The following is a 133422-nucleotide window of genomic DNA, read 5'->3' on the forward strand; positions in this document are numbered from 1 at the left end:
ACCTTTAGGTACATGTTTTTACAACCCTTCAGTACAGCGGACCCCAGGTCTAGGAACATAGCAACACAAGTAACAACCCCCCTGCCCTTCCCCATAGTTCATTTTGATCTAAGCTGCTGTACCCAGTTCTTGCTTGGAGGTTTTAGAGTTAAATCTCTTTTTCAAGTTAAATCTCTTTTTCTTATCATAGTTCTATAGAGAGGAGAGAATAAAAGTTTCCTTTACTAGAATAAATAATGACCTGATTTCTGTGTGTGCTGCTCACAGGGGAAAGCACAAAGCCAGTCCTGCTATATTCCTACATGATCTTGTAGGAAGACTCCTGTCTAATCTTTAGCAAGTCTTACAGAAAACCTGCACTGCAAAGTAAGGAAAACAATGAATAATTCATTTTCTTATCTGTTTCAGGATTGTTTTCTGCAAAACATCTATTTTAATAATTCATGTGATTTTTAGCTGCACCATGCTGCAGGTGCAAGTGTACAGAGGAGAGCCATACTGTTTTTCTCAGTGTAGCCTGGAGTGTACACTACATTAGTGCAAAATTCCAGCTCACATTGGACCAAATTCCAAGTGAGGAGTAAGAGGTGAAAATCAGGGTGGTTAGCAAGATTCAGAGTAGAACAGTTCTTTGAAATTCAGATTATGGGAGTCATTCACAGAGGAGTCTTCCCACGATGCCAAACTGGTCATATGTTGATGATGTCAAGCTTGTCAAGAGCCAACTGGGGGACAGAGGGAAGTTTATACAGAGTTTCCCTATTTCCCAACAGTACTTGACAAACACATGAACATTTATAGAATTGCACACAGTTACTGTTTCAGGCTGTAACTGATTCCTTCCTCAGTCAGATCCATTCAAGCAGCAGAGCTGTGGATTGAGGTTTCCTCTAGAGCTCATGCAGGAATGTCTCCAATCTGCAAGACCCCAGTAGTGGACAACCCTGCAATGCTGGTCACCCCTCTGTAGAAGGGTCAAAAACCTCAGATCACGTTATGACAAAAATGGACAGATCAGCAAATTAGGTGTTAAAAGCTAACCACAGCCCATGAAGGGCAGGATTAAGAAGGAAATGATACCAACTGCGTAAAGGAAACCAATGTGTGCATGATGCTACCAGTGATTTCTTGGGTCAGTAGCTGCAGATCAGGGTTCATTAACCCAAGCATCCACACTCCATTCACATACATCCTGCTCCACCTTAACAGCACTTATTTCAACTGGGAACATGCTGAAAATCCTCTGCTTGCAGCAAAGTGCTTCAGCCAGCACCGCTAAGCCATTGCCACCTGGCTGTGCCCCACAGGGCACACAGCACAGACCACACAGCGGGTACAGATGTTTTTAAAGATTGCTCTTCCATTAATGAGGACAACGGACTAATCCCCTTTACCCTCTACATGACAGGAAATTTTCCAGTCCAGTTTCAGTGCTGCTCCGGGAAACAGTCAGGAGATACAATGCTCCAAAACAAACTGCATAGATAAGATGGACTGACTTTGCTTCTAAAAATAGTACCTAGAAATACCACCAGCACCAGCATCTGAAAAAGTACCTTCCAAAAGAACCAGTAAGAGCCTCAGCAAAAATAATTCTCCTGTCCCCAAAGGAAGGAAAAAAACTACAAGCCAATGAGCGACGGGAAGCCGGAGCAGCACTTGCTCTCCTCCCGGCTGTAATCAACTCCCCAGGCACAGATCCTGCTGGTGCTCACAGCCCCAGCTCCACAGATGCTGGTGGAGCACCGAGATTACTGAAAACAAATCCATGCCCACCTGCGTTGTTGAAGGAGCCCTGACAACAATTTAAATTCACATTAGCTGGAATACGTGCTGTGCTATGGGAAGTGGCTGAATCTGTAACATAAGAGAAATACAGGCCACACCTGTAACATTTTGCATACAGAATTAAAGAACCACAACAGTACATGGCCCTTTTTTCTGGCTTTAACCAGATTAAGGCAAGCATTTCTGCATTTTAAATTACATACTACCTGCCAATACGATGTTTTCATCAATTATATTTGCACCTGCCTGCCCAAAGCAAGACATATTCTGTATAGCATCAGTACACTATCTTGTATTTTATAAAGCAGATTAGCAGCTTAGATTTACAACATGGCTGTACCTTTTTAAAACACCTGGGTTGCACAGCACTGCCAGTGTGAATTATTTGCCTGAGAAAAATACCAGTTAAAAAAGAAAGGTACCAAAGAGCTTTAAAGGCTGGGCAGGCAGCACTTGCTGCCTGAACCATGCAGGGCCAGGGATGATGATTTCCCAGCAGCAGGCATCCAGTCAGCTTCATGGGAGCCTCCAGAGGAGGAGATATCAGGTGGAGTGCAGCAACCATGAGGCTTTGGAAAGTTTTTCAAAATATCCAACATAAATCTTCTCTACTCTTAACTAAACCAAAATTTGCACACTGCAGTGAGTATAAATATTGATTCTACTTTTCTGAAACAACTTTTTATCCTTTTTTCTTTTTTGCTGTTTCTTTCATTTTCTCCTCCCTAGGGAAAGCAGCATCTAGTTCCTCACAGGTCAGTTTGGAGATGTATCAGTGATAGTCTAGATTCTACTGTTTTAAAGAAAAGTTTAGATTTGCACCATGGTAAGAGGCCATTCCTGGGGAGGAGGGAAGGCAGTGCCATACAGCAGCACACAGCCAGTTTGGCAGTCACCAGGGATACACTCTGCCCCCAGTTTGACAAGGATTTTGAGAGCAAGGGTGTCACAGACCGAAGCTGGAGCACGAGTGGGCAGGACAATAAGATCTGCAGGCACCAGCATGCAGGGGCTCCACAGGAGGAGGAATTTCACACGTAGCTTCATTAAATCCATCTCCCTGCAAGATAGGAAAAACAATCACCCAAAGCAGCTAGATTATAGTGACACAATCTGACACAGAGCCAGATGACATCTTCTGATTTTATTTGAAGTTGACACCTTGAGACAAGGCGTAACAACTGAGATGATCACACCAGTAAGAAGGTAGCCTTCGTGCCTCCCTCCTCCCCAACTCCAGTGCAGAGTATTAAAAATAAACCAGCATAGCCTAAAAAATTGCAGAAAGTATTTAAGTCAGAGTGGGGCAGGGAAAGAAAGAGAGAGTCTAAAATTTGAAACAATAAAGACTGTTGCTAGAAACTTATTTTAGAAGCTTCAGGAGTGACGCAAGGAAGTCCTCAATATCTAGTGAGTACAAATAACCACTTTCCAAAATCAATGGTAGCAAGTTAAACATGCACAGTTTTTATTCCTTGTATTTTCATGCAAAATATGCAATAGTTATTTCCAGTTCCATATTTCCAAAGTCATGGGAGAAAACTAATTATCACAACACCCATAGAGTTTTGCTGATTAACTCCACAATGAGTGCAAGTTTCCAGCCCTGCAGAGAAGTCCTGATCCCCGTCTTACGTTTCAGCAAAGAAATGAAAGGGCTTAAATCCAAGAATGAGTTTCGCAAGAACTTTAGCCACTCCCATTGCTTAATTTTTTCCTTATAAAGTGATGGCTCAACCTGTAACTAGAAATGGTATAAAGAATCTGATCTGAGGAAGCTCAGATCACTCTTCAGACTAGAGAAATACTACAAAGCTGTTACATCCCCTTTTATCTGATCCATTAAAGTAAAATAGCTTTCATCTGTATTACTGCATATATCATAAATAAAACCCACAGTGCTTCAGTTTAGAATGACATAATTTATTCATATAATTCACAAGTAGTTGGACACTACTTAATCTCCATATGCAAGTGATTTACACAAACATATAATACTAAAATTGATTGCTTAGAAGGTAAAAAATACCATGGGTATGAAATGCCATGGCAGATGCTGTTCAATATACTACACAATCTTAGTGTCAGACACTTTTATTCATTTATGTTTCTAGAAAAAAGGCAGTTTGCCATTTTAAATTTTTTTTTTTTATAAGTACTCTGGGAAACTTAAGTGGTTTTGCTCTAAACCTTCTAATTAATTATTTCTCCCAGTTCTTAGGAACTGAATTGACAACCAAAGCAACACTTTCAGTAGTTCAAAAAAATATATAGATTTTTGCTCCCCTGAATTCACCAAGCACAACGTGACCAAATCATGTTGCCTTCCAACATGCGACACAAAATACTAACCCCTGTATATTCAAAGGAATGTGCAGGAATTTAGACCATGCTTCAGCATGGTGGTGGTGGTGACAACAGCCCGATGATATAATTTTTGGCCCCTGCCACTATCCAGTAGTTGTGAGCGTTTTTGCATTTCACTGTGAATGTATTAACATCACCAGACCATTTGGTATTCATGCAGCTGTGGAGTCTGATTGTAATTCTGCATAAACTCTTCTCACTGAAACTTGTATCTCATAAGCCTCATTAATTCTGCATTAAGCATATAATGGCTGCATGGAGAAAACTGGACTTTAATGTGTTTGCCTGCATCAGATTAAGTTACACGCATTATCTTCTAGACGAGGTCCAAACATATAATTTGCTTGAAATGCCAATAGTTATCTTAAAACATACGAAGAAGTTAAAAAGCTTTCACAATACAAGATCCAGCTACTTATTCCACATATACAAAAACACAGCTAGAGAAATACAATTCAATTGTTAATGCTGAATTATGAGGAAAGTCTAAAAAAATAGAAAAACTCTGATACCTGGACATCAATTTAGAATGTAACACTGTATAATGCGGCAATATGAGCACCCATTTGAAATGAGAAGTCCCCAACAAGAGAAGCATAAGGGGACCTAGTATGTGTGACAAAAATAGATGAATACTGCACCAAAAACATGCATACAATCTCCATGGTCATTCAGTATGCTAGTGATGGTCTAAACAGTGATCTAATACAAGAGCGAGACAGTGTTTCCAAATAAAATCAAGTGAGTAGCTACATATTGATTAAACTTTCTGATGCAGCAAAATGAGGGCACAGAGCCATCTCTGGGTTCTGGAGCTGTTTCAAGATTCGCTTGTGAAATTTCTCTCTGACACGATTGAACTCCATTATGTCCAGTGGATCCTCTTCAATCCAGAATTTGTGGAATTCATGCATTAAGTAGCCTGCAAAATAATAAAAAAGGAGAAGAGCTAAATACAGTAAAGATCACATACAAAATTAGGAAGAAACCCACAGTTCACAGTTATGATTTACACAGAGAATTCTGGTCACTGAGGTCTGACACCTCACAACACTATGCAGGGACAAGGCTAAACCCATTTTGGACAACCCCAAAATTTGATAAATATTATACACTGGCAGAACTTCTCACAATAAATACAAGAAGTCACTAGCTGCCTGGACATATGGATACATGAACTAAAACATTAAATTAACAAGTGTAAAAGCAGGGGAAGATACTGCTGATGCTGCTCCACCAGCCTTTTGTTCATATTCAACTTCTGACTCACAGGTATTTCCTCATGGGAATGTTGCTTACTCTCCACTAAAAGAGTGTACTCGTAGGTAACGTAACAGTTGCCATCATGTCTTTCTGTATTAACACTTCTTCCTCACGCACAATTTTACCTTGCGTGTACATGACCTTGCTGGAAATGTTGTTTAACACTCATGCCTATGATCCTGAAAAGGTGAATAAGGTGATAGGCAGAACCACTAGCTTTGGTAAGACCTCCCTGTTACAGGAAGAAACCTGATTCCAAAGCGGGTTTAATACACAGGCATATTTAGTATTTAGTTCTGTTCCGTCCTTGGACAGGAAGATCACCGACAGGAAAAGCATTACACCCAGCACTAGGACTTCAATGACCTGGACCCCATCTCTTGATCCCAGCTTCCACAGCAGATGAACCATTGAAGAAATATAATCTTTCATCCCAACACAGCAAAACGTGCAGGTAAGTTTTCTGTATTCCAGAAAGTGAGGGTGTTTGTTGTAAAAAAAAACCTTAATTGCGTTTATGCATTTACTTCTATTGTATGACAATTACAACACACTTCTAACTTAGATTTCATGATACATTTGCATAGTTATATTTTTTCCCCATGAACAATTTGAGAAACTTCATTCAAAAGGTATTTTAAGTACATCTTCAAACCTCTTCCATATATTCCAACAGCCCCAGGCTGTTTCATTCCAACAGATGTTACTTTCAAAGAAAAGCTCAGTAAAACCCCTTTTTTCTAAAAATAAAATCACTATATAAAATGTAAAACACTGTTAGATCTTCACCCCCCAAAATCTAGATTTCCAAGAGGTACCTTCTGTACTTCAGCAGCGACTGTGCTGAGCATGCCATTGAGCAATGCAGTTTCACACATTGCTTGTACAATCAGAGAAGGCAAAAGAGCCCACGAGCAGTGTGGCACATGCAATTCTCAGCCTTATGTGTGTCCCCATGGCCCAAGGGAACAGAAGGGTGCAGATGAGGTGATGTGGTGGTGCAGCATTTAGGAGATCCATGTAGTACAACCATTGTGTTCCTCTACCAGCAAGGCTGCTGGCTGGGCAATGTAATTTTGACTTTCCAGTTCAGTCAGGCAGCCTGTAGGCATTTAATGGAGCCTAATGGTGGTTGGGTTTGAAGGAAATTTGAAGGAAACCTAGAATGACTGCTGTAGGGAGAGGAGAGAAACTGCAGGAGATAAGATCAAGGATTTGTCAGATTCAAACAGATAATCTCTGGATGAATCATCCTTGCTCCAGGAAAGTTTGTCTGTTGATATTTTCTGTACAATAAAGTCCATTTGATAACCTCAAATTTTTCATAGGATAATCTTCAAGTTTTTCCTAGGATGGCAGGCAGAGTGTGTAGGAACATCCACCAACTTTACTGGCCCATTACTACACCAGATACCCGTGTAAGTTTTATCCTGCTTCGTAACTCATACAAGCCTGGGCTGTAAAGGCAAGAGCTGTCAGTCGGCATCATTATGATGGACTGGCCATACTGGACAGCAGACACACTGGTCCCAGGGCACAGTCCCAGGCTTAGCCAGCAGAACAGTCCCTCCTGCAGCCAAAACTTGGGCAGTAGCAACAAGACACTGTAAAGGTACTAAAACATGTCTCTTCCCCCAAAAAAATTCAGTGGTGGGGGATTTTAGACATGGCAGGAAACCAGAACCAAGAACAGGATACAGAATCATAGAATCAGTTAGGTTGGAAAATACCTTTAAGATCAAGTCCAACCATTAATCTGACACTGCCAAGTCCACCACTAAACCATGCTGCTAAGTGCCACATCTCCACGTCTTTCAAATACCTCCAAGAATGGAGACTCAACCACTTCTCCAGGCAGCCTGTTCCAATGTTTTACAACCCCTTCCATGAAAAAAATTTTCCTAATATCCATTCTAAACATCCCCTCTCAGCTTAAGACCATTTCCTCTCTTCCTATCACTTGTTACTTGGGAAAAGAGACTGACGCCCACCTTGCTGCAACCTCCTTTCAGGTAGCTGTAGAGAGTGATAAGGTCTCCCCTCAGCCTCCTTTTCTCCAGGCTAAACAACCCTGGTTCCCTCAGCCGCTCCTCATAAGACTTGTGCTCTAGACCCTTCACCAGCTTCACTGCCCTTCTCTGGACACACTCCAGCCCCTTAATGTCTTTCTTGTAGTGAGGGGCCCAAAATTGAACACAGTAATGGAGGTGCAGCCTCACCAGTGCCGAGTACAGGGGGATGATCCCTTCCCTAGTCCTGCTGGCCACACTATTTCTGACACAAGCCCAGGATGCCATTGGCCTCCTTGGCCACCTGGGCACACTGCCAGCTCATATTCAGCCGGCTGTCGACCAACACCCCCAGGTCCTTTTCCACTGGGCAGCTTTCCAGCCACTCCTCCCCAAGCCTGTAGCATTGCGTGGGGTTGTTGTGACCCAAATGCAGGACCCAGCACTGAGCTTTGTTGAACCTCATACAATTGGCTTCAGCCCATCGATCCAGCCTGTCCAGATTCCTCTGTAAAACCCTCCTACCCTCAAACAGATCAACACTCCCACTCAACTTGGCATTATCTGCAAACTTACATTGTCTGAAAATGTACCGAGAGTGCACTTGATCCCCTTGTCCAGATCCTTGATAAAGATATTAAACAGAACTGGCCCCAATACTGAGCCCTGGGGAACACCACTTGTGACCAGCTGCCAACTGGATTTAACTCCATTCACCACCACTCTTTAGGCCCAGCCATCCAGCCAGTTTTTTTACCCAGCGAAGAGTACACATGTCCAAGCCATGAGCAGACAGTTTCTCCAGGAGAATGCTGTGGGAAACAGTGTCAAAGGCTTTTCTAAAGTCCAGGTAAACAACAGCCATAGCCTTACTCTCATCCACTAAGTGGGTCACCTTGTCATAGAAGATGATCAGGTTAGTGAAGCAGGACCTGCCTTTCATAAACCCATGCTGACTGGGCCTGATCATCTGGTTGTCCTGCATGTGCCATGTAATGGTGCTCAAGACGATCTGCTCCATTACCTTCCCCGGCACCAAGGTCAGATTGACAGGTCTGTAGTTCCCTGGATCCTCCTTCCAGCTTTTCTTGTTGATGGGTGTCACATTTGCTAACTTGCAGTCAACTGGGATCTCCACGTTAGCCAGGACTGCTGATAAATGATGGGATGTGGCTTAGTAAGCACTTCTGCCAGCTCCCTCAGTACCCTTGGGTGGGTCCCATCTGGCTCCATGGATTTGTGTGTGTCTAAGTGGTGTAGCAGGTTGCTAACAATTTCCCTTTGGATTATGGGGGGCTTCATTCTGTTCCCCATCCCTGTCTTCCAGCTCAACTGGTCTTACTGTTAAAGACTGAGGCAAAGAAGGCATTGAGTACCTCAGCCTTTTCCTCATCCTTTGTCACTATGTTTCCTCCCACATCCAATAGAGGATGGAGATTCTCCTTAGCTGTCCTTTTGTTGTTAATTTATTTATAGAGACATTTTTAATTGTCTTTTACAGCAGTAGCCAGATTATTCCTAGTTGGGCTTTGGCCCTTCTAATTTTCTCCCTGTGTAACATCAAGACATCCTTGTAGTCCTCCTGAGTTGCCTGCCCCTTCTTACAAAGGTCATAAGCTTTCCTTTTTTCCCCTGAGATCCAGTCAAAGCTCTGTTCAGCCAGGCCAGCCTTCTTACTTGCCAGCCTGTCTTTCAGCACATGGGGACAGCCTGCTCCAGCACATTTAGATTTCCTTCTTGAAGAATGTCCAGCCTTCCTGGACTCCTTTGCCCTTCAGGATGATGGCCTCCCAAGGGACTCTGTCAACCAGGCTCCTAAACAGGCCAAAGTCTGCCCTCCAGAAGTCCAAGGTGGAAGTTCTGCTGACTTCCCTCCTTACTTCTCCAAGAATCAAAAACTATCATTTCATGATCGCTATGCCCAAGACAGCCTCCAACCATCACATCACCCACAAGTCCTTCTTTGTTTGCAAACAACAGGTTCCCTAGCTGGCTCACTCACCAGCTGTGTCAGGAAATTATCTTCCACACATTCCAGGAACCTTCTAGACTGTTTCCCCTCTGCTCTATTGTATTTCCAGCAGACATCTGGTAAGTTGAAGTCCCCCACAAGAACAAGGGCTAGTGATCATGAGATATGGGAGCCAGACCAATCGTACTAGACATATCCATTCACAAGGCCACAAGCACATCAGGAATGTGGTGAAAAGAAAGCGTAACTCTTCCAATGAAAAGATGACCTGAAGATGCATAAGTGGATATTTAGGTAGATACTTATCTGTCTTTTTTTTATTTATCAAGCTAACTGCCAAAGACAAAAGCCTAGCAGCTAAACTGCCCAGAGTTCCTACCAGCCAGTCTATCTAGGGCAGCAACCCAGAAACCAATGCAAAAAGCAAGAGCCCTGTTACAGTATATCTGCTCACACGAGTCTTATTATATAGCATCCTTGTTCTGAAAAGCCTATACTATTTAATGAAAGAGATGCACAGAACACTAATATTTGCCATTTATCCAGTTAAGCAATAGGAAAATATTATAGTTGCAAAACAACAAAAAAAAATCTGTTACCTAAATAGCCAAACTTAAAAAAACCCCAAAACCCAGAAGAAAACCTTTGTCATTGTCATAAATGTGGAAAACAGTGCATTTTGACTTCTAATGTTTTTTAATGTATAGGGAAGAAACTGATAACTAGAAGTGTTGCTCCCACTGTGCAAGGATGCACAGCAGGTCTGTGCTGCAGGAGGGATGCTCAAATACAGGGGGAAGGGCTGGGAAAGCATTATTTTGAGGGAGGACAACTCTACTGAAGGGTGGAGCATAACACTTGAATGTAGATGCAAATATTTTAAGACAGTTGGATTTATGGAGAAGCAATCTCCAGAAGCTCTTTAAAGTACCTTTAGTTTATTATTATTATTATTTAAAACCAGTCTAAGAAGATAGGAATGTCACTTGTTCAGGCACTTGGTGGTTTTTTGTTTGGTTTTTTTTTGGTTTGGTTTTGTTTTTTGTTTTGTTTGTTTTACCTCCTGGTTTGGTAGTGGCATCCATGACAACAGAACTGAATGCAAGCATCCTAAAGACAGGAGAGCAATTAGCATATAGTTTCTGTGCTGTGTCAGCAGATTATTTTATTTTTTTTTAAAGTATGGGTAGTGAAAAAGGGTTTAGCAGGAGTACAAATTGCATATTTCCCACCCCCCTGCCACTTACAGAACGTCTGCTGAAAGTGAGTTAGTGTTGGTGCTTCTGGAGCAACATTGTAGAAATGGGTCTTCAGAGCTCCACTCACAAGCAGGTTGTATGCGAGGTCTGTTATGTTAATGCCCACGATAGCAAAAGAATAGCTGTAAGAAAGAGAAGTAGCAACATTTGTGCAGTTTGTCTTCTTTCAGCACACTATAAGAAACACTGATGACACTGATACTGCAGATTTTGTGTGCTGCTGAGGTGTATTTATTCTCTCCTTCATAAGCTTCCAAGGTAGGGGGGTGCAAAACAAGAAAAAACATTTATCCTGCCTGCTTTGTACACTCTAATGACAGCGTTTCCCTTGTGAAACATATGGTCACAGTGAAAGCAGGAGTTTCATCACTGTGCCAGCATTTTCAGTGAGGCAGCACAGATTCATTCCTGCAGAATAAGAACAAGCCCAGGCATCCCTGTGCTCCTGCGCTCACCTCTGACAAAGGGCAAGCACTCCACACAGTGACTGTATCTGCAGGGTGATCCATCGTTTGCTATTTTAACCCATCTGCCCCACTGGAATTCATTACCCACAGTTAGGAACATCAGGTTTCAACAATCAGTCCTATAAAGACATTCATATGGCTAAAAAGCCTGTGAAGAAGATCCAGCTGAGTCATCTCCAATTTCTTCCTAACAGAAAACTAGACACACAGGCCAGAAAACAGGCAAAAACCTAAATCAGAGCATGCTAGAAACAGAAAATCAGACCAATGAAGCAAATTCCTGTCCTGCTAAGAGATATCAACAAGGAAAGTATATTCAGGCACAACAGAACTCAGAAATTGGAAGTTATTTCTTAATTTGTGAGCCTGTTGCATAAAGAACTTGACATTTCTGGCAGTGACTATTTCCCAAGAAAACATACAGTGTCCCACACTGACATTTAGTGATAAAAGCAAACTTGTTCCATGATTTTTTCCCCCCCCCTCCTCTAAACACAGCTGTCTTCTGTAGGTTGTCCTGAGTATTTTTTCAATTATTGCTATCAAGCAAACCAAAATACTTTTCTTTAAACTTTTTTTTTCCCCTCCTGAAATATAAATCCAGAAGTTTACTGCAATGTGAGGTCTAATGGCAAGTTTCACAGAAAAATGAAATATGGGCATTAAAATGTTGTATTACAGATTTTCAGGTACACTCAGAAGGAACATCCAGTTCCACACTCATGAATAATGCAGCTATACCAAACCCACTGCTTAAGAAGAAAACACCTCACTACTATTTCTTCCCTATTATACTTTCCTGAAAGCAGATCAGAACCTGGCTCTGACAGTAAGAAGTGAGACTTAATCACGTTATGTGTCAAGAAGAATTAAACAGATATTCATCACTGCACTATTCATAGCATACAGAGAAAGCTTCTCCTTGCTACAACATCTGTGGGTTATTTTTCATAATTCTTACTTCAAAAACTGTTTTTCCTGTAATCTTTGATCAAAATCAAGGCATGGTTAAGACAATACATATTAGTATGTACACTGAAGTTTCCTTTAAAAAGTAACCAGGAAACACCTTTTTCCCCTCAAATATACAGCATCATTGTTAACTGCTGTGTTTGTGGAAACTTTAAAAAGAATTTTAAACTTACCCGATTGCTTTATCAAACTTTTTTTTCTCCCATTCGGCTTTGCTGAATTGGCTGAGGGGGGAAAAAAAAAAAAATCATCCAGATATTGCCATGCATTACTAATCAATAAATATCTTCTTTGCATTTCTTTGACATTATAACATTGACGGAACACAATATTTTACCTCTATTGATATGGCTAATCACATTTAACTCTGCTTCTGACCAAACGGATTGGTATAAAAAGACTTGAAAGGGGTAACTGGCTTTATAGCTTTGCTGATAAACTTGTCTCATCATTACAAAGTATGTGCCTATGTCAATGCTCTCAGTAAAAGCCAGTTATTTTCTACATTGACCACCAAGATGATCTACTTCAATTAAGCCTGAGCTATACAGAAAGTTGAAAATATTACATTTCTTTTAACTAATAAAAGGTAGTTTCAACCTTTTGTGTTTTCAAAGATATACATGACACTCATCACTGGAGGCATGATTCACCTGAGGCAGCAAACATGAAAAATACTCCTCTGATAGAAAATTTTTACGTCCAGCCAAATTAGAAACCACTCAACAGCCAAAACCAAGGAACAGTATTTCCTATTATTTGACACAATAATTCAGAGCTTTCCAAGGACACACAAGGTCTCTCCTTTAAAAGAAAATTAGTTAGGAAACAGATTGATTTTAGACTGAATTTCTGCTGTTCAGCAACAGTTTTATTTAAAAGAGCTGTTTGATGCAACCAGTCAGCCGACATCCCACTAACCAGGTTTTAATCTACTCAAATGGAGCACGTTTAGCAGAAATCATTGCCTGCATTTGTCACCAGCTAAAAGCAGGCATGGAACCAACCCTAACCAGTGGGCTACAACTTAGATATGCCTGTGGGTGTTTTGCCTTGGTAAGGCAGATGAGAGTTTGCAAGCTTTAGATCCCAAATTCTAGACAGCTATGTGTGAAAGAGTTGTTCTTGGACTATACTTGAACTACAATAAATATATATTACACTAAATACAATCCCATAAGCTTCATGTAAATATAGTATTTAAAAATTGTTGCCATTAAGTATTTAAGATGCTAATAGGTTCATATCCATCCTGACCTGAGCGCTACCAGGTGGCATGTGTGAGGACAAAACTTCACCTCCTAAATGGCTTAGTGTATAGGAATATATCAGTCTTCACTCATTCTCTAAAATCTTAACCATCTTTGTAGGCTGTGGCATAACATCAGTTAAAAAACCCTAAGCAAACACTGGATAATAAAGGTTGTACATGTAGGATGTGGACAAGCAATATAGTTCAACAGATATAGAAATTACATTCATCATGATCACACTGGAAACCAGCACAGCTGTTGAGCAACCACACCAAGAACATCACCACAGGCACCATCAGCAGCATCTATCTTCTGCTGAATGCTCTTTCAAGGAACAGAAATTGCTCATGCTCACACAGCACTCCAAGACAGCCCTTGGTAATCAAACATGTAAATGAAGAACATTAATGTGTTCGAAGTGCTTTTTGTCACAGAATTATCATTGGGAACTCAACCACGAAACACTGAGGAGATGAAAAACTTCACAGGATTCAGATGTGGACCTGCTATATGGATATCTACCATTACTGGCAGAAGAAAAAAGTATTTTAAGGCAACTGATTACTATATAACTGTCTAAGAAGCATTCCTCCCCCCCCCCCCCCCCCCCCCAGTTATTATGGAATAAATCTCCTTTTCATAAATCATTCATGACACAAATTTTTTGCCGCTTGAAGGTACCTGATCTCTCAACAGTCAGGACAATGGACTAGCCAGATTAGACCCATCATTAGTCAAGGTAGACAGAGTATGTGACTCTAAATAAAGGGACTCTTCAACTGTGCTAACAAGTCCTTGGCCTAGACTACCTCTGATTATCAAGTCAGTCACAGCTGTTGTGACCATAGTGGCACTGCTTAGACTTTTTTCCCCACAAGTAAAAATCACACAAAATTTGTTTGTTAAGCCTGGTACTAAATAACTAAAATACAGTGCTTTAGCTACATCAAGCAAGGTTGATTTCATTCTTTACATATAAGCATGCTCAGATGTACCCAGTGTTGCACCATCAGCTACATTTGTATTAATTCTGGAGAAAGGAATATGGATCTCTTGGTGTTGCAACAAAGACTTTCAGTTTATAACATCCCAAATTGCACTATGGTTTGATCTTTATTTACATGTAGTGTCTCATAAAACTAAGAGAAAAGAAAAAAAAAATACCTTAGTTCCTTCTTAGTGACTTCCCTTCATTATGAAAAGACAAAAGAATTAAAAGAAAGGTAAATAAAAATACAAAATCACTTGAAATTAGAAGTATAAGTGAAAACATTTAACACTAAGTTTAACTGTTTCTAAGATTCAGTATACAAGTTTGCCTCTTGATCAGTTTTCAGAATCAGTACTTAAAAAAAAGATTGCATGTGGCAATACCCAAGCATATGCCCAACAAAAAGAAAAGAATACAGCCCCCTCCCCCAGACACCAGTCAGCACAGTGCGCTCTCAGGTTGTTTTTTCTGGTCTCAAGCATTACCTGTATTTAGGCTGAAGAGAATCAGAAAGAACTTGCTGAGCTATCTCAGTGTCCCATTCAGCAAAATACCTGCAGATATATGTTTAGGGTGAATTGTTAAAGAAACACAACAAAAAAAATCATCTTAAGCCATATTAAGCTGTCCATACACACCCTTTTAAAAGTTCACTACATGTGTTATGCAGTAGGAGTATCATTTAACATGTTAAATTCATTAATCTACCACTCAGACCCCCAAAATGAAAGATTAAAGCAGCCTCAAATTACAAGTGCAATCCTATAAGCGTTTAGCGAACGTGTGTTACCAGAGTCCCCTTTCTACCCACCCTACAGAAAATCAGTTGCTTATTACTAGAGAATGTTGGCTGCTGAGCTCAAGAGAAAGCAGTTCAGGCTTCTTGATCTTGCAGATTAATTAAGCAGGATAAGAGTCATCACAGGAGACTAAGAAATGAAATATATGGTAGGGATTCAGCTCCAATGGATGTTCAAAGCCAGAATCAAGAGTCCAGATCCTCAGCTAAGCTTTGTTAGAGAACGATATATGGACAGTGGATGATTTATGTCCTTCAATCTGTAAAAGCAGGAAATATTTCTTTTTCCCCTCATAGGGAGAGGTTATTTTACCAAATGTTTCTATAACAGGAAACGGGCATTGATTGACCCTCAAATTAACAACCACAGATATGGTACCAACACTGGAGTGCATGATACAGAGGAAAAGTGATGTAAACTCACTGCTTAATTTTGAGTATCAACAGAAATTGAAGTAGTCCAACTACAGAAGTCTGCCATCAGTGGCTGCATTTGAAGTGTTTTGCCTAAGAATTTAGCATGAAATTCCCAAACAAGAAAGCTGAGCAGTAGCATAACCCTCCCACCTACTCACTTCCAGGGCATTTTGTTTAAGGAGATCTACACATTGATGAAAATATACCTTAAGGTTTCTTTGTTACGGGAAGAGAGTCCTAACTTACTATGTCACAGAGAAACTAAAAAAAGGGTTTAGCCAGCAGTATTACTGAGTTGAATTAGGAATACCTAAAGAAAGGAGACCCCTTTGCAAAGAGAACACCCCCCCCCCCCCCAAATTGGGCTAGCAAATACATTTTCAGTTTTTTTATATGAAGTCCCTAACACTTTTATAAATTATTCCCACAGACTTGCTAAGAATCTTCAAGTAATGCTGTTTTTCATTACTTCAGACACACATAAACCCATTTACAGAGGAACATACTTACACCAAGTTATATAAGCCCAGGAGACCCATCCCTCTAAAGTCTGTTTTAGGATCGTCACCTTGGAAACCAATTTCGCACCACTGCTTCGAAATCCGAGCTTTCAGTGGTGAATTGGGCTTCAAGCATTTCCACAACTAGAAGGATTACAGGTAAACCATAATTAAACTTTCACACATTAGTATGGCTTTTTCTTCTTTTTAAACCAAGCTAAGTTCTGACGTAGCATCACTGCATTGCTATCCCAGCAACCCAAACCTAAAATCAAATTAAATTCCTGGAGGTGAGGGGAAATCCCAAACCAATCAAGAATTGCAGATGTTTCAGCCCTGCAAGGCCCTTCTGACCTTATCAGCAGCTGCTGTAATGTCTCACACAAGGACTTGTTTTGTTCACACTTTGTGCATCAAACTAGTGTCTGCCTCCATAAGCACAAAGATAGGAACGGGCTGGAATTTGGTTGTAAATCACTGACAGAGTGGCAGGCAATCAGCCCTCAGGTCCCTGTGGCTCTGCAGCAATCTTTTCTCCAGCATCTTTTGCAAGTCTCTGGAAGGGTTATAAATCAAGGGTGCTGACTTGGCTACCACAGTGCTGAAAAGCAAATCAGAGAACATTAAAAAAAAAAATCCATACAAGAATAGCATGTGCCACCTTCATATTTAACCAAGGGGTGAATCATTCATTGATCTCACATAAAAAAAGGACAAAGTGATTTAACAAGCCAGATGCTCAGCTGGAATAAATCCACTTAGCTGCACTGGTCCAATGACTTTAGGGCCTAAATATCATGTTGCTAGGCACCTAAAAGCAGCCTAAATTGACATGTCTGACAAATACATACCTTTCAGCACACCTCATGTGCCATATCACAAACTCACCCTTTTCAAAGTGTATTAAGAAATCATGTGTTCTCCATAAACCACGAGTTGGTGAGCAGGGTCTCAAGAAATGTACTTAGACAAAGCCTACCGCAAGGGAAAGAGCTGTATGCACATTTCCCAAATAAAAACCCCAGTAATCGTATTAATTTTAGCAACTCTAACTGCATTTAAAATGAAGTGCCTTAGGAAGGTTAAAATTTTAATTATTTCATTTTGCAATGACTGCATAAAGCATCATTGTTTAAGTCATATTTGCTACCTTTCTTGTTCATCCATCAACAGTAAATACAGTATTATTCATTAGTTCAATCACATTAAGTTAATCTTTCTCTCATTCATAAAGTGCCTTCCTGGTAAACATGAATAAATGACAGACATTAGGAACCTGAATTACCTATTGCAGAGATCACTTAGCAGAATACCTAGAAGGAATGAAAATCAACCAGCCTATTCTTCCCCAGCGTGGGTTGGAAACCAAATTAAACCTTGGACGTATTTCCATTTGACATGAGAATTCACAAAAGCAAAATGCCTGCTGCAAACAAGTGCTAATACACAGGTTACACTGGAGGCAGATGGTGAAACTGATACTTTCTTCAACATTACAAATTTTACAGCATAAACTGCACTGGTTAATCTCCCCTCAGACAGGCGCTCAGTTTCCCTTCTGTTTTTATTCTCACGCAGTTATGTTTTTCAAGCACTTGCATGACTACACATCATTGCTGATGTGATTCTCAGGAGCATCTAAGAACCAGGACCTTGCCCTCACAGGTTGGGTGGCCAGGAAGGAGACCACAGCCAGTTCTTTGGTGCTTCTCACCTGTGAGCCCACCTTCAGATCCAACTTCTTGCACTCTGGGCAGTGTAGATGCCCGATGTATTTAGGAATGTTTTCCTGGTGTCAAAGGCCCTCATTAAACCTGCAGCCAGGTACCCGGTATTTTCAGGGACCAACACTGTAGGCTGGCACCTGGATCACCCACCTCCAAGACAAAGGCTTCTGCACTGGGTAAATCTGCATGACCTTTTAGTTAAAACCCATCCTAGTTAAAATCCCCAGAAATTTGCATGTTTGGCTGCACAGGGGCAGGACTTGAACAGGAATCCATCTGATCCATTCCACCTGGTGACTAGAGCATTCCTTCAAGAGGAAGCTCTGGATTTTGACTCCTCCTGAGCAAGACTACCACTTCCCAGCAAGGAGCCAACCTTTGGAGCCAAGACAGCTTTCCAGACACCTGCAGGAAGTCTTTCACCATTTGATGCGTTTTTTTTAGAAATAGTTATTTGCATTGGTAAGTGCTTATATAATATACCTACTGAGATTTTTGGAAGTACCTGGAAGCCCAAGTAACTAAGGTAAACTTTCCAGAACCTCCCACTGTAACTTCTATAAAGCACTACACTGCAAGCTAGAGTGTGGAAGACAGCTTCATCATCATGTGCTATAAAAATCCCAGCTGAAGTCAGATGGAGGCAGAAGCACAGGTAGTATGTGTTTTCAATATTTTTGTTCAAGATAATTAAGAAAACCTGAAGCATGTAGTATCTTCTTATAAGACCTCTAAAAATTCTGTAACAAGGCATTTTGATTGTAGATAAACTCATTATCGCTATTCTTTGTTTCTTGCCATTTCTCTGAAGCATCTCTCACTAGCTACAGTCAGAAACAGGATCAGAAAAAATTCTGGGACTTGCTATTAGACTATTTTCCACCCCCTTCAGTCTTTCCTCAACTCCTTTCTAATGTAAGAGCTCTCTAGCTCTCCCTCTGCTTATGGCTTCAAGATTATGTTCCTGAAAAAATACTTTCATTATCTGCTCCAGTGCAAGGCTTTCCTGAAAACATGAAGTAAGTAAAACCCAATTGGTATGGTTTTCATCACTGCATTTATTATCTAAAGAATGGTTTCATTTTATTTTCGTTTGAAAATATAGTCAGTAAATATAAATGTGTAAGTCATCATCTCCCACCCTTCAATCCCACACAATGAAAGCTAGAGGCTTGTCATTGGGATACACAGACAAGGTCTTCAAAAATAGAAGAAATGGAAGAAAAAAAAAAAAGTTTATTCTGGTTAAGAGAGAAAAATACCCTTCTCAGGCTGAAGAAAGGTGTACTGAAGTAGGGCAAAGGGCTATTTTTTCAGAGCTCATAGTGTAGAGCTGTTATCTACAGTAAGAGTTGGGTATCCAGTGCCTAGATATAGTCAACCAAGAGACACACGTTCATCAACTAGGGACTGAGCTGCTTGCTTGGCAGGTGTTACACCCAAACCAGATTAATATGCCGTATAACCTTATCTTAAAAGAGGTACACAATAGAGGAAGGTGACGATACCTCTCAATGTTTTAAAAAGGTTTATAAACTACGCCATTTGGAGCTGACACGAATAAAGGATGCCCTCTAACTACCTCTTAAGCACTTACCTTCAGAAGCATTTCCTCATGTTGCGGATTCTCCGAATCGTACGGCTCTCTACGCAGCTTTTCAACCTCTGCAATCAGATTTCTGTACCCCACAATCTGCAGCAGGCATGCCTGAAGAGATACTCCCAACCTGAGGGGGGCAGGGAAAGCAGCAACATAATCCAACTTAATCATATGTAGCCATGAAACAATACTACCACATACATACCAGTTTAATTCACATGAGAAATGTTACAGCAATGAATTGACAGTCTAACACTTTAATGACAATGGGACAATTTCCAAAAGATCAATATTACATTAAACAAGGTCTTGTGAAATGCATAGCCTTATTTAGTGCCTTCCTTAGATTATAAAATTTGGGATTTCTTTTTTTTTTTAAAACTTTGACAAGTGAATTTTCACATTTAAATCTCATTCTAACTATACACAGCAGCATTGAATGCCTGCAACAAGCACATCACTGAATCTTTCCCCTCATTCAAATGGCAGCTTCTCAAATAATGCCCTGAGACCAGAGATGCGAACTTGAAAAGGGGCAAGGGGGAGAGGAAACTCAGCAAAAAGCTAAAAATATTCATTTTGCTTCTATGCCACAAAAGCTAGCATAAAGAAGCCAAAACCCTGAAGTAATATAGTTCAGAGATCTGTCTCTAGGCAGCTTTCTTTTTTGTCTCATGTTAAGAATCACCATAATGGCTCTCTTTTCGTTATAATGTAGATGTTTTCTTCTTACATTTCCTAATGAATCATTAAAAAAACCCAACCAAAAACCAAACTATACACATGAAAAAAAATCACCCCAAAAACGAAACAAAAAACCCCACCAAATGTGTCTTCCAAGGCTTTAAATTACAACAGCTTATTTGGTTTTAGGTTAAGATTTAAAATTATAAAATACAAGTTATGCAGTATACAACAGCCATGTTCATAAGAATACTTAATCATACATGGGAATAAACCCTTTAATTTTTAATAATGTCTGAAATTATCTGAACATCTAGTATGAATTTAGAGGGTACAGCTAAATCTGTACATTCATTCCTCTATGGAACACAGGCTCCACTGATAATAAGCTGCACAGGTTCCTCATTTGTCTTGTTTGATATACTGAAACATTTTGTTTATTCCATAATACTGTTAAACTTTGAGAATAGGGATTTTCATTGTTTATCTTTTGAGATTAATCTACAGAATCAGAGATGTCATCATTAGGCCATTTCTCTTGCTGCAGTTTCATGCCATTTGTGGCTATAACCCTTTCAGAATAACCTATGCAGTGTTTTTCTTCCTTTGATGTTTGGGTTTTTTTGTTTTGTTTTTTAACATGCTTCACTTGCTATACCCCACGGTTTTACAGAAAGGCTGCATTTCAAAGCTGAAAAGCCTGACAAGACTGCACGTGAATTGCTGTAGTGCACCACTGAACCAGAGCTATAATGTTTTTAACTACTATACAAACTCAGAGTAGATTAGAGCAGAACAGCACAGGCAGTGGCAAAGCAGAGCAATTTTATGTTAAAAAGAGTAATAATTTTTAACTTCCAAGTTGCACATCACGCACAAAGCAAGTCATGTTTGCGCTTTATCTAAAGCCAGTCAAATGCTCCGTGCAATGTTATTCATGGGGGAATGGTGGATGGGTGAAATTAGTTTCACCACTCTCATTTTCATTAAGTTTTTGCTCTCCTCCTTGCCAAACAGAGGATAAGGGTGAGCTGCTGGTGCCCCACATCTCCTCCCCTGCCATCCCTGTGCTGGCAGTGGCCAGGAGCAACCAGAAGCAACCTCAGAACACAGGACTAACCTGCCTGGAGTTGCACCCCCACTGCCCTCAGCTCAGGTGTTCCACCAGATGGAAGCAAGTCCAAAATGGGGAGTATTTCATGGACTGCTTCCATAGTTAGTGCAAACTGCATGTGTCACCACCTGGATATTCAACCTACTTGCTCCCACCACTAAATATACACACATCTCAGAGTCATTGATAAAGAGAAGTTACTGTGAGCCTCCTCCTCTTCAGGTCATGGCAGCCCACAGCCTTCAAGAACAGCTCAGTGCAAACAGCCCTGTGATGCTCTGCAAAGGCGCTACATTAACAAAAATGACCACATACAGATTTGCAGAAACACATATAGTATGACACATGTCCCCTTGTCCTTACCCCAGGAGATTTCAAGTCTCTACTATGTAAGGGAAGGACAGAGTTTCTGAGCAAGACAGTCTGGATGCAGGTTTTTTATGTCCAATATTAGGCTAGCCAATGGATATTCCTTAATCCTAAAGAAATAACTGACTTGCTTTTGCTGAAATTTCTCCAGAAAAACTTCAGTATAAAATAAATAGCTCACATGTAAAAATTCAGTGCAGATGCTTAAAGTTTAACAGAACTACGATTAATTTAATATAAGGCGCAATTCAGTGGCAGGGTGTGTTTCTATGTATGTGGCACCACCTTGCACATCCCAGGTCCCCACATTCCTCACTTTTGAAAAGACATTTCACCAAACTGAGGAGGAGCATGAGGGGGGATGGGATGGGAAGGAAAGACTCAGTCCTGTAAAATGTTGAGTGCAAGGGCTCTAGTTTAAAAACAATTAAGCATTTTTCCATGCTAAGCATATGAACATCATCTGGATTAAACAAAAAATAGTTCAGTTTTTGGTTTTTGTTTGTTTTGGTTTGTTTGGGGGCTTTTTAATATTAGGACCAGATCACTCAAAATGTAACTTAAGGTCTGGGGACTTGATACAAGCAAGCAGAAATAATTTTCACCTCTGCTCTCTCTCTCTTCTGCAAGACAGCATTTCTTCAGAGGCCAAAGGCAATGCCATGAGGAGAATCAGATGGTGATCTCTGGTGTCACACAACATACTATTTTAATTAATTCCTTATTTTTTCTTGGAATTATTCCACCCAGTTACCCAAGGGTCCAACACTAAGAAGTGAGTACTTGAGTCAGCCTGATTGCTAACACTGCAGTTACTGATGTCCACAGGCCAGGCTCTGAGCTGTGCACATTTACATCCTGCAGTTTTCCCTCATGTCACCTTCACTAATTTTGCCATTGCTGATTTTTTTTTTTCTTCCCTGAATTTCAGCTATCAGCATCCTGTGCAATACAAGACTGCCAGAGCTGTGACACCCTCATCAGATGGGCAGCCTCAGTGAGGCCTTGCATCCACTTGAAGCAGCTGCTCCTTCATCACGCTCCCTTTGGAGGTAATGTGGGCAAGGTCCTGTGAAGAGACACCCTGGAAAAGCTCTGGTCCCACTCCCATAAAAACTTCACAGGGCTTCTCATCTATGAGAATGAGATGTTCTCTTTATTTTGTTTCTCTCATTTTCTTCCCTTCTTTAATGGCTGGGTTGCCATTTGTTCAATTCAGGTGGACAGTGGTCGTGTCCACAACAGTTGTTTCTCTAACTTGAGAGACACCCAGGGTATTCTATTTCCTTCATAATCAGTGAAGCCTTATTTTAAGACTACCCAGTTACTATTCTTTTCACTGGGGGGTAGGGTTGGGGCGTCATTCCCGTAATGAGACAAAAAAAAAAAATTTTACAGTCTTCCAAATGAGCTTTTGGGTTTTGTTGTTGCAGCAAGACCTTGGGATCACCTTACCTGTTTATGCTGTTGACCACTTCAAGAAAAGTAGCTATCAATTTATGGATGCCCATTTTGGATTATGTACATCGACTTCAAGACTGGGAAGTGAAGTGAACATCAGACTGATCACCTGAATAATACAACCCTCAACATTTCTCTCACTGATTTCTGACCTAGACCATCTTGTGCCTTAAGCTAGGGTCTGAGAGGTAAGGCAATCACAAAAGCATTATCACTTACTCTTGAAATACACACTTGTAAATTTAATGGTTTGTTGTCAATCTCTTCTTACCACTAAGATCTTGTAGCGTTACAAAAATATCAGTTATGTTGTACCATTAAAACTTGCATTTGGATAATTAAAGGCAGTTTTAAAATGTAAACCAGTATACCGTTTATATCAGTTACAACAGGATGATTTCTTCCCACTCGAAAGACCGCATACAGCCTTGCTAAGAAGCCATAACTGTCAGGACCACCTGCCTCGGTGGTATTTTATCCCTGGGGAAGTGGCTCCCATAAATCAATGCATCAACAATATTCTAAGACAGCATGATTCAGGAAGCAGCTAGATAAACAGACTCAGGACTTGCCTATTACAGTCACCATAAAAGATCATTAATATTTCCATCAGCTTTTTGACAGCAAAGCTTAAATTGGAGTTTTATGCTGAGAGACAGAATTAATCTTCGAATTGTGTGCCACAATAGCTACAGAGAACCACTTCTCCATAGACCTAGACACTGAAGAAATCAATAATTCCTATTTGTTTTGTAAGGAAGCCATGAACTTACTGTGGATTTATATCTGGATTAATCCTTTTCAGCTCCATGATGTCATCTATCGTTTTTTCAATAGCATCAGGGTGAACGCTTACTGAAGTTTGCAGCCGCTAAAAAGAGGTTTTAAACACATTAATTCTTATAGAACCTATTATTCAATAGAAATTAACAATGGTAAATTTGATACCCAAAAGCTTCTACATTAAACACCCAGAAGACCCAACTCAATATATATATACACACCTTTCCAGTCTATTCAACCCTACCGACTAGTTTCAGAGCACTAGCCCTATAAGAACTCTAGTCCTCGCCATGTAGTCAATCACATTTCTGTGGTGGCTGCCAGTGAAGATGATCTGCACTGAGGCCTTTGATCAAGAAGCAGCTTCAGATCATCTGCCTAATTACACTGGAATTGCTAGCCTTCATTTGACATCTCCTATCCCAACATGTTGCAGCAACACAGCAAAACATTTTTCCTTTCTCTTGCATGTCATTGCACTTTGTAGAGATGCCCCTGGAAGTTCAGAATTCAAAAATCAACATGCTTTCCAAAAAATTAAGAGTTTGAACTTCCTGGTGCTTTCTCTCAAAATTACACAATAGCTTAAATGCAAGCTTTTAAATAAGATTCTGCCTTTCTGTTTGTGCTAGAAGTACATTTGGAAGCACTATGCTGAACTACGAGGTATGTGACGTCATTTTTGCTAATGCTGAGGTAAGCTTTTCAACATCACTGATTCTTATGCCAAAGAGAAATGAATGGCCGAATGATGCTATTTAACACACACCCAAATGGTTTGCAAAGAAGAATTTAGGTTAGCACAACCAGTGCTGCAGTGAAAGGATGAAGTGACAGAGGCCATTCTCCATTAATATATTTAAAAGGAAAGCAGAGAACAAAGTTGTCTTGACTATCTAGCTACTGCTGCCTTCAGCCTCTTTTATCCCTGCTTTCCAGACAAAAAAAAAAAAAAAAAAAAAAAAAAAAAAAGAGAGAGGTGTAAAGTGTGTAAGTGACTGACTACAGATTACAGAAATTCTAAAACAGGATGAGGAATCAAGCCAAGAAACCCCAAATTAGAACACATCCCCCTCGTCATATCCACCATGGTCTGTCGTCCCCTTCATCCCATCAGTGCCACAACATGCCTGTCCCTGGAGCACAAGACACTCTCCCTGACTTTGCAAGATCACCTGCTATTGCGGACACAAGATCCTCTTCAGCAGAATATGGTTTTAATGTAAAATCATATCAAACCTTAAAGTGATTTTTTTGGGGTGAGCGAACAGCAAACTGAACAAACCAATGGCACAGGACACAATAGAAAAGGTGAATGATGAGGTGTTTCACTCACCTTACTTTTTGAGCCTTTTAGCGATGCCTCTGTAAGAGAACAGCATTTGAGAGCATCATATCAGACAAGCTAAGTCTATATTGGATTCATTTAACAATTTATTTATTTATAAGAATGAAGTCATACTATTTTTAGCACATGCAGAAAGGTACAAAGGCATGCAGAACTAAGTATTCTGCAGTTACCTATTTTCATAGTTCTGGCAGCTCCAGGTTTGGTATTGTAACAGATCCTTTGCAATTCACATTGACCTGTTAGTTTCCTGACCACGAATTTCAGGCAGCGCCACAAGCATTTGCAGTAGAAGTACAGGCATACCTGGACAAACATCCTGGCAAAAGAAGAAGCCTGAAAATAAGAGTCTTGAGCAGAGTTTCAACAAGTTCACCACCCAAAGAGAAGGTACTTCCTCACCCCAAATTCCCATTGCCTAAGGCCGCCTTTAAAGCAAAAGCAGCATTCACACTGAAAATGTTTATCCTGGTAAGTGTTAAATCATGCTTTTTAGTCTTAGCCAACAAAAAAAAAAAAAAAACCACACACAAAACACCTGAACTGGAAGCACAGAATAAGTCAACTCCATTGTTCTCAAGAGTATTTCTAAAAAAACTCTGTCCCTTTGAAATAAAAGGCTGTATAATTCCTACTAATGCTTTGGGGAAACAGGACTAGAAGAGAAGACCGCACAGCTCACCCTGTCATCATGGCTGCTGAGGATCCAGGGAGCTACTACAACCTGGCTTAGCTTTGCCTCTTCATCCAGCTGCTCCAAGTAGAGTGGCTGGTTATCCTGACAATCACCACTCTTATCAGGTCCCTACAAGCAAAGAGTGACGAGGAAACCAAAGCTTCCCCGCCTTCAGGAGAGAAGGTGTTTAAGAACCTGTCCTGAGGACTGGAAGTTCTTCCCAATATCAGTTGTTACACAGCACTGATTCTGTGCCATTTCTCAAGGTACAAAACTGACAGTAAGCCATTACTTAGATCCTGTATCCAGTTTTGAGTCCCAGCAGTACAAGACAGACTTTGACAAACTGTATGGATTTCGGTGGAAGCCCCCGAGACAGTAGGGCTGGAGCACAGACCCTGCAAGGAGAGGCTGGGAGAGCTGAGCTTGTTCAGCCTGGAGCAGAGAATTTCAGGGGGACCTAACAGCAGCCCCCAGTGCCTGTGGGAAGATCATGGAGGAGACAGAGCTGGGCTCTTCACAGGTGTGCAGGGCAGGAAGGCAAGGGACAACAGTCATAAGCTGAAACATAAAAGGCTCAGCGTGGATATAAGGAGAAGCTTTTTCCCCCATGAGGGCAGGCCAGTAGTGGCACAGGTTACCCAGAGAGGCTATGCAGTCTCCTTCCTCACAAGTTTAAGCCCTGACTGAACGAAGCCCTGAGCAGCCCAGTCTGACCTCAGAGATGACCTACTGTGAGAAGGAGGTTGGACCAGAGACTTACTGAGGTCCCTTCCAGCATGAACTATCCTGTGATCTTATAAAATCCTGAAAAAGGCTGCATAAATGAGAAAAGCTCTATTTTAAAGTTTGTTAGCATTGCAGCTGCTACCAAAGCCCACATACTGCTACCACAGTTACATAACACACCCCAAAAACAGATTTCATGGGCTACAACATATTTGAACACTATTTAGCTTTAGTGTTTCTATGGCTATGAAGGCACAGATCCTGCCATGTTGCCCAGGTGTCAACCCTCATGGGGTGCACCAGGACTTGAGGGGGTGGGGGGGAAATCCACCCAGGATCCTTGGGTTCAGGAGCACATCTCAGAAAAGGCAGCTTGCAAAGACATGACAATGGGAACACTACCATCTGGCCATGGTCCTGGGCAACTGGCTCTAGGTGGCCATGCCTGAGCAGGGGGGGTGAACTAGATGACCTCCAGAAGTCCCTTCCAACCTCAACCTCTCTTTGATTATGTTCTATGATTATATTATGTGAAAACATCAATGCAGCTTTGATATGCTAGCTTGTATATCATAGCTTGGTCAAAAATAATTTAGTCCATTATGTTCTGAGCCTGTGTGCATGCGTATTCATTGTTAGCCCATTATTTCCTCCACATGCTGTTGATACTTTCAAGGGACAGTTATTTGTTAGGAGACTGTATTATCCTTTTCAATGGAGTACAGTGGTTATTCTGAAATACTGAATTCCAGATACTCAAAATCAGTTATAGGTTTAATAAAGCTTGAAGAGCTCCACCACTTTCTAAAAACACCCTGGAGGGCATGGTGTCGAAGGACATTCAGGGAAGGGAAGATAAAGTTAACTCATGTTAATGTCCACACAGGAGTTTAATCTGCTTTATGTTCACTTCAGCTTAATCCCCTTTGAAGAAGGATTAAGCTAAGGGAACTAAAACCATTTTATGTCTAAATAGAGAGCATCCACACAAGTATTTAACATACTTTAAAAGCATTCACTTTATCTTCACACTTTTAGTTAATTCACTTAACACTCCCAAATGCCTGCCTGCAGACAACTCCCTTGTCTTTATGCAACAGGAAGCCTCTATTTTAGATATGAAGTGAAACCTAAAGAATGAGGAATCACTCCCACACGGGAATCAAGTTTTAGACAAAAAAGTTTCAGTTGCTGACACTGAAATATTTGGGTGTCATCCCCCCCACCACACAAGATGTGCCAGAGCACACTACTGTGAGGAGTTCATATGTGCTTCACAGCAGGTTATCACCTTCAGTATTATGAACAAGACCAGCTACCAGGAGGCAAGTCCATCACCAGCCAAGCACCCATTCTTTAAGTTTGCAACAGTCAGAAGTGTAAGTCAGTTAAAGAGTCAAATCTCATATAAAGTCAACTAATGCCTTAAACTGCAACCTTTAATAGTGGCTTGAAAAAAACCCACAAGCTAACATTGGGCATTTTGGTTTTCCAGCAGACATTTGATAATCGACCTTCACAGCTTTGACTAGTTCACCAGCCCTGACAAATCTAAACACAACCTATAGCCATCCCTCAGCATTCTCAGCACACCTCAGGTCTGTAATCAGGCTGAAGGTCCAGAGAAACGAATGCAAGAGATTAATGCCAAACTGGAAGGTGAAGTGTGGTAAAACAAAGTTTTGGGTTTTCAGCACACATTTGTAGTAAAAATTAAAGTTGCTCTCTTTTGGGTGGCTTTGTTTCCAAAAGTTAGGTCTTTAATAGAGCAGCTCACTACCCAGAGCACTCATTTATATGAAAGAAGGGAGGAAAGACCCACTTAACTTCATGTTAACAGCCCATGTAAGAAGATTTCCTTCTGATGAGCAAGATAACTCCCATAAAAACCCCATGTTCTTTAAGAAAGTTCATGCCTACACATAATTGCCTCCAGGGCTGACATATCACAACCCATTTCATTACTCAAAACCTTGTTTCTTAATGCAACCTGATCTAGTGGAAGGTGTCCCTGCCTACGGCAGGGGGATTAGAACTAGACGATCTTTAGGTCCCTTCCAACCCAAATCATTCTATGATTTCCTATGATTGTGTGATGTGGCTAAGGTTCAGGGAGGGGGCGAAGGTGTTAGATGCATTTGAATTATATGTTGCTGCCTTTAGGCTCAATGACAGATTTTCAAATCAAAGGAAAAACTCTAAATGAGATAGAGCTGTGACCACATGGTTGCAACCACCTTCCCCATTGCACAAAGATTAACTAATAAAAAAGGCATCTGCTAAAAACATGTCATTACAGCACACAAACACTACACCTGTGATTCACTAAAATATACTTAGCAGCTATTACTAATAAAGCAAACAAACACTAGTTTTGACTAGGTAGCTTAGAGAAGAAAGTTAGCCTTTGTGGATACCTTCAGTTTTCTACTACTCATCCATCTCAAGCTTACAACAGTTGAAATCTTCCATTTGTGACATGAACGGCATAAAAAGTAACACAAGTTTGTTTTCAAAGGGTTGTTCTTTATAAAAGGAAATTCTTGCTTGCAGAAGTCCTGTAATAAAAGCACACTAGTGATTAAATAAGACAATTTTTATGTTAGCTGTTATGCACTTCATGTAAGCAAAGTGGAGACACTGGCAGCTACAAAACGAAACAGCGTATCATGAACCCACACGGAAGTGTAGCATGAGCCACATGTCTGACTCAGCACCGTGGCATTAACTTCCAGTTTGAGAGTCCAATCTCAAACCTCCTGTCCACTCAATCTCTTCTGTGTTTTTGTTTCTTCTCCTTCTTGCCTTTGCAGGTTTTCTCAGCACATAAAACAGTGTGCTTCACCAGCAGTTTGTGTAGTCATGTACAGCAATACTTCAGACGCCGAGGTGAGCTTTAAGAACGAAGTATTACAGAATTGAAGGTGTTCCTCAGAGACTTGCACTCTAATCCTCCCCATTCCGGTACAAGCTCCTTCTCCTCCTGCATTACATGCAGCTGTACAGACCTACAGAGCTGTGTTCATACGTGCAAAGTGCATTACAAGAGTTCATATGAACATTTGTTCAGGTAAAACAAATTAAAAACTGCATAACAAGATGCTGATGCGCACAAGCCCAATCAACAGGCAGTTCCCTCGCCAAGGATGTTGCATGAGTGGAAACACATGCAGCCAATCTCCCATGAGAAGTCAGGGCTACACGTTCCCAGTCGTTGATGCCTTGGACATCAGAAGCTACCTGTTAGCTCCTGAGCAAGACCAACACAACTCAGCATAGTTCTCCAAACTTGGCTTGCAGAAAGGGTCACTGAACTCTGAGATCAATACTACAGAAAGTCATACTTGTTACCTGGACTCCAAGGGCACTGGGGGGGGGGGAAAAAATCAAGCCAACAAAATATTCTGAAATGAGTATTTCCTTGCATGCTTGGAAGAGACTTATGGAATACTACCCAGTACTTAAAGCTACCACCACAGTAGCCTGAAGTGCCACAGAAATGTAAAATCTTCTGTATAATTAGCAAACATCAGTTAAGGGCTGTTATATGCACCTATTTCATCACTCCTTCTTCCTTGCTCATCTACTTTTAATTCTTTCATGTCTTCCCTGCTGTATGTCACTAATTCTGAGCTCAGTTTTCTGCTAAGAATAGTTTTAACAAAAAAAGAATTAGGTAGTCACTACCTTGCAAGGACTACCAGGAATGCTGCAAAACCACACAAGCAACTGATCTCTATCAGCAATAATGGGGCTCAGCAGAGGTTCTGGCGAGCTCGCTTCCATGAGGGAGAGGATGAAGAAAGGGGGTTCTACAGTTGCTAGGATCTTTGCAAGACACAGAGAAATTTAGATCCACAAAGAGCAGAGTACTGCTGCTGCAGTCACAGCACTTCTCCACAGCACATGCTGCTCTGCCTGGGATAAGAAAGCATATGGCAGCAAGGAGCAGAGATAACTGAGCATATTGTTTCCCACCCTGACATTGCAAAGGGAAGGACAGAAGTGATTCTCAACAGGGGGTCTCAAGGTTTGCCCTTGACTAGCCCAGCTGATGTTGGGTCAGTGTGATGGGAATGGCACACATGATGGTTACTAGAATTTACATCTCTTTGCAATGACAGTATGACATCACATTTTGATTAAATCTGGCTTTTTATTTAAAGGTAACTGGCTCTAGGCAGCCTTCTCCATTATAAACAGGCAGAAGCAAAATTGAGCAAAGGATTCCAAAGTTGTCTAATATTTCTGTGAAGCTCTTCCCTGTGTGAGGTATGTTTGCCTAAATAGCAAGATGTATGAATAATGCAACATGCCGTATTTCAGTGACATGAAAGGAACTAGAGATTAATTACTGTGCAACATTTTTGAAACTAATAAAATAGAAGGGTGCTTATTCCCTCCCTCTGGTAATTTAAAAACCTTAGTATTTTCAGAACAGAACAAATACTTTTGGTAAAATGAAAACTTCAACTAGATACCCAATCCTAGTGACTGTACTTAAAACTGGGGGGGGGTAGGAAGCAAGCAAAAAACAACAAAAACTTCCCAAATCCACTAGTTTAAAAGAATAAAAGTCACTGAGTCTACTTACACATAATTTTCTTTCCTCTGTGTCCTATTTTAGATCCTATGGATAGGAAAGATTCTTACACAACTATTTTTCCTGAATTACATACTCAGCTCAGAGAATAAAGCATTACACATCAATATTTCCTTCCTGAGAATTCTGATTATGGCTTGAGAAGTCAAGGACACACTAGTTATGGATGACTAGCTGTCCAAATAGGTAAGCAAGTGATACTAACCCTGTTAGGAGCTAATTAACTTGACTATCTTTGGTTTATTTGTATAACTTACAGCGTTTACACAAGGTCAACCACGAAGTAATGTACCAATCACCATTTCTGCCATAGGCAAACCAGCTAATAGCTCCTTTAAAACACAGGAATTTTTTTTTCATTCTGTGCCTTTGCAGACTTGACAACTGAAAGCCACCTTATCTCTCCATTTAGACATGAAAGCAAGTCACCATGACAGCTAAGGAAGACTGAAGAGTAGTTTTTAACAGCAGCTTTCCACACTTTCCCAGCTCTTGCTTTTTGCTGACTTGATTTTCATTTTATCTGATGTGACTCCAGTAAGACAGAACTTATGCTTAAAATCTGCTAGTGCTTACAGACTGTTTTGCTGTAGATCAAGAGAAGGTGTCAAGTTTCTAGGATTTATTGAAAAAACCTAAGTATCTGCTACAGTTGGTTCTCCAAGTTGTTATTATTTCAGGTGTTTAAGATAAGTTACAAAGTGGAAGCATCACTGACAGACTCCTCAAAACCTCTTTACAAAAAAAGAAAGCACGGAAAGATTAAATATTTCACTGAGAAACAGTTTTATTTCATAAGTAATATTTCAGATTTAGGAATAATTCATATCAGAGCAAGCTGAGAAAGAAAAGAACTCTGTAACAGCTATCTTCATTTAGACATCACTTTGGATTAGAGATGAGCGTAAGTTTACTGTAGTTTAAGTCCTGTAGTTTACTGGCCAAAGCACTCCCCTAAATTTAGGGATTTAGAGCTATTCGAAGCCCTATACTGTCTGTTTAAAAAAAAGCTTCTCCTTCCACTGGAAAGCAGTAGCTATTGAAAGCAGGTAGATGAAAAGCCAGAGATCAGAGATGAACTTCTGTTAATTAAGGATCCCCCAGTCTAAAAATTATATTCTTTTAAGAGATCTAGATGTCAAAGTAGCTGTCATTTGTGCAAGCACAGCCCCTTTCTTTGCTATTCAGATGTGAAATACAGTCCTGGGAAAGGCAGGAACATAGGAAGTAATTCATATTGAGAACCGAGACTGCACAAGCAACCCATTCAATTTAGGATTTATTTTGAAGTTTTGCTACTGTTCAAATACTGTAGGACTTCGATTTATTAAAATCGGTCTTAATACATTGCACCACAACATGTATCTACTTGTATCTTTTTATTGTCTCATTTAATGGCTGAACTTTATGTTAGAAATGTACTGAGACATTTTTAAGTTACTTTTACAACAATTTTACTTTCCAGTTAAAGCAGAGCTGGTAACTGTCAGCAAAGACAGGTAATTTCATAGTTGAACCATTTTGCAACAGGTAAAGACTACCTTTCAGAGTATGTCTTAAAGACAAAAACCACACTCAAACAACCAACCCCTCCCAAAACTTAACCACCCACCCCACACCTCAAGTAAACACACATGTCAAGAGCAATAACACATTATTCTATAAGTTTTTTAAGGGATACTGCATACTTGTCTATTGTTCTAAATACCAGTAAAAACAAATTCATCACCTTCATATGAAACATAGTTTAGCCAGTGTTGTCAATGGCATGACGCAGACATCTTTTTACTTCCTTTAAATATGAGGATGTACAAGTGTTACTTGTATAAAACTAAGCAAATCACTTCAATTGTGGAAGAGCTGTCAGTGTCCAAAATTTTATCTTTTCCATTGCCTTTCATATGAGTCCCTTAAAGCTCCATATATTTGTGGATCATACTGATTGTACTCAGCCCTGCTGAGAAACATCTGGAGTGCTATGTTCAGGGCTGGGCTCCCCAGTACTAGGGAGACATAGACATACTGGAGAGAGTCCAATAAAGGGCCACGAAGATGATGAATGGACTAAAGCATCCGTTGTAGAAGGACAGACAGAGCTAAGGACTCAGGGGAATCTTATATAGGTGCATAAATACCTGATGGGGCAGTAAAGAAGACGGAGCCAGACTTCTCAGTGGTGCCCACTAACAGGGCAAGAGGCAATGGGCACAGACAGAAATGCAGAAATTACACTTAAACATAAGAATTTTTTAAAAAAATTTTGTTTTGTTACTGTTTTTAAATTGTAAAGGTCATCAGACAATCAGAACAGGTTCTTCAGAGAGGCTGCAGAGTCTCCATCCTTGGAGATGCTCAAAATGTGACTAGATACAGCTGTGAGCAACCTGCTGTTGCTGACCCTGCTTTGAGCAAGGGGATTGGACTTGGTAATTTCCAGAGCTGTCTTTCAACCTCACTAGCTACAGAATGGTTAAAGACTAAACAGGGCTTCTTAAATGGAAAGGTCTGGGGGGGAAAAAAAAGACAATTCACTGATATTAAATACAAAATAGACTATGTCAAGAGAAAGACAGGAGATGTTGAACTGATTATAAAAACCCATGTCAGTGGTCCAACAGATGAGTAGCAGGCACAGCAAAAGCAGCATGCAAATTACACTAACTCCTTATTATCTGTATGCAATGTTTTGTTTAGAAGACAAACTCCAGTAGCAATCAGAGAGCCCTGATGCAGCATGGCCTTTGATAGCAGCAGTAGAGACTACTGTGTGCCTCCAGTACACAAACCTAACTCAGAGCTGAGTGGTGAGTCTGTCTACAGGTGAGTCTTCTCTTACAAGCAGCTTGATTTGAAAGCCACTGTTGAAAGTCCTCCTTGGGTCTCCAGGTGAATAACTGCTGCATGAAGTTGCTGCAGGTAAATGACTGTCACTACTCAGGAGAGAGCAACTGAGGTTATCTTAACTTTACAGATGAAAGCCCTGCTCCTCTCTCCGTCTGTTTTATGGAATTTTCTGTGATGCAGTCAACAGACTTGCAGTTTGCATAGACTTAACTAAGCTCATTGGTTTTAAACACAGAGATAACCTATGCCATCAGCATCAGCTAGTCCAGTGTCTGTTCCATGTTGTGCAACAAGGAAAACACTGTGCCACTGAGCAGTCCTTGCCATCACTACACCACATTCAGCCCTGCATTTGATCTTCACAAAGTTAAGGATGTTTTTAACAAGCTCCTGGGGGGCTGCTGCTATGGGTAATGGACAAATACTAGGGGACACAATATATGTTAACTTGTCTATTTTCCAGCTGATTTCCAAGCTAGAAAGCTTAATATCCTTGTCTTCCACATATTGCAGGTGCAAACCTCACTGCCTTATTCCCTATGACACAAACCTGCAACAACAACACATACTGGGGATAGTGAGTTTTGTTGCAAGTGCTTTTCTTGGAGGACGACCCCAGTTTATTTCTTAATCTCCACATATTTCTTCTATACTCATATTTTGTAAATATAGTACTCATATCAGTTCATGTCAAAGGATTAACATAAGAAAATCCAGATGCTTGTAAGCAAACAGAATAGCTTTCCTGTTTCAACAGTGTTTTCCTATTTGAGGTGCTCTGTATTCCCACCCCCACCTCTTAATCTGACTTTCTGTTCAGCATTTGGAATACTGGACTTTCCATAACAAAGTCCTAGACTGTGATATTTAGATAAGCAATTACTTTTCAGAAGATCTACCTTGGCTACTTAAGAGAAGCCAACACCATTAAGACTTCTCAAATCCTCTAGGATTCACTGACTTCAGAAATACCATGGAAAGAAGGAGGTAGTTTCTTCAAGACAGCCTCAGGGACCCAAATATTCAAAACACCAGGCTTTCTCCAACATGGAAAAAACACCAAGGGGCCAGGACAGCCAAAGAAAGGCAAAACAGGCAGTTTAAAGAGAGAAGCAAAACATTTACTGTAGTTAGGGAAGAGCTGGCAGCTTAGAAGTTGTCAGCAGCTCAAATTCTCCATCAGGAGGGAGCAAAATACATTATGCTCAAAAGATACAAGGCCATTATGAGGGCAAAATTTAACACTCTCTGTGACCCCAGCCAGAAGCTCCCACCCCACCCACAGGATGGTAGAGTCCCATTTATGCAGGATTCATGGACTAGATCCCATACGGCACCAATTTGTGACCTTGGGCCAGGCTACTGAGCAAGTCCATACAGAGACAGAATGGTAAAAATTAGAGATGCAGGACTATTGAGATGGAAATCATTAGCAGGATCCAAGAAGGAAGGCTCCAACACAGGACACTGTAAAATTGTAAAGGGAAAAAGCACCACAGGGATGTTAGTCAGGCTAATTGTGAACCATCAGGTCACTGGACCAGTATCAATGGAGTTGGTGGAAGACTTAGGACCATCCAGGATCTGGGCCAGAGCTCCAGCGGCCAATCCTTTCCCTCCTGTCTGGTGCCAATCAGGGTGGTAAGCACACTAGTGCTTAGCCTAATGACTCATTAAACTTAGCTGTCTTTTGTGGGTGTTAGCAAATAAATAATTGCTTTATAGTTTTAACCTGTGTATGTCCTGCTTACAGAGCCCTTTTGCAGCTGGCTCAAGATACCTGAGGAAATGGACCCAAATGCTCCACAGAAATGCTGAAGCCAAGGCTGGTTTAGCAGCAAAATCATTACAGATGATCAGCCTAGAGGTAATGATGTTGATATCCACAGTGTACAAGATTCTTTGCTATAAACAGTCTAAAACGAGAAAAATATAGTGACAGATGCTCTCTACAGAAGCATATGTTTCAGCCCTCTTTGAAAAGGTTTTTCCCATCCACACAGAATATGATTTCTTTGGTTTATACACAAATTAAGCTCTTGATCTGTATTAGTTTCTAGGAGTGATCAACTCTCTCCCCTGACTATAGAACATGGGCTTTCTGCACCTACAGCTGGTGTCTGCAAGTCCCCCACTTACCCCTGGTTTATAGAAAAACAACTGCAAGTCCTATGTAGGAGCAAGTAATAGACATTTTTCTCCAAAGCAAGCACAATTGGCTTCAAAAACATTTGCACATCTTCACCAAGCATCTCCCCTCTCTACTTTCACAAATAACACTCCAAAAATCCAGACAGCAGACAAGAATGGGAAAGAAAGAACCCAACATTTTACAAGCACTGCTCTGTTACTGTTTCTCCTATCTTCCCTTGACATATCAGGCCTTGCTGATTTGATACATCACTGCTCCAATCCCACAAGACAGTTCCCACATTTCTTTGCTTCTATAAAGAACGGGAAAATTTAATTTTAAATTAAAATAGGTTTAATTAGTGAAATCTAGGTGAACAGAAAGCAATCTAGTATAAACTAGTTTACACACTTAACTCATTGCAGCACATAAGTAATTAGAATAATTTAAGACTTTTGAAAAGATACAGAACAGTTACCTCAGGAAGTGTTTCATGGTGATGGTTTGGTTTGTGTTGCTGGAGCCGTAATCTATTGATCACTGATGACCTCTTCTTTGCAGGTGATATCAGTGCTGCAGAAATAGAATTGAGATGTGTTTACTAACAGGAAAAAAACAAAAGAAGAAGTGATACTTCAGTTTTCTAAATTGCACTTCAAACAAACATCTATGGAAATACATGGGAAGGATGTTAAGAAATCTCACGTCAATAAAAACAAAATGAAAAATCATAATTCACTCACACTCTTCAGCTTGAGAACATACTTTGACCAGACTGTACTATCCATGTCTCTTTTCAGAAAAGTAAAAAATTTGAATAAGAGTATAGAAATAAGTGAGAAAGCTTGAAGAAAAATCTAGACAATTTCAAACACTTGTTGTGTTCTTCAAACACCTGTCTGGATCACAGCAGCTTCCAAGTGGCAGTTTCAAGAGACACTTGTCTCTCCCATTAAAATCTCTCCCTTCCCCAGAATTCGCAATAGCGTTTGGAGACCTCGGGTAAAAGCAGCATGTAAGCAAAGAGCTACTACTGGGTCCCGATTTAATACACTACAGGAGATGTCAGATAATCAATTTTCCTGGTGACCAACTTTATTAAATTATACATATGAGGTCTTAAAATAGATACAGTTGACCAGGTTGCCCATCCGTTCTGAAATCTGGTGTACTACAGTTAATTTTCATTATGATTACCATTTAGTTCAGGTAGTGGAAAGGAACAGGAAGAATTCAGGAAGAAACAATAATAACCATGCCCATATACTGCAGACTCTCCCCAGTCACCACCTCTTTATTTCAGGGTTCTAAGATGCAGTATTCACATACAAGTGGCATTTGACTAGGAAATGCAGACTTCTCAGATTACTGTACTTCATATCCTGTAAAAGGCAATAAAATATCTTCACTTGCTGCCAGAAAACAGGGTACTGCTACACGTCTGCTACTGGGACAGCTTAATCCAACATTTAAAGGGAACAAAACCACACTTTCAAGCTCTGTACTAGTACAAATCACACACAAAGGCCTGAATGAAAGCTGTGCTGTCAAGAAATCATTTAAGAGCCCATTCTTCATTAACACTGCATGCAGCATGCTGACAGGTACCTGAAGGCCTTAAAAAATCTGGCCTCTTTTGTCACAAAGTTATAAATCTAGAGAACCTCAAATCTATTTTCTTTTGCAGGACCTGTTGGCACTGATGGGATAAAAATCTTCTCACCCTACCTTGTTCTCATATTCTTTCCCTTTTGTAACTTGCAAGTTTTACATTATGCTGCTGCCTGCTGACAGGAACAGAACAAGCATTTAAGATCAGAAAAATGCAGCTATCTTGTTGGATTACATCACATACAGCTTGCTAAAAATACATAATCCCTGAACTGTGAAAGCTTCATTCATTTATATGGTTTTTGACTGGCTGAATCATGTTGCTGTCCCCTGAATACAGCTGTAATTGGTGCTGGCTGCAGTGACACCTGCTTGCAAGGGGAGAGAGATGCTAACATCAAACTCTGGTTCATTAATGAACACAGTAGGCAGGTTCCTAACACTTCCTGCTACAGCTTTTGATAGGTCTTCAACGACAGCAAGCACAGGACACAGGCAAAAACTGGAGGGGATGTAACCTGCTCCCCTTCTCCAGTCTAATAAATTGCTGTTGAAAAGATACAGTTTGTGAAAGATTCTCACAGCTGAGTCTCAGCTTTTTAGCATCAACTTGAACAAAGGAAGCTTCACCACAATATTTGACCCATAAGGGCAGCACTGTAAGGAACACACCAGAAATGCCAGGAGCTATCAAATCAACCCCCTCTAAAAGTGTGTGCTGGCCTCAGCCTCTGAGGTCAGCTCTTTCTTGATTCTGATCAAGGTCCTTGCTGAAAATGATGCTGCTTCTTTACTACTGGTTCAAAGGGAAGAGAAGTTCCACTTGCCTGAACTCCAGAATTGGCTCATTCAAGTGTGGCATGGTAGGAGCTTCAAGACTCTCTCCCTTCAAGAACAGTTACCAGTTACAGCCAATTATAAATTTGTTTTGAATGCTCATTAACAATTAGATTGTTTCAAAAAACGTTTTTTAAGTGGTCAACAGTGCTGTTCATAAACCCCTGGCTTGTACCCAGAAAACTAAACTCAAAGGAAGGTCACTGGCTGCAAAGAAAAAGCATAAGTAAGTGACACAACAAGCATGACAAGTGGTTAAACTGTCAATTTTGGATCTCTTGAAAAGCCCACCCTTGGAATTACAAGAATAACTATCCTTGCTCTCGCTCTTTTAATTAAAAGGCGGGGGGGGGGTGTGGGGGAAGTCACCAGAAAGAAAGAAACTCTACCACTGAAGTCCTTATGCCACAGAAGTCAACATCAAAGCCCTCCAGATCAGAGAGGAACAGATCACCCTGCAGGCTTCAGCAGCTAGTCCCCTACAGCACAGGCCCAGCCAATAACCAAGTGATAGAAAGGCTATGGCCTCAAAAGCAGTTTCCTCCACTGTAGCCCAAAGCAATCAAATTCCACTTGACTCTACCCAGAAGGTTTTCAAGACCTAGAGACAAGACTTCCAGCACAAACTCCAGTACAGTGAGTCTATGCTGCTGTCTTGGTTCATAAAGTAGAAAGTTTAATGTCTGGCAGAGAGGCTTTGTAAATGCTGTCATCTGCTAAATACAGGGATAGAAACTAATGCCATGCTCTGGGATTCTTGCAACAGTTCACTTATGTGGACACACACATACATATGGCATTAACTACTGACATCTAGGCTAGACTGGGAAGCCAAATCAGAGGATGAAAATTTATACTCATCTTCAAACAAGTAGGACTGGAGGGCAGCATTCCCCATTTCCGTAATACCTCCACAAGTGATCCTCTAGAGGAGTTCAGTAAAGATTTTCTCTGAAGCATTTAAAGTTACTGCAATTCACAGCTGAGTAAGTTCTACTATTCATAAACTTGTAGAGCCACAAGATCTAATTTCTGCCAACCTCTTTTCCTCTCGAAATGTATTAGATTTCTATTAAGTGAAAAAAAGAAGTAAAATCCCATACAAAATAAACTAGTACTCTGTTTTACTTCCAGTAAAGTTGTTACAGCATCTCAATGAACAAGAGCAGCAGCTATAGCTTTGGACAATATTTACATCACTTCAGAGTTTGGCTGAAAAATTTCAGTCAATTGCCATTAGGTGTGTTTAGGAAAAAAAAAAAGTATTTGTGGTCAGGGAAAGGGACTTGACTTACAGCCTTCTGTTTTCTTAAGGAAAGAGTTTCCTCAGCAAGTTGGATGTCTGCAGATCAGGAAGGTTTTCAAGGTCCACTTGTGGGAAAGGAAGATACATATGAGAAAAAGACTTCTACAAGTGACAGGACAATGAATGTTTGTGAGCTTGTTGAAAGAAAGAGAACAATTATACAATTTAATTGAGAAGTTAATAGCAGTTATGGATTTGGGGAGACTGAAATACAAGTTTCTGAAGACTCAGCTACCTGCACTTTTGAAATAACACTTTTGTCAGAAAGTGTGAGACTCACAGCAGAACACCCAGAGCCAGCAGGTACCCAGAGGGGAGCAGCCTGTTGGACACAGCACCCACCCACCGCTCTGAGCGCCTGAGCTTGCGCTTGTACATGGTTTCACTGATGTGAACTTGCAGCTGTGTTTTTATGCATCTTAAGAAAATGCTGCAGCTTTAAGTTATAGACAAATTTTCTCACTGGGGAACCTGCAAAATACTTCCCCTCTTTTCCTTTTGTAGGCAGCTTTTCAGCCTTTTCTGATTTTAAGTCATGCAGCTGGAGTAAACCTAAGGACAAGTAGGTTTGACTTTGTTAGCTATCTTTCATTAATTCCCTAGAAGTAGCTTACACCAACAACACAGATCTGCCACTGAAAACCTCTTGGCCCTATATTTAAAGTTTGCTCTTTGGCATAAGGAGACTCATGTTCTAAGACTCTAGATTGAGGATGACTGAGCAAGGACACAGTTTGGATCTCCCATATGCTCCAGTTTCTCAGCTTGCAGGATTTTATCCCATACCACACCACTTCCACAAATCAACCTCCTCCTCCCTCCAACAACACACCCACGTACCCATTCACTGCCAATTGTTTAATCCAGTTTATCTTAAACCAGATAGGAGTTTCCCCTCCTAAAACTAGTGGCAGCTTTTCTTGGAAGAGAAGCAGTACTACACAGAACAGCAAAACTATTACTAGATCTGTCTCAAAATATAAATGAAGCTTTCCTTAAATAAACATTAACTATTTGAATTCTTGCAACTCTACGATCTTTTAAGTAGTAGCAGAACATGCATCAATCTGAAAGGTTAACAGCTGCTGGAGGCTGAAAGAACTCAAGAATAAGCCTTAAAAGTCACCTCTTTATCTGAAACTGAGGGTTTGCTTTGTTTGTCTTCAAGAAAGCTGAAGATACAGCTGAGGGAAAAAGTTGGGTTATTTAATATAAATCACCATATTTGCAGAGTAAAATGTAAAACCAAGGTAATTTTTTCACAATGTTTGTCTTGCAAGATAATGACTCACCTGGCATATCAGAAGCATTTTTAGAAGGTTTATATTCTAATTATAAAGAAAGAATAGCTGTGCTGAAGAGACAAATTATCAGAACCATTAAGATGAGCAGGCTGAATATAGGTCTTCATGTGGATCATTACAGTTCATCCAAACTTTCCTTCTCACAAAAAAAAAAAAGGACATGTTTGAAATAGAAGGCAGTAATTGCATCTGCCATCTTGAGTGCAGAGAAAAAAAAAATCATTCATTTATTTTTAGGTTTAGTTGTTACAGTTTCAAAGTAGATTCTTCTGAGCTGAATGCCACCAACTACCATCATGATGCTGATTTCAGGTTGCAACTTTTCTTTCCAGTAGCATCCTGTGTTGCCACTTATCCCTCATTCACCTCAGAAGTCTACGTGTATTTATTTGTGAGGGACAACAATTATGTCACCAAAAGTGTTTTGATACTGTATATTACTTTTTTTTTTTTCTGATGGGAATGTTAATGCTTCTCTGTCCTGAACACCAATCTGCGATAACTAGAATTAGAAAGGGAAGAATGGGTGATATACATTATGTGATGTCCCTTGAGGTCCTCGTGGATAGCAAGCAGGCCATAAGCCAGCAGTACGCAAAGACAGACAACAGCACCCTGGGCTGCAAGAACACAAGCAGAGCCGGTAAGTAGATTGAGGGGAGGAATTATCTTCCTCTGCTCAGCACTTTTTTGACCGCATTTAGGCACTGTCTAGTTTTGGGCCCCAGCAATACACAAAAGACAGCAATAAATTTGAGACAGTTAAGCAGAGGCCACTGAGATGATGGGGGCAGAGACAGCTTTGGGGAGCAAGCATAACAGCACCTCCAATGCATACAGGGAGGTCATCAAGAGGTCTTAGATGGACTCTTCAGTTCATGCAGGAAGGTGAAAAACAACAGGCATAAACTTAAACAGAAGAAGTTCAGCCTGGATATAAGGTGAATTTTCTTCTCCCAAGAGGACAGCCAGGCAGTGGCACAGGTTTCCCAGAGAGCTTGTGCAGTCTCCATCCTTTGATGGTTTCAAGCCCCAATTGAATGAAGCCCTGAGAAGCCTGACCTCAGAGCTGACCTTGCTGTGAGCAAGAGGCTGGGCTGGATACCCTCCGAGGTCTCTTCCTGTCTTTGATTCTCTGCTTCCCCCCCAGTCACTATTATGGGGAGATCTCGGATATATAGAGTGCTTGGGTATAATTTAGGATAACAGTTAGGGTGCCTGACTCCTTGCTATTTTATTCGTTTAAGAGCTACCAACTTCTCACTAAAATCCTGTCTAATTTGCAGTGTTTTCCATGAAACAAGCTTAGCTTGAGGATGGAACAAGGTTACTCCCTCTACCTCATCTCTACCCACTGTTCCCACCCAAAAGCCTCCACCACTCAATTTGACCATAAACAAGTCATTTCAGGGAATCTACAGTTCAAGAATAAGAGTCTACAAGAGTCCTGCCAGTATCAACGTAACACACAAAAACCCCAAATACAAATAAAACCCCAATAACTCTAGGACCCCAATTTGGTCAAGCCATACTAACTCTCAGCAGGTATTGTTTAATCAGGCTATCCCAGGGAAGAGATACATACCTACTTGCACCTTCCAACTTGCATTCATGCTCAGAAGTGGAATAAAAGTAACTTTAAAATGTATTTTTAAACCCAATAAAAACAGAGGATCTTTGACCATCTTGGTTGCAGCAGTCGCAGCACAGTCATTTATAGGTCTTTCAATGTTATAGCAAGAACAGTGCTTAGACCTCTCCAACTCAGAACACATCCTGGGAAACGACTGTATTGCTGAAAAGGCTCTCAGGAACAGGTCACCTCAAACCCCAGTTTCATGGAGTTCAAAAGTGCTTTGTATTGGCTCAGAAGTGGCTTTGCCCGACACCAACAGCCAGCCACTGGCAGGACCCACCTCAAAGATCTACAGTGGATGCCTGTTTTGTGTGAGTTCAGTTTCCCATCTCACGACAGAAGGGTATTTTCATTTTTGTGTGCCCAAGATGAGGCTGTATTCAAGCATTCTGTAGAAGAAAGTCTTAGAACAAAATGTCACACTTGATTGATGAAGTTAATAAGCAAGACTTGACTTCAGTCACACTGTCACAGATAATAAGATTTTTTTTCTCTCTCCTGATCTCCATCACACATTGACATTTTATGTTTCTGTATTTCACTAGGAGAGTGAGGGAAACAGTAGACATGAAGGCAAAATTCACTGAATTTTATTCCTGTCTAAAAGAGCCTGTGAGCATGAGGACATACAACACAATTAAGCAATACAAAGAAAGGGCCCTGAATAAAAGCTTAAAATCACAGCAGAGTTGGGAGGGTGAGAGCACAAAAAATCCCTTCCCCCAAGGCACAGAACAGTGCTTCAAAAGTCTCTAATTCTATAGTCCTAACTTAGCACTTCATTTCAGTCCATTACTGCCACTTTAAAGTGATAAATAGTGTCACAGGTGTAAGTCAGAAATAAGGAAGCATCAAGAGGGTCTTACAGTCCCTGTAAGAGACAGTCACTTAGGACTGCATTTGGGTTCAAGAAAACTTACTTGTCAAGTCTCACATGGCAAGTTACCTCTAATACCATCCAGTTCAGCCTACACACTGCAATTTCTCAGTAGATTTTTGCTCAGTGATAACCCACAGTTTGATGAAGATAAACCAAAACTCAGTACTGTAGAAGCATCTCCACAGTTCACTGTTGATCTCTGCCCTTTAAAAGAAAAATGCTATGGTTCTGTACCTGGCTTTTTAAACCAAATGAAATCCCAAAAAATCAACAAAGGAGATGTACATGCATACAGACATATTTTGCATGCAGAACTGTGGCAATAATCTACTTTTACCAATTTCTATTAGCTCCGCTCTATTACAATGTTGAAAGAGGTTGAGGAGAAAATTATATTAAGTCACTTCAGGTCACCAGTGAAGACTTCACTGGGTACATTCTATTTCTAATACTAAATAAAAAGTTAAAAAGCAGAGGAAGCTCTCCACACCCCAGAGTACTGTAAACTTCTAGAAATGTAATCAGATGCTTAACTTCAACAGGACTTAAAGTATTCAAGTGTTGCCTCTGTCTATAACGTTTCCATCCTTAACAAGCCTACTTTACTTATTGAAGAAAGTGTATTTTATTCCAGAGAGGCCTGAGTAAATGATATACCAGCTAAAAATTAAGTCTCATACTTGAAAACAGCCTTCAACACCCAGCAATCCCCCCTCACCTTCATGCATTATAAAAAGGCATCATTTTTAGCCACTTCTCATGAACTTTCAGTTGATCACTGATGAGTTCACCCAGGAGAACAGCAGCATCATCTGGGTGACTCGTGTGTGCCTATATGATTTGCAGTGCAATGTTTCTGGCCTACTTGCTCTGTTTCCAGACGCACCGTACAACAGCTTGTACTGCGAGAAAGTCTGCTCTAAATAAAACATCACACTTCGTAGCAACATTCCTTCAAGTTTAGAATAAATTCTACAAGACTGGATGCATAAAATCCAAAGGGCCTGCCTGGTTAGCTCCCAGACTAATTACTGCAGAAGCTCAATGGAAAAAAACCCAGAATGACTATTTCCAGAAGTGAATGACTGATGCTCTTTTGCCTTTCCTTCTTGGTTTCCACCTCATTGCGTAGATGAGAAGAGGGTACAAGGTAAAAGGCAAAGATTAAGTATTCACTTGCCACAGAAATTAACTAGTCTAGATCTGCTTTAGAGCCCTACCAATTCCTAACATGCAGTAGTTTGTGGGGAAGAAACATCATCCTATCAATGGGTCACATGCGGATCCACAATGTCAACAGAATTACACCAGAGATGCTTGTTCCATCCTTTCCCCTACCTTTCCAACATCTGTTATATTTGCTTAGACTAGGTAGAGTCAATTCAGCTGTTGGATCAATAAAACCTCACAACAAGCATCAGCCTGAAAGCATGTAGAACTAAGGACTTTCATATTTATTTTGTTATCTGACAAAAAAAAAAAAATTAAAACAAGGACACCAGAGGTGTCGGGACAAAAGCCAGACAAAGCTTTCAGGCTAGAGGAGCATAAAGCAATTTATTTACCAGGAACTTGGTGAAGGTCAGACAATTCATACTGATCGAACAGAAAATTGCTCCCTGTGGTGCCCATTTTTCCCATCACTGCATCCAGATTACTTTGGCATGCAAACAACAAGTTTTCCACAGAGCTCTCTGAGACAGACACACAAGAGTAGGGTACATGAGAGTTTCTGCATTCCCTTCTGTAATTTTACGGATGCACTGTTCCCTAAAACAGGATTCAAGAATAATGACCTCCCATGCAGTAAGCCAGTTAGATGATGTCATGAAACACCACATCTGTGAAACTGTGAGCATCCTATAACAAGTGTTATGTACCAGCCGTTAGCTGCCTGCGGTCCTGCAATCTGCAGAGGGACCACAATAAATGAGCAACATACTTAATCTGCAGACAAAAGGTCTGAAAATCCCACTTTTTTTTTTTTTTTTTTTTTTTGCAAACTTCATGGCCTACTATTTCATCTCCTGTTTGCTGCTCAGTGAGATGTTCTGCATCCCAGGAGACAGGAAACCAGGACAACTTCAAGTACATAACCTTGCTGGAAGCTCTGGTTACGCGCTTGCTGCCCAGAAGAACACATGCAGGGTAGATTGCTCTGGTTTTACCAATGTCTGGGGTGAGGAGAAGTGGAAGAAATAATCTATTTGCCCATGGAAACCAGAAGGTTTACTTGAGTTTCTGCAATAAATATTGCAAACTCCATGCTTTGGTTGAAACAGGTTTAAGCCCTTCTTGAGGGAAAAGTTTTGGATTGCAACATGGTCCAAAAAAAAAAAAAAAAAAAAATCACTTTAGGGTCATCTTCCCAAATCTGTTGTTCAGACAGGCCTATGTACCAGCAGCTACCAGTCAACTCGAAAGAGTCACAAGCATCTTACCAAATTTTCATTTCCATTAACAAGGGCTGTGAACGACTGCAAAAGTGACTGTATTAAGACTCACTACACCCTTCTGTAGCTTAAGCTAACTCCAAGCAGCACCAAAATCTATAAGTAGTGGAGAAAGAAAGCTAGGATAGAGTTTGGCAACAGGGACATTCATAGCAAGGAGAGATACAGTAACACAAACACCTCTCTAACATGGTAAAGCAAAATGAAGAGGTGAAGATCTGCAAAAGGTAAAGATGGAAACAATCGTTTGAAGGTCAGTAAAGTTATACCAGCTGGTTAAGAAAGGCTTATGAAACACACTTTCAGGCATGGCCCAGGAACCATCCTTATGTAGTAACTGCACAAGATGCCTTTGCTCAACCACGCAGGAAAAAAAAGTCAGTGGCAAGGGAAGCGTGAGGTACCATGGTGCTCTCCTTCCCTCTGCCACTTCCTGCTTGGTCCTACCAGGCATTTGCTTTCTTTTAGGTGCCCAGTCTCAGATAGAAAAGGATGCTGGCAAGGATTTGATAGCAAAAAATTGGAAAGAGGGGAGAAGACAACATGGGAAGAGAAGAGAAAGAAGAGACATGAAGACTGTTGGAAACTGTTCCTGCAACACCATTACCGAGGTGAAAGAAGAACAGCACAAAGCCAGGAAGAATACAAACTAGGACAGGATGATTGACAGCACTGGCATAACGCACTTATTCTTAACACAATGCAACACTGAAAGTCTTCTTCCTTCAGCATGTCTTTCTACTTGGAATAATGGGGCATACATTTTTTATAGTTTTACCCTTTACCTCATAAGTGTAAAGTGAGTTAGAAATATTTCTAAAAGAAAATAAATAAAACAAGTTTCCAGAACACTAGCAGCAGATACACCCATAATAATTCAGTAATATGAACTGATCTCATTCTTGAGATGGCAACCTGTATGATATAGCACAATGTGCGGACCCAAATTTTCTCCAGACTCAGTGGGTTGGTTGTTTTCAGTGGGTTTTGTTGCTGTTGGGTTAATTTTTGCACTGAACAGTGACCACAATCTCATCTTTCATGCTTTAGCTCTAGTCCCAAATTGTTTGGCTTGCATATGATGTTAACTGGATGTTCAAGATGCACAAGAGCACTCCCTTGCTCACGCTGCAGCACTCAACTCCCACTCTGGAAGAAAAATATCCCCAGAGTTTCAAATAATCCCTACAGCAAGACAAATAAGGAGGGTTGGGAAGAAAAGCCACTCCAGCTGAAACAGGCTATAGTATAAAAAAAAAAGCTGAAACATTTTTCCCTCCCAAAGGGAAAATCTCAATCCAGCAGTTCTAGGGCATCTCATTAGCATATAGGTGCCTAAAGACTCCAAAGACTATGTATAAAAACAAGCCCCGATTCAAAACATTTGTACTGTAGGTGGTCAGGTTCAAAGAACATTGTTACTATCTCAGATCCTTGGAGATATTGTTGTGGTCCTCCACCAAATAGTTGTAGCAGATTGCATGGACTTTTCTTAATTTGCGCCCAGGGTATCTCCTGTTTTCCATATCTTCCTCTGGAACATCATCCCTCCTCTCCCTCCCTTCCTTCCTCCTTTCCCTCCTCTCCCTTCCTCCAATGGTTCAGCAAGAACTCCTCTTTTCCTCCTTCAATCCATCTGTTCTTGTCAGGCTGCCTTAACACTGACAGCATGAAGGCCTAGCAAGCCCAAATTTAACAAACCCCACATTGATCTTAGTGTTTCAGAGGCACAACCTGTTTGATGGCACGCATCCAAGCCAATGTTGATATGGATGTGGCTTTGTGAAAGCAGAGTGGGAGAGGGAATAAGAGACTTGCTCTTATAACTGCCTACCAGAGCTATGGAAGAGGACTACAGTTTCCATGACCACAGGACTGCTTTGTACTAAGGTGCCCAATTCCCATCACCTGCATGCCCATCTAGTTGTACAAGTATTATCAGTGCAGTAACAAACTGTTGCTACACCATGGACAAATCTCAATACCTGAAACATCCTGAAGGACAATGAAAGGTAGGGATTTCTTTTTGGTTTTAAAATATAAATAAGACTACTGAAAAGAAAAAAAAAAAAAAATCAGAGGCAAAACTGTTTGCTATTAGTGCAACCTGGAAGTGGCCACAGGAGCTCTTGCTCAATATGCTGATCCCAGTAGCATCACAATTTGGGGGTTCTAAGAAACTTCTCAGTTCACTTTTGGCAGACTCAGACACAGGCACGCAATATGGGTTTGTGTGGCAGATGGTGTATATGCTAAGGAATAAGACCTATGTTCGTGAAATTGATAGCCAGTTGTACACAGTCCTAAATAAGCATTCTTTACAGAAACAGCCTTTCTTCCTTATGCACCTTCAGAAGACTGTTAACTGAGTGGATTAGCAGCGTGATACAGGGAGCTGTGGAGACAGGATGTCATATAACTAATTTTCTTAGGTTTGGTCCTGTCCCTTAATCTCTCTACCTGAACATTCTTCCCTGGAGAAGCAAAATACATACCTACCACAGGAGCTACAGCTACATCAATGCATAGCACAGACCAACTGAAGTGGGTCTGCCAAGGAAAAAAATGGTGCCAAGCATATGAAATTGAAACTGCATAGATGAGGGAAAGGCTGTTTGTTTTTTAAACAAAACACCCAATACAGATGCTGGAGTAGCTCCAACCTGGTCCCTGGGACTGAATGCCAAGTCGCAGTTGGTGTGCTCCCAGAACAGCCCCTCCAATTTATTCTCAGGTGCTCCAAGACTAGTCCACAAAATGAGATAAAGAACAAAAAGGCAGGGACAACTGGGACATTTGCTTCAAAACCACACTCTCTGTCTCAGCTAAAACATTAGTGTAGATATGTATATTAAGACTAAAAATGCCTGTGAAGTAATTCTAGGTACAGTATCACCAGAGAGGGGAGAGCTCACAGGTACACAGTTTCCTATACACAGCCATGGGGACCACAGTATCCTGTACCTCCTAAATCTGCTCTAAGAAGTTGCAAATTCACCTGCTCAATCTGCCAATTGTTTTCAATTCCAGTCTTTGCACCTCCTGTATCTCTCCTGTCCTCCAGGCTCCTTTGTACGTCTGTGACTGTAGCTGGCTGAAGCAGAATGGAATGATCTGCAGACAGATTAGGACATGTTAAAAACACCATGCCCAACCACTTGGTTCCACTCAGGTACTATACCTACTATAAGAGCTGGAAACTATCCTCTTGAAGGGCCTCTCAGCTGTAACAGAAAGCTGAGAAGTGTTTGCTCACGTTCTGAAGGGGAGTGGGACATAGCACTCCAGAATAAACTGCCAGAAATGTCTGAAACTACAAACTTGGTGTGGGGCTCTTCATTAGTTTTATGCTAAAGTGGATGAGAACTGCTCACTCAATTACAGCTGAAAGGTACTTTTAAGAATCCAATATCTTTCATGCAAGACTCAGTAATCGACTGGGAGTGCTCCCTGAGCAGGACTCCTGGTTTAGCTTCATTGGGAGAGTTCAGGTCTCTTGTAGTGAGACCGCTCCAAGACAGGAGCCACCACGAGGCAACTGGAGAAGGTCTCCAGAGGATGTGTCAGATACTCAAGCTGGACGCAAGCCAAATCGCTAGTGTAAACATTGGCTTGAAACAAATTATGGGTAAGTCAAACAGGTCAGTTTACCACTAAAATGCTTGCTTTGCCTTGAAAAGGAGTGCTCCCACAGTCCAAAATGCAACTGAGGAAGCTGTTCCCACAGCCTCTGCTGTCAGACTACTTTTTCCACCACCTGACAGGAACAAGCAGAGTTTCCACCTTGGGCTCAGGCTTGACAAATCCTATGGTGCAGCACAGCTTCTCACTCAGGCTCAGTTACCTGACTGAACTCATATCATGTTACATGGATGCTGAGGATGCTAAGCCCAAAGCATAGCCTCAGTTCTGCACTACCACAACTGTTCTCCACATCTCTTTACATCAGTCTCATTTTTTATTTTTCCTTACTTTATCCTTCTTTCCTGATTGGAATCTCACCACCTTGATTCCTTCCCAGTATTCCAGCAAACCCTACCCTGGAGTTTACTCTTCTTGCCTCCTGGCCAAAGCTTGCATTCAAGGAGGGTAACAGATAGTTCATGCAGTCTTTTGGCCTACATCACCGAGCAAAAGATTTCAAAGGAATGTCAAATAAAACAAGCTTTCCAATGAACAAGATTTTAATTTCATTAAAAAAATTAAAATAAATAGAGTCTCATGAGCCAGAGGGCATTAAATTCAAGAAGATTTGATCTCCAGGCAGCCCAAGCTTGCTCTTCCCGCCATCTTCTGCTAACACTTCAAATGACCCTTTGGGAAAAATAAAGCTTGCCTGGCTCTGTATAGCACTTATGCCCTGTCTGTACAACTAAACAAAATTTTTGTTAACATTGGTTACAGCTGATCACAGCTTAACTGTAAGTACAAGTTCTCCGAACACCTTTAAAATACAAGATGATTTAAATACTAGCAGCAGTCTGGAGCCCTACACACACCAGCATTTTTGCAACAGCATTTTCTCCGCTTCCATCACTGCAAGCAGCAGCAAGACTCTGTTTGTGCAGGGGAAATTATAGATAACAAAATAACCTCCTAATGCAACGTAGCCCTGAAGTTTCCCTGCTTAAGTATAGCTTAGCTCAAGGGACAGTAATTCACCAGCAAGAGTGACAGAAAGATGTTTGATCAGAGGCAATTCTTAGGTTCACAAGTGTCAGCACAGCTAATGTGATGCTGTCCCACAGCTAATAAAGCCCTGTCTCAAGAGCTGAGCAGGCAAAGGATTCGTAGATACTTTGGTTCTATGCTTTGCCCTATCACGTTTCACACTAGCAGAACATGTTTTACTGTATATCAGTGAACCTGCAGGAAAGTTAACAAATGTATTCTGTTACATTATTTTTCCATTGTTTAGTGCTTTCCTGGAAATATTTTCTGCTGGTTTTCTGTCTAGAGTGATACATACAGCATCAGATGCTGTCACATGATTCCACTCCTGAAAATCATAGGCTTCTGTCTCCGAGCATCTATTAGGCTTGGTGATAAGTCAATTGTAACAGCAATGTGGTTTAGCATTAGTTTTAGTTAAAATGCTGCTTAAAATGATATGCAAATTATGAGACTTGATCAAGTCAAAAGATATTTCTAGATGTAACTCCACCTGTTCAGTTTGGAAATGCAGCGGTCCACATTTTTTAAGAAAGTCGAAGAAAAGCAGGCTCTCTTAAGAATCAGTAAGTCTCCTCTGTACTTCCTCTTTGCTAAATAGACATAAGTATGCTACACCTACCAAATTACTGCACATTACGAGTCTTTTGCTGTTCTTGTCTTAGGGCCATGAGATGTTCTTATCACAAGCACACTCAACGGCTTCAACTATTCACAGATCTACCAGTACAAAGTAACGTTCTTTAAAAATGCACAATGAAATGTTTGAAAGAAATGGCAAACAGTAAGCTTGCTGTAGTGTATAGGGATGATGCGGGATTTAAGAGATGCCATTTCTTCTATTCTGCTTCATTTTAGGATAAATTAGGATAGCGGGGGGCGGGGCAGAAGAAAGAAGAATGAAAACCTGGATTTACTAAAGCATGCAAGCTACAAAATAAATTTCTTTCAGTTTCTAAAATGGCTCCTTTGTTTCAAACGCCTTTGTCACAAAAAAACCCAGCTTGTTGTGATCTGAATGTTGAGTTGACTGAACTGGGACAAAGGTGTTGTCTCACCCCCCCGCCCCGTCCCCCGTCCCCATTCTGACATACAGTTTAGCTACTCTTTTAGCCATCTTCATGGAAATGGAAAGAAAAGCTGAAACGGTGAGGACAAAGAGAAACATAAAAGACTACAGACATCAATCCTAGAGTTAACTCGGGAGCAAGTGTAACTTCAATACACAATGACCATGCGGAGGGATGAAGGGGAGGCAGGGAAGAAGAGTGTCACGAAAAAAACCCCAAACAAATCTCATCAGTATCATGTCCACATGTCGGTGTAACCGAGGTCCACACGCCTCAGGGCAGCTGCGCGCCGCGGCGGCGGGGCAAGTCAGGCCGGGGCAGGGCGCGGAGCCCACTGCGGAGCCGCAGAGCCCTGCGCCTGGCGGCCGCCCAGCGCCGGCCTCCTCCGGGTGCCCCTTCGCGAATTACACAGGATGGGGGGGTTAAAAAAAAATTATTAAAAAAAAAGAATAAAATTGAAAAATTGTGAAAAATCTACACGCCCTCCCCCTGAAATGCGCAAACCACCCAGCGTCCCCCTCAATTTCCTTACGCCGCAAGGTCTTCCTAGGGAGAGTCCCGCATTCAGAGGGGTAAAACTTCGCTGCCACCACCGGGAGGAGGGGGGGGCAGCGCAGGGGGCTGCGATGCGATGCCCGGAGCCGCCTCCCGTCGCTAGGAGACCCGCGGGGCCGCCGGCAGGGCCCCCCCCGCCCCTCCTCTCCCCGCTGCCGCGCACTCACCGCTCCGCGCCGCTACATCCCCGTGGCGCGGCGCAGCGCAGCCGCCGTCCCGGGCCGTCCTTCTCGGCGGGCGGGTCTGGGGCTGCCACCGCCACCGTGATCTGGGTCACCCGGCGAAGGTGAGGAGGAGGCGGAGGAAGGCGGGTGGCGGTGCCGCCTACCGGCGAACGCGGGGGGAGGCTGCGGCGGGGACCGAGCCCGCCCCGCGGGGAGGGGAGGGGGCCGGGGACCGCCGGCCCCCCGGTGCAAGGATACACCTCTCCTCGCCTTTTTGCCCTTCCCCTGTCCCCAAATGAAGCTGAATTTCCCAGAGCTTCCCTCCCGTCCTCCCCACGCGTGTCGAGGAAAGGCGGTACCTGGGTGCGCTCGACGGGAGCCCAGCCACAGGGGTACAGGGAAGATCCTAGAGGAGAGCGGGGAACAGCTCCAAGGTGTGATGGTCCCGGCTAGCTAGGGAGGTATCCAGCGAGTATCCTGCCTCCATATCCCATCCCACCTGCTGTCAAGGAGATCGACGGCCTTTCTTCCCCAGCAGTATCTCCCGGAGGCTTTTGATCTTCAAGTGTAAAATCGGCTAATCAGAATCACGGGCACGCCCATCTACTTCTAGGGCTCTCCCCTCCAAGAGAATAACGACCGCTCTCTGAAGCATCCACAGAATCATTTAAAGTTGCCCAGTGCTCTAACTACTGCCAGTAGCCAAACAGTCTGTGTTTCTGTGCATCCTTACTGCTGCATGCATCTGTCCAGATGTTCCTCTGAAGCTGCAAGTAGGCTGTCAGGCCACACTGGCATCCCCCCATTGTCCAATAGTCTTGGGTTTTCAGATGTCCTTTGGAAAGGCTAATTAACCTCTTTTTCAAAGTGTGTTCTATGCCTAAACTGAAAATAGCTTTCTGCATGCCTTTTAAAAGGACGTGGTTTAATTTCTTCTGAATCTCCTTTTTCAGTCCTTTTGATCCGTCACATTCACACAGTAGGTTCACTGAGTTAAACATTTAATGACTAGGAAATGCTGTTCATGTCTTATGCTCGAGGCCAAGCGGACTGCTAGTTAATCCTCCTCCTAGCTAGAGCTATGCAGTCCCTCTTCCACTCCTGGACATCAGCATCCCTGATGCACCTGGCTGGCAGATGCTGCGACCTTGCAGAGCTGACGGAGCAGCAGGGACGGGTCTCAGCAGCCTCTGCTATGGCCGTGCTGTCTGTCAGCAACCAAAGTCCAATGCTCAAAGGAACCCACTAAATGATGAGTATCAGACTGCAGCTCTACTACCTCATCTCCTATTTGTGTCATGTTTTGCACACTGAAGTAAGCTTTCAAGCCTAATTCCATCCATCAGTGCAACTAGAAAAGTAGTTCTTTCTCCTGTCTCCTGCATTATGGCAGTGTTTCCAGTTACTATATCCCAATGATTTCCACCCCCAACACACAGATCCTTGGTCTCTGTTCCTGAGCCTGCCAGGAACTGCTCTAGCACTAGGTTGGAGGAGCCACCACAGGTGACTACATCTCTGAACAGAGTAAACGCAGTATTGTGGAACTTCGCAGAGGCTTCAGGAGCCTCCCAAATAAGTTCTTCCCAAATGCTTCCCAAAATAAGTTTGGGAACAGAGCTTTATGAGACAATTCATTCATAATTATGCAAGATACATCAGAAGCATGAAAAGCCAGATCCATGTTACGGAAGTAGCCTTACCTTCCCATATGCCATACTTTTGTCCACAAATGTGGAGGAATTAAAAAAGTAAACTGGAAAGGCTCATTGACTCTAGTTCTTTACTGTTACAGCAAATTTAGGGGAGCAGACCAATGGGTTTGAAGTTTCCCCGATGGCCTCCTGCCCATTCTCTGGAATCACGTACTAGTACATAGCCATACGGTAGTCCACAGTGCCATTTCAGACTTGACTGGATTTTTATGAGGCCCTTGTTGTCAAGTTGCAGTTTGATGTACCCCTTCACTCAATATCTTGTGATGGAAGTTACCTGGATTACTATGCCTCCTCTGTTCAGCATCATTGTTCTCATAGAAAGTTGAGGCAAAACAGCATTTTAAAGATAACAAGGGCCTGGAATAAAAAGCCCTCAACTCTTTTGATTATAAGCAGTTTACATTTTACTATGCTGTACTTTCCTTTTAATGGCATAATTATTTTTAATTTATGGAAAATGAAAGAAACTGTGCATGACAGCAGAAATACAGCCTGTACTTAGAAGTGTCAGCGAAAAACATATTAGGAAAAATAGATACAGGACCCCACTAGTTGAACAATGTCACGCTTTTCCAGCAATAGCTCATACAGCCTGCTGTGCGTAATAAAAACCAGCAAGGTCACCTGCATGATTAATTTGGCATTAGAAAGAAGGTGACAGAAGCAGCAAAAAAACCCAGATAGCAACATACCTAGCTCAGTTATTAGTGTAAAATCAAAACCTCAAGTCCCTTATTGTTTTGGATAGAGGCTGTTGTTGTTGTTGCACAATTTACTGATAAAGACAAAATTGATAGAGAGTACACATGTTATGCCCTTGTGAAGAACCTAATGTGTTTTGACACCATCCAGCACTTTTGCCAGAAGATGTACCACCCAAGCATTATTAAATGCACTATAAGGAGTTACATTTTAGTTAATGCTTTTATGGTATTAGTTTTCTTTTTAACAAATAACATTTTTCATTTTGCGACAAGGCAGATGGTAGCAGAAATACTTTAGTTATATTTGTATTCTTTTATTTAAAACAGGCAAGAGAAAAAAAAATATTTTTCCTAACAACCCTAGTATTCCCAGAATAGTCTTAAAAGTTGTACTAAGGAAAGATAAGGAAGGAATAAAACATAAAGAAATTTCTTACCTCAGTTTTCAAAACCTATAGTCCAGATTATCAATCAGTTTAGGTTTTACTCAGAATGAGACAGGCTAGTCTCTGGATAAATTAAAACCTTCTCAAACTGCTTTCAATCTTCCTCACCTGCCCTGGGCATTAGGGGACCCTTTTGTCAGCTGGGCATTATCAGGGTGTCACAAACCACACCCTTGTCTTTATTCTGCTAGAAGTTTTTCTGAGATCTGTGGATCAGCTAAAAGTTTTTATTTTTTATTTCTTACTGTTTGATCTTCTGGCTCTATTAACCCAAGCATGATTTAAGAGACCATAATACATTAGGCAACTGGTGACAGTGCTGTGCATTTGAAAGAAAACTGCTGTAACAGAAGCATACTGCTAAGTATAATGGTACTTGTGATATCAAAGGAACAATAGTGGATTAAGTACTGCAAGACCAGCTGCTGTGTTTCTTTATTACTTTGACTGAACTGATCAAACTTTTTTGCTCGTGGGGAAAAGCATTGCATTAAAAAGTCTATACCCTTCTCCTAGTACTCTTGGCTACTAGAACACATGAAATCTGATTTCACTTTAAACAGCTATTTGCCCTCACTCCATAGGGAAAGGCATCTCACCTCTTGTTATTTGGAAACCCATATGTTTATATGAAGCTGTATGGGATGTTGGTCTTAGACCTCTGTAAGAAATGACCAAACACTAGTATGTGGTGAAATGGAGCATTTTCAAAGCCAGTAGCAAGCAGATGACAAAAGAATGCTGTAATTAGTGAGTCTGATAGTAACTACAGCTTTTGTTCACAGAAGAATCAAGCTCAGATTACCTTAGATGTAGGATGTCATCAAGATACATCCAGCTATGTCTTCTGGGAGGTGTTATGGGGTCCAGGTGAATGGGATGCTTGGGTAAAGGTGCAGATGGGAGGACAACATTTGTCTGAACACATGGAGCACCTCCCATGCGAGGACAGGCTGAGAGAGTTGAGGTTGTTCAGCCTGGAGAAGAGAAGGCTCTGGGCAGACCTTACAGCAGTCTTTCAGTACTTAAAGGGGACCTACAGGAAAGATGGGGAGGGACTTTTTACAAGGGCATGAAGTGATAGGACAAGGGGTAATGGCTTTAAACTGAAAGAGGGAAGGTTTAGATTAGATATAAGGAAGAAATTCTTTCCTGTGAGGGTGGTGAGACATGGAAGAGGTTGCCCGGAGAAGTTGTGGATGCCCCCTCCCTGGCAGTGTTCAAGGCCAGGTTGGTCGGGGCTTTGAGCAACCCGGTCTAGTGGAAGGTGTCCCTGCCCATGGCAGGGGGGTTGGAACTAGATGGTCTTTAAGGTCCCTTCCAACCCAAAGCATTCTATGATTCTGTGCATTTAGGGTGTAAGTTTCTTGCTGAAAAAAAAACTTCGGTAAGAATCATTGCAGGGGAGGAATCTGGAGTCTTGGAGGTTGCCAGTGGGAGCAGGAATCATGTGAGAGGTATACTAACTATAGCGAGCTCTGTAGTGAAAAGTGTTTATAGTAAATCAATTTTTAGCCATGTACTACCTATGTAGCTGGACAGGTGCTCCCAATACAGTTCTTCCTCCTATGTCAGCATAGCCAGAGACTTTTATATATCTGCCTGGAGCTTTATAGTTCTAATAAATAAAGGATATAAAAGATTCAGAAACAGGCCCTCTTGGGGATCCATGAGAATCTAGAAACAGAGTGCCAAACATCTGTAGGTTTGCTTATATGTAAAAATTATTGCCCTTTTGGAGCCTTTCATCTGAGGATACTCATGCACTAGCAGGAGTTAGCATCCCTGTTTTATGTTTGATACTACGCAACATATGTAGGAGCCATTTGTTTTTATATAATCAAATATACCCATGCTGGGATTTACTGGGTGGGATCTGGGGTTTGTAGTTCATTCCTCCCCATTCCAAGCAGTGCTCAGGTAGTAAGCATGATCCTGAATTATGTAATTCAGTCATGGATTCCTCTGTTTGGTCTCCATGCACATTCAGGTAGGTGCTGATTCCACTCCTAGGACAGTGTCCCGTGTAATTGATAGGTGTATGGGGACTTCCCTGCAGATATACTCCTGCCAAATGCATCCCTACAATTGAGCTGCTGAACACTATAGAAGTGAGTTATAAAGAACCATCCTGCTGTGGTGAAGACAAGGATGGGGTGAAAAAATATATTTCCAATCTCTAACTCCTATAATTTTGTTTGCTTAAGCAATCTGGTTCCCCAAATTAAAAACTATTTTCTTGCTATGCCTGAGTATCTATTTCAAGTATCACAATGTTTTCATAATCATTGTGATACTTCAAATCTGTGTCAACATTCTACTTTGAAATATTGAGGAGCTGGCAATTCTTTGTGCCTAGCTCAGGACAAGTGTCAAACACAGAATTGTCCTGAGATGGTGTATTACACAGCTCTCGTGCACTGATATTATAGCAACTGAAGAAGTCTGCATACAAGCTTTATGATCATTTCTTAAACCTCTCTCCTAGTTATTTTGTTCATTTACAGTGCCACACTTCGTTTCACTTGTATTCCTCTGACTGAAGATGCCATAAAGTTTAACACAGGAGACAATAACAAAAGCATGTAGAAGATGTTAACATGAGAGATGAAGTGTGTCAGGCTTACTCATATAGCCTTTAGAGAGATGAAGCTAAGGGAAGCAGCCAGTATGCTCATTTAGTTTACCAATCTCTTGAAGCAAAGAATTTTGCCAGAAAAAACTTTGTCTACATATGAATTAAGAGCATTTAATGTTATGATGTTTTAATTTAAATAATTCCATTTGATATTTCTATACAGAGAGAGTAAAATAAAGTGATGTAGACATGAATTTCAAATACTATATGCTAACAACGCTTGCTTTTTTATCTTAATAAAAGTGAACAAACTTGAATATGCTGATTAACTTCAGACTGGGTCCTAATCTTCTTCACCAAGATGTGTACCATATTATGTCTGTGTGAAAAAGAAAGATTTTCATTTGTAACAGAGAATTTCTTTGGAACCAGTTTTGAACAAGGGAAAAAAAAAGTGATATGATCATTTTTTATCTATTCATTTATCCTCTGCCATTAATCAGATCCATACTCTGAATGCATATGCTACGTTTCATTCAAGGATTACAAAGTGTTACACAAACAATGATTCATGAAGATTCACAACCCTTGGCGAGTTGGGTAAACATTTATGTAAATGTCATACGGATTGGCAAACTGAGTCACAGAGAAGTGGTGTTTGCAAAAAAAATTCCACTAAGTTTGGTTGCATCTTTTTTTTTTGGCCTATTCAACTGAAAAACTTACAACTTCTATTTTTCAGATGTTTTGGTTACGTGTACAGATTCAGAGAATCCAATGAAAAATAGATTACAAGAGCAGGAAGTGGGGTGACCCAAGAAACTGACCGTGTTTTCATGTAGAAAATTTTAACTTATGGTCGCACAGCTATTTTTCTTCCAAAGAAGGCGAATCTATTGCATGAGCAACAGCTAATGAGACCTGAGATGATGCCTGAAATGGGCTAAAAGGATAGAGTCTCAGTCTAAGGAATACATTGCAATATTCTCTCCAGTCTCACTGAAGGCTCCAAGGATCTAACTTATGATGGAAATGCAATATTTTGTTTGCTGTACGTAAACAATACTATGTCTTTAAAAATTAACTTTGCAGATTCTTTCTGGACTGCAAGCACTATATCCTTAAAAATGTATTGACTGATGAAGTAGACAAATTCACTGCATGATATTCCCTGATTGTCCTTATGATACATTTATGCCTTGAAGTCATAACTGTGAGAAACAATGTGATATGCAGGAAAGCAGACTGCCTGCCTAGTGTAGATATCAGGGAGGATCCCTGTGTAGGGTCGCATTGCTTTCTGAATGCCTACCAATTGCTTGTGACAGAACTGGGTTTTGCCAGGTTAGTGTAAAATTTTGACTGTAGGGCTAGAAGAGAATAATATAATTCAATCAGTAATTCCAAAAACCAATTTTCTCATCATGGAAAACAGGCATAAAGAGCAAGGGGAGAATGTAAAATATGTGCAGGCTTTGAAGAAGAGATGATAATTTTCAGCCTTTGTGCCAGAGAAAACAGAAATCTTTCTAACAACGTTGCTTTCAAGGTTAACTAAACCATGTGTTGGTGGGTTCAGTGATTTGGAGGGAAATCAATATTTTGTATGGTTCTTTCAGTACTTGATATTACTTTTCTGACACTCTGGAAAGTGTACTAGACTGGTACAAGAAGATCTTCCCTAAACTTTGCCTGAATTGCAGAGAAAGAGTCACCTGGGCAGTGAAAGCAGTAGTTCCTGTACAGCAGAAAGCCCACAGAGGATTCAGGAATTTTTTTGGAGAAGTTTTTCCAGCAGTGATTTATGGATTTAATAATCTCCAAGCTTCTGGTAGATGGTCCATGGAGCTATCATGTAGTATTGTCGTTTTTTAGTATTTTCAAACAAAACTGTGATGATAAAGGTCCATAGTGCCTGAAGAGAACCTGACAGTGGCCCATTGCTCAAAACTGCACGAGGTTGCCTGTTCTAGAGAGTGGAAATGTCAGTAGTATTCTTGCAGCAGAGAAGGCACAGCGTTGGAAAGATTTAAAGCCCTAAGTCTCCAAGATTACTCGTGGCCAGAGAAAATTTAGAAAATGAAAAGTGAGGGCAAAAGAATTGCCTGCAAGGTATGATTTGCTTAGTGGATGCATGTGGGACTTCAAAGGCTGGGGACCATTCACTGAGACATTTTATGTGAGCAGAAAAAGCTGGCAGGAGAGAGCATATCAGGAGCTGCACTGGGAACTTTTAGTTGATCTTCATGGACATTATGCTTTCTAGTAAGTGTGCCTAGGGAATTTACATCTCTTAGATTCTTCCTTAATCAAATGAGGAAATTCTCTGTTGACATCTGTATGCATGTGTTGCATGATCTTCTCAAGAGCTGGAGCTTTGGACTGGTGGTATCTATAATGAAAGGTCTTCAGACTTGCAGCATGCACATCATAATTACAGTAATTTCTGTCTTCTGCCTGAGAGTTCACAGGAATTTTCTGAGGACTCTCCAGGCAGGAATCAAAGATTTTCTGTTTATTGAAGCCTACAGAATTGTGCTCCTAGTTCTAGTGAGATATTAATGGTGACCCAGCAATGTGGGCACACCTCTGCAGTGTGTCTGACAACAGAAGTTAAAGCTGTTCCACCCTACCTCTGATGATGCAGGCTTAAATTTCATTAATGCAATCTCGTGGCAGAGCAGAGGTGCTCAATTTAGCTAACCTCTGCCCAATCCTAAACATTCACTGATCAGTTTGGTTCTCTGGATAACAAGATCTGTAGCTGTCCCAGCTGAAATCTGCCTACTCAGAAAAAGTTGTGTTGTTGTGCCTAAGAAACTTGCTTCACAAGAGGATGGTACCTCGTAATGATGGAAGTGAACATACCAACAATTGTGCATTTGTGCCACAAAACCAGTGTTGCCAAATCTTACAATTTTATAATGAGATTTATGCTATTTAATGTATTTCTTAAAGTTCCACTACCCCGAGTCTAGACATTTCAGGAAAATTTCAGCTTTTATTAAAGAAAAGCAAAAAAAATGTAAAGTCTTATGTTTGTGGAAAAAAGCTTGGAGGCATGAAGAGAGTGTAGCTTAAAGCTCAGAAATCAGAAAGCATACTGATATTACTGCACTTTTTAAGTCTCTTGTGAATAAAAGATTTTTGTTTGCTAGTATTTGCAAAAAAGGATAAAACCTGCCTTCATTGTAATAACTGGCACAACTCACATTGATTTTATCAGGGCCTAGAATTCTCACATGTCTTTTTGGTCTTATGCAATTGCTAAAAAATTCTTAAAGTTGTTTTTTGGCTGTTTTTCTTTTTTAGAAAGAAATATGAAATTTAGCATTGAACAGCACAAACGCAGAATCAAAATGACATGCAGCACAGAACAAGCCTTGCTATCTTCCTGAAAAATATAAGCCTTTGGCATTGCAGAGGTTTGTTATGGAGAATTTTACTATCGCAAGCAGCAGCAGCACGTTTTGAATTTAGGTCAACAGATACTTGTCAAAATCCTTCTATTACATGAATGCCATTCTAAAACAATTAATCTTGTGTTTCATCATTTACTATGGTACTCCTCTACAGTACTAGTGGTGGATGATTTTGGGTTGGATTCTGTGCTAAGAGGTTTCTTATTTCTGTAACAAACTGCTATCCTGAAACATATCCTATTTGTCATGATTCTTAAACTGCAGCTTCTTAAATCAAGAGATTTGATACAGCAAATCCTACTATCTTCTTGAGATTTTCTTTTAATTGGGTTTGAAAGTGATGGAAATCCAGTGTGATCACATTAGGCTAAAGCATGGCTTGGCTTCCATTGGTATAAAAGACAGTAGGATTGTCTTTGCACGTATGGACCAGTAACCTCTAGTCTGTTGAGGGAAACAGAAATGTTTACTTACTACATATGAAGTGGATGGGGAATTAGAAGGAACGGACAAATGCCTTGACTCTCCCTGGGAATGTGGCAAATGTAAAATAGCTAACAGCATAGTGAGTATTGTAATTCGCTCATGCGAAAAGTCAGCAGCGTTTTATTACTCACCCATGAGTAAATGAGAGCATGATATTCTGCTTTAGAAGACATGTTTATTGGTTATCAATAAAAAAAAAAATTAGAGCCAGAGCCAAGATTTTATGACAGAAACATCTTATTTTGCTTAAGAAAACTATGAAATTGGGTAAGCACAGCCCTACCTAACAGTATGGGTAGACTCTTCCAGAGTGTGGATCTGGGACAAAGTTGAGGAGCTGGCTTCGGACTACAGGTTTACAGGCCCATCAGTCACCTTACATACCATCCACCTGGGAATCCAACACCTAATGGAACTTGAGAAAGGTTAAATACCCACAGGAGGTTGAGGGAGGAAAAAAAATCAGCTTGGTATTTAAATAGAAAAAAAAGGACATGTTTTAGGTAATAAGCTACAGAGAGAAGTAGATTATTTTTCAGGTAAAGACAGCAAAAGTACGTAATGCTGAACTTCAACACTTTGGATGAAGAAGAGGGAAAGGGCTGTGTTGATCTAGGGGGCATTGTATGAAGCTCAGTCTATGATGGCAGAAAAAAATGAAGAGAAGCCAAGACCTACATACTCTCAGATTTAAGGGATCATTTTCTTGTACAGGGAGCTAGCGAGCTGTGAAGATGCTTTCTTTCAGTGAGGTGCAGATTAGTCAATAGTGTGGGCTTACTAAGCAGCCTTTGTGGGGTTGCTAGCGAGCTGAAGAGTGGTGTGAGGAAATATGTATGTACAACCAGAGGCTTGGTCTTCCCGTGGCCTTGGCTGCATCCGCATGGTTTTGTCTTCTTCTATCCCTTGTGTGGGGCATGCCAAAGGCATAGTGGCTGTGATGGTGGCCTGCCTAGGTGATGGTCTCTTTGGGGGAGCGCCTCAGCCTAGGGGAAGCTGTCTTCAATCCACTGTGTGGATATGGCTGCCATCGGCTTTTTTTGGATCCCCTGTGCTGGAAAAGGCTCTACCCCAAATTGCTCTCACTGAAAAGCAGGCAAAGGATGGTGCCCCACTGCTGGTGGGGTTCAAACATTGCTTTTCTTCAGTTGCAGCTTCAGAGGAAGACACTAGCGATGGGAAGGAGGATGACAAGGAGCTAGTTCTACTGACAAAGTGGCAAGGGGAGGGCCCGCAGGCAACTGAAGCTGGGCCGCACAGAGCGAGCAGAAATAAGGAGATGGAACAGTTACAGTGTGTGTCCAAGGTAGGAGGCTGACGAGGGCCACTTTCACGCCCTTCCCCTCGCTACACGGGCAGTGTCCCTCAGCGCTGCGAGCACAGGCCCCGGACCCACCCGGCACGGACGGACGTCCCTCCGCCGAGCAACCGCCCGACCGCGGCCGCACGCCCCAGAAAAACCCCGCCTTAGTCGTCAGGAAAACTTGGCGCAGAGCACATCTTGATGTCGGAAAGTTTTGACTTCCTTCACCGTGTGATAACGGTGATTTTTATCTCGGTGAAAATCCTCAGGGGCCTTGCCGCCCGGCCGGCAGCGGGAACCCCCCTGCCCAGGGCGCGCCGGGGGCGGGGCGCCGCCATGACGGAGCGGCGGAGGCGGTGGCGGGCGGGTAGCCTGCCCCAACATGGCCGCCTCCAGCCAGGTAACGTGCCGCGCCGGCCGGGCCCGAGGCTGCCGCGTCCGCCCTGCCCGGCTCCCGGCTGGAGGGAGGGCACCAGGCGTGACACCCCGGGGTCTGCGGGAGCGCGGGCGGCCCTTGCCGCGGGCTTCCCTCCCTTCCCCGCCGCCGTGGCGGGGGAGCCGAGCTTGCAGCGGCCTGAGCCCGGCCCCGTCAGGGCGAGGTGATGTGAGGGGGGACAAGGCCGAGTCAGCCCCTGCGCCTGCCTCCCAGCTTTTACAGCCTCCCCTGTGTTTACTCGGGGCAGAACAGCGCACATTCCTGTTGTTATTATCGTTATTATTTTCAATGAGTGCCCAGTGCCCGTGAATTTGAGGAGTTTTAAGTGCTGGCTGTCACTGGCAGAGATGGGGTGGAGATAGCCGCAGGGATGTACTGGCGAGTTTGGTCAGTGCTGCAACTCTTAAATCACCCTATCAGGGCGCCTGAATTTCGTTTTTTCCACGGGTTTTGATGTCTGTGTATGCAGTGTCTGTATACATTTATGTTTAGTGTCTGCGGCACAAAAGCAAGCCAAAACTGAATAATAAACTGACAAACTTCATAACTGAGCGTGGTGCTCCCTCTACTGACGGTTGCCGTTTAGCTCCACTCCAGTAACGATGTACTTCCATTTTTCAGAAGTGGCTTCTGCAAATTATGCTCCCCCTATATGTTAAAGCTTTACATGAACCCTTGTAGTAATTTCGGGCCAGTTGTGTGACCTGAGCTAGCATTGCAAGGGGAGATTGTTTCAATGTATTTTCAGGAGCTACTTTTTAAAATACTTGTGAACGGAGGTGGTAATAGTACCTGCATGCTTTTTCTTCTGTAGTCGTGTTGTCCTTATAAAGGGGGTGTGAGATGCTACCAAATAAAGTTTTCTGCTTATGTACAGTTGAGTGAGATTCCTTAACTCAGAAATCAAGGCAGGCTGTTGTTTTTTGTGCCTGCAGAATTGAGCCTTGGGTAATGATGCAGCAGACGAGGCCAGAGAGTTTAAGGCCCAGTTCAGACAGAGACTAAGGGAAGGTTCCGCTGTCTCAGCAATGCTGGTAGTGCTGTTTGCAATGCCTTCAGGGGCTGGAGGCATCTGGGTGATGCTGTCAAGCATGTCACAGCACGTAGGGAAGGTCTTCAGCTTTTTGAGCAGCTGGTGAAAGGCCAGGCAGTGTGGGGTAGGGCATCTCTGCCAGTTTTAGTTGTTTAGGCATCTGAGTCACACCTCATCTGTACCTTGTTCTGTTGTTTAGTTCAGAGGTTATGAAAGAATGGAAAGTAGTCTTCTAACTTCAGTTTCTGTGCTAGTTTGCCAAATATTGGGCTTTTTGCCTGGAGAATGTGGGGGTTTGTGAGACCTGACTAAACTCAGAGCTGCTTTCCCCTGAGACCAGATGAAGTCTTCCAGTGCACAGAGGTGTAGATGTTATGGGAGACGCCTGAGCCTTTCAGTTCGATATCCTTTTCTTCTGGCTGGGTTGGTTCTGCAGACACTGCATGACAGTTGTCTGACTGGTATGGGTCATGTATGTAGCCTCCATGCTTTTCCATCTGAACCAGATTTGCACGGTTCCAAAGAGTAAACTCATCTCATATTTTTACTCTCTTTCTGTAACCTCACCTCACCAAATCAAATCTATGTCTCTCCCGTACTTTCCTATGAAGTAGTTTGAGATTGCTTGTCCCCCTCTCCTGAAGGTAAGAACTTGCACATGGGCGGTCTGTAAACCTATTGGCCTCTGTTCACCTGTGTATGGCAAATAAAGTTGGGCAGGCCAAGCCTTTTGGACTTGATCTTTTCAGCCTCTACACGTTATGTTTCTGAAGTCACATGAAATAATTATTTCAGTAGTCTACTCCTTTTTCTGAAACTGTGCCCTGTCAGAGTTTTGTCACTTGTGAGATTTCCTTCTCATACGTTTTGCCTCCATTGCACATTAGCATGGTGACACTTGAATTGGCTCTGAGCAAGAGACCCTAGGAACTGGCAAGAATCTGATGGTAGTAGGATGGATCTTGGTGCTGAGTAATTTATTAGGTTTTTTTGTCAGGCTCGGATGTAAATGTGATCTTTATATGGTCAGGATATGTGTAAAGACTTGAATAATGCTTGTTTAAAATGCAGGAGGCCAGGAGGTCCAGGTTCAGACTGTTACAGCCATGCATGCACCATCTCAACTTGACAGCAGGCATCTGAAACCATTTCAGAATAGAATTGTTGGAGTCTGCTATGCCAGTAACTTGCTAGGTTTTCTTGAAATTGTTGTTGCCAATTAATTTTCTTTGAGAAGTATTTTAATTCATTTGAGACTGCTGTAAAATTGGATTTGGGAGTAGAAAAGCAAGTGTAGGAGGAAGAACCAACAAATGGTAAGGAGTGGCAAAAGACTGAGTCTTTTGGCAGCATTTATTCTGTTCCTTTTTTGGAATATTAGAATTTGTTATTTCCATGGGGTTCTTTTGTGATTCTGATTCCCTTTAAAGGTTTTTCTGTTTCGGTGCAGTTAATAGTTGTGCATGTTGATGGTAATGCTGCAGCAGCCACAGGGAATACATACCTACAGATCCTATGCAACTCTTTAATATTTTTCCAACAATTTTACTAGCATATTTGTATTTGTTTAAAAGAAAAACTTGCTAAGTCATTCAATACAAAGTTGCATCAAATACTAAGATGAATTTTTTTTTTACCTTTTTAGTTTTCCTGTGGTACATCATGATATTATCATGATTGTGTCTGCAGTTTAGGTATGGGGAAGTAGCTACGCGGTCTTGCAAGCCAGAAGGTACACAAGTGGATGACCAACTCTTGGAGCAGTTGACACGTTTAAATAAATACATATAGAGGTGATTGGCATAGTTGTTAGTTGTTTTTTTTTATTTTCTTAAAACCCAGAAACAAAAACATTTCTTGAGGTGAAGAGAAGATGAGGTGGAAGGATTGTTATCAGATCAATGATAATAAAAGATTGGAAAAGGAACTGCAGTTGGGTTGTCCAGTGTACTGTTAGGAGAATTTTTGGGAAAGAAGAGAAGAAACCCCTGAAATGTGGGTAAGGGATTATGCTATAGGCAGAGAAAAAGAGAAAGGCAAAATCTATCCACATCAGTGTCTGGGAGCTTTGTCATAGTCTTATGTGAGGTCTGGACTCTTCCCTTGGGTTTGAGGGTAGAAAGGGAGAAAGGAAAATAAAATAGGCTTAGAGGGATATAGGAAGGTACTGTATGGTCTCAATATAGCAGTAGACCAGAAGTGGCAAAAGATGCCAACAAAACCGGGAGAAGGCCAGTGACCCTTAAGTAACTCACTGGTAGGTAAATGCTGTGTTACCACTAAACTCAATAGTTAATATCTGTACACAGTTTTCCATTCCTTCTCATGACAGGAATGTGATTTGCCTGAAGTTTGCCCTCAGGAGATGTACTAAATGAGGTGTGGAGCATCCAGTTTGCTAGTTCTTGCACATCTAAGTATTGAACACATTTTTCTAACCTCAAAAAAAGCAATTTTTGCCAAAAGTCATCTTCACTTGAAAGTGGCAATTAGGAAAAAGGAGCTGAATGGGAACAGTTCATCTCCAACTCAGGCATTTGGTGAGGCATGAATAACTTGCTAAGATAAGACAATACAATACAAATCTCATGGCAGTTCCACATATATTTTTTTTCTCTTACTCTGCTCTGGAGAGACTGTAGAGAGAAGGACATTAACTGAAACTACTATGTGAAAACAGGAGGGGCAGGCAGGTTAAAAACTGCAAACAGGTATAGTGATACTGGGAATAAAGAAGTAAAGAGGAAGAGAAGAACTGGAAAATGAAAATCTTGGAAATCTTTATAAAGCTTTATTTTTGGGAGGGTTCCTCTGTTATTAAACTCTGTTTTATTAAGAACTCCAGAGATGGGGAAAACCATGCTACTGACTGAGGAAGAACGTACTTTGCAGACTCAGTTTTGTCAGCCCCAAATAATTAATAAAATCTGGAGTTATCTGAAGTCCTATTATGATCTTAGAGATGACATATGAGGTGGGGAGGCTATCTTTCTAGAGCAGACTGAAGTATTTAATTTTTCAAGCAGGACAGTTACTATGTGTTTTTATTCTTCTTCCCAGATCACCAACATGGAAGATAAAACCAGCAAAGATCATTTGAAAATCCAAAAACTGAAGAAGAAGGTATTGAGGAAGCAGGTCAGAGCTCAGCATACATTGATGAGACATGAGGGCATTGAGTGCATCTCCCATGCCACACAGGTGACTGGTAGTTCTGATTTTGATGGTAGCATGAAAATGCTGCTTATCTGTTTTCTATGTATTCTCACATATGCTTTGTCTAAAATGCAGTTCTCCTCCAAAATTCACTTCCTGAGATTGAAGGTTTTCTGTGCCTCTTTGATTTCAAAGCAGAACTGTACTTCATCAATTTAAAGTCTGTGGAGAGACTTTGATGGCCTTTGGATAAGTTTTTTTTGAAATCTGAAACTGTGGTTCCTTGGGTTGGGGAGGAAGAGGAAGCATGGGTAACGTTACCTTGTTGAAGTCAATAAACTTTTCTTCTCTGTGTGATTTTTTTTTTTTTTTTTTTTCCCCCCCCTACTCTGGCTTTATTCTTTCGTATCTTTCTTTTCTCTGTTTTTCTCTGTCATGTATAATTTGTCTTGTCTAAACTCTCTGTTAAAAACATGTCTATCTTAGAAATCTTTTCCACATTGTTTTCTTCACCTAAATTGATTTAGGCTGTGTGGTTCTGTGGGAGTTGAACTGATTTGACTGACTTGCAGCTGTTGAAAAGGGGATAACTTTATCTTCCCTTGCTCAAAAGGGCACAAGATAGGAGGGAATTCTGCTTTCTTATGATGCTCAGTGACTTTTACCATAAGCCACTTTATTTCCTAACCTAACCTTTTTGATTTTTAGTTTTCTGTCACAGTAGAGAGTTACAGCAGATCAGAGGGTGACTTCTCGGATACTGTGTAGCAAAAAGTGACAGGAACATGCAGACAGAAAGGGAACAAGTTAGAGAAAGAGTTTATAATTTCCCTCTGTCAGTTGCGGGGAGATGCTAATGGCTTGAAACAATGTAGAGCAGTATCATTTACTCTAGCCTTTTTCATCTTGATCCTGCAAATTCTTCCCATTCAAATATGGAAATATCAGTTAGATTTTTGTGCTTTTTAATAACAAAATTTGGCTTAGTCTTCACTTGGATTTCACACCATGTGGACATATGCTAAAATGACCCAGCAGTCTTGTATATACTGTAAGCTCATTGGAGCAGGGACTGTGTTTTTCTAGTGTTGCTTGGAAATGGGTCCGTAATCCGGGACTTGTTCCCCTTGACGCTGCCCCAGATACCAAATTATCCATCTAAGAAACCCAAAGAGTAACCTTGAGATTCAGCAAGACCCTCATTGATGATAGAACATTTGAATAAGTGATGTATGAAACAGAACTGTAGTGCTAGTGATAAACCTGTGTCAAGAATACAGAAAATGCTTTCAGGCTTTGTGCAAGAGTCTATGTTGAAATTGCTCTGTCAGGAAAACATGATCAGTTGCTGTACATGTTGCTGTTGGGTACTGATGGTCTTTGTAGATGAAGTGCCTACAGCCAGTGAAAGCACTGGTTTGAATCTGCATCTTCTCTACAGACATGGGCATCTCCATTAATAACATTCGAGAAAATAACAATAATAATAGTGTGGTCACCTTAGAAAAATGTGATCAGTAATGGACAGCCTGATGCAGTGCTAAGAGCAAGTGTTACCAGAGTCATCACAATAGGCATAATCATAGCAGTACTCACTATATAAATTTTCGTTTTAATAATCCTTCTCTTCAGTTTTAAATCTAATTTTCTGTCTTCTAAAGAAGTGAAATGCTGTCATTTGAAACAATTGAACGCTTTACCAGCTGTCTTCAAAAAAGGTCATAGAACATTTATAGACTTTAAGGAAAAGATTGTCTGAAAGCTTTCTGGAAAGATATTACATAGAGTCAATCTGAGTAAATTGTTGCTAGCAGTTTGAAGTCACTAGAGCTCAATCGAAACTTGAAGACTGCATCCTCATTTTGCCTTAAAAAGGGACTTAAACTTCCTTCAACCACCATGATTAGATTGAACATCCAGTTATGGCATATAGCTATTTAGATGTCAAAAGAACTTGTTAATTTATTTTGAAAAGGCCTATGTATTTCCAAAGGGTATCTCTCGAATAATAGTCCTTTGAAAAGTTCTATTTTGTTGTTTGTTCTAATATTTGGCAAACCAGCAACAGTCCTCACAAACTACATACTCCTTGATAATTCTGGACATAAATCACCATGGAAGTGTAGAATTAAGCAATTAGGCATTGTGCATGAAGTAATCTGTGTTAACTAAGGATGGGATATAAATCCCTTTTGCTTATAAAAACAAGAGGGAGAATTTTCAGATAAGAGTGCTGGAGCAGAACTAGATGCTCTGTTTCTAGAGGCTGCTGCTTTTTTTGGTGGACCTGATACATGAGGAACTTGAGGTGGAACTGGGAATATCAGTCTTTCTATGCTTGGAGAGACTCCTTGACAAAGATGAGAAAACTTTTCTTGAAAAAAAAAAATCACAGTCTTCAAAGGTTTTTCTGTTTGTTTTTGTTAGTGGTAACAGGTCTCTGGAAAATTTCCATTTTTGAAATGTCCAAAATTTTGTGTGCCAGTGTCCTGCTTGCCTGCAGTACACTTGACACACACGTGCTGGTTCAAAGCTTAAGCATCTTGTAATAGTAACTACATGCATTAATGGAGGAGGTACCTTTGATAGAGGTTGTAAGTCTTTCTGCCAGAATATGTGCTGGGCAAACAAAGGTTGCCTTAGGCTCATATACCAAGTTAATGGAAATGTAAATATCTTGTGTGGAATACATAAAAGAGTAGTCATGGGCTTAATTTTTCTTTATAGAGCTGCTTTCTTGGTAGAGTGTTAGCTTTAAATGAATAAACAGTAATCACTAATTCTCCATTTTTTTTAAATTCCTCTTCAATTAGAGCCTGGTTATTGCCAATGCTGGTCTTGGTAATGGGATGAGTAGACACCAACTGCTCAGGATAGTAGAAGAATATGGATTGGTGGAAACACTCTTAATGCCACCAAATAAACCATATTCATTTGTGAAATATGGGACAACAGAAGAAGCCAAGAAAGCCTTTGATGCCCTTAATGGAAAAGAAGTAACACTGGAAGACTTTGGCCAAAACATTGTTCTATATATTAATTTTGTGGAAAAAGGTAAAACTTTTCTGCTCTCCTATATATCCAACTTCCTGCATACTGCTTCCTTTTGCTTTTACTTCCTAGGTTGTAAATATAGCTAAAAGCACACTAGTCTTTGTAAGTAGACACAGAGGATGAAAGCCAGAATCGAAGATTCAGGACATAAAATAATCTTTGCTCCTTGTATTTCATGATGGGATACTCTAATTTGAACTCCTTTACTTGGAGGCAAAAGGAAAAAGGATTTAGGTAGTTTCCAGACCATTCAATACTGCACATGAAGGTTTTGTGATTAAGGAGCTAAATTGGGACCCAAGAGATCTCTGGACAGTTCATTGGATTTCTTGTGTAAGCTTAGTCTTGCAATCTCTATCTCAACCCCAGGAAGGAAAATAGGCACAATATGATTTCTGGCTTTTTTTTTTTTTTTTCCCCGCTTCTCACCAGGCTTTTTTTATGGCTGGCTATAAGCTATTTAATACAAGAACTGTTGTTCTTTCTATGAGCTTTTAGAGTGTTCAGTGAAAAGGGTTTCTGGTGCTGGTCTGTACATGCTTTTTAAGCTATTAGGATAGCAAACTGAATGTCCCTCCATCACCAACATTTTGTGTTCACTTAGGTATAGCATTATACTCCTCCATATTTGATTTCAGACTGCTTCTCTGGACAGAGAGTAAACCTGGTAAATCACCAGAGTTCTAGAAGATTAAAATGAAATACAGGTAGAATCCTGAAGTGATTGGGAAATTATTTTTACCATTATTTTGACAGGAAAATCACAAGTGGTTTTGCGTTTGAGTAGTGTGGAATCTTGTTGGTCTTATGCAGTAAAATTTTTAGAAGGTGTTTTGCATGATGCAAAACTTGGGCCTTATCCTGTTTTGTCGTGCCAAAAAGGGATCATTCATTCACCAAATAAGACCCCAATGAGGGCTTCATTGTATCATTAAAGTAAATATTTCTACAGCTGTACTGTATTCTCATACATAGCTTTAACCGGTCAGATGGAATAGGGTACCCATGGTTTTGTTTTTTCTAAACAGTGACGGTATTCTCTTTTTCCATACACCCTAGTTTTCTGGCAGAATGCTGCTCCTACAAGCTTGCCTCCAGGCCTGATGGTCATTGAAAAGATTATTTCTCCAGAGGAGGAAAGGAGGATGTTGGAAAGTATTGACTGGACAGCAGATGAAGATACTCAGAATGGTGGGCAAAACCATAGGAAACCAGACCTCCCATACTTTTATGCTGTTTTTTCCTACAGTTTCAGTTGACAAGAAGTCTCTATCTTGGTAAATGTATTGTTTGAAATCATTGTGTATTGGTTCTTAGCATTTTAGAAGTTTGGTCTTACATTGTAGGTGATGAACTCCTGGGTCAAGTGGTCTGTATTGGTATTCTGGTATGGATATGCTTGAATAATGTTCCTGCATTCAGAAGCATTTAAGGTCTTTTTTAGATGTCTTTTGCCAAGCACAAGACTGTTCTGTGAAGGTTACCCTTGTAATTTGATGTCCAGCTGAGGAGCTGTGTCTCCTCTTAAATCAAATAGTCAGTGAGACACACATTCTGGATGTTTTGGTGCTTTCACTTGGGCTCTGTGGAGTTAAATATCTTAATAAATGAATTGTTCTTGGAATTTGCTTCAAGGTTTCTGGGTAAATTTTGTTCCTTAGAACAACACAAGAGGTTATATTGACCTTAGCTAACATGTAACTTGGTGACTGGTGAAAGTGAAGGAGCCTGGTGTATCCACAGGATATCAGTCAAGTGCAGGTTCAGAGATCAGGGCAAGAATAAAGATGCATTAAACATGGGTCAAGAGAATTGGTACTCTCTACTTCTTGCATGTATAGAAACACCATCAGTTTGACTTCAAACAGCAGTGAATGTGATACTTAATGAAATACAAAAGGTAATAAGGCAGAAGAAGTGTGCGCTGTGAAGGACAAGGGTCACATACATTGTGTTAATTAAAGAATGTTTGTGTTAACGGGTCAGATGGAATAGGGAAGAATAGCAAATTGCCTACACTGTTTTATGTAGTCTAATCTTACTTCAAATTTGTGTGTTTTTACAGCCCAGAAGACTTTAAAGCATAGAAGAGTAAAACATTTTGGATATGAGTTCTGCTATGATAACAACAATGTTGATAAAGACAAACCTTTACCTGGAGGTAAGAACTTCCCTGTTAAATCATACTTAATTTTGCACTGATGTTTGAAGCATTATATAAAGCCTTTAAGCCTCACTGAGAAATGGATGTGAGATTCTAATTAAAGGAGTGGTGAGATTCTCATGAAAGGAGAGCTTTCACTGCATCTTAAGCACACACTGAACCGTTCTTTTCAATGAGATCCATTCCAAATTACTGTGAGTGCTTGAAGCTTGTTTTCCAATCAGTTGCAGCCCTTTATTGAGGTCCAGTCAGATCAGGCTTTTGGGTTTGTAATTGTCATTCTTTTTAAGCTTTTGTTTCATAAAATAATTATGTGTTACAAATTAAATATTTGTTTGGGGGGTTGTGATGTATCTTGTGTATATTTATCTTGACTAGCTTCAAGCTTGCTGGATTCACACCAAAATAAAATTTCCTTTGGACTGAAAGCAATTTTGAGAAGGTTTGAATAACTTATTTGGAGTTGAGAGCTGTGAGTCAGAGCAAAGCGAGTGAGTCATCTTATAGTCTTAGATTTAAAAATAGTAAAATAGGGGAGTTAAATTCCTGTTAAACTTGAAGGTGTTTAAGGTGACGTACGTGTACTGGGTTGGATGTAGCTTCCAACAGAAGGATTCTGGTTATATTGCTGTTTTAACAAATTAAGCTATAAAATCATTGATATTTGAGCTGTTCTCTAGTTTCACAGCTAAACTATTTTGTGTGAGAAAAGCATAAACATTTCATTGGGGGAGAGCAAATAGAAAATAAAAGTCAGTAGATTCATGGAGGGGCTATTACTGACATGTTTGTGGGTGTTGCCTCCAACAGAATTCTACAATGAAGTCCTCAGGTAAAATAGCACACCAAAAATTCAGTGAAGGACTGTAACGTTCATTCCTATTTCAAGACCAGTTGAATCTCAGCAGATTTTTTTTTGGTGATACTTAATCTAATTCAGTAACAGCTTTTTAGGGAGTAAGTTTTTTGGAGAGCTCTCTGCACAGCTTCTGACTTTCTGCATAATAATTTTGCTTCTTGAGTGCAACTTTTTTACTGTAGTTGGTGGAAACTTTGCCTCTGATTTGATGTGCTTTTATTTATGCATAGAGATAGTGCAGTTTGTATTTGTAAGGAGTGATCCAGTTCTGAATGTGGAGGCCTTGGAGGAACAGTCTTTCTAATTGGTAGATGTTATAAATATATCGGGTTTGCACGTCATGCCCCCAATTCTGATGTGTGTGTTACAGCAAATGCAGAGTAATCATTACTGAAGATGGACTTACATATCTACAAAGCTGTTTCTGTGTATTTTGTCCAGTTATTATGTTTATTGTAAATAAAAAGGATAAAAATGTAAAAAGATATCCTGTCTTGCTTACAGTTTTTTGTTTCTATGACTAGGTCTTCCTGAAATTTGTGACCTATTCTTGGAGAAGTGCTTGAAGCAGGGATATATCCAACATAAACCTGATCAACTGACTATAAATCAGTATGAACCTGGACAAGGTAAGTTTGTTTATCCTTCAAAAATTATGAGCTCTTTACCTTACATTGTGATTTAACTCTGGTAGACAACTAAGCGTCACACTTGCTCACTCCCCCTCATTGAGCTAGGGAGGAGAATCAGAAAGATAAAAGTGAGAATACTCATGGGTTGAGATAAAGACAGTTTAATAAGTTTGGTTTTTTTTAAAAAAGGAAAGAAAACAAAGAAAAATAAGTGATGCAAAAATACCCCCAAAACAGTTGCTCAGTACCAGCCAACCAGTGCCCAGCCAGTCCTTGAGTAATGGCATCCCTGGTAAACTTCACCCCTAGTTTTATTGCTGAATGTGATGTCATATGGTATGGAACATCCCTTCGATTAGCTGTCCCAGCTGTGTCCCCTCCCCACTTCTTGTGCACCCCCAATGGACTCTGACAGGGAGGTGTGAGAACCAGAAAGGACCTTGATGCTGTGTAACTAAAACATCCCTGTATTATCAACACTGTTTTCACCACAAATCCAAAGCATAGCACCACACAAGATACTGTGAAGAAAATTAACTCTATCCCAGACAAACCTGTACAACTTAACTGAAAATCAGGAGGGAGTATCATCTACATGTGACATGGTATAGGAACAGGGTTTAAGCACATGCTTGGTGTATTTCCTCTGTGACCAGAGATACCTTGAATCAAAACTGAAGTCTTCATACTGGTTTCTGAACCTGGGAACTTGTGTTAGGAAGTACAGTTTTTGATACCACTGTTATGGAGATTGATGGTGTTTCAGAGTCCAAGGCCATAATATGGAAACTAACCATAAAAAGATATAGGAATAAATACTCACATTTGTTTTTGTAGTGAAGTGCATTTTTTCACTCCAAACTCTTCTTGTTCTCTGTACTGTGCATACAGTCTCCAGGAAACTGCTCTTGCTGTTAGCACATGTGATACAACATTAGTGTATGTGATATATGGACTTTTAAGTATGATGCAAGCAGTGTTCCCATATCTGAGGAGTAAGAAATGACTCTGTTTCTGTAATCTTTCCCAAACTGGAGACATCTGAAGAGAAATTTGCTTCTAATCACACCTCTAGGGAATAAATGACATGCTGTGCTTTTTGCTAAGGTCAGTCATCAAGGCTAAGTATCTGGCTTGCTTTCTAGAGTGGATATCTCATTTGTCCTTAGGAAGAAAGGACAGCAGCTTTTCTTTCAGAATTAATGTCTGACAGCTAATACAGTGTCTGCCAAACAAGGGTCTGAAGAGCTGAGCCTATTTGTTTATGTATCTGATGATCTGTTAAATTGATACAGTCATGTACTTCTGGCTGGGTCATCAGAGGAGACTAGTTAGAATTGTAGATTTCTGTCAGGAAAAGAAGCTGTTTTTTTTAAAACAACAAACTCAAAGCAAAATACTCTTTAAGTGCAAATTGTTAGGATATGAATGAGCACAGAGTGCAGTCAGATTAATACCTTTAGAATCTGTGTTCTGAGACAGATTGTCATTGGAAATTACACTTGAGATTTTAAAAAGTGACTGATGACTTTGGGTATCTAAGCTGTAGGGGCCACACTTAAGACACATTAAATGAATTCTTTTTTGAGAGCACTTTTTTCATTCAGCGTCCTAATAATTACAGTTTAAAGTTGTAGATTTATACTTGAAAGCTACCATCCACTTTTGAATGCTTAGGTGACTGTCTCTTACCATGTACTGCATATATGGAGTATGAACAGCAGGTACGTAGGTCAGTGTAGTCTTGATTGAATTGTCTGGGTGATGCTGAAAAGAGCAGTAAATGTTCTTCTGTTGCATGGTGAATTGCACTGTCTTCAGGCAGAGTTTCAGTGCTTTATACTGAAGCAAAGTTATGAGCAAGCACAAACAGATAATGTGTCCTTGGTTTTCAAGTCTTGCTGATTTTTCTATCAGATTAAATGTTGACCTCATAAAACACTTGTATTGCTTTCACTGAAACTAGTGGAATTCAGAATATTTACATCTAGAGGTAAAATCTGGCATATAATAAGGGTGCTTTATAGGGCTGACTGACACTGTTAAGAGAAAATATTTTCAGCTCAGGAATTCAGTAGTGTCCAAAATGAACATGGGTAGAATTTTTAATAAGCAAATATAACTGTTTTGGTTTGGATCATGTAGGAGCTACTCTATCTGTCTGAGCCTGCTAGAGTGTCAAAGGAAGGTGTAGTTCTCCCAAGCTGTCTGCTGGCCTTGCTTCACTGCTGACTACAGTTCCCCACCACGGGGTGAGATCTTGCTGTGGCATGCACGCTGCTGTTTCAGCACTTGGTGTTAAAATGTGTGGTACAAGCTGTGGGGAATGGCAGTTTCTTTCCAATTAGCAGATCTGAAAGAAAGATTTTTAAAAAACCCGTAAAAATTACTGTCCCTTTGGTAATTCTCACCTATGTGTGTTTACTCATACACACACCAACAGATGTACTACCCAGGGGTTAGCCTAGCAATGGTGTATGGAGTTCTCCTGGGAACTGCAAAGCAGAGGCAGGGTTTGACCCTGACAGGGCCTGCGGTCGTGGTAGTAGGCCCTAATTCTGAAGCTGAGACCCATAGCACAGTCATTTTCTTAGCAATAGAGGGAGTATTTGGGATGATTCCTTCTCTGTGAAGAAAGTGAGGGAGAAATACATGATCATGGATGAACTAAGGCCCAAAATCACCTAACATACCATAACTGTTAGTGTTAAGGGCTAAACTGCCTAAGAGGAGAACATAGTGATTTCAGGTGCTGTCTGCAGCAAGGAGAGCATTTGGAATCTTCAGAGGGTGAGGCCTTTGGGTGCTCCGAACTGTCTTCTGGATATTTCCACTGATTATACAGGACACTTAGGTTAACTGTGTGCATTTAATCTGGGCATATAAATCAGACAATTGTCCTGAATTCTTTTGGAAGGCATCTGCCTTGTTTATGATAAGTTTTGTTTGTTCAACCGTACATACCAGTTTTCTGTATGGACATCCATGGAAATAGAGCTTGTTAACAGAGATGGCACTCTATTATACTGACTTTTTTGTTTTTTCTTATGCAGGAATTCCTCCTCATATTGATACACATTCTGCTTTTGAGGATGAAATAATCTCTCTCAGTTTAGGATCTGAGGTAAATTTAATGTTTGTATGTGTTTTGATGATGCTTTACTGAGAAGTTTCATTTTTATATTGTTCAATACAAGTTAATTTGATTTCCCATGTTATCTGTTCACACTCATCTGAGTTAAAAATCAAACATGTAAGGTAATGTCAGTTGCTAATTGAATAAGTAACTGCAATGAGATGTTGTCACTGGAAGATTTGCCAGTGATATTGGTGATACCCTGTTTTTAAATCTTAGCATCCAGTTCTCCATCGACCTTCCTTCATTTTGTATTCATCTTAGAAAGCTTGTCACTTCTGTTTATGTTTCTACTTCCATTTTTCCCGGTGTCATCCCCTGTTCCCTTTGGTCTGCATAAGCCTCCCATTATTTTTATATTCAGTACATTACAGAAGGCTAATGTAGATGTATTACCTGTAGAAGGTCCAGTCAAAGTCTAAACCCTACTGAGCTGGTCGTGGTGCAGGCAGAGGTAGACCCTGATCCTGTGTAGACAAAGAGGGGGAAGAGAAATGGAAGAACAGTGGACTAGTATGAAGTCATGCAACATATCAAGAATAGGGCTGAAAACAGTCCGTATCATCTAGTCTCAGTGTTTTAATTAATGTCTTTACTTTTACTCTATTTGGATTCATCTGCTGCATCTGTTCCCATCCTTGTTTTACAGATCTATTGTTACCTTCTCTACCTTAAGCAGTACTGCAGCAAGTCTTTGCTACTTGGCCTTCTGTATTGAGTTTGTGTGGCAAGGTTTTGGTAGCAGGGGGCTACAAGGGTGGCTTCTGTGAGAAGCTGCTAGAAGCTTCCCGTGTGTCTGACAGAGCCAATGCCAGCCACCTCCAAGATGGACCCGCTGCTGGCCAAGGTCGAGCCCATCAGTGATGGTGGTAGAGCCTCTGGGATAACATATTTAAGAAGGGGGGGGGGGGGGAACCCCCAATTGTGCAACAGCAATTGCACAACAGCAATTGCAGCTGGAGAGTAGAGTGAGAATATATGAGAGCAACAGCTCTGCAGACACCAAGGTCAGTGAAGAAGGAGGGGGAGGAGGTGCTTCAGGCACCAGAGCAGAGATTCCCCTGCAGCCCATGGTGCAGACCATGGTGAGGCAGGCTGTGCCCCTGCAGCCCATGGAGGTTAATGGTGGAGCAGATCTCCACCTGTAGCCCGTGGAGGACCCCATGTTGGAGCAGGTGGGTGCCCAAAGGAGGCTGTGACCTGGTGGGAAGCCCACGCTGAAACAGGTTCCTGGCAGGACCTGTGGAGAGAGGAGCCCACGCTGGAGCAGATTTGCTGGCAGGACTTGTGACCCCATGGGGGACCCACGCTGGAGCAGCCTCTTCCTGAAGGACTGCACCCTGTGGAAGGGACCCATGCTGGAGTTGTTCATGAAGAGCTGCAGCCCATGGGAAGGACCCATGTTGGAGAAGTTCATGTAGGTCTGTCTCCCAGGGGAGGGACCCCATGCTGGAGCAGGAGAAGAGTGTGAGGAGTCCTCCCCCTGAGGAGGAAGGAGCAGTAGAGATAATGTGTGGTGAACTTACACAGCCCCCATTCCCCGTTACCCCTGTGCTGCTGAGGGGGAGGAGTAGAGAAATTGTGAGTAAAGCTGAGCTTGGGATGAAGGGAGGGGTGGGGGGAAGGTGTTTTTAAGATTTGGGTTTATTTCTCATGATTCTACTCTGATTTGATAGGTAATAAGTTAGAGTCAAGTCTGTTTTGCCTGGGATGGTAACTAGTGAGTGATCTCCCCCTGTCCTTATCTTGACCCATGAGCTTTTCATTATATTTTCTCTCCCCTGTCCAGCTGAGGAGGGGAGTGATGGAGCAGCTTTGGTGGGCACCTGGCATCCAGCCAGGGTCAACCCACCACACCTTCCCATCTTCCTGTGCATTTCTTGAGAGGGTGTTCTACACACCTGCAAGGCCTTCTTCCATTGCTTGGGCTTTTTGTGACAGGGGAGTTACATTTATTGCTGTATATTCCCATGGTGCTGGATTACTACAAGCTTAACAAGGCTAAAAACAGGTTATTGCAGTGGGTAACAAAGGTTTGTCTTTTGAATCTTACCACTGAAAAGTTGTGAATGCTGGATGAGAATGATCTAATCTGCTACTTGTTTTTTCTGGCAGTGGTGTGCAGATGACACAGATGTGTCTGTTTATGGAGTTGTACCTGTATTATCCATAGCATTCTCCTGTTACAAAACAACAACTTTGATTATTGCTTTTGGTTTGCCTTACTCTTTAGGCAGAGAGAGAACATGGCTGGATATTCTGAGCACTGACATTTTTTGAATCTTTAGTCTGGGCTTTGGTATTGACTTTTACTTTTCTTGCAAGTTGTGTAGCGGATGTGGAGCTCCTGGGACTAGGGATGAGTCTAAGGAAGGACAGCTTTTTCATTAACGTCTGTGGCAGTGGCACGTCTGTGTTCTTGGTTGCTTGAAAATGGGGATGTCAGTGTTGCCAGTCCTCTCAGCCTGACCATGGATGTATTTGTCCACCATTCACAAAAGCATCCTCTCTAGAGTAGGAACGTCTGTTAGGGTGGTATGCACAGTGACAGTAGAGTTCTTGCTGCTCTTGTTTTGGAATCTCCCAGTCTAGGGTCCACTTCCTCACGTGGCTTCTGCACTTAGCCTTGTCTCAGAGATAGTGTGTTCTCCTCTGTTCAACTGCAGTGTTGTCTTTTAACAGTGCCAACACCTCTATGCTAGGTAGCACATGGGAACATCAATTTCTTTCATGCAGTTTTCTTTCATGCAGATAATAAGGCTTTAATTGATCTTCTGTGCAGTTTAACTTTTCTAATGCATTCAGAGCAGCACAGCAACAATAGATGTCCCTAACTTACAGCTGTTCCTATGTTGATCCTGTAAATAAAAAGAGGTTACTTTAGTTTACTTTATAAAAACTACATTGGTGCTGTAATTTTACGTATTCTGCCTCAGTCTGCAGTCCGAGGCTTTCTTACCTTTTCCATTGCAATTAAAGGGCTGACTCTGGCACAGATGCTCTGTTACCTCATTGATGAGGCACCATAGGCAGTGCATTTGTAGACAATTATATTACAGCATACCTTTGTGGTAGTTTCAGAGATGGCCAAAAGAGGAGTGATTTTAATCACCTGAGACATACAAACCTTTCTGGCAAGTGGACTGCCTGGAGCATTATGATGCTGTTAAAAATTAGAATGAGTACATTTCAATCAGGGAAACAGCCAGACTTGGGCCATTTCTAGGTGTTTCAGGCATAGGCATTGGATACAGTTTTTAGATAGCTCTCAAGTTTCAGTGCCTTTTCCTAATGGGCCATTAATGCACTTTTCAGGTGTAGACAACCAAAGCACACATGTAGTAAAACAAGCCAGTGGCTGATGAAATGCTGCATTATTTAATGGCTTTTCTTTCTGGTACTTTTACAACTTTTTATGATTTCTTTTAATTTTTTTTTTTTTTTTGTGGACTTAGCTCTTCATCTAATTTTCAAATGTAAATATCAGTTGCAGTAATAGGTGAGTTAGCTACTTTAGGAGTGAAGCCCCCTACTCTATTCCCATTAAAGCATACCATGTACAAAATTTACATACTCTGATAAATAATTGGAGTTGCACATACAGCAACAAACTTTCGTATCTGTCTCTTCTCTCTGTTCTTCTCTCTGTAGTATGACTATTTTTTTTTCACCTGATTAGGCTGCAAAGTAATGGAAAACATACATAAATAAAGTCTTATGTCTTGTCCTTTCTTTACTCTTCTCAACAGTAAATGCACACATTTAAATAAAAAGTGCCGTAAAGAAATAACCTGGCAGCCCAGCTGGTTCCGTGTTCTATTTCAGAAGTTGGCTAACCAGACACTTCAGAGGAAGAAAAGAAAGCAGAATGTGTCATGTAGTTTATTTGTATACTAAGTCATGGAAAGAGCTTTTCTTTCATTTGTTTGTATGCTTGTCCTTCCAGAATCTGAGCCGGGCAGATTCTAGTAACTAGTAACCAAAATAAATGCTTTGGCTTATGAAAAAGTCTGTGGCAGCAGAGCAGTGGACTAAACACAAGTGCCTTCCTAGCCTCGTGCTTTAGTTGTCAGCATAGGTTCTCAGACTTCTTATATCATCTTCACAGAACCACAGCATTGTTTAGGTTGGAGGGGACCTGCTCAAGCAGGGACAGCTGAAGCAGGTTGTCCAAGACTGTGTCCAGTTGTGTTTTGTATATCTCTGCAGCTGGAGATTCCAGAACCCCTCTGGTCAAGCTGTTCCAGTGTTTGACCTCTGTCACAGTAAAAAAAGCTGTTTTCTTGTGTTTGATGGAATCACATGGGTTTTAAATTGTGCGTATTGTCTCTTGTCCTGTTGGTGGACACTCCTAGGAAGAGTCTGGCTCTCTCTTCTTCATTCCCTCCCGTCAGGTATTTATACACATTGATAAGAGCCATCTTATCTGAGCCTGAGCCATCTCTTCTCCAAGCTGATCAATCCCGGCTTGCTCAGCATCTCCTCATATGAAGATACTCCTAAATCAACTTCATGGCCCTGTGCTAGACTTGTTCCAGTAAGTCTGTATCTTTCTTGTAGTGGGAAGCCTAGTCCAGTCCCATGTCACGTCCCGCTCAGGTGAGGGAGACAAGTGACTCAGATTTGCAAATCCCCAACGGAGCGGACAACAATTCTCCAAGTCCAAGCATTTATTAACTACCCACAATGTACTAATTGAACACATGATAATTGGCTAAGTATATAGCAAGTTGTGGCAAGTCCAATTTTTTTCTACAAACTTGATTTATGTTGAAAAAGGAAGTTATTGGCACATGGCATATATGTTCATTTTAAATATATGTTCATAAATGAACAAGCAATCTTGAGAAGAAAATAAGGGCATGATTCTTCACAAACACTGTGTTTATCTTGCATCAGATAACCTACAACAATCCAAATTCTTATGCTTGTGTGAAATGATGTGGAAATGTAGGTGTGAGATTCTCTTTCTCAGTCACATGGGACAGCTTTGTCAAGAGGCATAGAGAAACCAATTTTGTTCTAGCTGGTGCAATACATTGTGTTTTGGGGAGTTTACAAGACAGATTAAACTTGATTTGAAGGAGAAAAATCTCATTATTACTTTATAAGATAGGCAGAAGTACAGAAGCCACTAAATAGTTTGAGGGCAAAGCAATGGGACATGTGATATGTCTTGTTCCATAATACTCCAGGAAAAGTAAGGGTCTCAGGCTAATCACTTCTCTGGTTTTGACCCATTTTGTTGGCATCTCCTGGGAAACTGAAGAATAAAGTGAGACTTCTAGAATGTCCTGTGGGCTTGTAATGGCATTTTATAAATCAGCACATTCACTCTTTATAGGAGGTGATACACTGAAAATATTAATGAATATCAGTTTCAGTGTTGTGTTATTGAATACAACTTTAATTCAGAAGTTGTCATAGTAGGAGAAGAAAGGCAGTGGGGTAAATCTAGTGTGATGGTTACTAAGCTTAATGGTAAACCCTATGACCTGTGTCCATAAATTTGAACAAAGTACTGCAAAACAGGGAACAGTCTTTTCTGTTGAGAATTTTCTGGTTTTATTTGAGTTAGGTGTTATTTTCAGTGCCTCCATTTGGTGTCTCTAAAGATACGTAATTTTGCAGTATTTCATCTTAGGAGACTGGCCAAGTTTGCAGCTGTCTCAAAAAATCCTAGTTAAAGCCTGTGTCAAATTTGCTTTTGCAGGTTTGTAGCAGGAGCTTGATCAATATTGAGATTTCAGTTTTTCCACTTTTCCTAATTTGCCATTTTACATGCTGTCATGTAAGCCTTGATTCATTAGAATTTTAGAAATACAGAGGGAGCATTTCTATAATGAGCTAAGTAGTGCTTTGAGCGTATCCAACCCATAAAAGAAGTTTCCCTTCCTGGCTGATGAGGAGGGACACCCTGCAGTCCCTCCTCATCGGCACTGCCCCATTCTGCCCAAGACTACTGGGGGATGCCCACTGCCCTATGCCAGAGGGTGAAATGCCATCATAGTTTTCCTGAAGGGTGTGTTGTGTTGGCACCATACTATGATTTATGTTGTTCTGTCCCATTTTCCGACTATCCAGCCCTGATGTGGAATCCCCTGGCTTGTCATTCTCTTTTCCTCTTTGAGTGCCTTAGTCTGCTTCCTGTCCCTGTGCCTTGGCCTGGCAGGAGGCTGTATAAACACTGAGAACTGCTGTGATGCTCTGGGTTAGCCCCTGACCTAATGTCTGCGAAAGGGGAGCTTCAGAGTTTTGAGTCAGGTTTGTGGCTCAGGGTTAAATAGTGGGGCTGTGTGTGGATCATCCTTGATCTCTGCCTAACTTCTGTTCATCTGAACACATACTCATCATGTCTTAGCCTGCAGATACTAAGTGCCTTGATCTGTAAAAGAAAAGCCGTGACTCTCAAGCCTTGAAACCAGAGCAATATTACAAAGAAAATCTCCAGAAGACCTTTTGAAATATGTATGACTGATGGTTGTCCTAGAACTGATAGAATGAGGCACACCACTATTACTCATCTCAGGCTGATAAGTGATCATTTTTCCAGCACTTTTGCTTCTTATCTGTTGATCTATTTCTAATCTGTCTTGGTTAACAAACAGAAACCTGTAACTGCTATAGCAGCAGCTGTTTCTGTAATAGCTGCTTGAGAGATTTTATCAGGAGCCTTTAGAAAGTCTAGATTGTACCCAGCCTTTGACAGCTAGCACCTGTTTCATGTCTTGTATGAGCTCTGACAAGGTAGGCAGGCACTGGATATTGTGTTAAGTCTGTGTCCCACTCTTATTTTGTTTATCTTGGTTAGTTGCTGATCCAGTTTAATTTATTGTTTACATTTACATTGCTTTATTTTTCTTTTAAGGGAAGGCAGAAGGCATCTTACCTACTTAAGGAATTACCCTGGTAGTGGCTATACCAAAGTTTTTCCTCTGTCCATGCTAGCAGCATGACTGTAGTAGGTGAAATTATAGTAATAGTGATCAATATTTAAAAAGAGATTCGATTGGCAGAACCAAAATGTCTCTTAACCCAAATGGAAGACATTCTAGTGCTGAGTTTAGAAGTTTGTTCAAGTGAGTCTGGTGGGATTCCCGAAGCTTGATAGTGTGCTTTTCAGCTCTGTTAGACACATTTCTTGAGCTGTACCCTTCTTACAGTCATGAATTTTATCAGTTCTTGAAGAAATCATTTAGCTGGAAATCCAAAGGGACTATGTTTATAACTGTATGCCAAATTTAGTTGGTTTGTTCCATTTAAAATGGTATTTAATTTTTGAAAACTACTGAAGAGCTTCTCCAGCTGAGAAGTGCCCTGACTACCACAAGTTATATGCACCAGGCTTTATAAATCTGCCTCTCCTGTTTGCATTTACTCTGTATAAATATGTCCTCTGTGTGTGTTTCTGTCCGTGTCATCCCATAATGTACTGTCATTGATTGGATCAGATACATGACCCATCAAAATCAAGGGAGAACTTTCTGTTGATGTAATTGAACACTGAATTGTGCCCTCTGAGATAAGTAGCAAAGCCTGCAGCCCTTCATGGGAATATTTATAATAGTCTTACTGTCTCTTTTGAGGAAGGTGAATATTCAGGAAACATACTGTTCTGAGTTTTTATTTGTGCTGGATGTGTCTTCCCCATTTGCATACAGGATTCTGTTCACAGCTATCGATGTGTCCTGCTGATGTTTCCACCTGATCAGTTATTTTAACTTTTGTAAGGATCTTGAAAGCCCAGCTTTCATGTAAATTGTTCAGAGGGAACCTGTCCTGCAATACCTAATTGCCTCCTTCCACAGCCTTGGTTGTTTCTAGGCTAACTCCTATTTTAGCCAAAGGTAACAACAGCGAGGCACCCACTGTGTGCAACTAATGCAGAGGAGCATTTGTTTCTCAAGTGCTGTAGGAATCTGCTAACCAATCTTGATTTGCACTGAGATGCTACAAGACGAGCATTTGGACAGAATTGCCCCCAGAACAATGATACTTGCATTATTTCTCTGGAAGCTGTGTGGCAGTAATTTGTTGAGAAATGAGACAGCGTCATGGAGATCTTACCTTCTCCACTACCTCCACAGCTAGTTGGGAGGAAGAAGATCAAAGCTGAGCTATGACAGAGCCTGTATATTAAAGTTTTGTATGTAAAAATATTATTTCTTTTTTCTCCCATTTCATATTGGTGAGACATGATAGTTTCCAAGTGCTTCTTTGTATGAGTTGTCCCTGTGGTGAGTCTCTGAGCTCTGGTGTTTACTACCAATGGGCCAATACTGGGCAAATAGCTCGGTAAAACTTTGTCTCCTGTCTCCCTTTTGTTGGATTCATACCAGCCTTCTTTCCTCTCTACAGAAGAAACTTGTCATCTCCTGTAACTTTCCATAAAGCTGTTCCCCACTGTGCAAGGCCTAATGAGTCCTAAATGGGCTAGAATCCTACTTCAGTGCTGAGGAGGGAAGGGCAGCCTGTAGTCTGACTGCTGTGGGATCTCTGATCAGCAGAATAAGCTGTGACTTGCTGAGATACTTCTGGGTCTGCTAGAGTGGGAAGTTCACTTACTCCATTCTATGTAGCAGTTTTGTTTCTTACATGTGGTCCATTTTGGCTGTTGAGAAGGAAGTCAGAGCTGTGGCTCCTCCTGTTCATACCACTTTGCTTTCTTCCCAGTCAGTTGGTTACTCTTTTAAGCATCCCGTGTTTTCTCTGAGTTGTCAGTGTTGAGAAAGGGATGTGGGAAGAATGTTCTTGTTGTCTCCTGAACTCCTCTGGGCAGTTGCATCAGCAGTGCATCTGAGGTGAATGTGGAAAGAGACAAAAGAAATTGCAGTTAGGAGGAATTTGAAAATTAAGTGCACTCAATATCACATGGAAAAATACATAGAGATGCTGTGAAAAATGTCATATAGTTCCAGTTAGTTTTCTCACAATCACACTAAAGTCCTACTGTGAGTGAAACACTTTCTGAAATGTTTGAAGTCTGCAGTAGGGACTTAGGATTTTCTGACTGTGGTCATAGCTACTAAATAATGAAGGAAAACTTCTGCATAATTCCTTTACCAACTTGATTCTGTTTGAACAGAACCTGTTGTCTCCAGGCTTTTTGCTGTTTCTGTAGTGTACTTATTTTGTATGCTGAGGCAGCAGCATTTCATTTCCAGTTCTCAAACGTCTGGCTGTTATGGCTTTACTGTGACGCACAGATACAGATACTGAATTTTTCAGTGGAAGCAAACGTACTCTAAAAAGTGTCTTGCTATTGCTAGAGATTTCTAATTGGTTTTCATGTTATAGGAAATATGTAGGTAGATAACAATCTTGAAAAAATTTTAATTATGATGCATGTTATTGCTCTTTTTAAACTAAAACTTTTTTTTCCTCTTGTTCTACTTCACTTCCCCCATGTACCCTTCACTATGATACATGAACTACTTTTCAGTGGTGGTGAGATGAATTAACTGTTTAAATATGAAGCTGCTGTTTACTCCTGTTGAAAATGTAATCATTGTAATAGAAGAAAACTAACAGAGCGTTTAAATTTACATTTCAATTAATATTTTTACAGCTGAAATTATCTTTGAGTCAGGTTTTGGATTGTCACTCTTGATATACAGTTCAATTTATTTTTTTTATTGAAACCTCTATTGTTGTTTGAGTAGCTACTAATTTATTTTTTTCAAAGAATTTTAAATTTCTTTCAAGAGGTTTATCAGTGGAAGTTACTTCTATTCTCCATATTATTTTTAGAAGATCAGTACTTGATGCATGAAATGGAATCCTGGTGTCTGCCACAAATTAACAGCAAACAGGCTGAACTCTGGGGCATTAAAAAGTCGTTATCTTTAGCTGTTGCATTTCAGCTGTACTTCAGTTCGGGAATTCAATAAAAAAATCTAATTTCATTAGCCAGTGATGTCATCTCTATTGTCATAGGAGCCTATTTTAAGACTGTGGCAAATTTCATGTAGAAATGACAAGTAGTTAGTCAATGATAGTCACAAGTAGCCTATAAGCTTTGAACTGGACTTTTATAATACCAGTAAGTGTAGCAAATGGGGGTTTGAAGTGTGTCTGCATTTAAACTATCTTTACAAATCTGAGCATTTTGCTTACTGCAGTGTTCTGTTTCTGTTTTTCTTTCCAGCTATGTTGAGTGTTTCAGGAGGAATTTCTCCACGGAGCTCTTGTTTCTGTAGAGCTGACTCTGGAAATTTTCATTGAGGAACTGGCAATTTAGAGTGGTTAAAAGCGTGCTGGAGCCAGAGCTGCGTCAAGCCTGCGATGCTGACACACTTAACAGAAAAATTCTGATTCAAGGCAGGGGAAGAGGTGTGCTCTTAGCAGAGAAGCAAATAAGCAGTCAGCCTTGTGGTGCAGTGCAGGGGCAATGCAGGTGAAGCTCTGGTCTGTTTGCTGGGGCAACAGAAGAATGGTTCGAAGGAACCAAGGTTGATGGTGCAGCTGAAAGCAGTGAAAACTGGACACTTCAGTTCCTTGTGGGGTGTTCTTGTTCCTGCCCCCCCCCGCCCCCCCTTCTGGTGTACACAGTAATCATTCTGTGATCTCTCTGCAGTTCATGCTCATGCAAGCCATTGTGAATTCAGGGCCAGATGCTGAGGCCCTGATAGAGCCCTTTTGTATAACTTTCTGCAGTATTATGTGAAGACAGTCATTGGGCTAATGAAGCAGGTGGAGGGAATGAGAGAAGAAAGAGATCATGTTGCTTGTGATGAAAATCAGCAGTGTTGGAATACTGCCTATCCAAACTTCAAGATGTGTTTTTTCTGTTTGTTTTACCTTCTTTAAAATAATTCATATATGTCAGATGTGTGGTATTCTGTGGGGTGAAACATAGCAATTGTGTGAATTGAAACAGTTTTCTTCAAATGATTTTAAAGAAGTCTTTCTGTGTCATGCTGCGTTTTGAATTATACTTTATGACCCTAGGAGACATCATTAACCAAGAGGATCGCTTTCCTTTGTTCTTTGGTGGATTTTTTTTGCTTTGAGTATTACATGCTTTTATCTGCAAGGGAATGACTTTTATGTATTTAAGCCATTTCTGTAAATTCATGCCTAGATCTTTGTTTCTCAGTAGATTTCCCTTTTACAGTGAAGATGTAGAGGATTAAGAAACAGGCCATATGGTAGTTTCTATAGCAATAGATTAAAAACTGTGTCTTGTCAGCTCTTGTGAGGTATGATGCAAGAATTAGTTCAGGAAGGCACAGTTTGCATGTCTGGTATTCTGGCAATTCTCTGTTATGGTAATGGACTCAGGCAGTTATCAGATGGAGTTGAGAAGGACTAGTTGACCTTTGTTTCAAACTTAGTCTGACTAAACTTGTAATTTCATCCTTTTGAATGACAGATATTCAGCAGTGGACTATTTACATACTATTTTCTCAGTGTGTAGCGGGCAAGATTGTAGTGATAATAGTGCAGGAAGAGGTTTTAATTAAGGCATTACTGTTTTAAATGGAGTTGAGGCATCTGCTGAATCTATACATGGGTCCCTTATTAAATAACTTCTTGTCAGTGGTATTCAGTCCAGGATTAAGACACTGAAGTTTTAGTGTTTACAAGTAGTTGTGCGCTGCATGCCTGAGCTCCTCTGTAATGAATGGGGATTGAGACCAGCCTAGGGGGTGATTCAGCTCATGCTAAACTAGACATCTAGTATCTGGTTTCACAGGTTTCAGTTCCCTAAGAGGATTTTTAAAAATCTGTGTCCAAACGTAGATGTCTTAATCTTGAACTGAATTAACTATTCCTACCCTGTGATTTGTAGTTAGCTTGGATTCCTGTACAGCATTACAAGCAGAAAGCTGAGACCTGCAGAGGAGAATAAGGCCTGATGAACAACCCCAATGTCTGCAGAGAGTGAGGGAAGGTGTTTTTCCAGTGTACAGGATTATGAACATGCAGCATGTTTTGCCCATGCCTTGAAATACCCTGAACCTGTAAGGACTTGGGCTATTACGCAACAACTGGTGGGTCTGTGCCACACTAGCATGTGGTATGAGTGTACACCCTGAACGTAAGTATTTCAGGTCCTCTTTCCTGTAAACGACTCTCTCATTACCATAGGTGTTTTATTCCATGTTTGGTAGTATTACTCAAAACCCGGTTTGTCCTGTATCATTTATGTTACATGGAGGCCCCTATTCACAGTCCCTTACACTGCTGCTGTTGTAGAAAACTTGCAATTAAAGGTTATGGTGGTTGATGGCAGGATGATAAATGTACAGGTATGATGGGATGGAAATAAAATTAGCGTTGAATAGAGTCCTGCTACATGCATTTTCAGCCTCAGTAACATGGAGATTGCTGATTATAGTGTGTGTTTCCACAGATATTTGTAAGTGATCAATGATTTTAAAAGGTGATATGCTCTTTTTGAACCTTGAAGTGTTTCCTTTTCTGCTTAGATATTAAAAATCTCTTGAACTTTCAAGTTTTTAATGTGCAGAAGAATAACAGATATGCCACAGCACTACATACGAACATGTGCATACCAGAATCCTGTTCATACTTGCATATAAAGTTGTACTCATTACAAAACAGCTGCATCTTTGTTGTAAGGACTAGTACAGTGGTTTCTCTGTAGACATTTGGTACAGCATTAAACATGTAAATAAGGATTATTTGCTTTCAGGACACAGTGTAATACATTAAGTGCAAATCTGAGGAGATGTATTCAAGGATGCAGAACTGCTTTCTTGCAATGTCTGAGCATACCTTGAACAGATTGAGCCCTCTGGAAGCCACTAGGATCAGGATGTGTAAGAGTCATCTTGTGCTCTTCCATTGAACTGTACTCCATTAGAGAGCAAGGGATACAAAATCTTGGAAATTTTCTTTCCTTTGGAAAGGAAAATGAGTGATTTCATGTGCGGGGTACATTCTGCCCTGGTGTAGGTGGATGCAATTCCCTGTATGTCAGTATAGTAGCACCCACAGATGTGAGGGAAGACATATGACTGAAAGAATGGAAAATATTGCAGAGGATGCTAAGTCAATAAAAGAAGTTAAATGAAGACTTAACAGCATTAGCCTCTTGTTTTCTGTGTCCTTAAAAGAGTTTAAGCTAAGAGCTAGGGAGGCAATATACTAAAGGATGAACATGGAATGTTAGTGAAATTGAATAAACTGGATGTTGTTGAGAATTTGACTGAATTTTTGTCTCTGGATTCACAAAAGGACATCAAGGTCATATGCTGTGGTTGGATAGCATTCTTCAAAGGAGAAATTTATACCTGAGGTGGTAGAGAGAGTGAAGCAGTGGTAATTCAACTATGGCTTTTTACTGTAGGGACTGAAAGTATTTTATGTAGGAGTCTAATATTCAACATTGAGTCTTAACACAGGTAATGATCTGGGAAGGTGCAAAGGCCACAGGTAATGTCCTGACATGCAAAAGAAACTTCATATTTTTAGAGTTAGTAGGAACTGGCGTATTTGATGGGTAGTCTTTAATGGATTAGGTTCCTTGTGTTCTTCTTTTAGTCTGGCTGTTCAGTCAGAAAGGTTAAACAGTAACCCTGTATTTACAAAGAGGCTTTTGAAACAAAGAGTCAGCTTGAGAAGACATGAGTGAAGCACAAAAATTTGTAGCAGGACGGAGAGCCCTTGGAGTGGGAACAGCAGCAGTCAAAAGTTGATGTGCCAGAAACACCACCAGCATCCCAACCTCTGCCAAGGCTGGGCAGAGCAGCTGCCCTGTTGGACACCACGAGGAGCCGGCATCCAGCTAGTGGGGTGACTAATAACTTCTAATAACTTGAAGTTGGTGAACCTTGAGATGCATCCCTGGGTACAGGAGGAGAGTGGTATATATTCCAGCTAGCTGTGACAAGGCCTGCAGAGGATTGGAAGCTCCTCCATCCAACAGGAGTTAGCTTGGAAATTGCAGTAATTTTCCTCTTTTTGTGCACTACCTGAATCTTATAAACAGAATACAGTCAATGAGAGAAGTTTATATCATGTAGTTGGTGCCATACGTAATAGCTAGGAGAGATACTGGAATGCTATTCAGTGGATACAACTCTCCTCCTTCGGGTTATCAGGAAAATCATAACACGGTGACACCTCAGAGGGAAAAGAATGAAGTACTGTCTGTATATTGAAATGGTTTTTAAACATTCATATGCTAGACTTCAATTAAGAGGAAGAAATATATAGATACTTAAAATGACACAGAAAATTCAGGAAGATAGTAATGCATTGCATGGATGGAAAATTGAATACAATTTTTGTAGAAACAAAACCTATTAAGTATATTAAACATCTGACTAGCACCACCATAGTACCTGAGTTGATAAACAGGCTTAGCAAGAGATAGTATGCTTTAGTGTAAAGCTGATATGGGGGAGGCCTGTGCATTTGTTGAGAGATTTTTTTTTTTTTCAGTAGTACTGAAATATTTCATCATCATGTTGTACTCGTTTTCTGAAGTATGGTTAGAGACCATAATATGCCATGTAGATATCAGCATAGGTTACATAAGATATATTTCCTATGGCATGGATTATTCTGAGAAGATAATCCTATTCTCTTTCCCCTTCAAATTCAGCATTTTTCTGAATTCCAAATTTTGGAATTTAGCATGGTTTTTGCAGTGAAAGGCGCTGTGTATTACTGATTGATTGCCTCAGTCCCGTGTAAGCCAGCAGGCTCTTGTCTCTGTGTAGAGCCCCACTGTGTTGTTCAAGTTCCGTGTGTGGGCTTTAAACCTCTCAGCTGTCTTTGAAGTAGACATTCTTTTTCATCTGTTTTATGTGTGGGAAACTGCTACGTAGGCTGATAATGTGTCTTTGCTCTCTGAAAATTCAGTAAATAATGTCAGAGACTTGAGAAGCATTCCACATGGTACTTTTTTTAGCTTTGGAGTCTGTTTCGTCTAAGGTAGTCTATTAACATCAAATACAAATTGCATCAGAGATAAAGCTTAGAAAAACACCATTGTCATTTCACACTGTAGCAGTGAAATCCTTATCAACGTTGTCCATATAGGCCTGTTGCATCATTTCTGTTTTGCCTTTGGATCATTACTTATTTGATAGACCAGTCATTCACCTCCATCCTTCTGGTCTTCCATGAAGTGCAGTACAACTGCACTGAAAGGCGGTGCAGACTTCTCATTCCCTGCAGAGTTAAGAAAAACATACTTTCTTTGCTTTCTTTTTTATGTTGGATTCTTTTCTGGTTTTTGCATTTTGCTGTATTTTATGCCACAGGAACAATGTTTGTGGTATGGGTGTCCCTTTGCTTTGATGTTTAGCCATCCTTGAAAGCTGTTTACTGCTTCATGTGCTCCCTCATCATGAACACTCTCAAATAACCTGGCATCATGACAAGTTATTTAAAACCACAAGTAGGTATTATTAGCTTCTTGTTTCTTTTAAGTTTTTCGGTGTATTTAGAGACACACTTTCCCCATAGTACAAAGAAAGAAGGTAAAAGTTGTATAAGATCAAAGCATCCACTATTTTTATTTTTTGAATGTAATCCCTGGATGATGCACCATGGGCTAGCTGGAAATTTGATCTTTATTGACTCTGCCATCTAAGAGAAAAAAGAAAATAGGTAAAACCGAAAATAGTAATTGGAAATAGCTCCTGTGGAGCAAAGCTGTCATGAAGCAGATTGATTCAGCAGTGGCAGAGTTGCTTTATTGATTGTGAGTCCTTAGTAAATTAAAAAGAGGACCAAACGCATTAATCTTTTGTGTGTGTGTGTGTGACAGTGACAATTTAGAATGTTCTGCCGGGATAAAGACACATATAGTGAGTGTGGGAATGTTATCTACCTCAGTCAGTAATAGGCTTTCAGAGATAAGAACAGAGTTCTTCAAAAACCCTTCTGGGTTAAATGTTCTTTACTGTACTGTAAACCAAGGGTAGAAGTACTCTTGCTTGGTTTTTTTTAAGCATTCAGGTGCAATTATTCTAGATAAAGGAATGAAGCATAGGAATTGCACTAATTTTCTTCACATGTTCACAGTGGGTTCCTTAAATTTGATTATCTGTCTGAATTGCAATGTCAAATTCGTTGTTAATAGAAAAGAATGCAAAACTTAGATACATTCTATGTGAGGATCTCCATCTGCTTCATAAGCAAAGGTCAGTTTTGGATTTGGATTTTTGACTCTTCCAATTACTGCTAATTGCTTAATGTCATTGCCCATTTGCAAGTAAATTAATCCTTTGTTTATATTTTCCTCCCCAAATCATCATGGCTTGTCATAAGTATGAAATTTGCTTAGAAGGGGAGCAGCCAGACAGTATGAGATGATAGTACAGAAGCTTTTCCTCCACAGAAAAGTAGGGAGCAGGGACAGAGCTGGGATCCTGTGCTGGTGAGGACTAGACTTGCCAGATGTTACATAGATAATCTCCTGCTTTTCAGCCTCAAATCCTGTTTTTCTGCCTCAAATTCTGCACCATCAGAAATTTTGTTTTACATATTTCTTGTTGGCTTAGCATAGCTGAAATTCAGTCAGGAGGACAAGCTCTCCTCTTTTACTGTCTGTTTTCCTGCCACTTCTGCCTGAAAATCCAGTTACCAGGGATAGTTTTGTGGCCTCTCATTCCCAACATGCTGTCTGTTATAGAACATTCTGCAATTCTGCTATATTGGATGTACAGCTGTTAACAGGATGGGTTTTGAAGAGCATCTTCTGTGAAGAGTCTCTGGGGCCATGCAGTTGGTGGGGTAAAAGGCATTGGAGATGCACAAGGGAAAGTAGTGGAGGAGGCAGGGAGCTGGAATAACTGTTTCCTGCTGCTTCATACAGAGTCCCCACCCTGGCTCGCAGAATGAGGTCCTCTTCCGGGCCCTGGAGGGAGGTGGGAACGGGAAGTGTAGGAGACCCCACAGAGGTCTCCTCTTTGACTCTTGGAGAAAGTGCAGTTCTGGAACATTATCTGCAAAAACAGAGCTTGGTTACTACTACTGACCCAGAAAGAGGAACAGTGGAGTAACTGAGCCTCCAGGAAGGAATCTGGACAGAGTCTCATGTTCACTTTATTCTGCCATACTTCTGAAGAACCCAGTCTCTATATTGTCCCCTCACACCTGTCCCTCAACAGCAGTGAACCAGAGAGGCAAAAGACAGATGGAGATATTATTTTGCCCATTTCATCCAACCACTTCACTCCCCACTTGTGTTCTTTTCATGCTTTTCCTTTCCTTACTTGCTGGTCCTGATTAGTTATCCTCTGGTTTCGTTGCCTTGCCAGATAGCTACATCTTTTTACGGAGGCTTGCACCTAGTCGTGCTTTATGGGACAGCCTCCCAATCAGATCTGTGAAGCCACTGTGTTTTCGTCTTCATCCCGTGCTTCTTGGAGGATACCTAGAAGAAATTGCTAAGTGCAGGGGAAGGAGCGTATTAGCAAGTGGCTGCAGCAAGTGGCTGCCATTCATCTATTTGTGTAGCTACTGAAGTGTTTCATAATCATTAATCAGGGCTTATAGGTAGGCTTTATTCCTGTTCCCCCACATCTCTCTTCCTCTTTCAGCCCCACTGTTTGTCACCCTCGTCATTTCTTGACTTAAATTTAGATAGCTGAACAGGAGAAGCTGTGTCACTCTATGTGGGTGGTACCACAGCGTAAATAATTTTTTTTCCTAAAAGTGTAAATGCCATTGTAGCTTGCTCCAGTGTGCACAACATTAAATAGTAAATGTTGTAAGTGGTAATTTGTAGTGTTTAAAACTCTTGCTTATTCAGTCTCTGTCTTGCTGTTTTTTTATGTTGAATGACTGATCATTGCACCACTATTTTCTCTTTGTTAAATGCATCTGTATGCAGAAGCAGAACTGCTTAATTTGTTTTGCTCTGGCATACTGTAGTAAGTCTGCTTTTAAATTGCTTACTTAGTAGGTTACAAATCAGGTGGCAGCCCTTTCATGATGCTAATTCTCCAGTGTAGCTAGAACCACCGACTTGAATAGTTTTTGACCACTTTTCTTTTTTGGTAAGCCTTCTGTCTTCTGTAACTCTTTTGGCTTGCTTAAATGACCTGCTCCTTATTTTCCACAGCAAGTGTTTCTCTCATTTGGGAAATGTAAAAGGATAACATTCCTAGCCGGAGCAGAAGCAGAATGTAGCGCTGCCATCTGGGCTGTGAAATTGGAATAAAGCTGAAAGCATTACCTCAATATATTGCCATGGCTAGAAGCCAGGTGGCAAATAATGAAAGGATGGTCTGGTAGTTGGCATGTTAGTCAGAATCTTGGGAGACTGCATGTGCTTGTTGTGCTGCAAACCTCCAAGAATGTGGGCAGGTTGGCAGTGATTTCTCTCACCTAATACTGGTTAGCTAAATGTTATGTATCTACTCTGAATTAATTGTCTCAGCTCAATCTGCTGTGAATGGATAGGCATTTCCAGAGGGCATAGGGTTATTCCATGTCACTTAGCTCTACATTTTAGACTAGGATGAATCACTCTGTGGAGATACTTGTCTCTCTCTGCAATAGACGTCACAAAAAGACAGTAGCTGACTGCCTGAACCCAGGTACCTAACTTTCAGATGGCTGAGTTACAACAAATGAGTCCTCTCTCCCTCTTACGCAGTTGCCTCTAGTTGAGGGGTAGTAATACTTTCCTACCTCACAGGTACACACAGATATTAAACGGTGCTACCATGTTCTCACAAAGAAAGTGATTACTGTGAAAAGAAGAAAACGTGATTTTTTTTTTTAGTATTTTACTAATTATATATACACACATATTGGTGACTGCTTCAGATTTTTGAACACAGTGCTGAAAAAAAGGGATCTTAAGGACAGAGACCTAGAGACTTTTGCATCCCTAGGAAATAAGTAGCTGTTTCATGGCAATATTCTGATGATCACGTTGACAAGGCAAACAAAACTAGGACTTGAGAATGCCTGGCATGTATATGAAGCTCTGTAAGTCATGCTCATTCATGGTGACTGGTTTTGCTTCTTTTTAGATTGTGATGGATTTCAAACACCCTGATGGCCATGCAGTGGCAGTTATGCTGCCCCGATGCAGTTTATTGGTGATGGCTGGAGAATCCAGATACCTGTGGACACATGGGTATGTGCAAGAGTCCCTTCATTGCTGATAATAGAAGAATAATATATGTTGTTTATTTGCTTTGTTAATGACATTCTGTGTTTAAAATTGCTCTGAAAGAAATCAAGTCAGGTTTTATAATTAATATACAAATTCACTCCTCTGCTCAGATGCTGTTCAGGTTAAATTGAAAAAAATTGGGGATTTTAGGAAGGTAATTGCCAGTCCCTGAGCTGCAGTTACCTGCTGCTGTCACAAGTGAAGTTTCACTTGGAAATTGCTCTCACTTGTATCTGTGGTGTAAAAGTCCTCAGTGACTCTGAGCTGGCAAAGATTTGATTGTAGTGCAATTAGCTTCACAATTTCCTTTCTCTCTTTTCAGCCCCCAGCTTTTCCCATTGGCTCACATATGCCAAAGTCTTTAGAGAAGGGCTGGTTTAAGAGAGTGACTTCCCCTGCACAGAGGGCATGAGGGTGGCAAAGCGGAGTCTTCCAGAGCTCTTACCAGCTGCTTTAAATGATAAGGCTGCATTGTACTGAGACGGTTTTGGGTCCTGGAAAAGAGATTTCTTGAAATACGTCTTGAGGGTTTGCTTATTTTAGAATTTAAATACGGGCTTTTTAAATCATGCACTGCTGAGAGATACTTACAATAGGAGCTCCGAAATTGGCAAAAAGGCTAAAACCTTGGCGAGCTCTGAGAGTGATAGTAGTGCACTTCAGGAGAATGTGGAAACCCTCATATTGGACAGAAATGCTCATGGTAAATGTTTTTTCCTTTGTTTGACCCAAGCCGTCACTGTTTACAGCAGTCAATTGGATGCACTAATTACATTCTGTGTAAATTAAACATCAAATCCTTTTATTGGCAGAAGATACTCTGCCTTTTAATTTTACTGGTTAATTTGTATTATGAAGAAGGGTGACTATGAACTCCCCAATGACCTTTACATTGTTAATTTTTATAGAGTGCTTATGCCACCTGTATATTCTCTCATTAAATTAAACAGTTGTAAAAAGCAGCTGGTACTACTGACATGCATCATTATAGAAGCCCAGGGCAGTGAAATCCTTTGTTTTTTGGTATACAAGACTGAACATGGTTACCAGCGTTATAAGCTTCTTATTCGATCCTGTCAAATACTGTCAGTTGTTGTTTGGAAAGATTATCTACAACTCTGAGAACATAGTGCAGTTTCCATGTCATGACACTGCTGGCCAGGGGGCAGTCCCCAGCCCTGGGCATCCAGCAGCTCCATGGGGCTGGGCTGAGGCCAGGTTGGGATGCCCAGTAGGACACCCTCTGTTTAAAAGCAGCTCCCGGGGGAAGGACAGGTGGCCCTTGCTGAGGCCTCTGGCTGTCTTCACTGCCTTCTCTAAGGCCACCAGCTCTGCTCTTTCCAAGCTGGCCCTGGGCAGCCAAATTCCCAGGAGGGGGAAGGATGCACACAGGGCACTTGCCAGCAGGCATTCAAGTTGGGGTAGTGTACCTGCCTACTAAGAACTGGAATGAGATTATTACTTACCTCACTTGTACCTTCAAGTGATGGTTTTCTTTTGAGAACCAATGACATAAAATACATTTAAAATTAAGATCCCAGATCTTTCTACTCATGTATAAGTTATTCCTGTTCCAGTGCTTCTCCACGTTTCCTAAAAATAGTTTTTCTGTATATTTTAAAAGCAGTAGTGGGTCAAGATACTCAACTGGAGTAAGCTTTCCATCATGGTAGTGGAGCATACTATTGTAATCAATGAGATTAATCATCCGGTGAACAAATGTAGTTAATTTACTTGCATGCATCATGTCAGGATGTATTTAAGGTCATTTGTGATGCCTTTTATTTACTCCTCAGAAGTCAAATTAGAGAGCAAAAGGTTCAATTTTGGAATTATTCTGGAAATGTTTTCAGTGTGTCTTATTTGGATGCCAAGGGAATTAAAGACTTCATTTTGACCCTGTTAACAAAGTGCACAGGGAAAGGGGTTTTGTTCTGTTCTCTCTGAAGGAGAAACATATGGTTAAGAAATTAGCTATAAAGTGTCATCAAGGAGAGCAAAAGATATGTGCTCTTTTTGACTCATAGATGAAAGTAATATTACAGCTGTTCTGATGAGGTTCATTTGTGATGTTTTCTCTGATGAGGTTCATTTTTGGTTGGGTAACCTGGCAAACCAGCATTCCTGACACTGCAGAAGTAAAACAACTCTGTGCCAAGCAAGATGTCCAGCATTTAATTTTTGAAATTGTGAATCCTGTTTTTAGCCCAACCTTTATCTAGAGTTTTTGCTTGTAGTATAGGCAACAGGAAATTCTGTAGGTTGAAACCTAGAAATAAGAACCTTGAAAAAGAAGACTTATCACTGCAGGTACAGAAGAAAATCAAATAGAAAATCTGCAAACTCGGGATTTGAAGTTCTGTCCAGGGAGTCTTGAGCATCCTCAGCTGATTATTTCATCATAGCTTCCTTATCTGCTGTGAACAAGGCAGTTCTTTATTAGATCCCATCCTTCCCATAGCTGCCTCTGGGAGATTTCCATTCTCAGGATTGCTTCATGTCTCCTTTTTGCAACAGCTAGATGGAGCATCAGTGTGCTGCTTCCTGATTTCCAGACAGAAAGGACCTGCACTCTATTTCCCTGTGACTGGATTAGAGATCGGCTTCCCTGCAGTAGGAAAGATGGCATACAGCAAAGTACAGGAATGCTGATCAGATTGCCTTCTTGGCATTTGGATCATTCTTCTTGGTTAAGTACAGGCACTGGTCACCAGTTTCATGTGACCTGCAAAAAAGTTCCAGTAGAAATTTGAGACTGAGTCTGAATGCTCTGCTTTATTAAAAGATGTAAGACACTTTTTTTTTTTTTTCCTGCTTTTGGCTCAGCCTGTGAGGGTTAAACTCAACTAACCAATACAGAAGTCAGTTTTATACTGAGAGTTTGCCCTGTTGGGAGTCAAATACTTTGAAGTCAGCAGCTCTGAAAGGGCTTCCCTGAGAGGCCAATTCCTTAGAGATCATTTTTTCCTTGAGGAAATTTCTGCATTAATCTCCTTGATGATTAAGTTCAGGAAGCGTTTCAGTGTGACAGTAACAGCTTTGAAGTGCTAAGCAATGTATTTCCCTGAAGAGTTTCCATTTTGTTCCAAGAGTATCTACTTTTTCCCATGTGCAAGTGATGGGAAACTACATGTGGGTGCAGCTGTTTATCTTCTTTCATGTTGTGTTTTGCATTTTACTTTCTCAGTTTCCTCTTAGCTTTGAGAGAGATCCATTTGTAGAGCTATTAAAAACTTTTGGGTTTGGTAGTTCTTTGTAATGTAAACCTTTTCATAAAATTATTTGAAACTTTTGTCACCCCAAGAAAGTTCAAAATCACTTTCATTTTATGAATTTTGTCCTCACAAAAATGTTTTTGTGTTCCATTAAGATCCATGCCAAATCCAGAAGTAGCTTAAGAAAAGGTATGCTCCCAGTTTGCTTGGCTGATAGATTTTGATCAAGTAAGATCTACAGCAGAGTTTCTCCCTTTTAGGTATTTTAGCAGATCTCGCAAGTGCTACATTCTTTGCATCCTCTGTTGTCAAGGAATGGAAAAGCAATTCTGTTGCAAAGCAGAATTCATTGGAGAGGCCCATTTGTAACACGAAACTTCAATCTGCTAATGTAGAGCTCAGTCAATTCTATGCTTTTATACGCATAGCCATCATTGTTAGTAGTGTATTTTATCTTTAACAAATATATATTTTTTTAACATAAAATAAATATATTAAAAAAATATGTCCTAGAACAATAAACAATCAAATTTTATGGAAGGGAAGGAAGGAAAATGTAATTATTTTCAATTAAATAACACTTTAATTAGCATCATTAGTTTGTGTAAGCTCCTCTTTTTTCTTTGAAATTGAATAATTTGAAAACTGAGAAGCAGCAGTATGTTAAATAGCATGTTGTAGTCACACTTGTCACAGTATGTAAGAATTACCTCCTTATAAAGATGGATTGGTTTTTTTTCTGATGCAAATTGAATTATTCTTTTATTTTGTGTTACTCTGTTTTAGGATTACACCCCGAAAATATGACGTAATTCAGGCATCTGAGCTTGGGCAAAAAGTTGGAACAATCACTGCTGATGTTGGAGATTTAACACTGAATCGAAGGGAAACAAGGACATCGTTTACATTCAGGAAAGTGAGGAGAAGCCCTTGCAATTGCAGTAAGTGTCTTGAGGTGATCTTCAAGTCAAAATTGTTATTTACCACCAATACATAATTTTTTTTTTTTTTTCTGGCAAACCGGTTTATCCCTTTGGGTACTTTTGGCAGTCCTGGTAGCCATTCTTGAATGGCTTGGAGTTGGGCATACTATATGGCTTGAATTGGTTGCATCCATGTGGTTGCTGGAGTTTCTCTACAGAAAGTGATTTGGCTTGCTCCAGAGCCAGGCAAGTAATCTGGAATCTTGCATTTCATTGGGTCCTCAAGTGCCGGAATAATGTAACAGAATAGAAGTAGCTACTATTCTTCAGGTTCCCATCTGGTTTGGTTGTTTTTTATTTGAAGAGGACTGTAATTTTGTGAAAACAAATACATTAGAGAAGGCGAAGTAGTCAGATCTGCAGTGACAGGGCCATGTAAGTGCCTTAGGGCAGTACAGATAATAATAGATAGGTGTCTCAATGATTACATGGAATTGAATTCCATTTGTGCCCTCAGAACAGAATTTCAGAGGCTGAATTGCAATGATGTCATGGTCTTTGATATTAGGGGCACTGTCTCAGTTTTGAAAACGTAAACCTTGTCAACATAGCAGGATGAATGATCGCTGCAAACGGCCTCTGGTACATGTGAGCAGGTTGCTTGTTTTAAGGTCATCAAACACTTCTGCAGTTTGACCTGTATTTCAGTTTTTAGAAGGTGAAGGAGGAATGAAGCATTTTTTTTTTCATTTTAATATTTTGCTTTTAACTTTATTTTGCTAAATAAGTTTAACCACAAGGCATTACTTTAATAATTTTTTTTTTTGTGTATCTGTTGCTATATCTAGTTTACCCATCTGTCTGTGACAGCCAGAAAGGACAGCAAAGACAGGTACAACCTTCATTTCCCCACAGTGAGATGGAGGCCTCAAAGCTGGAGCAAGAATATGTGCACAAGGTGTATGAAGAGATTGCCACACACTTCAGCAGTACCAGGCATAGCCCGTGGCCCCAAATCGTAGAGTTTCTCAGGTCCCTACCAAAAGGGTCGATAGTGGCTGATGTTGGTTGTGGTAATGGGAAATATCTAGGCATCAACGAGGATTTGTACATGGTAAGTAGTGGCTACTGTCATTTGTTTTCATTGGTACTAGTGTTTATTCCATTGTGCAGTTGTAACATGTTGGAGCTTCAGTAGTGGGAAGAGCGCCAAGAACAGAAAGCTGTTTCCTGATCCAAGATCAATTACCATTTGTGTTAGGTTTCCCAATCCATTCATTATGTACATTACCCTTTTCTTTTTTTTTTTTTCAAAGCCACTTTTGCTTTGCAAGTCAAAATACGTTGATAAAAAAAAAACCAAAACAGTAATGGGTGCAGTGGATTGAGAAATTGTAATGGATGCTTTAGCCTTTTTTGTTTTGTTGTTCAATAAACTTATTAAAAGGGAAAATGATTGGGCAGTTTGAATGCTTCCAATGAGTTTTTCACTTGGCTGGTGGGTGGGGAATGCAGTACACATGTCTCTGAAATCTCCATGGGCAGCATTGCTTTTCATATATCCTCTGCAGTTCCCTTTGGCCTGGTGGCATGGCTCATTTGTGAATGATGTCATGTTTGGCTGTCCCACCTCTGACTCCGTGCATAGGTCCAGTAAATATGCCAACATAAAATTCATGGGGGAGTCTCGTCTTCAGCACAGACTTCTGGCCTTTCTCTCACTCCCTTGTCTTCACCTTTAGACAGTTCTGACATCATTCTTGCTGATGTTCTCATCACCTGCTCTGTCTCACAGTCTGTACTTAGCCCAGTTTTATTTCTCTCCTTTGTATCGGGCAGACATGAAGCTCATACAAATATGAATCAAGCAAGAGTTTCTATTGCAAATATTTCAAAGACTTTTTTGCAAGGGTCAAATTTCATGGTTTTTTTACCCAAAAGAAATCTTTGCGAGGTATGCATTATGATATCTGCTCTCCCCTGTTCCAGAATTGTCTGATTCTTTCATGAGCTTGTACTGTGAAACACTTTGAAATCCATCAGACTTGAAAACTTTTGTGTAAGGCAAAATATTAATTTTTATTAATAAAAGTCAGACTTGTTTGTCTGTTTCAGGAGTTTCTGTCCTGCTATTTATATTCAGGTATAAAACCTAATTTGTTATTTACAGCCCTGTCTATATTAGTAATGGATTTATTTCCATTACTGTTGTTATAAGCTAGAACAAAATCAACTGATTTATAAGTAGGCATGTTTATGCCTGACTGCTGTAGCCTGAATATAATTATTAATGTTGAGAACATTTCACTCTTGCACTCCTGACTCCTATAAGAAAAGTCAGCTAACCTAACTAGAGAGAAGGGAAGTTCATCAGGGTACCATGAAGGTCACCTGGTCCTAAAATGAATTTGGTAAATTGCTGTTGTTTAGGTTTGTGGTAGACTTTTAAGGCGAAATCTCTGCAAGATGCTGTGTTCAAAAATTGCCAGCATCAGTCTGTTCTCTGGAGCCCACAGTTAACCAGCTAAAGGAAAGATTACATATCTATTGGCAGTCAAATGAAAGCCAGCCCCTCTCCTCTGTCACTTTAGGAGTTACCTCATTTCATATGTGCCTGCAGGAGAAATCCAAAATGTGAAAAATAACAGTGAAAGGGAGGAAACCTTTTAAAGAGGCAGTTGAGACAGCTGAAAAACAGAATCTGGGAATTGCTTCATTCAGTTGGCCTACCTTGACATTTTATTTTCCACTGGTGACAACTAGTTGTTCTTGGTTGGAGTTAGACTCCAGACTTTGCATTTGCTTATTTTCATCTGCAAGCCAGCACAGAGTCTCAGGAGGATGGATGTGGTTCCTTCTTTCTACTGTATTTATTTTTATGTGTCAGCCAACGTGTGGTTAAAGAAAAACTGGTGTATATTTTGTGTACAGATGTTGTTTTTAAACTGTTGACAAGGTATCTCAAAAAGACTAAGAGAACTAAATTATTATAGGTGAGAGGAACAGCGTGGTGTTACACTGGTTTGGACACGAAGGTAGGGGCTGTTGGATGTCATTCAGTGCTGATGAAGGTTTATCAGTGGGTGTCACTTCAATCACCTAGCATGGATATGAGTAGTTGCTGCTAGTGAGGACAGTGAGGTGATCTGAGGGGACCTGACAGGTTGGAGCAGGTTAAACTGCAGCAAACTGTTTTCTGCTGAGAAAACAAAATACTTTGGGCATATTTGGTGCCATTTATTGGATGGAACTTACGGTCACAAAATGCCAGAAAGCCAAGCACTGAGCAGCAGTCATAAGGATTGGGTCAGATTCTTCTATGAGACATTGAATTGCTTTGTTCATAAGTAATACAAACCCTTTTTCTTTGGCCTGAAGGAAAATGCTGGTAGGCAGGAGTTAGGAAGACATTTTTCTTATGGTCAACTTTTTAAAGAGTGAACAGTCTTGATTTTTTGTGGATCTTCCTCTAAAGCTGGTAATGGCTATTTTTTGAAGCAAGGTACTACTTTAAATACTTTGTTTCTTTGATTGTGGAAGGGACCAACATCAGTGGTTTTTTTATTTTGTGAATCCTGATTTGTGGGAAATCAATACTCATTTATTCATAAATGGAGGATCAGTACTCGTATATTCCTTAATGGGATTTTTACCTATATTCCCTTGCCGTACTGCTCTATAGGAAGTACTGTAGAATAAGTGTCAGCAATGTATCAGTATTATCACTGGTAGCCAGTCTCCTTGGTGTGGTGACTGTGTTGGATGAGTCAGCCTGTTCTTTTTATCTAAGGGAGAAAGGAGAAGTCTTTTCCACTATGTGTTGTCTGCCTGGGTTCTTATTTGGGCACAACAGAAAGGTCTGATTATACAGAGCTGTTTCTCATACTGTGTTACTTCCATTTACCACGGCCTGGGCACGGAGCAGAATATGCTTTGTATATCAGGTGCATTGTTGGGATAAGGGGAGTGCTGTCTAGATGCAGGGCATCAGTTTCTGCCCTCGTTTGCTCCTGTTGACTTGGGAGCATAAAATCCAGGCAGAAACTTAATCAATTGCTGCAGCCTTTCCTTCATGGCAATTGCTGTGGCTCTTGGTAAGTTTTTATGCACAGTGCACTGCAGCTCTTAGCCTAAGTCCCACTGGGAAGGAAGCAGTAAAGCAGTGCTGTGAAATCAGGAGTTACTTAGGGGTTGGGTAGAACACTGGTAATACAACTATGTAGCTTGGAGTGTTTTGACTCAAATACTGAAAATCTGAGGCAAGCACTTTCTAACGGCAAATGATGTGCTCTAAAGGTTACTGTACATTTTTAGATAGGCTACTTTAAGTAGCAGTAGTAATGGTAGATCAAAGCTAAGGTAGCTCTCTTGAAGGTTTTACTCTTCAGGCACTGTCTGAAAATGTCTCCACTGTGGCCTGTGCTATTGTATTTGCTTCGGTTTCTTTGGATGATTACATACAGCCTTATCTACTTGAGTATCCTTGTGTGACAATGAAATGCACCTGAGTCCAGCTATGCTCAATGAAAATGACAGTGCTGTAATGGCTGCATTATTCTGACACAGTGAAAAAGCAGCAATTTCATGACAAACAAATTCAGATTAAGAATGTTTGAGCGAGAGATGGAATTCAAGTCTGATGTAGTTAGGACAAAGACTGGAGAAAGATTGAATTTAATAAAGTTTCAGATTACTTTTTCTGTATCGCCCAGCTTTTTTATTGTTTGAATGAATGCAAAAGAGAGAAATGGTTTCAGGGTAGTTTTTACACAATCCCTCCCCACCCAACCTCATTTGGGGGAAATATTTTAACAGTTTAAGTGCTTTCAAACTTAATCATATCTGTAAGCAGGGCTTCTATTTTCACAGAATGCTACGTTTCAGCCTTATGCACCCCCCATAACCACAAGGGTTTCATTCCAGAGACAGCCGACATCATTGCAATGTATCCTATCAGTGTTTACAAGCTTTAGCTCTGTCTCCCAGTTTGCACTGTTCAGGTATGTGTGGCGATGTGTAAATTCCCCCAGGAACGTTCAGCATCCTCACAGGGCTAGGGTGTGAGTGAAGGACAGTGAAGCCTTTCAATTTTGTGGTTTGCATTCTTAATTGAACTGAAACTGGTGGGAAATCCAGTTACAGACAACTGAAAATGCTATTTCCTTGCCAGAATATTGATGCTAGGAAGAAAAATGGCAACGCAAGAGCCCAAATGGTTTGCTTTAATACAGACATTCCTATTTCTGTAGTGTGTATCATTCAAAGGTAATCAGTAACGTAGCCTGTACTTCACATGACCTTGTAAGACACCCTTTTGCTGTGAGATGTGCATTTGTTTTCTGCATTACCATCCCAAACTGGCTTCCATGGGAACTGTATAGAAGTTTGATTTTTGCTAGAGTGTGGGGAAGAGGGAGGGTGAATATTTGCTGCCATACAGTTGCATAATGGTGGGTGGCTTTTAGTTGCACTGGGTCCATGTTGATTGAGAACAAGTTCTGATCCAAAGGACTTAGTAGTAGTAGGTAAAAGCAGGAAGGACAAAACTAATTGTAAAGGTATACCTGGAGCAAGTTCGCTGTACCTTAGCGGTCGGAGGGCAAGGCAGATAAACCTTCCTGCCCTTTTCTCTCAATGAATAGGAGTCATTAAAATGATGGGAGGCCTGGGAAGAGAGCTCAGAAGGAACTGGGGTAACAGTAGCACAAAACCAGAATGAATGCTGAATTGCTCAACTTGGTTCTGACGCTTTGTCATTGAGAAATGAACTTCACATTTCAGACATAGCACTTTTTTTCCACAGACACGCTGACTGTATGCAATGGAAAACCAAAACACTACGTGAAGGGAATGTTAAAGGCCTGACTCAGACCAACTGGAGCAAGGAGATTTGTCTGTCTTGCTATGGCTGTGCTGGTGTCTCTTTTTCTATGTATGTGTGTGTTTACTGGAATGTAATTTGGTTCCTTGATGCTCTCATGCTATTAGTTATAGCTGAGGTGTTTCTCCAGGGAGCCACATAATTCCATTTGGCAGCTGGATTTCAGAATTAGATGTAGTTTTCTTAATCAGTTTCTAATGTGCTGAATCAGTCAGGTTTCCAGATACTTAAATGAACTAATTCTACCAGGTAAGTTAGTTATAATGAAAAAACATAGAAAGAAAATATATAATGGTGGGCAACATCAACCTGTCTTTACCTATCTTTATTTAAGCTTGCAAAGAAGATTTATCTCTTGCAGACTTGCAGGACCATTACAAAGCAAGCTATTTATTTAGTGTCTTTTGCCCTCTAATGATCTATTCCAAAGCACTGCATTAAGGAGATTTTGTAAAATTTAGTTTAGCTATTCCTGGCTGAAACAACGGAGGTGAAGGTGCCTGGGAACACAAAGGAGTGGAATGGGATATCTGCCTGTGTTATCCTGTTCCCAGGAAGCCAGTACAGAGCTGCTGCAAACTCGGACAAATGACAGGTGTTGCATTTGTTTCTCTCTTACTTTATCCTCTTTTATCTTAGTCTTTTTTGATACTTCTGTTAGTCTAAAAGTTTGCATCACCCGGTGTGCCCTAAAGAGAGGGTGTTGTATGCCAGAATGACAACATGCTTTTGTGTCTTTTGTAAGTTTTGTGTTTGGGGTTCTAGTTGCAGAGTTACAGGCCTTCATACTAATACAGATTTCCTGGCTTAAAACAAAAGTTGGGTGCAGTTAGTGTTTATCCAGATACAATGAAAATCAGTGCCTGAAATCCCTCTTAAAAATGTAAGTGGATTCTGAGCCGCAGTACATAGGTGTTAGTGGCCACGCTGGAACTCCTGTGAGCCATTGTCCACATGACAGAAAGCAGTGAAGAGAAGCTTGGTGGTATGTGCCAAAAAGGCAGGCATGTGGGAATGGCTGTCTGGAGTAAAATCTGAGAAAACTGAGAAGCCAGCCTCATTTGGGGAAAAGGTGTAGAGCAACTTGCTGAGAGGTGGACTTGCTAAGAGGTGGATTCAGCTGAACAGTCAGCCATGCTATTTGAGATATATGAGGGGATTGAACAAGGACTTTTATTTGGAAAACTGGGAAAACAGGTATAAGAAATGATTGAGAAGACTCACAGATAATAAGAAATAGGGAACCTTAAAAATGTATACAACTTGGCTCACCAAGAGGTGTACTAGGTTCTGTTGGTTTTGGACATTGAACTAACAGTAATTCGTCTACCTTTCTTCACTCTCTAGAAGAGATGTCAGAAAGGACAATATCCGGTGCTGAGCATCAAAATTAGAGATATGAACTGGCAAAAATTAAAGCATTCCAGTCATATTTTGAGATTTAAAAAGTTTTGACTTGTTTAATTAGGGAGAGAAAAATAAACTTGTTCTAAATTAACTTTTGAACTGTTTTCTGTAAATGAAGATTCATCACATCAAAGCTTCCATGTGCTTCAGAATTTAGAAATCAGTAGCAGAATTGGGAAGAGTTGAGTTTGGGGTTTCTGCCCCTTGCTGTAAATGTTTTCTGCACTCATAAAAATCATAGATAGGTTCATTTTCCAGCTGTAAGCTGGCATTGCACCACTGAAGTTAGCTGCTTTTTGCTAGCTTATTGTTTTCTAAACAACTGAAATTAATGAATCTTAGTTTTTAGTGAATGCATGTTTCTTGTAAGATAGAAAATGCAGGAATGTGGTGATTTATAATTCTTTTAAAATATGCTGCAGAGAGAATTCTAGTAAGGATGCTAAATTTGCTTAGCTTCAGCATCAGGCATATCTGTGGTGACTCCCTATGTTCAGCATTTATGCATATATGCATAGCACCTATTATAATGTTTACATTTAAAACCACATAAAGTTTTAGCCTGATACACCTATTTTAGAGCAGCTATGCATTCAAAGTGATCCATTTCAAGGTCTCCATTTTCATTGTGAAACAGAATCTTTCTGCTTTGGATGTACATTCACTTTAATAAGTATGACAATACAAGTAAGCCTGACTTCATAATTATTTTATATAATTTAGATGCAAATGAGGACTTCACATTCTGGCAGTCATGCCTTTGTTCTCATTCTCAGTTCATTGGATTTCATCAACATACCGTGTAGTCCTTTCAAGGTCACTTTGGGAGGGGAGGATTGAGTTCCATTTATCCAGCCTGTTTTTACTATAGACGTGCAGGGCCAAAGCAATTTAATATAGACATGCAGGGCCAAAGCAATTCTTTCTGGGAAAGCTTGTTGTCAGTGGAATTTGCAAGTATTCTTCTCCCTCCTTCTGCCAGCAGTGAATTTGGTCCTTTGAGTTTTATTAGATACTGCATGCTAATGTCTTAATTGCAAAAGTAGTTGAAGGCACCAGTAATGAGGTGTGGAATCTAACATGCAGGTTGTCAGCTAAATCCATTCCATGATGAGAGTAATTTAAAGGCATTTCAGTTGGCTTCCAGTGTGAAATGATGGGCATTTATGTTTACTTCCAAGTAAACAAATGTTTCCTTTTTTTATTTGTAAATAACACTATTCACTCAGTGCTTTAATAAATGCAGAGATGAGGCCAAGGAAAAAATAGGAAGAAAGCAAGGATTGAACTTTTCAGGTCTGTGTAGAGCTAATTGGCAGGAAAATATGTACATACTCGTAGTACTGTTTTTGTGGAAGATTATCTTGGGTTGTCAGGTTGGCATTTTCACAACTGTGTCATTTACTTTGGACCAAAAGTCAGGGACCTGACTAGAAAGCAGCTCACCTGGAAGCTTTCAGGACATATAACTGGAACAAAATCCTGGTTTTCTTCAAAACTGTGATGGCAGACTGAAAGCTAAAATGATTTGAACTGATAAAATGAAGTTATGACCAAAAAAAAAAAAAATTTTGATTAATCATTGCAAAAGAGATTTTTAATTTTAGCAGTACTGTTGTCTTTGCTGAGTTGATTAACCAGAGCAAGCTGTTTGCTATTCTTGTTGCATCAAGGATAGTTTAATACTCTTTCTGTGTCAAATGCAATAAACACTGTCAGCAGTAATTATTTAGGATTCTGAATCTGTTCTCTGCTATCTACTTGTTGCTGATCATTGAAAACAAATAAATTTAATATTCTCATACAAGCTGAGTTTGATATACAACTTGGTAGCAGGGCTTTGGTTTGAGTATTCAGTGTGCATGGCAGACATGAAAAAGAGTGATGCATGCCTTGCTCTACTTGTTCTTGCAGAAGGGTCTTGATCAGTTTGAATTTATTGTTTTTATGCAAGCACGTAAAAAACCTCTTCTAGATGCTTTTTCTTACTATCTTTGACCTAGAAACTGGGCAAGGCTCAAAGGGGGGAAAAAAGAAAGATTTTATGAAGTGTCCTGAAATGGTTCCTAGAGGTCACTCCACTTGGACTGTACAGAACCTGGGAAAATTGTGTTAAATTTTTGTGGATTGTGATACTGAGGGCGAAGGGGACTGTACCTGAGCACTTCCTTACTTATACTGAAGTGATGAAACCTGGGTGATTAGTGAAGCTGTGCGACATACTTCGGCGCTGCCACCAAAGTCACCAGATTGTCATTTACACTTGTAGATTCAGCTTTTGTGAGTTCAGTATTTGTCTGCTTCAAATGTTGTCAGGTTACAAATGGCAATTGGAAGGAAGAGAAAATACTGAGGTTAGGTCACCTCTCATTTTGCTGATTTCAAGATAACCTAAAGAGCCAGTTTTGAGGAAAATTTAGGTTGAAACCTGTTCTGTCTTAAACTGTTTCAAAATGAGGGTGCTATAATGAGCTAATATCCAATCTGCCATCTTTGTTTTAAGTCAGCATCGGGATTTTTTTCTTTTTTCTTTTTGTACATGGGAACCATATATTCCTCTTACTTAAGGCTATTTTCTCACACTTGCTCTTGTTTTTATTTTGAACTAAAATGTGTTACCTCAGTAGGAGACTGTGATGACTCTATTACTGTAAGCATCAAGTGAAAATCATTTTCCAGTCTTGTAATTATCCTGTTATGAAAGGCTTAATGAAACACTTTCTGTTACAGGTTGGCTGTGATCGCAGCAAAAACCTGGTGGATATTTGTGGAGAAAAAAATTTCCAGGCTTTTGTCTGTGATGCCCTGTCAGTACCAATCCGCAGTGGTTCTTGTGACGCCTGCATCTCTATTGCTGTAATCCACCATTTCTCAACAGCCGTAAGTCACCCCTCTCTGTACTCCACTGTACTGTTGTATTGCTGTGCAGAGCTACTGATACTACAAAAACCTGCTAGTTTGGGCTCATGAAAGCAAAAGGGGAGAACAAAACGGGGAGAAATTGAAGGTTTGCATTTGGTGTAAGCAGTTGGCAGAGTTAAGCTGTTGTGCTGCTGCTGCTTCTTTCACTTCACATTCTCTCTCTGCTTGTCAGATGCCCCTGTTCCTCTGGGCACTTTGATCTAGGTGTTTGTGTTTTGTTTTCATCTGCTTGCAATTAATGACACTGGAAAAGGGGGCTCTGTTTTGGGAGTCGAGAGATATTACTTCCTGGCTCAGATCTGGAGTAGATCTCATGGGGTTTTTTTTCTCTATGCCTTCATTGTCCATCGGCAAACAAGAGGGACACTGCTCACTAGTCTGCTGTATCTCTGGGCTCTGTAAGCTTCTTCTGGCAGGAACTGTGTGATTGTAACAAGCTTCTAGACCACAGAGCCATAATCACAGGTGGGGCCCACTGGTGTCTCCATACCAGAAATACAGCGAATGTTTCCAAACCCAATATAAAAAAGTAGGAAGATGTCTGTTTTGGAGAAGGCTGATGCCTCTTTGTTTGGGTGCTCAGAGGACCCACATTGAAGCTGTAAATCTGACTCCTTCAGCTGCAAATTTTGGGTGTGTATCATCTGGTATGGTAGATTTGAATCTGGGATTTTAGATATTGAGCAACCTTCTTGAAGAGGCGTGTGTCATTTCCAGCTGGGCTGTATGTCCAAGAAATCCTGCTCAGCACAGCACTGTTTTCAAATGGAAAGAGAATCACAGAGTCATTTAGGTTGGAAAACACCTTTAAGATCATGGAGTCCAACCATTAAGCTAACATGGCCAAGTCCACCACTAAACCATGTCCCTAAGCACCACATCTACACGTCTTTCAAATACCTCCAGGGATGGTGACTCAACCACTTCCCTGGGCAGCCTGTTCCAATGCTTGATAACCCTTTCGGTGAAGAAATTGTGTTTCAGTGAGAATTGTGTTTCAGAAAATGTCTTGGCTTGTGCATAGCGATGGACTATATTATGAATGAAAATGCATAGTGGAAAAAAATTTCTCTGATTTTTATTGTATCTTGGGAGGGACAGTAAGGAGGAATTACTGCCATTCCATTCTCCTGTCTTTTTGTTTATGTACTAGTTTCACACTTCTGCTTTTCCTTTATAGGAGAGGAGACTGGCTACTATCCGTGAACTAGCCCGGCTTCTAAGACCTGGTGGAATGGCACTCATTTATGTCTGGGCAATGGAACAAGAATACAAAAATCAGAAGTCTAAATACCTTAAGGAGAAGAATGGTAGTAAAGACAAAGAGGAGGAAATCAGTACTGGCGTGGCCCAGACACCACTTAGTGATCAAATGCCTGATAGCAGCAAAGACTCAGCATGTTCTGACCAACTCCTTAATGACTTGAAGGACAAAGGCTGTGATGCAGAGCCAGTGGCAGACTCCAGACTGCCTGTTCACACTAACCGAACCTCCTTTCACTCTCAAGATTTGCTGGTTCCCTGGCATCTGAAAGGTGGCCCTAAAAAGAAAGGGGAGAGCGCTGATACAGTGTTGTTTCCAGCTGGCTCCAAGGAATCACAAGAACTCAGCCCTGTTTTCCACCGCTATTACCATGTGTTCTGTGAAGGGGAACTGGAAGCAGCATGCAGATCCCTGGATTGTGTGAGGGTTCAAAAGAGTTACTATGATCAGGGAAATTGGTGTGTGGTTCTAGAAAAGTTGTAGCCTGTGGTGTTTCCTCCACTATTGGTGGTGTTTTGTTTGTTTTTTACAGTGCGAAAAGTATTTTTAATGCAGGATGCAGCTATTAACTCTTTTGAAACAGCAGAATAAAGATTGTTTATTGAGTTAACAGTAACTAACACTGTGTGCATATGTTAACAAAATAATGGCCAAACTCAGATACTACCTCTGCAGAGTGTTTATTTTACTTTTGTGAATTAAGTAAGAAAATATTGGCCACAGAAATAAGTAAGGCCAGTGTTGAGCTTTTAAAGACAAAGGGACTGTTTCTCCCTTCTCTTACATCAGTTTATGCTGGTGAAGCTCTAGTGGCCGCTCTGCAGCCCACAGCTAATTGGAATGGAACTCTGGGCTGGAAAGGTAAAGCTGTTTGCTGTATAAAACTGTGGGTCAGGGAATGAATGGCATGGGAAGCAGTTTAGCTGAAGAGTCAAAACGTTGCCTGAAGTTTGGTCCTGCCTGTTTTGGTGTCTGTCAGGGGTCACAGATCTCTTTCAGTGGGGAATTTACTCTTCTGGTTGTGGTAATAACGATTTCCTCCAGGGCAACTGGGAAACTAGATACCACAACCCTTTTTCTCTTCCTTGACCCTCAAGCACCCACAATTCATGCTGTTGCTCCCCAGATTTCTCTGGCTTTTCATTGTAGTGTTACTCGAAAGCTCCTCTGAGGTGTGAGGTTGCCCAGCTGGAACACCCTGACCAGCTCTGCTAAACGCCTGCCTGCCTGTGAGTGCAGGGCTCTGTGCCTGTAGCACCAGGGCTCATGGTGTGGGGTGTCAGCTCAGATGCCCCTGGAAAAAAACCAGGAAAAACGTTAAAGTGAAGGCAATATTGGTGCAAATTTTCTGCAGGATAGTTTCAACCCCTAAAAGTTGGCAGTGGAAAAAATTTTATGTGTTGTGCGTCAGAAGAACAAAGAGCTGGAGTAGAGGGGAACTGATGCAGGGCTGGCTGACTCACAGCACCCATTGCTGGCATTGCCTGCACTGACTAGCACAATTTATTTAACACAGCTCTTATGCTGTCAAAGGAGTGTGCCACCTGCAATGTATTTCCAGAATTAAAATATAATGGACTGGCTTTTGCAGGGTGAGTGGCTCTTGGTGCCTCTGGAAACCAGTACTGCTAGGCTATGCCCTCATATTGCCCTTTTCATGGATTCATCACCTGTAGTTGTAGCAAGATCTATGGTACAGGCAGGTCATTGCTGCTGTAACTAATGGCATCTAAACTGAGGTGCCCATCCTGAATCATGTGGGGACTCGGAGAAGAGCTGTGTGCCCTTGGCCTACTCCTGCCAGCCTCAGACTTGCAGGTTAAAGGCTGCTGCGCTGACAGCCTGCTCCCGGTTACCATTTCTTCTAGCTCTGCCATTTTCTCCACATAATGGAGAAAATCTGAGGGGAATGAGAGGAGCTTGCTGCCACCACAATTCATCTGGTGTGTGCCTTGCTTGCTATCTGCTTCCAGACAGCCCTTGTTGAAGAAGATCTCATTCCTCAACTGCACATGTTGTCCACATAGCAGCAACCCTGTCCTAGCTGATTTCTCTGGGCCACGGGGAGGTATATCCATGGCAGATGAGCCTTCCTGGGGTATGTTCAGGAGTTGATTTGCACACGTTCACTAAATACCATGTAGCTGGGAAGCGTTGGACTTCCCATATGCGTGCAGTTTGGCTCTTCTGGTATTACGGTGGCTGGTGAGTTTATGCAGGAGAGGAGCCTTCCTTTCTTCTTGATAACATCTGTTGGCCATTGCTGATCCAGACCTGGTGATGTAAGCAGTCCCTGGTGTCAGGGCAGATGTGGTGCTGGAAAGTGAAGAACACTGGCTGCCCAATTGTGCAGCTCCTATCACAGGAGCAAGTGAACAGTGGTCTGGGTGGGCAGGCACACAGGGGAAGGCAGTTGACACTCCCAAGCCTTGGTTTAAGCAAGAAAGTCCAAGATGGGAAGCAGAAACTGAGTCCAAAGAGTGAAGAAAACTGGTTGATGCCGTAGGCAGAGGTGGAAGTGTGATCCATTCCCTGACTGCATTGCAGGACCAGGCTACCCCTCTAATCTTAAAGCATTTATGGCGTAGCAAACTTAATTTCCCACTTCCAGACAACTGCCTCCTCCTGCCCTTGCCCAGAGTGGGACTCCTGCACACTGTTGGAGTGAGAGGGACTAATCATGGCTCTTGCAGTCAGTATGGAGTTCCATACACTAAAGCGTAGCCTGTGGGCAGTAATCACATGTGTGATATTTTGTAGGGCTGGTGCCTGTTCTCTTATTCTGCTTTTCGCTCCTGTTTTTGCTGTTTCCTATTTGCCTCTTCTTCCTTTGGCCTAGAGGGGAAGTTGCTTGTCCTTGCTTCTGCTCACAGCTGATATGCCACGGGCAGAGGGTGGCTCTGGGAAGACATGCAGGAAGGTGCTATGCTGAGAGTTACCATGAGTAAATGGCAACACTGAGTAATATGTTTACAAGCTAAGAAAACTTAGGGAAGCAAATCAGCTGTGAGACCTGGGTTGATTTACTTTTGCTTGGCATTACATAATGCTGAGAAACCTGTCTACCAGTTACTAGGACTGCACTGTGTTTTGCAGGGGTGCCCCAAAGTGCTCTCTCCTCTCTGGGACACTTCCCAGAAAGTTGCATTTCGCACTGGGGACCGGTTTTCAGAAGGGCCCTGCATGACACAGTTTTGCATCCAGGCCCCTGAGCTGGCTTCAGCACTGAGATTGGCATGTTTGGGTGCAGCAGCACACCCAGTTCCCAGGTGGGCTGTGGGACCAGAGCTAGCCTGGATGACTCCCCACTGCAGTGCCACACAGCGTCCGTGTGTCACTGGTGACAGCGGGCAGGGACAGCCTCTGCTGGGTGTCTGTGCAGTAAATAATTCACTAAATTGGACTGCCTATTATTTCTGATTACTGTGGATTGCATTCATGTAGAAGAAAGTAGGAGGACTGCATCTCTTATGCTCTTTTGCTGCATGGCCGTGTGTCTGGATTCCTGCTGAGCACACAGCAGCTGCTGTTATGTTTGCCTGTAGGTGCATTTTCCATAAGGATATACAGTGTGCTGGCAAGAAACGCAAGCACTGCTTGAAACAGTCCAAAGTGTTGCCGTGTCTTGACCTTGTGTGACAAATTAGGAATCGGGTCTGCAGTAGTGCTCGATTACTCAGTGTGCTCTTGTTTTGACTGGGGAGAGCTCACAGGTGCTGCCCCTGAGTTAACTGCTGGCTCTGAACTGGGCATGGGGTTAAGTGCTCTTCTGACATAGGACTTGAATGCACCAAGTAGACATAAACCTGAACAGTCGAATGTGGCCTTCATGTAACAAAGTGATCTCTTTCTTGAGCCCTGTCGCTCACCCAGAGCTCTGCTGCTTCTCGCTCCTTCCCGGCAGAGGCATCATTAGGCAGTGTCTGGTGTGGCATTAACCATTTCTTGACTGCCAAGGCTGATTAACGTAATTTCTTGACTGCTGCATAAATGAAGATGACAGATTTCCCTCTTTCACCTGTCTGAGAGAAGAGTCAGACTTTGCTATCAGCCCTTGAATATCATTGGTATTCCTGCTGCGAGGTATTCCTTTCAGCCAACTGCTTTTAGCTAAGTCACAGCAGTGTTTCCCATCCGTTTCACTGTGATCGAGAGCAGAAAGTGTTGCTCTCCCTTTCCCTGGCAGCCCAGTGGTGATGGGTCTCAGCTGGTCCTGGTTCTGGAAGGAGGTTCTGGCATGGAGAACCCCAGCTTGGGTAACGCTGATGTGTGGGTTGAACATGCAGTACATAACTTGTTACCAAAGGGGCTTTTGCTGGCATTCCTGGGGGCTGTGAGCCAGAGGCTGGTCCCAGGAGCACATCAGCTCTTCAAAGGCATTAGAAGAGTTGAAAGAACTCTGACATCCTGTGAGGCCTGATAATGTTATGAAATATGTCTTTGAAGTCAGGCAGTCTCTTCAGATGCTCAGAGAGGAATCAAGTGGTGAAGGAGAAAATGACAAGGGAGGACAGCAGGTAGATGTTAACAAAATGTATTGCAGAGGTTTATCGAGGAGTTCATTACAGTGTAGAATTACGTGCCACCACAGCTGCCCTCTGCAGTACTCGCTCACCCCTTTTTACCTCCTGGAAGTGTAATGAGCTGAAACTCTTTAAGGTCAACAGTTGGATTTAAATGTTACAGGTTTCATAGTGCAGTGGTTTTCATAATAATTATGTTCCTTTTTTGGCCTTATTTAAATAACAAATTTGGTTAAATGGTTATTCATTTGCAGCCTCGAAGATAAAGGGAAAGCAGAGCTCCATGTGGGTATGACCTGTGCTGTGAATGCCAATGCCTCTCCTGCAGCAGTCCTCCCCCATCTCCCAGTTATCCTCAAAGTGCCTCAGAGAATGCAGGAGTAGGGAGGTGGGAATTTCTGCTCTAGCCCAAATATGATCCTTGGTTTAGCTCTGGGCACATGTAGGAAAACATGTGGTGTGACCAGAGGTGGCTGTTTGTTTTGGGGGTCGCTGTCCCCCTTGTTCCCAGCCTCCTGTTCCAGGGACCACCAGGTCACCCCAGCTGACTCTGACCTGTCTGCTGATGTGTTGCACTGTGGGCTTAAAGCTAAGTACACAATGATGTGATTTGTTGTCCTGGGGGCAGACAAAAAATGAAACATGCAAAGCACTGAGGGCTTCTCTTAACTTCCTAGAGGTCCATCAAACTGACATCCTGGTGCAGCAGGGCCAGTGACAAAACTCCCCCAGACCTCAGAGGGGCTGGATCTCCCTGGAAGTGCTCGACTTCAACTTAGTAGGGAGAGGCATAGGACAGCAGGTGGCAAGGGACAACATGCTGACTGTGTTGCTTCGCTGACTGAGACCCCTGAAAAGCTGCGTGGCGACCACAGCTTCTCTTCAGAGAGCTTGGAAGACTGGCCTCAGCAGAGTGAGCAGAAGATGAGCTCTTGTACTGCTCAAGGCTATACGAAGTCAGTATAGAGGAGAATGCAGTAGGAAAGGCAATTTTCCCTGTTTTGGGCAACTTCAATAATTCTAATATGATGGAAGAATTCTTGATAGATTTATATGTCAGTCCTTGATCAAAGCGTCAAAGTCTACTTGAGAACCTATTTCTGGTGGAGCTTCCAAATGATCGTTCAAAGAGAATATTTAGGTCTTTACTGAGCAACAGGAGTCTCAAGTTTGCTACTTGCCTGTTTGGTTTTTTTTTTTTTTTTCTGTGTAGTGTTTGTTTGTTTTTTTCATAACTGTTTCTCTATTTTTAGTGAAGTTTGTCAAGATCTTTATTTTAGTATGCACAACAATTTCCAACATGATTTTATTGAAATCTGTGATGAAATATCTGTGGATGTGTTCAGTGAGGTTCTGCATGTGAAAAAAACCCCAGCCGTTTCCACGTGCAAGAAACAATACAAAAAAAATTTAAACTTTAATTTTAAGTAAATTCCTTGTTTATCAAACATGAAAATAAAAAAAACATATAGAAGAATCCCAAGTACTCTTCCCCCATGGCAAGCCATGCTTCAGCCACTGGACTGGCTGGTTAGTCTGTTTTTCCCCATGTTTCATGAATCTGGGAGGGGTCTCAGTGTGCAGCCCACAAATTTCCCTAAATACTGGGGTCCGTATTTCTGCATATTCCATAAATGGAGTTTGGTTAACTTTCCTGCCTTGTCTTCTGTATGGTTAATAGTACATACTATCTTGTCCCCTTATTTCTCTCCTTTGCAGCAATGCCTGGAAAATACTGGAGCAGTGTGCTGTCAATAGTTACCGCCTGTCCCACAGCTGGGTGACTCCTTGCTCCCCTCCTCTGTATCCCTGTTTCCTTCTGCCTTATTTTATATGTTCTCCAAGGCATGTGCTCTTTGTGTTTGTGTAGCACGAGTGCAGCTGGCTCCTCCTCTGCAGCTGTATTTCACATAGGGTTTGGTTCCACAGGTGTGTTCCTCACCAGCAAAGGCAGACTGAGATGTGTCTTTTCTTAAGCTGCAGATCCCATCTCTCAGCTATGCTGAAAACTGCGTTTGGGATGGCTGCATGGAGAAAAAAAATACATGAGATACATCATTTGTAGGAGTGATGAGATTGCCCAAGCTCAGGCTTCTTCTGCGGACCCATGCAGATCTGTATTGAGAGTCCAGATGGCAAAAGATGTCATTTGACCCCCTTCCAAGCTTTTGCTTTGCCTAATCTGTCCTTATTTTTTGTAAGTATATTGACATGTTTATAATAAGCTTTTAATAAGTGGCAGCGGAATTATGAACTGTCAAGACAGAGAATTAACTCATTGCTGTGTTAACAAAGAGCATTCCAGTTTCTTTCTTCTGGAAAAGCTATTGCTGAAGAAGGATGAGGATTTAGGAATATGTGCAGTTCAGAAGAATCTGCCAGGTATTCAGCCTTTAATCCTGCAGACCATCAGTCTGCTCTTAGCAGATAAAGCAATTAATCTGTACAAGAGATGCAGATATTTAGGTCAAGGTCTTTTCTCCTAATTTGTGTACTCAGAATGGTTTGAGAGGTACAGGAACAAAATGTCTTGAGCTGAGGATAATTCATTCTTGTCTCAGACACATTGCAGACTTGTTCAAAGGGGCAGTATTTTAGTGAGGATTTGACAAACAGAACGATAGTCTGGTGCCAATGCAGAGAGAAGCCAGCAGTAGTTCATGTTGAAAATGAAGGATCTCTTGGGCAGAATGACACTATTTATAGTGCACCTGCATGATGGGTCTAAATCAGGCCTGGCTGCTGATTCGGGGTGCATCCCTCTAGACTGAACAGAGCCAGGTCTCTCTCTTGCATCTGTCCATGCTATGACTGATTCATGATTTGATCCGGAAAAGCTCAAGGTATCTCTGAGCTTCAAAGAGGCTGAAGACACCTGCTTTGGTGTCAGGTTATTTGTTCTTATGGGGTCAGCCATGGCCTCAGCTCTGTGTGGCTCAGGTGAATCACAGAAAGTCAGATTCCCCTAAAATTCTTCTGTGCTAAACTTGTAGGTCACTGAGTTCAAGAGCTGAATTTACAATCCTGCATATCTTCCATGCTCCGTCTGACTCAGAGGCATGGTTTCAACACAAGGGGCAGTAAATAGGCAGAGTGTACTGATACAGAGAAATGATTACTTGTTTTAAGACTTATTTACTTATAGAAAACTGCTTAGCAACTTATTTACTTACTTCTAGCAAGTTATAGTATTACTTATAGTATTTTTTTAATATTGCTAAGAATCCTGCTTGCCCAGACTGTTCTGTGGAATTTTACCAAGGACTACTGTGTCCATCAAAACAAAGCAGTTTACTGTGAAAATCTACCAAGAACTGCAGTGTTCAGCAAAATATCATGTTTTTGTCCTTGAGGAACAGGTGTGCTCTAACTAGTTGGGCCTCGGTAATGAGTAACGATAGCCATATATGGATGGTAGAAGTTTCATTGGTTCCCTTAAATGAGATGGGATGAGTAAACCAGCTGAAAAACATTTTTGTTGTTCAAGAAATGGGCTAAAAGAATCTGTGCATGCTCCGGGGAAAAAACAAGGTGAGAAAGACTACGAGCCTTCCTCCCAAAGACCCCGAAGACGCCCCCCAGGAGGCAACGCGCAGGTGCAAAGAGAACATAAACTGCTGACACCAGCCTTTTGCACTAACCCAGCCTTGCTCATGCATATGTATGTTTGTGTTATGTGATCCCATGAATATGTATATCCACACTCTGTAAGTTTTTGGTAAAATGTGCTGTTGGTGTGCAAGCTTTGTGGAGAAGTCCCCTTGCACTCCGGCTGGAGTAAACATACCTGCTTTATAACTCTATTTCGAGTTGTAAAGTCTTTTTCCGCGAATTAGTACTTCTAGATGAAAATGAGTGTTTGGGGTCAAGAGCTCTGAGAAGCTCTAGACATAGGAGCTTGGTCTCTTGTCTCCGGGTATGTATTTTTACAGTATCACACTGCGGCTTAGTCCTGTGGAGCTGTGAGGAGGATGCCTTCAGAAAGGGCCACCTCCTGAGGCTTGGGCACAGCTTTGAAATGTAGATAGGAGGTAGGTGAAGAGCTGCTTAGTGATGCAAATACACAAAGCAGAACTGCAAGTACCTTGTGCAGACACTCAAGCCCACAAGGCTACAAGGCATTGGAAGTTTTCTCATTGCAATTTTAGTTGTGCATTATTTTGGATCTATCTTCATCTTCCCTATTTCCATGTTGCTAGGAATCAAGGTGCAGCACAGACTTGCTAACAGGACAGATTGTTCCCTTTGGTGTCAGGTGTCCTTAGACCAGCTTTTGTGTATCAGAGTCAGAGGTGGTCAAGTAAAAGGCCCCAGGAAGCACATTTTGACTCTGGAGTGGCTGTGAAATAAAGGCTTTAGCAGAAAGAGCATGTCATATTTCAAAACTGGCAGAAGGAAAAGGCATGGGTGTGAGGGCTCTGTGGACTTGCTTTGCTTTGATGTTTTCTGTTTAAGCACAGACGAGGAGGAGGACCCACAGGAACGTGCATGGAGAGCTGTGCTCTTCTGAGCTCGCTGGGGATCTGCCCGGTCTGCGTGGTGCCGTGGGGAAGATCACTGTGCAGGTGTATGCACAGACGGAGGTACAGAAAGTAGTCATTATTCTTGTGATGCTTCTGTCTCTGATCAGCGTCAGGTGGTTGAGAGGGGCATTTGCTCACTTTCTAGCTGTGCAGGGATGCAACATGACAGAAAGGGCAGGACTGGTGGGATTCCCTGAAAATGAAGCAGCTTGTAGAGAGGGACTTCCAGCAGGGTCTGTTAGCTCAGTGGTCTGAAAGAGTGACTCTTGAGACAGGACTTGCCTGCGGGATTGCATCTTTGATTTTCCTGGAATATTTTAAAGACTGAGCTTGTGGCCTAGCTGTCCAAGAGAGATGGTCAGGGAAGTGGTGTGATGCTATCAGTGGGAATCTCTTTCATGTTTTGGGAAGGGGAGGACCTACCTTCAGGTGTGGAAGGAAAATTACTTCTAGAGCAGTGGAATTTGGAAAGACAGCCCTCACTACTCCTAGGTTGCCTGACTTCAATATTGAGTTGCTTTGTTCCCTGGTGTTGAGAGGTCATGAACAGATGTGCCCAGCAGGAACTGGTCAAGCTTAGCAAAGACAAATGCAAAGGCCAGTTCCTCGGGCAGAACAACCCCATGCATTGGCACAGGTGAGGGGCTGACTGGGTAGGTGGCATTTCTGTATCTGGGTGATAACAAGCTGAACGTGTGTCAGCCCTGGGACGCAGTCCAGGGAGCTTGTGCAATCTCTGTCCTTGGAGATTTTGAAAATTCAGCTGGCAAAGTCCTGAGCCACTTGGTTGGACTTTGAAATTTGTTCCACTTTGAGTGTAGTTGGACTATGTGAGCTCCCAAGGTCCCTTCCAACCGAAATTATTCTGTGACCACAACTAACCTCCAATTTTTTCTTGTTATTTTTCCCCTGACCTTGTCACCAAACTGCTCACCTGTGTGGTTTCCTCACTGTTCCCTCTGTGTCTCTATTGCCCTTCCTTCAGACTGATGCTCTTCCAGTGTCTGCTGCTGATATGGCCACGCTGGCCATTTGCTGCAGCAGGGAGGGGACAGGGCAAGGAGCAGCAGAATGAGGCCAGGAGCTTCCGTGCTGTTCATGGTCTGATTCCCTGCAATGGTCCTTCCCTGCCACAGGAGACAGGTGCTGGCAGTCTGGCACAGGACCAGGGTTTGAAGGAGATTGTTCTGAAATCAATGAAATCAATAAAGCCAACAACTTCTGTTTTTACCTGGATCTTTCTAATTTCCTATGGGTGTAAATACCTGTGATAGCCCTTGACGCAGGGAATTTTACTCAGTACTTTGTCTAAGTGCTTAGGGTCAGCTTGCATGCCACCAGGCTGGACCGGTGTGCCTCCAAATTCCTCCTAGGCTGAGGAGATTGATTTGTGGTGGGGATGTAAGCAAGCCCTCCCCTGCCCCTAAAAATCACAGAGCCCCAAAGCAGCTCTGTGTTAGTGCAACCAGCACATACATGAGGTGGACGAGTTTCCTGGGAAAGCGCAGGATCTTCCTCAGCCAGGCCGCTGCCATACTAATCCTGGTGCTAAATCAGGCAGGTAGGTTTGAGACCCAGCCTGGCACTGCCTTCTGCCCAAGACTGCCATCCACAGTGGGCTGCCAGACCCCTTCTGCCTGATTTAACCCCGGGAGAGGGAAAAAAACCTGAAAATCCCACAGGGAGAGAGATGCCCTGTATAGCATTAAGTCAGATGTCTGTATCTCCCAAGTGCAGAGTCAAGACATAATCTGAATTTAGCCCTCTGATGTCTCTTTAGGAAGTGTGGCCATTTGCCATGGGCCACCAGAATTGTGCTGTGTCTCTGGGGGCGGCTGGTTGAGGACCTGGTCTTCACAGTTTGTCTTTCGGCAGCAACATGTGGTAGTTTAGATAATAGAGCTACAGCCTTTGCAAAGGTTTCTTGACCCCAGTATTATGTTGGATTATGTGAGAAACACAAGGAAAAATACAATCCTTTTTGTTGGCAACTGATGCTTTCACTGCTATAGCACATTTTCAGAATTTAGGACAAAGTCCTCCGAAATGTCCTCTGGCACAAAAGGTTCACATGGTTTTCTGCTCTACAGAAACACCTATGTTACTGTGCAGACAGAACCAGCCTGCTGAGCTGGATAAACACATCCCTCTTACTCCTTATGCCTGATCTGAGACTGAATTGTGTTCAAGGCCAGTTTGGACGGGGCTTTGAGCAACCTGATCTAGTGGAAGGTGTTCCTGCCCACGGCAGAGGGGTTGGAAACTTCTTCAGGCTTCTGCTGCTTGCTCGCTTGTACTAATCCCCACTGGGGGGATGTTTTGTTTTTTAAAGATGTCTTTGAATAGAGACTGGGAGAATAAGGAATGGACAAAGATTCTGCTAGTCTGACTTAGTTTCAACTTCTGAAATGCAGTAGAGGATTGTGTTGCTGCAACTTGAGGGTGAAAGAGGAAAAAGATTATTTTATGCCAAATTACTCTTCTGCCCTTTCCACCTCTCTTTGTTTGTTCTTAAAGGGCTATTTTAATCAAACAATCACAAGGTTGCTACAGAGCCATGATCTCTAAATGTCACTGTCTTAATGGGCTGGAAAAATGAATAAGTAATTTATTGCAGCAATACTGTACTTTGCTTTTCCTCCCAGTCCAGCTTGGACTGCAGCAACCATGGGGTTTTGTGCCTGCAAACTGGTCTGCACTACCCTGGGGCCAGCCTGTTCAGTCTGCAAAGACACAGCTGGCAGGTATAAGTGCTAAATTGTGCCGATTAGTTTGAGTTTTGGTAATGCAAATATGCAGCCTACCCCTCTGAACTCTCCCACATCCTTACCCTACGGAAACTGATGGACAGCCAAGGATTTTCCTCTTCTGCTGAAACTCTGGATTATTTATACAGTTAGGTTTTGGGATCCCTCTATCAGAACACTTCATTACAGCTTCAGTGGGAGTCAGAGATCTCTGCCACTTAACACGGTGACAGGTCCTGATGCTGTCCAGAACATGGACTAAGATTGTGTCCACCACTGGCACCTTTCCCATGTGCCTGGAAAGCTGGTTGTAGAGAAATCATGGTTCTTCTGGTCAAAAAAGAGGGGATTTCTTTTCAGTTTCTTGATTATGATAGATGATGTAGCAGTATCCCTCACAGCTGACCCTCCCCTCAGATCCCTGATATGTTGGCAGGCATGCCCAGTTCAGGCTGTTTCCTATATAATACAGTAAGTAAGCTTATAAAAGTTGGGTGCCGCTTGATCAGCTGTCTGTGGGGGACCCTAGAGAAAGCAAAGAAAGGTGGGGAAGGGGGACACTGGTTGACAGACACTACAGAAAAAAATAATTTGGAAGAGCAACTAGTGGAGAAATTCTTTCACATGCTGTTAGTAGTGAGGTTCCTGTGCTGGAAGAATATGAAAGAGAAACAATGGGGGAGGGTAGGAGGAATGATGACCAGAAGAAGGTTAAGAGTTGGCAATTATGTTTAAAGAAGGTAGCTGCAGAGGCTCCCTCAAAAATTGATGACGACTGCTAAGGTGGAAAGATCTAAAATGTCCTAAGTATAATGGGCACTTTGTGCTTGAAAAGCTGTCAGTCAGAGATTGGAAAGGAGGAAGCTGTTGGTCAGGTCATGAAGAGGAATGCTGAACATATGTTACTAGTTTTTTCTTGCCCAACACTGTGTAATAAAGGGTGGAGGTAGGAGTTGAAAAGGAGATGGAAATGAAAACTCTGAGTCAGAGACAGGAATGTGTAGTTGGGAAGGTAGAAACAGCAAAACAATGCAAATGACTGATGAGGGGTGTTACAAAGTGTGCAAGGGTCAGGCATAAGACCATAGAAAGAATAAGGTTGGAAGGGACCTCTGGAACCATGTAGTCCAACCTACTACTTAAACCAGGCTTAAATTCAAAGTTAGAGCAAAATACTCAGGGCTTTGTCCCAATAACTTAAAACTTTTTTTCAAAGATTTTTTTCAAAAATTGTGATACCATAATATGTGTGGGCATTTCTCCACTAACCTTGATGCAGGCCAAGGAGGTCTTTTGGCTAGTGCTGATTATCAGTGAAAAACCTCTTCCACGGAGGCCTTTGTATTACCAGTTCCTGAAGTAATCCATGCAGCTCAGGGGAAGCATGTTCTGTTACATTGTTATATATCCTAAAGGGTGGCTAGCATTGGGCCTTGTGAAAATGTTCCTGTTCCCTTGTCTGAAGACTAGAATGGAGTGTAATAACTAGGTGTTAGCTACCTACATTGAAGTCACCCTTAACTCAAACAGTGTTAAGGGCAAAGCAAAGTGTTTATTTATAAAATCTAAACAGTGAAGGTGTTCATGCCAGAAGGAAGAAACCACATTTGATGTACTTTCCCAAACTCAAACCTAAAAGATTTCTGTCCTCTTATTGTAGAAGTGTTTACCTCACCCACGTGGCCATGGATGACCCGAGTTCTGAGCTTTCCTTTTGAGGAAAGAACCATGAAGAACAGTGCTAACTCTTATGCCCCAAATCTTATTTGGGACTTGCTTTGGTCTTCATTGAAATAATCTCCCTCCTTTTACTCACTGGACTCTTTATCTTTTTGATTTCCCCGACTTTTAGTATTTGTTCCTCTGTCTGTCTTCGTGCCTTGGGAAATGGTGATGCCCTGTTCTTACACCAGAACTAGGCATCTCCTTCCCTTGACAGAACCATTATGAATATGAAACTTTTCCATGTGCTGAACCTTCTAGTCCATATAAATACAAATACAGATGTGCTTCACTTGTACAAGTAAGATTAAAGTGTGCATCTTGCTACTGGCTTTTGACTGAGAGTTGATTTCCATCACATCCATGTTGATACTGGATATAAGGTAACTAACTCGCATTTCAGTCTTTAAGAGGTGTAAGTGTAGGAAGTCAGGAAGTTGCTTTAACATACTAAGAGATGGAAAAGCAGAGATATTATAAGAACAGGTTATAGGGAAGAAACTACAATTTAATATCAGTAGAGCATGACAACAGAGAGTAGAGACTAATAGTGATCAGTTAAATGGCATGATCCCAGTGGGAACAATTAAAGTAAACGTCTATCAGAGACATTAAATATGGGCTAGAAAAACAGCAATCAGTCTGAGTGATAGCAAGGTGCTGGTGTGCATACAGGATGAAGACAACTTCTGAAAATTATATGGAAAGTCAGATGTGTAGGTAAGTCTCTCCTGAGCAGAGCTCAGACATGCTCTATATAAAGTGAATGGCAATGAGCACATTTGGGGAACCGTGTGCCAGAAATTAATGTCATGCAGCTGTCACTGCATACAGCAAATGTTCTGAATTGTACAAAGTATTCCCCTGACAGTATGGGAAATACTGGGTGGATGGGGAACCATCCCAGACACTTACATTATGAGAGATTTAGAATGATAACATTTTCCATACATTACAAGATTTTCAGGTTTACCAGAATGTGGATGAGTTTTAGTCTCAGAATTACAGTTCAGATATGATGTCCCTGTAAATATCACAGAAACAGTTTCCATTTGCAAATGAAAAATGGTAAAGATTTGTCTAGAAATACTAAAGAAGATTAATAGTTGCTGTCTCCAGTGTGCTTTGTTTTGTGTATTCTTCTTGCTGCTACAATTAAGGATTTCTTGTCATTATCACTTTCTGTGTGTCACTATGGTTTTCTATAATTCATTGGGAGAAAAAGAGGGAAAGACATTTCATTCATCATTGCAAATCTCTTTTATATGTGTTAATGCGCTTTATATGAAGTGATTACACTGACAACAGCAGCATTTGGACCCTAATTTATTACGCAAATAACTTGTCCTGAATTAACTAATATGTGTTCTCCTGGGGCAGAATCAGAATTGCAAGGCTTTGTCCAAACTGCTCTGAAAGACCATACCTGACGTCTCAAGTGGCCACAGATGAATAATTTTCTGTCTCTTGCCTGCCTCCTCACCAGATATTTGCTACAGAGATGCTTTGTTGAATGCAGACAGCTTGTTGCTGTGCCTGATGGTGCTCTCGTCCACCATCTAGATACAGATTTCTAGGCTGAGCCACCTCTCCTAACTTTAAGAGATGCCTACATCTTGGGTCAACAGCAAAACTCTCTGAATAGCTGTCACAGACACATAGGGACTTTATAGTGCTGTTTATCTGACTGACTTCATTTTGTACAGAATATTCAATACTTCTCCTGTCAGACAGTTATAAAATTAAGACTTAACCAAGATTTTGAAGCATTATCTTCTCTGACATTCGCTTTACCTTTGAGAATGCCAGCTGTTCTTTTGAAATCTTGTCCTCCCCTTGCACCTGTGATGCTTTTCCTTTCTGAGTTTTCTGCATTTCTAATCTGTGCATGTCTTTGAGTGAGCTCCTGGTGCTTTCCCTTGGCTATCTGGCAGACACAACTCACCGTGGCTAAAACAAAGTTTGCTAGCTTTTCTCCAGCTGTAGCATTTCATGGCTTGCTTGCTGCAACATTTACTTTCCTTTGGCCTCAGCAATGTAATCCTACACATTTATATCTGGTTAGGTACCTATATCCAGTGTGCTACTGCAGAGGTTATCTTCCCAGTTTCTCACTTTCACTGTCTTACCACTCTCTTTACATTCCTCTACTGACACTCTCTTTGTCACATCCTGTTTTTCCATTGTTTTCAAGGTCTTTGGGATGTATTGTGAATCAATGTTAAGTGAAAGGTAAAGGGGGTCAGAAGAAGTCCTGGAAGTGAGAGAAAAAAAAAAAAGGTGTATGTGGTGCAACAGCCAGCAATACCAGCTTTCTGCATCTAAGACTTGCAGGGGTGCTCCTGTTCTTGCCCAGCATGTGTGTGTGTCTGCATGCAGGACTCTAGATGAGAGTGACAGGCTCCTGCAGGCTTATCTGATCCCTGCTTTACTTCAGACCACTTCTTCTGTTCTCATCCTTTTTTGGGCACTGAAGGGAACCCTTCAGTACTGCTCTCCTTGAGTTTCTTCCTTTGCACCTTCTCAGGAGCTGCTCTTACACTGAGAAAATGCCTGTATCTCACTTGCTTTCCTAGTAAAGGGGGAGAGAGCTCTACTCTTAGCTTTCAGCGCTGTGAGTTACCCACTTGCGCAGAAGCAGCTCTTGTGCTTTATAGCTGGCAGGGACCCCCTGCCATTCAGGGCTGCTGTGCAGGGGCAGCATGTGTCAGTGCAGGGTGCTGTGCTGCTTGGCCTGGTGCTCATGTCTGCACTATCTGCACTTGGTGCAAGAGGTAAATAAGGCTCCAAAAAGTTTTACTGATGGCTTTGAAGTTCTGGTGGAGATGGACTCCACTGCTCCCAAGGTAAGAGCCGCCCCTGCATCAGTGTTCCTCCTTACTGGCCTGAAATTAGGAGGAAAGAAAAGCCTAGTTTTCACCTGTGAAATAAGCAACTTGCCCTGTGGTCACCCCAACTCACCAGATTATCCAACCTGCATGTGGGTAGTATGAACGTATGGGCATAACTAGGCTAGATGATGTCTGAGCTATAGTGAAATATCAATATAATTTCTGTACGGGTCATCTAAGCCCCAGTTCTCTTACTTCAGCAAGTTGCAGAGATTATAGGCATTCCTATCAATGCATTTGATCCCTGAAACTATGGATTTGTTGTTTGCTTTTATTTTCATGGGAAGTTTTTGCATGTGGATGAGTAGCTGTGGTTAATATAGCTGAGCTAATGTAAGCAGGGATAACAGTCATAAGTAAAACCATGGGCTGCAAGGAGAGTTAAGACTTTTCACAAAATATAATTGTTTTTTTATTTATTCAAAGGAAGAGGAGGTTTAAGGTTGCAGTATCCCTGTTGTACTAACGCAGTTGCAGCAAGCGACTACTGGGGTTTAAATACTGCAAAATTATTAGAAACTTCGATATTAAGCTATTGGTAGCTTTGTTCAAATTAGTCTAACCTCTGACTTTGTCATAGTTTCAAATATCTGATATTGTGTGAGTTGACTCTCAAAACTAGACGTTTTTCCTGTCAACCATAGCTGTGGCTTTGAAGAGCTGAGGATAACAGAAGGAGGAAACTAGCGACAGTCCAGTGGGATTTCTTCTCCTGTCTGTTTCTTCTTCCATTCACTTCCAGTAAATAAGGTGGTCTAAGCATTTTATTTTAGAACTTTAGATAAAGCCTTCTGGGAATCGATGCAGAGTTATCCCTCTGACTTGTGCGAGCTCTCGATCAGGCTCTGAGGAAGGTGGCTTAGCCAGCAGGGCTGGATGTGCCAGGCCTGACATAGCATGAGAGAGAAATGGAGGTGCTTGTAGGTCTGAGGTCATCGGGACCTCACTGTAGGCAGCGCCTCCATACAGGCAGCTTTATGGAGGTACATCTGGGCACTGACTGGACCAGGGACACAGAGACAGCTCTCTGACATGAAACTTGTCTCTCCCCCTTAAGCAGGCTATGCCTATGGTTTACCCTTACAAAACAGCAACCCCAATGACAGCAGTAGTTTTTCCTTTGATTTTACAAAAGCTAAGGCAAGATGTTTCCAATTCACAAGCAAATGAGGTGGAGAGACGTGTCATTGCAATATTAGTAATTAAATTTCTCCTTCCAATGCAGAAATGCTCTGTATTATCACTCTAACATGATGGTAAGCTTTACCTTTGTTGTAAAACTAATGCCCTTTATCTAAAAAAAAAAAAAGAAAATCAATCTTCTATCACAACAACCAACATTATCGATGTATTTATTCTTAGCTATGTCTTTGTCTTATATTCCTACTGAAATTTACATTAAAAGGAAAACTACTGAACCATGCATGTCAGTAGAATAAATTAGTGTGAAATATATATTTTTGTAAATGATTTTGTGCTGCATCATGTGATGTCTTGTTCAGAATCTAGATCAAAACTGAAATAGTAATTCCAAGGCCTAGACAGAGTTTAGAAATTATTAACGTTAAAAATAGCTCATAGTCTGTTGCTGAGCCATCCTGTCTCCTCAGCTAGTTTATCTTCGATGCCTTGTGCAGAGCAGAAGATGGAGAAGCACATTTCTCATCACATTCAACTGCTCAAACACACATCAGTCCTTAATGTCAGACTTCTCATACCCATGGATGAGTTCAAAGTATAAACTTTCAACCAAGGAACTGCTAAAGCATTCATCTCAGGGAGGCAGAGTCCTTGACAGTATGCTGCATCTCTCTTTGCCAATCATTCAAGTTGCAACCTGACAATATCTAAAGCTCTGTTAGAACAGTTACAGTGAATCCTGCACTTCTGCTATTGGCAGGCAAACCCTGCCTTCAGTTTTCCATTTTCAAAGCTCCCAAGCCTTACTCTTTAGTTAAAGATAGCAAGGATGAGAAACAAAGAAGTGGTTCATTCTTTTTCCCCCCCTTGTCTCTTGCTTAGTTTCCAAAAGTGATTTGCACAGTATATAGTCTTTATACATTTTTTTTGTTCTTTCTAAATCTAGCAACACAAATCTGCTGTTTTTCTTTCCCTTTTTCTTCCTTTGCAAGTCAATATTCTGTGCACAACATCCCTTTCTGAGGCCTTGTTTGTGTGTGCTGTCCATCTTTTCATCTTCATTAATGCACGTTTCCTCTCTCTGGTCTCGTGGCCTCTAAACCCTCACTCACATCAGATTTCCTAATATACCAATACTGAAATAACCCCTTGACTCACAAGTAATGCCATGGCTGAGTCCCTTGAAAATCCTAATGCTGTGTATTTCCCTTCAAATACTCTCCTCAGATTATTTGCTCCTCACTGCAGCACATGATGCAATCTTTTGCATATCTGCATCTTTTTTTTTTTTTTTTTTTACTTCTAACCATGTCCTTTTATGGCTCTTTTTTTAATCTAGTGCTTGGCTTTTAAAAGAATATTGGCCATCGTGGGGAGGACTCTGTGTGAAGGAATTATGTGAGATGTGAACCCTTGAGCCTCAAAGATCAGGCCATCTCATCATCAGGTCTGCACTCCTGTTGGGGGTGTGGGGATTACTGACAAGCCTTGACACTGGCCAAATGTTGCTCACTTTTTGGGTGAATCCTTGAAGCCTCCGTCTGTCTTAGGTATCCACAGAGGAGCAAGCGTGACCAAAGACCTGGCTTCCACAGAGCTTAAAGGAATTACTCTTAGAATTTAACAAATAAGGTTCAAGTCTACATGAATTATCTGAGACCAATTTTTGTTTCCTGAAAAATGGATTCTTTTTAGGCATCTCAGGCTGAAAATTTTGACATAAAGCCCTTTAGTAAATAGCCTGTCTGGTAACTAGCCCGATGCTGTTTTTTAATTTACCAGAAGAACCAGTTTCTAGCAGTTTCTAGCATGACCCTTTTCTTGAAGGGTTATGCCCTTCAAGATAGCATAGTTTCTTTGAGGAGTGCCTCCTATCTGACTTTTTATTGCCAGTCTAATGATTTCTGCTGCATGTACTCACTTCACATCTCACTTTCCTTACTCTGCATCCCATATTCTGAGGAAGGATGAGAGGATGCTTTATTTAGAGTTCATCACTGCCTCTCACCAGGCCACCAGAATGAGAGGATATATTTCATCCGGCCCAACTGTTTGGTTCCCCGTCTTCTTTTAGATTGCTTCCTCTCAAACTGCCTTGAAGTTAAATTACTGCAAAGACACTGGAAACTAACATCCATATTCAGAACATAAGAAATATTTTTGAGTCTTCTAACCAGTTGTTGTGGTTTAACCCCGACCAGCAACTAAGCCCCACACAGTTGCTCACTCTCCCTCCTCCCCTGTGGGATGGGAGAGAGAGTTGGAAGGGTAAAAGTAAGAAAAACTGTGGGTTGAGGTAAAGACAGTTTAATAGGCAAAGCAAAAACCGTGCATGCAAGCAAAGCACAACATGGAATTAATTCACTACTTACCATTGGCAAGCAGGTGTTCAGCCATCTCCAGGAAAGCTGGGCTTAATCACATGTAACGGTTACTTGGGAAGACAAAACACCATAACTCCGAACTTTCCTTTTTCCTTTCCCAGCTTTCTGTGCTGAGCATGATGTCATATGGTCTGGGAATATCCCTTTGGTCAGTTGGGGTCAGCTGTCCCAGCTGTGTCCCCTCCCAACTCTTTGTGCACCCCCAGCCTCCTCACTGGCGGGGCGGTGTGAGGAGCAGAAAAGGCCTTGACTCTGTGTAAGCACTGCTCAGCAATAACTAAAACATCCCTGTATTACCAACACTGTTTCCAGCACAAATCCAAAATGTAGCTCTATACCAACTACTATGAGGAAAATTAACTCTGTCTCAGCCCAAACCAGCGCACACCAGTCCAATATCTTTTTTAATCAATGAGAAATGAATTAGGCTTTCCTCCAGTATCAGTGCTCTCCATTCTGGCCTTTGTGAACTGGGATTTGCAGAGAGCACCTCAGATGGAGCATTAAAAGGCATTTGGTTCTGGTAGAGGGTTTGGTTTACGACCTTCTCCGGCACTGTCAAGAGAAGGCTGTCACCTGCAGCTTTTAACACTGCATGTGGGCCTAAAGGCAGTGCCTATTGCAGGCCTCCATGCTCGAGGCCAGAGAAAATCTGATAGATGTTCCTATCTGGCTAAGTGCAGCCAGCACTTCTGGCAGTACCCAAGATCATAGAGGGATGTGTGAATCCTGCCCGTGGTTTCACAGCTATACAGACCAGGGGAAAACTGTTACAGTACTTTCCCCTCTGTTGCTTCACAAAGTAACATGGTTTCCTTTCTCATCTAGATTATTTTAAGCCTCAAAGAAACAAAGTTTCTAAGGGAGTCAGAGCATCACGTTGTCTGTATTCAATTAAAATTAAATGAAAGAAGACTGAAATGCATACTAAGATATGTCTAGCCCATATCACCTTATTCTGCATTGCAAACATGTTCAGTGAAAGCAGTGATTTACCACACCATTCATTAAAGCTGAACCTTT

At 41.3% G+C, this 133422-nt stretch overlaps 2 protein-coding genes across 9 annotated transcripts; one reads left to right on the forward strand and one right to left on the reverse strand.

Annotated features, from left to right (window-relative positions):
• Positions 1-3234: 3234 nt before the first annotated feature.
• On the reverse strand, positions 3235-53141 carry ELMOD1 (ELMO domain containing 1). 7 transcript variants are annotated; one of them, XM_074860146.1, is made up of 13 exons: positions 52617-52703; positions 36605-36699; positions 28966-29106; positions 25317-25462; positions 25132-25160; positions 23786-23883; positions 19382-19511; positions 16068-16201; positions 14827-14895; positions 14515-14538; positions 12271-12321; positions 10647-10780; positions 3235-5077 (listed from the first exon to the last, which is right to left on the reverse strand). In XM_074860146.1, exons 4-13 carry the CDS (start codon positions 25459-25461, stop codon positions 4905-4907), a joined length of 987 nt encoding a protein of 328 aa, XP_074716247.1. In that variant the 5' UTR covers position 25462; positions 28966-29106; positions 36605-36699; positions 52617-52703; the 3' UTR covers positions 3235-4904. The 7 variants fall into 7 exon arrangements, with proteins under 7 accessions (XP_074716247.1, XP_074716246.1, XP_074716248.1 ...); XM_074860145.1 differs by lacking the exons at positions 28966-29106; positions 52617-52703 and adding exons at positions 39870-39945; positions 52427-52594; XM_074860147.1 differs by lacking the exon at positions 52617-52703 and adding an exon at positions 39870-39887.
• A 10389-nt stretch (positions 53142-63530) lies between these two features.
• On the forward strand, positions 63531-113085 carry ALKBH8 (alkB homolog 8, tRNA methyltransferase). 2 transcript variants are annotated; one of them, XM_074860151.1, is made up of 13 exons: positions 63649-63670; positions 66429-66532; positions 67800-67940; positions 70709-70949; positions 72009-72140; positions 73015-73110; positions 74497-74601; positions 77658-77728; positions 96712-96818; positions 100859-101013; positions 101844-102109; positions 111014-111163; positions 112386-113085. In XM_074860151.1, exons 3-13 carry the CDS (start codon positions 67809-67811, stop codon positions 112950-112952), a joined length of 2022 nt encoding a protein of 673 aa, XP_074716252.1. In that variant the 5' UTR covers positions 63649-63670; positions 66429-66532; positions 67800-67808; the 3' UTR covers positions 112953-113085. The 2 variants fall into 2 exon arrangements, with proteins under 2 accessions (XP_074716251.1, XP_074716252.1); XM_074860150.1 differs by lacking the exon at positions 66429-66532 and having other exon boundaries at positions 63531-63670.
• Positions 113086-133422: the final 20337 nt, after the last annotated feature.

Source organism: Strix uralensis, chromosome 2, assembly GCF_047716275.1.
Source record: "Strix uralensis isolate ZFMK-TIS-50842 chromosome 2, bStrUra1, whole genome shotgun sequence".
NCBI lineage: Eukaryota > Metazoa > Chordata > Aves > Strigiformes > Strigidae > Strix > Strix uralensis.

Coding starts and splice junctions, on each gene's coding strand:
- ALKBH8 (XM_074860150.1), top strand. Junction 70,950..72,008: donor TATTAATTTTGTGGAAAAAG/GTAAAACTTTTC, acceptor CATACACCCTAG/TTTTCTGGCAGAATGCTGCT. Junction 111,164..112,385: donor TCCACCATTTCTCAACAGCC/GTAAGTCACCCC, acceptor TTTCCTTTATAG/GAGAGGAGACTGGCTACTAT.
- ELMOD1 (XM_074860144.1), bottom strand. Junction 23,884..25,131: donor TAAAAGGCTCAAAAAGTAAG/GTGAGTGAAACA, acceptor ACCTCTTTTTAG/CGGCTGCAAACTTCAGTAAG. Junction 14,539..14,826: donor TCTCTTCAGCCTAAATACAG/GTAATGCTTGAG, acceptor TTCATAATGAAG/GGAAGTCACTAAGAAGGAAC.